This window comes from Rhineura floridana, chromosome 13 (assembly GCF_030035675.1).
Source record: "Rhineura floridana isolate rRhiFlo1 chromosome 13, rRhiFlo1.hap2, whole genome shotgun sequence".
In the NCBI taxonomy this organism is placed as follows: domain Eukaryota; kingdom Metazoa; phylum Chordata; class Lepidosauria; order Squamata; family Rhineuridae; genus Rhineura; species Rhineura floridana.
Window position 1 is genome coordinate 6,003,328 of NC_084492.1, and position 144,179 is coordinate 6,147,506.

General features: G+C 44.0%; 3 protein-coding genes across 5 annotated transcripts in view; all 3 read right to left on the bottom strand.

Annotated features, from left to right (window-relative positions):
* Positions 1-6,580: 6,580 nt before the first annotated feature.
* On the bottom strand, positions 6,581-91,338 carry GLG1 (golgi glycoprotein 1). The gene is made up of 27 exons (XM_061593706.1): positions 90,840-91,338; positions 62,234-62,266; positions 58,871-58,957; positions 49,664-49,879; positions 48,994-49,197; positions 48,366-48,437; positions 47,377-47,560; positions 43,944-44,158; positions 38,848-38,969; positions 38,352-38,453; positions 37,226-37,379; positions 34,322-34,459; positions 32,357-32,443; positions 31,605-31,667; positions 28,542-28,655; positions 27,650-27,738; positions 27,409-27,526; positions 26,406-26,498; positions 25,533-25,670; positions 24,515-24,638; positions 22,716-22,858; positions 19,469-19,570; positions 18,450-18,557; positions 17,430-17,550; positions 13,547-13,653; positions 10,780-10,943; positions 6,581-6,938 (listed from the first exon to the last, which is right to left on the bottom strand). Exons 1-27 carry the CDS (start codon positions 91,236-91,238, stop codon positions 6,917-6,919), a joined length of 3,519 nt encoding a protein of 1,172 aa, XP_061449690.1. The 5' UTR covers positions 91,239-91,338; the 3' UTR covers positions 6,581-6,916.
* A 4,067-nt stretch (positions 91,339-95,405) lies between these two features.
* RFWD3 (ring finger and WD repeat domain 3) lies at positions 95,406-122,435 on the bottom strand. 3 transcript variants are annotated; one of them, XR_009758828.1, is made up of 14 exons: positions 122,370-122,435; positions 121,391-122,027; positions 118,684-118,886; positions 111,422-111,513; positions 111,128-111,331; positions 109,790-109,881; positions 109,115-109,229; positions 107,351-107,579; positions 107,053-107,203; positions 106,665-106,841; positions 105,760-105,974; positions 103,712-103,929; positions 101,559-101,662; positions 95,406-95,566 (listed from the first exon to the last, which is right to left on the bottom strand). XR_009758828.1 is itself a non-coding variant. In XM_061594041.1 (13 exons), exons 1-13 carry the CDS (start codon positions 122,377-122,379, stop codon positions 101,633-101,635), a joined length of 2,373 nt encoding a protein of 790 aa, XP_061450025.1. In that variant the 5' UTR covers positions 122,380-122,435; the 3' UTR covers positions 99,147-101,632. The 3 variants fall into 3 exon arrangements, 2 of the variants coding, with proteins under 2 accessions (XP_061450025.1, XP_061450024.1); XM_061594041.1 differs by lacking the exon at positions 95,406-95,566 and having other exon boundaries at positions 99,147-101,662; XM_061594040.1 differs by lacking the exons at positions 95,406-95,566; positions 101,559-101,662 and adding an exon at positions 101,686-102,979 and having other exon boundaries at positions 122,370-122,433.
* Positions 122,436-124,601: 2,166 nt separating this feature from the next.
* Positions 124,602-144,179, bottom strand: part of MLKL (mixed lineage kinase domain like pseudokinase) — a 33,147-nt gene continuing 13,569 nt past the window's right edge. Inside the window, exons 5-10 of the mRNA XM_061594158.1 lie at positions 143,916-144,045; positions 138,401-138,485; positions 135,438-135,589; positions 132,091-132,140; positions 127,723-127,860; positions 124,602-127,492 (exon numbers count right to left, since the gene is read on the bottom strand). Coding sequence (XP_061450142.1) covers positions 127,449-127,492; positions 127,723-127,860; positions 132,091-132,140; positions 135,438-135,589; positions 138,401-138,485; positions 143,916-144,045 — 599 coding nt within the window. The 3' untranslated portion in view covers positions 124,602-127,448. The remainder of the gene's footprint in view (positions 127,493-127,722; positions 127,861-132,090; positions 132,141-135,437; positions 135,590-138,400; positions 138,486-143,915; positions 144,046-144,179) is intronic.

Sequence of the window (144,179 nt, forward strand, 5' to 3'; positions counted from 1 at the left end):
GTTGCAATTTATTGTTTTTAAAAGTGTCTTTTCTTGAAAATTGCATTTGTTTTTGCATCCCTGCAAGGGCGGGGCGGGGCTCTTTAGAGATGATGCAGCCGGAGTGGAGGAATATTTAAGCTCGCGGAGCCCGTCTCTCTCCTCCCCCCCCCCAGCTTCCTGGGAGACCTTGGTTGGGCCTGCCACTTTTTCTTTCTTGCCCTAATCTACCTCACAGGGTTGTTGTGAAGTTAAAATGGGGGGGAGGAGTATGTGCTTGAGTTCCTGGGAGGGAAGGCGGGATAGAAATGCAATAAAAGAACGAAAACTCGGCTTTAGCAGTAACGTTTTTTTCACAACAAAAAATGTCATTAAGCGGTTTGACTTGATGCTCGTTCTCCGCTTTAATGCTCCTTGCTGCCTAACGGTGGAAGAAGTCCATAAAGCACCGCAGAGGAGCGCCTCGGGCAGGGAAGCCGCTGCTGGTTTCTCCCGGGCGAAAAAGAGGAACCCCCTGCCTCAGCCCCAGGACCTCCTTGCGCTTGGTGCAGCCCTTTTAGCCGGGTCCCAAATAGGTCTAGGGGTGCCTCCCACTTAAGTCCCACCGAGGGCAGTTGGATTTAAACAGAAGAGCCTGGCTGCTGGATCAGGCCAATGGCCCATCGACTCCAGCAGCCTGTGGCCAACACACAGTGGCCAACTCTCCCCCCGCCTGCGGGTTTCCGGCAACTGGTATTCAGAGGACGATGAAGGCAGAGCATAGCCATCGCGGCCGGTAGCCTCACGCTCCATGAATTTGTCCGCTCCTCATCTAAAGCTGCCCAAGATGCTGGCCATCACTGCATCATGTGGGAGCAAATTCCATCGTTTATGCGCTATGTGAAGAAGCGCTTTCTTTTTTGTCTGTCCTGAATCTCCTAAATCGTTAGAGATGAGAACTCTCTATCGGCTTTCCCCACACCATGCATAATTTCATACTCCTCTGTCATGTCATATGTGTAGAGATTGTGCAACTCTGGTCCAGTCTCCTAGCCAGATGATTGTAGGAGGCTGCCCCTCAAAGGGGCCTAGCAGTTATGCAAGCTACACCGTCTCTACTAATAGAAGCTCCACTGACCTATTTTGGGTATTTATTTATTTATTTATTGTGTATCCCAACAACAACCCTGTGAGGTAGGTTAGGCTGAGAGGCAGTGACTGGCCCAAGGTCACCAGGGAGCTTCGTGGCCAAGTGGGGATTTAAACTCTGGTCTCCCAGGTCATAGTCCAGCACTCTAACCACTACACCACACTGGCTTTCTAGTAGCCACTGATAGACTTGTCCTCCATGAATCCGGCAGAAGCCCTTTAGAGGCAAAAGACAATATAAATTCCGGAACTTATATGGAATTGTGATCAACCAAGTCCTACACATAGTAAACCCACTGAAATTAATGAACTTAAGTTAGTTGCATCCAGTAAGTTCAATTAGTCTACTCTGAATAGGTCTAGCATTGCATGTTGTATGAAGTATTTTGTGTACGCCAGATCTACTGCCAATATTCTGAGTGATAAATTCTCATCTTCCTCCATGCCATCATTATATAATCCTCTCATGCCCACTGCACCTTAAACACTGTTTTTTCCAAGGCAGAAAGCCCCAAATCTTTCCTACACTAAGATGCTCCATCCCTCCTTATCAATTTTTCTGCACTCTTCCCAACCCTAACCCTATTTATTTTTGTTTAGTATTCCAGATGGAATTGAAAGTTTTGCCTACTCACCCGTATTAAAAAAAAATTCAAAATCCACATTAGGGTAACACCTTTATTTGACCAGCCAACCTGTAACAAAGCAACATGCAAGGTTTCAAGTTTTCCAGTACTCTTCATTAGGATGGTAAAACAAAGTGAGGGCCGCAGGGTGAGAGGAAAGAAGCTGGTTTATGTTGATGCCATGGGATGTCACAATTTTAAGGTGAAATGTGAGGAAAAGTGGCAGACATTCACATGAGGCTCTAAACTACTGACTGCTTCACAGGTTTGAGGGGCTGCACCTAATACCACTAGGATGAAGAAGCATACAGCGGTTGACCCCCTCCTTTCTTGAAAACTTAAAATCCAGCTGTTACCCAATTTGTATCCATCTTTAGATGCACACAGGTTCCTTGGCAGATGGAAAACAAATAAACTAAGCAGTTTTTACACTAGACCTTAGAATCCGAGTCCTCTATATTTCTATTGTCCAACTCAGACTCCTTCATAAATGGCAAATGTATATTAACTAGTAATAACAAATTTACTGTAGTAAAATGGTAGCACAAGGCATTTCATCACATGAATCCAGAGCTTAGAAAAGTTACTTTTTTGAACTACAACTCCCATGAGCCCAATCTCTGGGGCTGATGGGAGTTGTAGTTTAAAAAAGTAACTTTTCCAAGCTCTGGATTCACGTGGTGGCGATGAAATGTCTTGTGCTACCATTTTACTACAGTAAATTTGTTATTACTAGTTAATATACATTTGCCATTTATGAAGCAGTCGGAATCTGAGTCGGTACATTTCTACCGACACCGACTCCACCCAAAATTGCTCACGACTCCGACTCCACAGCCCTGCGCAGAACACCTGAATAAAACTCGTGGACACTGGTGGCCCACAGACCACAATTTGGGAACCCCTGCCGTAGAATTAAGTCCTGTCTTTAGATGGTACAAGATCCTCTTCCTCCAGTAAAGGAACTACTGAACAGCTAAACTCTGCATTCTCCAAGTCACACAAAAAGCAAAGGAAGCCCATATTGGCTCAGAAAAAAACCTCCCTATCCAGCACTGTAGATATTGACCCCCCTCAGTGGCCTTTTCTATAGCTCTGAAAGGCAGGAGTTGTGAGTGGCCTTTAGAAGCCACCAACACAAACTCTATTCTTAGGGTATTCTTTCCATATTGACTCGTCTGCTGAGGAACACCTCTCTGCCTATTCCAGTGGAGTGTGGGGAGCATTCTAAGTGCACTGGGTTCATGGGGGGCCTTAGTCATGCCTCTTGGACCGCAACATCACCCTGTATTCATGGAGGAAAGGTCTAATGGCCATGCTGGCTAGGGTTTATGGTAACTGTTGTCAAAAATCATCTGGAGGGCTCAAAGTTGAGGAAGGCTGGTAGATGGATCTTTGGTCTGAACCAGCAACGTTCTTACAAACACTGTCCTACTCATCTCTACTGCAGGTGTGGGGAACCTCTGGCCCACCAGATGTTACTCAAATACAACTCCCATCATCCCTGACAATTGGCCAGGCTTGCTAGGACCGACGGGGGGGTTGTAGTTAAGCAACATCTGGAGGACCAAAGGTTCTCTACACCTTCTATACTGTCAAAAAAGGAAAACCTAGATATTGGGGTTAGGCAGGCTTCCCAGTTTTCAAGCACTCTGTTGGGTTACTATTTTCCCCAATATCATGCCCTCAAATTTTGGGCCAGCTGCTGATCCAGGTCATCTAAAAGTTGATTGCTGGTCAGTCCAAATGCCTCCCCGCATTTCCATCGTAGTGGAGAATCAGAAGTTAAAAGCCCTTGTTGACACCGGAGCTACCTATTCCATGCTACCAGGGGCGGCACCCCACCACATGAGCCCCGATTATAGAACAATTCTGGGAGTGACAGGGAACAAGCAAAAACTGCTCTTGACAAAGCCAATAGGAATACAAGCGGGGAGGCAAGTCTTTTAAGCATCGGTTCCTTGTTTCGGAACAATGTCCCCTGCCCATCTTAGGAAGAGATGTTTTGACAAAGCTCCAGGCCACCATTTGTTTTAAGAAACATTGCCTTGTCATCACTATTCCTAAGGCAATGGAGGCCGCATATCAGATGGCAACCCTGCAAAAGGAAAATGATTTGCCCATCCATATTGATGTGAGAGATAATAAGAATATCAACCCCATGATATGGGCCGCAGAGGGAAACCCAGCCCGAGCCAAATTCGCCGAGCCCGTGAGGGTTAGGTTAAAACCAGGAGCAACACCTACCCCGTCAAACAGTTCCAACTAAGAAAGGATGGCTGGGAAGGCCTTACAGTGCTTCTAGAACAGTTCATCCGAGACGAATGGATACGCCCAGCCACGTCTCCCCACAACACCCCGATATTTGGAATTAAGAAACCAGGCCAGCCAGGCAAATATAGGTTCCTTCAAGACTTGCGAGTTGTCAACAAGCAAGTACAAGAGGACGTTCCTGTAGTTCCTAATCCACACACACTCCTCTCTGGAGTCCCAGCCAATGCGACAGTGTTCACTGTGATAGATTTAAAAGATGCCTTTTTCAGTATCCCCCTTCACCCTGAGAGCCAAGATCTGTTTGCCTTCACATGGGAGAACCCCCAAACTGGCCAAGCCTCTCAAATGACCTGGCAGGTGCTACCCCAAGGGTATGTAGGAAGCCCCTCCGAGATCACCAAGGCCCTGCTTCCGCAGGACTTAGAAGAGTGGCATCAACAACCAAAGGAGACTGTTCTTTTGGTTTATGTGGATGACCTTTTGCTCTGTAGTCCAGACCGGCCCTCCTGTGAACAAGACTCTGTCTTCTTGCTGAATCATTTAGCTGAAAATTGGTCCTCCAGATAGTTCAAAAGAGTGGCCACCACACACACTAATACTGCATCAGTCAGAATCAGTGGCTTGTTGCATCACTATTAGAGAAGCCATCTCCTTGGTCTGTGACGAATTCCCAGCAGGGTCAGGAATAGCTTACAGAAACAGATAATAGTCAAGCAGAGCAAGAGAGTATGGCAGCTGACAGGCATCTGCAAGGTTCAGAAGGACCACTATGAAAAGGTAGGATCATTCAGAGTGGAAAGGGACCATGGGCACACTGTAGTCCAATCCCCTGGCTTAATGTTGGTTGCATCTACAGCAGGGGTGGGGAACCTCCTGCACAACCCTGCTAGGGCCACATGTGAGTGATCGGTGGGGCCAGGGCAACTCACATGACTTTTACCTTTGTACAGCAGGCTAGTTTCACACACCGTTCTCTGGCCTCCATCCAAACACGCTAAAGGCATTAAGTTTGAATATACACCTATTCTACATCCTGACAGATATCCATCCAGCAAAAGGAAACCTGTCATCTTGTGGGGCAATCTGTGCCACTGTCAAACTTCCATTAGAAAGTTTCTCCCTGATGTTTAGCCAAAATCTGCTCCCCTGCCATTTCCACCCACTAGTTCTACTCCTGCCCTCTTGAGCAAGAGAGAGCACATCTCCTGCATCTTCTGTGTGACATCCTTTCAGATATTGGAAGAGAGTTATTATCTCCCCCCTTCATCTTCTTTTCCAAGCTAATCCTTGCCCAGGACTAGTTCTAGACAAAGACCCGAGAGCCCAGGATCCAGATACTCACTGGGCAACCTTGCGTCAGTTACTACAGCTTAAGCTTCCTCACAGGGCTATTGTGAGATACAAATAGAGGGAGGGACCACCATGCATGCTGCCTTGAGATCCCTGATGGAAAGGGAGGGGATAAAAAAAGGTAAAGGTGTCCCCGCACTTGTATTGCGAATCGTTTCCGACTCTTAGGGTGACGTCTTGCGACGTTTACTAGGCAGACCGTATATATGGGGTGGGATTGCCAGTTCCGTCCCCGGCCTTTCTTTACCCCCCAGCATATGCCGGGTACTCATTTTACCGACCACGGATGGATGGAAGGCTGAGTGGACCTCGACCCCTTTTACCGGAGATTCGACTTCGTCCTTCCGTTGGAATCGAACTCCGGCCATGAGCAGAGCTTCGGCTGCATTACCGCCGCTTACCACTCTGCACCACGGAGTAAAAAAATATATTAAAATACTTGGTTTCAGGGTGGTGAAGGGCGTCTGGTCATGCTGTGGACCCACTCTTTCTCAATGTTGTTATTTAACTATGGTGCCAGGACTGACAGTACTCCAGATGCAGCCTGACGAGCAGGGAACTATTACTTCCCACAATTCGGACGCTGCTTGTGTTAATACAGCTCAACATCACACTTGCTTATTTATCAGCCACAATGCACTGCTGGCTCATCTTCGCTTGTGATCAACTAAGATACCTAGACCCCTCTCACATGGTACAGCTGCCAAGCTAGGTCTTCCAAGGCTATCTGTGCCTTTTTTGTACACAAATACAAGACTGATTTCAGTTGAATTTCACTGTTGCTGGGGGTCCAGCATTCCAGGGTCTCAAGATCGTTTTGAAACTTGATTGTCTTCTATGATGTTATTTGTCAGTCTCAGTTTTGTGGCATCTGCAAATCTGATTAGCATCCCCTGAACACCCTTCATCCAAGTAATTTGTAAACGTGATGAGCAGCCCAGGGCCTTGGGACAGAGTCCTGGCACTCAAGACCAGGAGGCCTCTCTCTAGGTAGACAGAGCTATCAACCAGCATTCGTTGGGTATAGATCCTCAACTAAGTGTGGATCCATATAACAGTATTGTCTAGCCACATTTTACCATCGTGTCAGCAAGGATATCTTGGGAATCCATGTCAAATGCTTTGCTGAATCAGAAACAGGAGATATGGTTTGTCCAGCATGACTCTTGGAAAGGAGATTCTCTTTTTATTCACAGCTGATGGAGACAAGCAAAACAAGTAAAAACCTGCAGACTCTTTTTTATTAAATTCTCCCATTTCATCTGTACAGAAAAAATGCACATTATGTTCAGAATCTCAGTTAACAATTCAAAATTACACAGCATGAACATGTAAAAACAAAGAATGGCCAAGATTTTGTACATAGAAAGGAAAAACAATATACAAAAAACCATTGTTAATGTTACATTTTTAAAGGACTAAGGTCATCCAATATTAGGTGCATCATCTACTGTTTACTTCTCACCACTGGGCTGGTTTTGCAAGCTGCAGGAGGGGCCTCGAATACAAACGCTTATATGCCATCCGGAGTCACTCTTTGTACATGCATGTTGCTTCTCTCAGAACCAAAACATGTCTACTCTGCAATCAAAGATCATACTTATGTGAGTTCCAAAGCATACCTGAAGGGAAACTGCAGCCTGCTTCTGTTCACTTCCAAGAAACTTGAAATAAATCATTTGATTCTCTTTGCACTGTATAGGGGAGTCTGCGAGTGTTGAATGGAGAAGCAGCACACCCGACACACACACCTGACACGTTACAATCTACACCGAAACTGTACCAATTCTTATGCTGGTCACAGCCGTCCAAAGGACAAGCACTATGAGCACAAGTGGCATAGCACACCTTGGGCCAGGACAGTGCTGGTACCAGATGCCAGACGGTACCTCTTCCTGAAGATAGTTCTCTCTACCCCGCACACTTCCAGTTTGTTGGTACTGATTAACTAGAAGCACCCTTGGTGTGTATGCAGGCAGGGTGTGTAACCTGTCAAATCTGTCAAACAAAGGTTAAAGGGAAACAGGATGGGTGATACCTTCCGTTTTCCGCTTCAGTGTTCTAGTCAGCTTATTTGGGGACAAGAGTCAAACAGTCAAGGCTATGTCAGAGCCACAGCTAAGAGCTGGGAAGCACTGCTCCTCAGGCTCCATCAGAGCCTTTCTGCAAGAACTCTTAATTCCTCCACAGTGCACAAGGGTCACCTCACCAGGGCTGCATGTCTCCTACCTATACAAGAGCAGTGCCCAATTCACCTGCTACCGTCTACAAACCATCAACCCCAGAGGATCATCCTTGAGATGAAAGACAAGGGAGAAGCAGCAGCAGCAGCAGCAGCAGCAGCAGGTCCAGAAGCTAGAGGTGCTTGTGCTATAAGACAATCAAGGCCAAAGTGGTGCAGACAGCAAGTGCTACAAGATCAAACAGGGGATTTTACAGGGAAGATGCAGACACACTCCTCTTTTCTCATTCTTTTCATATATTCAGAATGTGGCTAGACAAACTGGAGTGCAGCCCTTAGCATCCTCCTCAAGCAGCAGCCCAGGTTCTGTCTTGCACACCCCTGAGTGGGAAGTGGAGAGAAAGCACAACACCTGCAATATAATGCCATTTTAAATGAAAAATCGTTTTCATAAATAACAGCCCCTAAAATAATATTCCAAAGGGACATTTAGCTCTCAAGCAGACTGACACAGTCCATGCCTGAGGAGATGGCATGGAGGCCTAGCTGCTGGGATGGACAGCACAAGACCCATAGCACTTGAACTCAAAAGGCTGCTTATCTCTTTTAAAACAGTGGCTCACTCAAGGAACAGGGGAAATGGTATGACTGACTTGCTGGAATATCTTCAGGATTCTGCCTCCTCCCAGGCAACTGGTGACTTCACGTACATTTCCCACCATCTCCTCCTGTCCTCCCTCTTCAGTAGCATCATTGGATGCCTACAGTAACCACCACTGCTGATGATGGGCATGTGCTCAGGAAGGCTTTCTTCCTTAACGGGGCACTCTCATCAGGATCACGAGAAGGCAACTGCAGTTAGCTGAAGGGAAGCCATGTAAGAATAGTCCCAGGTGTATCGAATTTAAATGCACATGCTAGCCAGGATGATGATGGGGACTTCCTCCGCTTTAGCAGCATTTCTTGCAGGGTCACCAACTCAATGGCCAATGCAAATACCAGTTTCTTTCCAGTATTGTGCAGGATTCTGTACACAACCTGACTAAGGCTATTTTCCTTGTCTCCTGCCACGGGAATGATAGCTCCAAGCATCCTGCAATTCATTTTCTGAAGCCAGCCTCTCCAACGAGTGCCTCAAGTTACTTTGGAAGCAGCTCCCCACCCCTGAAATTTCAGAGTTAAGGATGGTTCCTTAGGGTAAAAAATCCTATTTTTTTGCTTCAGTTAACTCACAGGATAACACAATACTGAAGGGCCTTTGTTCGTGTGGCAGAAGGGGGGGAGACAGACTACAAACTTTGGAATGGACTGGCCATGCACTAATTGTGGAATCATGGTACACATCCTTTTCCAATCCCACCATTCATAGATCCAATAACATCAGAAGGAGGGATGACAATTCGTACTACACTTTATTCCAATCCAGTGGCCATGGCCCAAGGAACCCTTCAGTACACACAGTCAACAGCTAGACCACTGACCTCCTGCTTCCCTAACATCTCTCCTTAACTCTGGAGGCTTCAGATAGTCAGTGGTTCTGGGGGGCTTGCACAAGCTTTTCCAGTTTGCCATCCCCAGGGATTCAAAACTAGACCTCACACTATTCACTTTCCAGTAGGATGGAAAACAGAAGTTTCGTAAAGCTAAAAACCTTGTGCCTTTTTACGAAGACTTCAAGAACAGCAGAAAATATTCACAGTAGTGGTATGGATGAGTCTGTCCCCAACATCATTTAGATCAGCTGGTCCTTTTGCCAAAATCCCCTCACTTTTGTGACATTAATGCAGAACACTGAGAAAGTAACATCTGCTAAGCAGTTGCAACAACAAAGCAGGAAATGGAGGAGAGAGGGGAAGGGATGTTGCGCTCAAGCTCTGCATTGCGCAAGCGCATGGTTTAACACACAAGCACATACAGGCAACCATGTATAACAGGTTAACAGATACCTTACTGCACATACTAAGGAATCTGCACAATCACCTCGGTGTTTCCTCTTTTTCAAGTGCCTCCCTGTGCTCTCCAATCCACAGACTGGCAGTGCCACCCATATTCATTGCAAAGGGGTTAGCAGAAGCACTGTTACCTCCCTCCATCCAAATGGTACAGTCCATTCCCGGAGCTCTCTCCCCTCTCTCCTGCTCGGCTGTTACTTCAGTGCCAGAGTCCTGCCTGCCTTCCTACTTCCCAAGCAGCCAATGATCCCTTTAGATCGATTCTGGACAGCAGGGAAGTCTTACTCCAGCTGTTAACACTGCCCCTGGCAGATCAGGGAGAAACTTCAGTAACTTGCAAATAATGACCCTAGGGGTGCCAGCTGTTCCCAGCTAGGCCTAACCTCTTTGGGAGTGCCATCCTCCTCCTGTTTACTTCCAATGCCACCTGCTTGATACTCAATACCTCACTTCCACCATGGCTTATCCAATGACCTCCCTTGAGATGCAATTATGGTTTTGCAAGGGATGCCTATAAAACCACTGGCTTCTTTATTCTGGTCAATATTTTATTAACTGCAAAGATTTTTTTATGTGGGGCGAGATGGAGACATATGAAAAGCACTGCCTTTCAGCAAAAAAACAGAGGAACAAGTCACAAAAAGAAAAGACCAACAGAACAGAGTAACAAAAAACACATATTCAGTAGAGATGATGGACCTCTGGAGGCAACTCTTGCTGACTGATCATGTGCTGGAGATGCTTTTTCCAGGGTGAACCAGATGTCCAAAGCAAGGCCAGCTGTGAGTGGTGGGCGACGTCCCTTCCCCTTAGCGCTCCTGCCTAGCCACAGAGCACAAATACTTCTGCACCCAGACCCACTGCCCAACACTACGCCTGGAGCAGATCATTAAAAATTTGCTTTAAAAACCTCGAGCTGCAGGTTGCCAGTCTGTTACGGGGAGTGAAGGCAGTCCCGACTGTGTGTGTGTGTAAGAGAGAGAAAGAGAAAAAGAAAAACTTGTCTACAGGCAGGCAAACAACAGTCGCTAACGACGGGGTAACGAAGCTGCTGGCTGGGCTGCCAAAGCTGCACGTACCAACTCGTTCCAAGGGTGCAGAAGCCATGGACGAGGAGATGGGAAACTCAGCTGACGTGTGCTGCTGTTCTAATTTGTTTGCACTCTCCAGAGAGGAACGAGGTGGGCAGGGAGACTATACAGAGGAGGGCTGTACAAACTGGGCAATGGGCAGGCCGGCCTTCCTTCCTTCCTTCTTTTTTCCCTTGGATTAACAAGGCAAGCTCTACCTGTCCTTCAGCTCTCGTGTCACTCGCTTAGTGATGCGCCCACACACCAGGCCGATCAGGAACAGGATACAGATGCCCACACTGATCACCGAAAGGATGTAGTTCTTAGATGGAGAGATCATCACTTGCATGGCAAGATCAGAAAAACCTTCCGCTGGGGCAACCTGGCAAGCATGGAGGAAGAGGAGTCAGTTCCCAAACCAACCAAAAGGGAAATAATCCATAACAGATACCTATAATGTACACATGGAATTTAAGGGACAATGTTTCAAACCAATCTTCTCTAAATTTCGATTCCATTAAGATCCTATGAAAAATCTACACATGCAAATGACCTGTATTAACAAGGGAGTGTACCTCTGCTTCTGCTTTTCAATCTCCTTTGATAGCACTCACCATAGCATCTTCTTGGACTGGCTGTGTGGAAAGGGTATTGGGGGTACTGTTTTACAGGGGTTCTATTCCTATCTACAGGGCGTGTCCCAAGGACAGTATTGGAAGACTTGTGTTTCAGCTCCATAAACCTTGCACTGTGGTATACCACAGGGTACAATCTTATCCCCAATGCTGTTTAACGTCTATATGAAACCACTGGGTGCAGTCATTAGGTATTTGGGCTCAAAGTGTCACCCAAGTCATGACAGGCACTGCATGATTTGGACCACTGTCTTGGTGCAGTGGTGGACTGGATGAGGGCCAATAAACTGAAGTTGAATCCTGGGAAGATGGAGGTATTGCAGGTTGGTGGTTCCCATATCCAGGAGTTTGGCCAGTTGCCTGTTCTGGTGGGGGTTGCAATCCCTTTGAAAGAACAGGTTGGGAGTTTGGGGGTGCTCCTAGATCCATCTTTGTCACAGATGTGGCTAGGGGTGACTTTTACCAGCTATAGCTGGTACACCAACTATAGCTGTTCTTGAACAGGGATAACCTGGCCAAAGTGATTCATGCATTGGTAACCTCAAGACTCAAGAATTATTGCAATGCACTCTATGTGGGACTACCTTTGGGCCTGGTGAGAGGCTCCAGCTGGTGCAAAATGCTGCAGCGAGACTGCTGATGGGGACAAATTATCATCTGCATACAATCCCAATGCTCAAAAGCTTGCACTGGCTGCCCACAGATTACCAGGCCAGGCTGAAGGTTCTTGTACAAGACACTTAATAACTGTGGCCCAGAATACCTCAGAGACCACATGATCCTTTGTATCTCTGCCCAATCACTGAGGTCTTCAGGGAAGTCACTGATAGCGGTACCCCATGGTTCAAATCCACCAAGAGCCTCCATTTTGTTTGGTGGGCCCAATCTATGGAACTCCCTTCCAGTTGAGATGCAACTGGCCCCCCCTACCTGTTGAACTTCCAGCACTTACCGAAGACTTCTTTATTCCAGCAGGCACTTTAAATGAATTCTGATGTTACCATTTTAATTTATTTTTATTGTACTGAGTTTCTGTGCACTCCTTAGAGACGACAGTAATTAAGCAATATATAAAATTTCAAAATAAATTTAATTTTTTTTAAAAAATAAAGAATGTATGATTGCTTTGATTCTACATACTTTGCCTTAGTTATAATAAGGGTTAGGGACTAGAGCAGCCTTTCCCAACCAGTGTGCCTCCAGATGTTGTTGGACCACAACTCCCATCAGCCTCAGCCAGCACTGCCAATGGTCAGGAAAGATGGGAGTTGTGGTCCAACAACATCTGGAGGCACACTGGTTGGGAAAGGCTGGACTAGAGGTTAGGGATTAGTGCAGTGAATTCAAAATACAGCTGCTACTTTGGGGATCTCGTCTCACCAGTGCTCAACAGCTGTGTTAACTTCCATTCAATTTCTGGGGAAAATTCAAGATGCTTATGATTACCTTCAAAGCCCTATGCAACCTGAGACTGGGATACCTGAAGAGTCACCTGCTTTCGTAACAGCCTGCCTGCAGAGGCCTTCCTCTGGATACCCCCACCAGTTGAAATGAGATGGGTGGCAATTCAAGAGGGGGCTTTTTCAGTGGTGGTGCCCATCTGTAGAATGCTATCCCTCACTCACATGGCACTGAACACATAAGGATCAAAGGCTTAGCAGCTATAGAGTAGCAGGAGGTACACCCTTCATAGCCTTTTAACGGCTTGCTTTCCTCTTGAGATTCAAGGTGCTCTCTCCATCACTGAGCAGTACGAGCCAACATAAGCCAGGGTATGCGCAGCAGAACCCCTGGAAAGGGGAAGTGAGGCTCCTTCACACGGCAGCTGCAAGAGTGCCCAACAGCAGGAACCTCCCTACACCCATCCCAGAGCTTCAGTCTGTCCTGTGTCAAGCCCTCTCTCTGTTTTCCAAAACCAGGCTCATTCCAGAAAAGGCAGGAGCTCAGAGATGAAGCGAAGAGGGGCCTGCTCTTTAACAGCAACTGCATTTGGTGCAGCACATGCCTTGGCAAGGATAGCCTTCTACATATATAATTTAAAATTCTACAGAAATGCTGAAGAGCCATCCTTGCCATGCATATTAAGGATGCCCATTCCAGAAAACTCAGACTTACTTCCAATACTAATCCAGCATTTCTGTCACGAAGACTGCCTTAAAGCAGAACGACCAGTCCATTAACAGAATCGCATTGTGTCCAAGGCCTTCAGCACCAAGACATGTGCCATGCCGGCACTTCTCACCTATCACTACAGACTTCAAACATTCTGCCCCAATTCCCACATCTCCCATAATCTCTATGCATCCAAAATAGATATTTCTTGAAGAAGAAAGCAGGTAGCCTCTCTCACCTTGGCAGCATAGCTCCACATTTCAATCCGGTCGTTAAGGCGCTTCTTACACTCAGGCTGTAACCGTACACGCTTGTCCTCCAGGGCCTCCATCAGACAGGACATCTCTGTAGGAAAGAGGAGACAGCATCCCATTATGATGGCATGGAAAAGCCCTCTAGATCTACAGAGAACAGCTTTGACAAAACACCCAGCAAGGGAGCTCTGTTTAGATCCTGAGACTTGTGTCTTTCAACTGTCCCATCGTTAAATGTACACCTGAAACCAGAAGACAATCCTCAAAAAGTCAAACATTCAGCTCTAATATAGCAATGGTCACCTTATGGAGGTCAGGATATCACCTCTCAGTGGATACTACTGGGTTCTTCACCAATCAACAGACATCTCTGATTCCTACAGAAATTCCTATCTAAGCTCATGCCACCAAACACTACAGTTAAAAGATCTCTCCCGAGTTGCAGTTTTCCATGGAAGTGAGGAACTAATATTGCCTTCTAAGTGACTACCAGAGCGCACATGCACTGAGGAGTGTTCAGGTCCAGACATTTAAGTTTGAACTTTATAAAGGTCTAAAATGCTTTGGGTCTTCTCCACAGCTGCAATTTCACCAATTAGGACTGATCAAAGCCTATGACTAAGAAAGCTTTTATTTTTAAGACAAGAACAACTTTTAAACTTGCATGCCCACAGATAAAAGCCTATGAGCACATGAGCCACTTTTATAAAGAACAGCTGGGCCAGGGGAGGGCTGAGCAAAGACCTCTTTTGTCACAAGAGTTTCTGTTCCACATTTCTTATATTCTTGTTCCTACCCTTCCTCAGCCACATTTTCCATTATTCTTTTTATTTAAAATATAAATAAGCCATTTTATGAGTAAAAACTTACTCAAGGTAGTTTACACAATAACCTCTTGAACCTTTCCTCAAACTCTTGTTTTTTAAAAAATGAGCAAATCTTTCCACATCTTGAGAGCAAGGACTGCCCTATTTCTGACTGATAACTGCTCCACAGAAGTTGTAGCAGGAAACAGGTGACAATAAACCCTGTATTGGAAATTCAGGCAGCAAGTAGAGACTATCACCACATGTGGCAATCGTGTCCAGTAGCAATAAAGCTTTGGATCCTTAAATTACAAATGGATAATTACTTATCTGGGTGTACACCCACTGAATGAAACAGGACTTAACTGAGCAGACATGCATAGGATTGTGCTTTTATCCTGTCAAATGATTAATTATATTCCTGCAAAAAACTGCATCTTTTTGCTTTTTTTAAAAAAAAATAAGCTTACCCAAAAGCTGCACAAAGGATTGCTTGATACAACAACTATAAAAAATGTAAGGATATGCTACATTCACATATAACAACTTTTTGGATTTTGTTGTGTTCTAAATCCACCCTTGAAGATTATTTGAAGGGTAGGACAAAAACATTTTAAAAAATAAAACCCAAACTATGGCTTATTGTTATGACAATGTGTTATAGCACACAATGGGAAGAAATCTGAAACTGATGTTCATAGTTCGTAAGACACTAGTTTTCTGTTTCACTGAAATATGTGAAACTATGGTTTATGCCAACTGCAGTTCACTATAGTCTGTTCGAACACTGTTTGCATGTTCAAGCCAAACAAGAGCTGTGGGTTGTTACAAACTGAACAGAAGCTTCATATTTCCTCCCATCACAAGTGGAGGTGGCAGCACTAGAAAATGAGTGGCAAGCACTGAGGTATCATTTGTTATGTCCAAATGCGGCCAATAGTTATACTGATTAAATTGTGTGCATGTAAAAGAAGATGACAAAACAAAATGTCTGTGCCAATAATGGATCCTATTCATTGCATTTGGGAATAGCAAAGATAGATGTACAATAGATGTACTCAACATACGCAAAATGTTACAGCATTTCACGTTTAAGATAGAGGGTGCTAAACTTTCCAGGCCCATGAGCAGATTTGGAATTTTGAGAGAGTGCCATCAGGAATTCCCCTTCTGGTCGCTTCTCTCCTGCCTCCTCTGTGTGATACTCTACGCGAACACCAGGACAAAAAGCACACATGCACACAGAGAGATTTTTTGCTTTTCCATGGAATCTGAGCAAAAAAATCACAATTTGGCAGAATGAAAATGGACCTTCTTGAATTTGCATGATTTTGCACGGAGTCCTCCCAAGACCACCATCAAATTAAAGCTTACACTGATAGACTGCACAGTGAAAAACATCATAGATCCAGCACTTGCCACTAACACGAAAACAGTGATCCAAGGCATAGTTCCTCATGGACCATCATAACCTTTAGATAGGACAACAAAACCACCAACAAATCACAGAACATGTCTGTGCACAAAGATGTGACCTATGATTTGATGTTGGGTTTAAGGTGAACTTCTCAATTTCAAGAGGATCTGCTTTACTGGATGCATATAATAATAAATAATAATAAACTTTATTTCTACCCCGCCCTTTTTCCAATAGGACTCAGAGAGGCTTACAACTAAAAACAACGCCATTAAAACATACAAAGTATACAATTAAAATAGAATTAAACTATGAGAAAAATTAAAACCATAAAACATACGTTAAAAACAGCAGACAATTTAAAATAATAAAACCATATAATATAGTCACCAATCCTAGGACACTTAATCCTGGTCACTCTCTATCCCAAATGCCTGTTGAAATAAAACAGTCTTTAGTTGTCGCCGGAAAGATGGCAAGGAGGGAGCTAATCGCACCTCACTCGGGAGGGAGTTCCATAGCCTAGGGGCGGCCACCGAAAAGGCCCTATCACGTGTCCCCATCATATGTACTTGTGAAGGTGTGGGGAGCACAAGAAGGGCCTCACCTGAAGATCTCAAATCCCAGGCAGGTTCATGTAGTGAGATACGATCTGCCAAATAGCCTGGACCTGAGTCGTATAGGGCTTTGTAGGTCGATACCAGCGCTTTGAATTGTGACCGGAAACAAATTGGCAGCCAGTGGAGCTGTTGTAACAGGGGGGTTGTATGATCCCTGTAACCAGCCCCGGTTAGCACTCTGGCTGCAGCTCTTTGTATCAATTTAAGTTTCCGAACAGTCTTCAAAGGCAGCCCCACGTAGAGTGTGTTACAGTAGTCTAAGCGGGATGTAACCAAGGCATGCATCACCCTAGTCAGATCAGGCAGATCCAGGAATGGGCGCAGCTCGTGCATCAGTTTTAATTGGGCAAATGCGCTCCTGGACATGTGCACTCTCTCCCTCCCAACTCCTGTCCCAACCCCACTTTCTTCCTGGTTACTCATTTTTCTTCTTCCAGGATCACTCCCCTTTCACTGCTACCCAGAGTCTAGGTCACTCAGGTGACGGTCTGGTTCTTAAAAAGCACAGAGGGATCATAGCATTTCCCATCCTTTCATCTTTATGCACTTTTCAAGGTGACAAAAAAGGAACTACTCTTGCCATCTTATGACAAAGAGGGCAGTGAGTGCCGGAGACGTGCTCAGAGGCTTCATAGGCACTAGACAAAGTCCTCAGGGGCACCACATTGGTGACTCCAGGGTTTAAAGTATTGCATATTTTTTTAGAAAATACATCTTGCTTGAAAAGGATTGTACTCATCAATCTAAAAATAGTCATACAAGTTTCTCTATTTTTTTTCACTGGAAAAACTGAAAGGTAACCTTGGGAAAACAGAAAAAAATGTTTTCTCCACCCATTTTTCTAGGCCTTCATATCTCTTGGAAATGTACAAATCTGTCCTAAAGCAAGATGCTTAGAATGCAATTGTGCCTAGACTTGTAAAAAGCCAAAATCGGGAGCAAAAGACTACAAATCACTGAGTCAGGAGACACAGCAACTCTGCCACCAATGTTTCCTGGTCTCCTTAGCCACATTAAGACTTACGTCTCCCTCTTCCTGGTGGGATGGCAGCACAGTGGTGCTTGATGTCAAGGGCACAGGCAGTATGGAGGACAGGATCCACAAAGATGTCAGCTTTACTCTCCTTCAGCATGTTGAGCACCTCCTGGGAGGGCAGAAGATCACAATGCACTCTGAATATAACGATCTGCTTATCCCGACTTAACTTGTGCCATCAAGTGGCCCAGGGGCAATACTGTATTCAGAATGGAACTTACGGTCTATATAGCAAAATGAAGAAACACTGTCATCTTAACCCAATTAAAACTGGTGCTGCAGTCACTTAGGAAAAGGATGGGGAACCTGTGGCCCTTATTATGTTGCTGGACTACAATCCCGTAACTCATTACTATTGGCCAGGGTGGCTGGGGCTGATGGGAGTTAGAGGGCCACAGGTTCCTAATTCCTGATTCAAGGATTCAGACGTCACAAGCAGCATCTTGAAGACAGTAGGAAGGTCAGTGCAGCAGACCTTGGGAGCACCGGTGTAATGCAGTAAGCTTATCTATCCTCTTTAATTATATTTAGACAACTCATAACCTGCTTTATAGCCCTGAGAGGCTCAAAGCACAGCATATAAAAGATTCTAAAAATAAGAGAAGACTTTGCAGTGCTAAAGGCTCCAGCCACTAATGTTTCTTCCAAATGGAGCACATCAGTAGTAGTCTACTCAAAGTTATGAAATCATTATGATTGTCTGAATCTGAAAGTGATGCGCTGAAGTGTTTCTCTTCAACCACATGACAACAGGTAAGTGCAAAAGGGGGAGGCATTAAACCCTTTCTTGGGAGTACTGCAGTGAGCTGAGGGGCAGTGACAGGGTGGAAACAGAATACCATCACTGCAAAGAATCTCTGGAAGATCCAATGTAGGACCTGCAACTTTAATGCCAGATACAACAAACGCCTGTTTACGATTGAACTGTACACAATCTAAAAACCCCAGCTTGTGTTTACAAGATTCTCCCTCTTGGCATTAAGCACTAAGATAAGCCGCCTACTTTACCTTCTTGCACATGTCTGTCTTAATTTTAAGCAGATTCACTTTCAGACACTCTTCCACTTGTCCTGTCTGCTCCTGGGCTGCTGCTTCCTCTGCACACAAGCTAGAAATCTTTCAAAACATAAAGTACATTAGGATGTCGGCCTTGGCTAGTAGCACAGGCCAGCAAGTTAACCTCCAATAATTTATGGGAGAAAATAGACAAGATTTAATGTAGGTGACAAAGGGGTCCCAAAATATGGTATCTAGCAAGGGAAACAAATACTACTACTCCCACTTTCCAGCTCAATATATTTTAACCTTATGTTACTGAGGTAAGGCTTAGGTTGTCCTATAACGGAGAGGACTAGTAACATTACCCATAGGTCCTCTATTGTGGATGCTGCCTAAGACCAAAGCTGGAAGCTATTCACCTAAGCCAAATTCCAGCTGACACAGCTTGGAAGTATCTCTGGAAAGAGGCAGAGGTGACGTGATCACCAAGCAACAACTATTCCTCCATCCTGCCCCCCACCCCCAAGAGCAAGCTTCCATGCTGGATGCAGTTTTGCTGTGCAGTACAATGCTAATGAGGCCAGCTGCTCCTGCTTTTAAGTCTCTTGTTCCTTCCCAAATTCAAGGGGGACCTCAAAGAGGTCCTTAAATATCGGGGGGAGGGGGAGGGAAGAAAGAAGGAACCTGCTATGCTCTACCCCCTCCTCACAAGAAAAGGACCCCAAGAAGGAACTTAACATATCAGCTTAACTATGGACAAGAAGATACCAAATGAAAGACAAGCCAGTTCTGTATAAGATGCAAAGCTGGATTTCCACAATGCTTTGCTCCACTCACAAACAACCTTCAGAGCAAATCTACTTTCTGCAAATTACAATAGCCAAAAAAGGTGGCAACCACAAGTGGTACTTGACACTACTAGGGGATTCAGCTCAAGATTGCCATAGCTCAAGGTGTGCTAACCAGGAGCTTACAAGAATTTATCAACATAAAAAGGATGAAGGAGGATTGAATTTGGATGCTCTCACCTCTTCTGAGCAATGCATCTGCAACTGAGGATCTAACCGATAGTCAAGAGCCGATTCCTCGATAATCACTCGAATCTGATCTTCACAGTCCGGAGATAGACGCTGTTTAGGGGGCAAGAACAAGAACAGTCACTCCAAGTTTGTCCACCGAAGAACTAAAGTTCATACGATCCTCAGAGAAGAATGGAGTATAGTAACTGGTTCCCAAACCTTCACCTGTGCTATTTTATTCTTCATGCAATCAGCAGCAAGTGCAGCTCTCACCCAAGAAATACGTTGGTGTGGAATAAAATTCCTACTCCATGGTCCCAAACCAGCAACTGCCTTGGGACAGTATGCTCTTGCATAGCTTCTGCATGTATTAAAAGAGCAACTCTCACTGAATCCAGACTTTGCCACTGTTAAGAGACAGGCCGCTCTTAGCATTAGGTAAATGCCTCAGGCAGCTCATTTTTGGTAAGGGCTGCATATAACTTCTTATTGAATATTTCCTGCCAGGGAAAGGGGTAGAGATGCTTGTAGGATTTTCTGCCAGGTGCCAAAACAACTCTGCTGGCCCTAGGTACTATGACTGGGGGGGAAGGGGGGGGGAGATGGAGTTTGGTGTTCTGCTCAGCCTCCTAGCCAAAGTTGTCCTGCCTGCTTCCCAGATATAAACTGTACCACCCAGGGCCGCAGCCTGGATACCTTTCCACAGCGTGATCTGTCACAGTAAGTCAATAAAACAAGAGACATCTGTTTCCAAGCATATATCTACACAAGCCAGAAACTACAACCAATTATGGCTCCCTGATGCACATCTATATACACACACACCCTTTATGTATTTCCAGGGTTGATAAAAATCAACATTTTTAAAAAATGGATTTTTAAAATTAAAATCTGATTTTAAAATTTTCCTAAAACAAATAGTAAAAGAGCAGCCTAGGTCAAAGATATCATTGAAGGCAGTCCATTTCCATTTTTCAATTATCTATGAATGTGTAGACAGCAGTTTATGGAAATAGGAGATAATCTGATCAGTCCTATTCTGCAGGTGGTGTACATGAAGTGCTCTCTCTCTCTCTCTGCCTTGCCTCTCTCTAAGTGCAAAGATAGAGAAGGTCTGAATAGAGCATTTGGGGAAATGGAGTAATCTGAACAAGGAGGAGACCACTGAAGTGGTAATTCAGCTCTTAACAGCAGTAGCCTCTTCTGCAGGTGTAGAGTGATTTTTTTTCTTTCTTTCGAATAATTCATTCTAAATTGAGAAATAAGTTGGGAACTGAAAAACAGGGAAGCTTGTATTTCTTTTCCAGACAATGAACAAGGAAGACTAAGGTGAAGAAGAAGCCTGAGTTTACCGTACCACTCAATATTTTAAGTTTCTCATGTTGACTTGGTTGAAATGGCCTAAATTTTTAAAGAAATGTACATTTATCTGAAATAGTTAATCATTCAAAAATCTATGTGCATGTTTTCTTAATGTTGCTGTTTGTTGAAGAAGAAAACTAACCAGAAGAATAAGCAATCTTACTGGTACAATTTAAAAGCCTGCTTGGTGGTGCTGATTCTGGCACGTCATGCCAAAAATATCATGATTCATTGAACAGCTGGAGCAGGCTCATCTCCTCAATGACTTCGCAAGTTCATTCTGCTTTAATACTAAAATCATGAAATTATCAATTTGGTTTAAACCAAATCAACCCTGTGTATTTCTGAAGCAGTATGGGCCCATTAATGTTGAACCTGTGTCTAATGGAGTTAAAATATGAAGTGGTTCTTCACAGAGATGGGCTGAGACATAACTCCACTAGCACTGTTCAAACAAGTCAGCACAACAATGCTTCAGACACTGTTTAAACATCAATACACGATCAGTACAAATGTTAACTCTCCAGATGCCTGTGCACTCACGTGATCATGTATTTTCTTGGTGCGCTTTCTGAGCATTAAAAGGTTTCTTAAAGTCAACCTTTAAAGTTGCCTGTTTTGCTTATAGGGAGAATCCTCCATGTATGGAAGACATCAAGTGAGGCAGGACCTAGACAAAACCTGCAACTCAATTCAGGATGCAAGAATATTGCAGGCCAAAGCAACCTGATCTCCCACAAAGAGGCTAATTATGTGTTACATTCATCACATCAGAAGTAGCCACATGCAGTCAGCCTCTGACAACTGGGAATTCTGAAGGCTTCTACAGAGATAAAGCAGAAAAAGCTAGAGTCTGCCTCCCTCCCTCCCATTGTTTGCTTACGCTCATTGTATCTTTCCTAATATCTCTTGATATATTCAGAAGGGAAAGGGATGGGCAGTTAGCCAATAAGGAAAGACAAGCACAGAATAAAAACAGAGAAAGGCTACCAGCAGCTCAATGATCACCTCTACTTTCCATTTGTAGGTTTAAGGCTGCAATCCAATACATGTCTACTCAGAAGTAAATTCAATGGGCTCAAGGGACTTACTCTCAGGTAAGTGTGTACTGATAGCAGCCTAAGGGAACTCTCAGTGCTTGGTTTAGACATGACTACTTTTCATATGATGAGTGAACTGATTAGTCAGGCTAATCAGTGATACCAGATGGGGAAAAAATCCATTGTTTCATAAAAATTAATCAGTAACATAGTAAATAGATACAATACCAGTCAAATTGTGCAGCTTCAGTGTAGTTACAACTTTCTTAGGTGACCCTCCTTAAGAAAAATGCATGCATATATAATAAAGTTTAAAAACACTTAGCTTTTAGGGCTTGCTAAAACTAAAGTTAACCATTCCATTACTTCCCAAAATTAAACTATATATGGAAGTGTTTTTTTCCAGTTGTCTAATCTTCAAATGTTTCTAAATTATTCCTATAAAAATAATTTCCAACAAAAGCTTGAATTTATTGGAATATAGTGTTTAAACTACATTAATTGTGGTTTATCCATTTTTCTCTCCTAATCAACTAAGATTTCAAATACTTGGGTTACTGGAAAATCTTTTCAGATACTGTTCAGCATGGAAAATTTACATGGCACACTTCAGTTTTGTTAAGTAACTTTTAAGTTGAAGTTCCCTAAACACAAGTCAAACATGCTATATAAAAGACTCTAGTCAATTTAGAGCACTGAAAAATTTCCCAGAGAACTCTTATAATTGGGTCTAAGCTTCTAACACCTGCCTGTATTTTTAAACATGCTTGCTTACTGTCAAGACAGCAAATGCACACTGTACACAGCAGAACAAGTCCGCTTGTGGACCTTCTTGCCCCAGGTCCCTTAGTCACCTGGTCTGCATATTTCAGCTTCAAGCAGGATATGACCTGCCCTTCCAGCTCGGAGTCATCCTTGGCCTTGGTCAGAATGCTCTGACAAAATTTTGGGATGTCTGCTTTGCAGGCTTTCCTGAGCACTGGATTCAGGCGGTAATCTATCAAAGAGGAAAAGAGCAAAATCAGCACTGAAGAGTAGCCACTGGAAGGAGGTACCATCTGCAGAACTGAGCTACTTTCAGCAAGCAGCCTGCAGCTGTAGTTCTTCTGGCTGAGCTGCCTTTAATGTAGCAAATGTGTAAGAACTCTTGACTCTCTGGAAACCAGCTACACACAAGGTTGGAGGTATGCCACAATCCTGAGGGAGTACAGAAAAAGTGAACAAGCCATGGAATTCAGCTTTCCAAGTCCCAGCTCTCACAGCAATCATTTACCAGGAACACGGAGACTGCTCCTGCTTCTTTCTTCCCCAGTGCAAGCAATAAGCCCTGGTTTATGTCCAAACCAGGGACATGGTTTGTTCCGCTCAAAACAATAAAAATAAATCTGTAAGCCAAGAACAAACTTTGGCTTCACATCATGGTTTGTTTGGATCACAACAAACTACACTCTCTGGTTTGAACATAACACTACGGTAGGAACTGTGGTTTGTTCTCCCACTCATGCCAGGGAAAGAACAAATTATAAACCATAGACAATATCAAAAATTAAACATAAATATTCATATCATGCCAAGTTTCCTGCAGTTTTTCATGCATACAAGCGGAGTCCTGAAGCAATACAGGAGCTGCTTCCAGGGGTCTGGATTCCAGGCTGTTTTTGTAATGTCTGCAGAAGCTATCATGGGGTCAGTGACTGATATGGTCATTTCCCATGCCATGGCAAAATAACCAAAGGTATAAAATGGGTGATCTTAAACGTTTCCCTGTAATCAACAAAAACTGAGGAACATACAATTGCATCTGAAAACATGCACAGAAGTGTATTAACATAGCTAAATCTTTGAATTAGGTAAAATCTGACAAATCCAGTGCTATGCCAAGCTCTTTCTGAGCCCTGTTAACTAGGATCCTTTTAATAGCAGATGCCAGGAACTGAAACTGGGACTTTCTGTGTGCAAAGTATGAACTTTACCTAGGGAACCTCCTCCGTATTTCAAATATAGTTAATAATTCGCAATCAGGTGTTTCTATAAGCCAAATTTAATATTTCCCACTGACTTTCAAACAGGAAAATGCTGAATAGTGGAAGGTATGGTTTTGCAAGAAGAGGTCAGATGATTTTAACACTTAAAAGACATTTATCCTGGAGGGGATTATACTTGCAGCAGACTTGAGTAGACACAGAAATTGAACAACACAGACAAAACAAACCAGATGGTCCAGTCTGACAGGCTGAGTTTGTGACCCTAGTCGTTTGCCACCCAAATACAGGCAGCATGACATGACAAGTAACTAGAATCCCAAAGCACTGAGTCTGGGCCACTGACCAACACGCACGGAGAACATAACAATGAATACATGGGACTGAATCTATCATAGCTTTGGCACAAGGGGGTGCTTGGGCTATTTAAGCATGGATGTTGAGAGAACATGGAGAAGACTATTTCTTGTTCTGGGTTCTACATATGATGATGATGATGATGATGAAGATGGTGATGATTAGTTTATTTATACCCCGCCTTTCGGCCAAAGGCCCTCAAGGTGGCTTACATATATAAAAACTCCAATACAACTCTTGTTGTATAGGTAATAAAGATCAAAGCTCTTAAGTGCAGGCCCCAGTCCCAATTCCAAGAAGCATTCCTCCATTACCTGTGTTCTGTGTAATCTGGCGCTTGGTAATCATTTGCTTGCATTTGGGATCCATCACCTCACTATTCTTGTTCTGTTTCAAACACTGCAACATGTTCTTTGCATCTGCTTCAGGGCAGAACCTCTGACAAAGGACAGAAAGCAGCAATACGTTAGCAAGGGGAGGGCAAAAGCCTTTCCTTAACCAGATTTCCCAATAACACTGGGCTTTACTACAGCTGCATCACATATGGAAGAAATCGCCCTTCAGCTCTTCACATATCCAGCACTTTCCTTCTCTTGATTTACTTATTTTATTTTTCCATGGAGTCCAGTGCCACTGAACCACCATCTTTATACAGTTTTCTTTATATGATGCTGCAAATGAAAAATTGGAATCCTTACAAAACAAGAACTGCCATACCTCACTGGGAATCTCTCTATTCCTATCTTTATTCCATTTTATCATGTAACTATACATATTTGTTCTATATTTTTTCATGATTTGATACATCTTCAAGCAACACCCAGGCTTGTGAATATCTAATAACACTTCAAATTCAAATTTATTTCTCCAGATCTCTTGATTTCTCATTAATTTACTCAGAGAAGACCGAATTTGCAAATACTGAGATCTGGGAGGCTCTGACATGAAAAGCCTCCAACTTCTTCTCCTTCCATATCTGGAAGTTTCCTAATTGAACTTTTAAACTAAATCTTTCATCATCTATTAGGAAAACTAAAAGAGAAGTCCTAGGTGCATGTAGAAGATGGGCCAATTCCAAAGGTTTTCCACTGCAGAAAAATAAATAGGGAAATCAACACAACGGAGAAGTCTCTGTGGCAACAGCAGGTGGGAATCCAGTCTACACGCCCACAGATCTTTCTGCCAAAATTCATGTGGATTCCTAATTCAAGGTAATGTCAGCTACGTGTATTCTTGCATGGAGGGGAAATGTCCCACCGAAAGCAGCATGTTACAGCCTGATTCTAAAGGGAACCCGGTCTAAGCCTCCCCTTATCAATCAGCCATTCTTACCTTGATCATCTGCTTGCAGACACGCATGAGAGTGTAATCCAGTTCTGGATCCATCATCTCCGTCTCCTGGAGTTTGAAGACCTTCTGGTGGCAACGGGTGCTCAGTTGCTTCTTGTTTTCTTTCAGACACTCAATAATCTGCAGTTAAATAGCATGGCTAAGGAAATGCCTCAATGATAACTGGCCATTAGGTGGCAGCATTGCTGATTTGGGAGTTAGCAAATGACTCAGTGGTTAAAAAAAGAAGAAGCAATGTTGTGGAACAAAAATAGCAAAAAAAACTTTCCTGTGTTATTTTAAGTAGCAGCTCACCTAAAACAGGAGCAATAATGGCACTGATGAGGTCTTATCCACAGGACATTTGGAAAGACATTATTTCAAGGAAGATGTTAGATTCAGGAAGATTTTAGATCTATCAGGGGAAATTATCTTAAAAGCCAACTGGTAAGACTGAAGGGATTGTGTTCACTTAACCTAAAGAAAAGATTTAGTGGCAAAAAATTCAATTTAATAAGTAAAAGCATCAAGAAAATTTAAAATGCAAGAAGGAATTTAAGTTCTTCCTTCAACAATCTGCATGTGAATTCTGCTCCGAGGAAGGGTGGGATAGAAATTTGGTAAGAATTGTAATAAATCTGAGCTTTCTTTAGCAACAGGTTGAGGAAGAGCAAGTGCAAAACCAAACCCATCAGGAAGTGCACAGCTGCGCTAGAGAAACACTTGTTAGAGCTATTAAGGCTACTGATCAGCCCATCAAGTGGACCCTGCTATGAGTCAAAGTATAAGCAAATGTGCTCTGATGCAAAGAGTACTCCAGTCAAAGCCTCTCTGGCCAACCAGAAATCCCAGAAGAGAGCTGAAAAGGCAGATCACCTGAGCATTGCCATAGGGAATGTTCTGGCAGTAGTCCTTGATGTCAGCTTTGCATGCCTCATGAAGGTCTGGTTCCAGCCGGATATCCTCAGTCTGAAAGACAAATCATCACATTAGAACAAGATTCAGACTCAAAAGGAAGGTATAAAGCTGGAACACGAAAGCAAACAATTCAATTTTAAAAAATTCAATGCATGAGATAAAGCATTTATCTTCAAGCCAGGTAACTGTAGAAACAGGCAATAATCAATGCTCTGGAATTTATTTATTTATTATGACTTCTTGCCCGTCCTTCTCCCTAAGGCCCCAGAGCGGAGCGAGTTACGACAATAAAATATAAAACAGATAAAACCATTACAATTATAAAACAGGCCATTCCAAATGTAACACAACAGTGTAAATTCAACCGAAGAGGAGAATCCCACAAAAGAAAATTCTTTAATTGTCAGAGGCCAGGACAAAAGAGGTAAGTCTTCATTATATGGTGAAAGCTGTAAAGTAACAGTGCTAGACACATCTCTGCAGAGAGGGAATTCCACAATCTAGAGGCTGCCACAGAGACATCCCTCTCTGAGGCTGCCATTCTCTGCACTTCTGCGGGTGACAGAACTACCAGGAGAGACCCCACCCGAGAAGGTCAGTCAGGATGGAGACAATCTTTCAGGTATTTGGGGACTAAATTGCTTAACACAGCAAACGCCAGCTGTGGGTCAAAATGCAAGACACTTGTGCATGCGCTCCTCATCCTGTATATATATGTAGTTCTACTAGTCTGAGAGAACTGGCTGAGCAAGATCTTCACATTCCGATATCTGGGGATAGCCTTGGTTGCTTTACATTTGTAAACAAGTCTGCTATAAGCCCAATTTAGAACATAAGAAAGGGTAACTGGAAAGAGGCAAACTAGCACTGAGGGGCAGCCAAATATTTTCATGAGAGGGCAAGCTGGATTCCCCCTGAGAAACCTCTGCAAAGCCTCAGAGCAACAAGTGAACACTTTTACCATTTCCAGCTCTTCAACACGCAGCTGTTTGCGGCACTTCATAGAGACCTGGTGCTCCTTTGCATCCCGCAGTGTGTCATTGCGCACAATGGTGCTCAGGCAAATCACCACATCCACCCTGTAGAGGGAAAAAGTGTCACAACTCCAGGCCATCTTGGTGTCAAACCCTTGGCTATAACTCATTCACTGATTAAGAGTTTCTCTAGTAGTTAAAAGCCACGAGGCAGAGTTTTCTACATACTTTTTCTTGATGTTGGGACACAGCTTCAGGACATCCTCCTTGCAGGCCATTTTAAATTTATAAGAGAATCTGAAATCTTTCATCTGAACCTAAAGAAAGAAGAGCAAGCAGGCTCCTTTCAAGGTCAGACCCAGAAAACACTTCACAGAGTATCCACTGCAGCACCCATTTAATAGCATCTCCCTGCTCTGCTTTTTGCCCTCCAAGCTTTGGTCATAGAATAGTAAAGATTTGGAAGGGGCCTATAAGGCCATCGAGTCCAACTCCCTGCTCAATGCAGGAATCCAACTTAAAGTATCCCTAACAGGTGGCTCTCCCCTTCCCCCTTGAACGCCTCCAGGGTTGGACAACCCACCACCTCCCTAGGTCATTGGTTCCATTATCATACTACTCTAACAATTAGGAAGTTTTTCCTGATGTTCAGTCAAAATCTGGCTTCCTGTAACTTGAGCCCATTATTCTGTGTCCTGCACTCTGGGACGATTAAGAGATGAGATCCTGGCCCTCCTCTGTGTGACAACCTTTCAAGTACTTGAAGAGAGCTATCATATCCAAGTCCAAGTCTTCCTTCTAGGTAGGCTAAATGTGAATGCAATAGCCACCCAGAGTGACAATGGGGTTAATCACATGCACCATCTGCCTCCAGTTACCCAGCCACGTACATTGAGAATGACAAATTTGGAAGGAACATTGTTGAAGGCACAAAGAAGTCAAAATTAGAAAGTTCATTGTTGGCAAATAAGCCTAGGTAGTGCTGAAGAGGGAATTACGCCTTAACAGCTCAAATGCCAGCAGATAGGGAGACCTTGGCTTTCAGGGCGAAGGGGGTAATGGTTGTCTGGCTCCTGCTCTAGGCTGATCTATGGAATGTTGGAGAACCAGCCACACTCACCAGCTGGAAGTGTGTGACTCCAATTGCACATTTCTCATTCATCTCTTTCTGGTGTTTGTTCTGAATGAGGCACTCCATGAGGTCTCCTGAGTCGATCTGGTTGTCTGCCACTTCCTGAATGGGAGATGGAGGGGTAACAGATAATGACCAGCTGCCAGAATCTAACTCCCATTCTGGAAGCCTCTGTGCCCCAGCTAAGGAAACAGTAGCACCCATAATTTAAAGTTGAAGACAACTGCACCACTCTTTCTTGTGATTATAACCCAACTGTTAAAATGACCAACTAGGACCTAGTTAGTTCCAGAGTGTTCAAGTTGGTTTAAGGCTGCACATGCCGCTATGCAGCATGGGCAGTGCTATGCTTTGTATGCTCCCACGGAGCCAAAATGCAACATGGCTTATTCAATATTATAAATGCATTTTGTTAACACTTCTAGGGTTCATTTACCACTGGGAGAGGGGTACAAAGGCTACGCCAACAATAGCTGAATTTTGCAACTTTTTTTGCACATTTTCCCTTATTCTACACAATGTATTCCGGTTTTATCCATCATGAGGAGCAAGAAGTAACCATGCAGGGCTCTAAAGCAGGGCTGTGGAGTCTGAGTCTGAGTCGTGGAGTCGGAAGCAATTTTGGGTGGCGTCGGAGTCAGTAGAAATGTTCTGACTCCGACTTCAAAATAAAATTAGTATTTTAATATTAATATTAATTTATTAATATTAATACAATATACATTTCCCATTTATGAAGGAGTCAGAGCCGGAGTCAGACGGTAGAAAAATTAATGTACATTTGCCATTTATGAAGGAGTTGGATAGTAGAAAAATAGAGGAGTCGGAGTCGAAGGTTTGACATACCAACTCCACCTATGAGAAATCTTATTCAGCTACCCTTTAGCTTCAGATATTTCAGCAGGTGTCGCCTAAACAATTTCAAGTACATCTTCACAACCAGGCACTTGCTTTTTAAAAAATGGAAGCAAAAATAGTCAGAAAACTGAATTGCCACTGCCCTGTTCCAGAGCTTGGAAAAGTTACTTTTTTTGAACTACAACTCCCATCAGCCCCAGCCAGCATGGCCACTGGATTGGGCTGATGGGAGTTGTAGTTCAAAAAAAGTAACTTTTCCAAGCTCTGCCCTTTTCTGTTCTCCTAGAGAATTATAGCACACAATTCCACCTGCCTGTTCCTTCAGCTGCAACTACTGGAGTCCAAACTAGCACTGTAATACAAGACTGTAAGCCTTGTTATGTTTCTTCATTGCAGTATGAATAAGATAGGCAAGCATATTGAAGTTTATGAAGCAGCAGCGAGGCCATATTATGCCACATGCTAGTCTGACTGCAAATTTATTATGTATGTATGTATGTACTTACTTACTTATTTATTACATTTGTATACTGCCCCATAGCCCAAGCTCTCTGGGTAGTTTACAACAATTAAAAACAAATATACAAATTTTAAAACACTTTTTAAAAAAAAATCAATTTAAAAACACATGCTAAAATGCCTGGGAGAAGAGGGAAGTCTTGACCTGACACCGAAAAGATAACAGTGTGGGCGCCAGGCACACCACGTCAGAAAGATCATTCCATAATTTGGGGGCCACCACTGAGAAAGCCTTCTCCCTTGTTGCCAGACTCCCAGGTTCCCTTGGAGTAGGCACCAAGAGGAGGGCCTTTGATGTTGAGCGTAGTGTAAGGGTGGGTTCATGTCAGGAGAGGCATTCCATCAGGTGTTGTGGTCCCAAGCCGTATAAGGCTTTATAGGTTAAAACCCGCACCTTGAATCAAGCTTAGAAGCATACAGACAGCCAATGCAAGCGGGCCAGAATTGGTTTTATATGTTTGGATCATCTGGTCCCTGTTACCAATCTGGCTGCTGCATTTTGCACAAGCTGCAGTTTCCGAACCGTCTTCAAAAGCAGCCCCACGTAGAGAGCATTGCAGTAATCTAGCTTGGAGGTTACCAGAGCATGGGCAACTGAAACCAGGTTATCCCTGTCCAGATAGGGATGTAGCTGGGCCACCAACCAATGCTGGTAGAAGGCATTCTGTGCCACCGAGGCTACCTGAGCCTCAAGTGACAGAGATGGTTCTAGGAGAACCCCCAAGCTACGAACCTGATCCTTCAGGGGGAGTGCAACCCCATCCAGGACAGGTTGAACATCCATCATCTGGTCAGAGGAACCACCCACTAGCAGCATCTCAGTCTTGTCTGGATTGAGCCTCAGTTTATTAGCCCTCATCCAGTCCATTGTCGCAGCCAGGCACCAGTTCAGCACATTGACAGCCTCACCTGAAGAAGATGAAAAGGAGAAATAGAGCTGCGTGTCATCAGCATACTGATGGCAGCGCACTCCAAAGCTCCGGATGACCACACCCAACCGTTTCATGTAGATGTTGAACAGCATGGGGGACAGAACTGACCCCTGCGGAACCCTATACTGGAGAGTCCAGGGTGCTGAGCAATGCTCCCCAAGCAGCACCTTCTGGAGCCAACCTACCAAGTAGGAGCGGAACCACTGCTATGCAGTACCTCCCACTCCCAACTTAGCCAGTCGTCCCAGAAGGATACCATGGTTGATGCTATCGAAAGCCGCTGAGAGATCAAGGAGAATCAACACCCCGTCTCTCTCCTGACAGAGGTCATCATACAGAGCGACCAACGCTGTTTCCGTGCCAAAACCAGGCCTGACACCCGACTGAAATGGATCCAGATAATCGGTCTTATCCAAGAGTGTCTGGATACAGACACAAACACAGAAGAATCTCATCAATGACTTATTCACGAAAAAAGGGGAGTAGCCAGCCAGCCAAATGGAGCTTGTAGATTAACATCATCGCCCAGAATTAAGACTACCTTCAGACAAGGGAACTGAACATGCAGAAAGGGTGGTTGTGCACTTGAAAGTCATGGGCATTCCAGCAAAATATGTTTAACAGTGCAGGGGGGGCACTACAAGGCATGCCGATGAATAGAGCCTTCATCCCCTGAACTGATACAATAGGTATGGACTCCATGCCCAACCCATCAGAAAAAGCATGAACGAGAGTTACTTACATGGCAGAAGGTCTGGATAATTGGCTCACATGCTCTCATCAGCAAGGCTTCTATCTGGATATCCTACCAGAGGGAAAGAAAGCACGTTCCACCCAGAGTCACATCCAGTTTTTCTGACAATTCATGCTGCTTTGCACAGGTTGCTTGTATATCAGTATAATCAATGTGGGAGAGCCTCCCTGGGATGTTAGCTTCCTTAACTTTTATTAAATTCTTATTTATGAAATTTATATCCTGCCTTTCATCCCAGAAGGTGCCCAGAGCAGCAAACAAAAACAAGCCAAGATACAAGCCGCGAAGCTTTCTGTAAAAACAGTAGTGAGCACATTCGAATGAAAGTCCTCGGGAGCAGGAACTGGTTGCCAGATGTATCACTTAAAGCAGCCTTCCCAGCTGTGATGGCTGGGGCTGATGGGAGTCGTTGCCCAAAGCATCTGGCAGGGTCCAGGATCCGGAAGGCTGCCTTAAAGTCTGGTGCCACAAATGAAGGCCAACCAGATCTAACCAAAACCCAGCAGTATTAAGGAAAGGATAGTTGTCATAAAAACAGCTTCTACAGTTACAGTCTTAAAAAAAACTCTCAGGTACATGACTGTACTTTATTTCTAATGACAGCAGGCTTGGGTTATTTTATCTGGACAACCAATTAACTTTCCATTCTTCCTTACACATTAAAATGCCAACCAACCGCCATTCACACAGAGAAAGTGTCACAATGACAATGCTTTGCCTTTGGTACAAAATGTGCTTACCTCTGACTCCAGCTCTGTAAGGTTTCCAACTATGTCTCTGCATTCAGCCGCTAAGTCATCCAGGTGGTCCTGGAGACATTCAAGTTCCTAAACAGGATACAAAGAAACTTATCACAGGTCAAGCAGATTAATGTCATTAGTCTCTTAAGAATCCCCCAAATGCACAGCTATGCCTTCAGGATGCTTTGTTTTCCCAAACAGAAGGCAATGCTACCAAAGCCAACCAACACCCCACTTCTGCTGTGGTTTCTAAAAGTGAGGTTTAGAGACACTTTCAAATCAACACAATCCCTGCTCCAGCAGGTCACTACTCTTGCTCTAGGTTGGGATAAATTAAAAGAGCATTAGGAAAAACAGACTTTGCTTCCTTCTGAAGGCCATCCTTGGCTAAATAAGCTAAATTTAAGCACACAAGGCAATGCAGACAGTTTTGAGCACAAACATTTCTGAATTTTTCAAAATAAGAAACTTTGAAGGAAAAGCAGAACCAGGACATTTAAAGTGAATGTGTTTTGCTTTCTAACACACAAACACATACACACACACCCCAATATAAGATTGCTGTTGCTTTAAAATTCTCTGCATCCAGCTTGTTGCAAGCAACTATTGTGTCTGGGAAGAATGTCACTGAAACACTTGGACAGAACGGCCAAATCTTCAGTAAAGTATGGAAGATAACTGCCAATTGTCTACCTACCAGAACTAGATTGCCCAAACTGATCTCTAATCAACACACCATGAACCCCTTTTGAGGAAAGTGATGATATGAATGTAATACATTTCAGCAGATATGTAATAAAGATTGTGAAGGGGGGGACAGATCTGTAGCACAATGGAGGGGGAGAGTGATGTGTCACTTTAGGGACATCCTTACTACTAAAAGCCAGCAGCCAAAAAATTGACTGCTTAATTCCAACTACTGTGAAATTCAGTACCGCATCCCTGCACAGCTTTTTGGCCCTCATTACCCCTTGCGGGTTGCTCGGTCAAAGTGCTGAAGTAGAATGCTTAGCTGGCAGACTTGCATAGCCTCAGAGCTACCCTCCAGTTTTTTATATTTATTTATTTGCAAGATTTATTACCTGCCCTTCACCATGAGGTCCCAGGGCAGATTACAACAAATAGAAAATACAATTTTAAAACAGATTAAAATCACTGCAACGTTTAAAACAGATAAAATCATTCCAAAATGGAACAGAGCAATATAAAATCAGCAAAAGGTGTGGGCCAAGCACACACAAAAACCACACCTTAACTATCAGAGGCCAAGGTAAACAGGTGCGTCTTGAGCATACGGTTCCTCCTCTCTGGAACTCCGTGTTCCCAGCATCCTTCGCTTCCTCCAGCCCGTTTTCTGACCACTGCCAAACTTTGCTCTGCTTCCTTTAGCCACCCAGCCTTTCGACTAGTCTGCCCAGCACTCCTTACTCTCTCCAGGACTGGCAAACACTCCCTCCTGACTATTAAGTGCTGTGATGTTTCTTGTTTCTTTAGAAGACACTTTCTGCTTTAGCTCCAGTTCAGCCACGCAGAGTCAAGTACAATATAACACCGATAAAGAGAAAATCACTGTCTAGAATATTAAAAGGAGCAAAGTACTTTTGTAAGATATTCTCTATGTTGTAGCTGCTCTCCTACTCAAAGTACTCCATTTATTTGCCATTTTCCCAATATTATAAGAGGCCCTATTATGAGGGGGGACAATTATGTCTAGTAAGAACTTGCAAATTCTCTTCTGCCCCTTTTGCATCAATTTCTGACCACACAGTCCCCTAAGGCAAGTAGTCAGTTAAACATATATGAGTTTCACAAAAAGTAAGCCACAAGCATTGGAACATTCTCTCATATTCCAGCCCTATACACATCAGAATTCAGCTCTGGGCAAAATTATTTTCAGGCAACCAGGGGCCTCCCCTGCCCCATTTTGTCCCACCAATGAGGGTTGATAATGAACACCGGAGATACCTGTCCTGTCTCTGTTTTCTCACTGCACCACTTCCCCAGATCGATCATGCACTTGTCCTGGAGAGCTGGATCCAGTTTTACATCCAAGGCACGCTGGTGCAGAATTCGCTGTACTTCCGCTCTGCATTCTCGGGATAGCTGCCAAGCACAAGTGCACAAATTTGTTCCAGATGAATAATCGCAACTGCTCAGATCTGGGAAGGAAGATGGTCTTTCCAGCATTAGTAAAATAAACTTCTCTAATGCTATTCTTGGTCTCCTCCCATGCAGGTCGAGAGCTGTATCCCTTCACATTTTTACCTTCCTTGAAATTTAAGTGGACAATTACCCACACCCAGTTAGAAGGTGTTTCATTAAAGGATATGTTTAAAGCAGTGGCCAAAACATAAGTGAAAAAACACAGTTACATCATACGTGTGGAGGGCCTTGCTGTTTAATTAAAACAGACGTTAATAAATAAATATACACGCAGTGCTAGATTGGTAGGGAGAAGCTCAACTGTTCAGGCTAGTAGAAATCAAAAATCTGCTAGAACATGGCAAGGACTCTTAGGGGATTTAAAGCTCTTGGTACTTTGAAAGCCCTGCCAGGGCTGTGCAGCTGTGCATGCCATCCTGCAACATCTTTACTACTGTAGCATTAAAACTAATTAGACACAGCAAGTGGAGACTCTCAACAATTCATACAGGCAGAAAGAAGGAGCAAGGAGATGCTCCATTCTTCCCCTTCGCCTCTCCGCAGGAAGAACAACAACTTGCAGAAGAACTGAGCAGTCAGCTGTCAAGTCTATTCATCGGCTCTCTCCTGAGCAGCCACAGAGCAGAGAATGATCCCCTTCTTCCTTTAAAAGGTGAGCAGAGGGGAAGGTGTGTGGGTGTCACTTAGGCTGCAGCTAACAGGTGGCAGGCAGGCTGCCCTCTCCTTCCCAACTTAGACTATGAGCTGGAACCCAAGTCCCAGGAAGTCACACAGTGCATCTTTTGCTAGGCTTCACTATTTCAGATGGGATCCTATGCTTGAGAACTCCCTCCCCCTTCTCCTCAACATGCTAGTTCTGTATGTGCAGGATATTTATTTGGGGAAGCATTCAGACACGAGCTCTCTAGCTTTCTCTCACAAACACAGGGTCTGAAATGATTTAAGTCCAGCAAAAATGGCACTCATGTGACTTCCTGATTATGCTTGGCTTATCAGCAGCATTCTGTAAACACCACCTACACAATGCTGATGATCTGTTTTATGGTTTCAGCCATGGTCAGCTACACCAATTGCAGTCTCAAGCAAGTCATGCAACAAGCCATCTCTTCCTTTTCCCTGCCCCATCACATAAGATATTTCCCACTATTTAGCACTGACCTGAACTACCAATGGCAGAGACTAGGCCCCTTGCCCTAGCTACAGATTTTTTTGTGGGGTCATTTTGCACGACGTTTACTTTTGGGCAGGTCTGCAGGATCTCTACCAATGGAAGAGACCTTGCCACAGCCAGCCACATAAACTGAATCCTTGGTTGTCAGCATATAGACTGACTACATCACATGAGAACCTTTCCATGCTGCTTCTAACAGACATATTTAGAACCCAAGATTGCAGCTTCAAACACTGCTAGTGTTGATTACTCAACCAACGCTTTCCTGATTATAGTGTCTTCTAATGAAAGCAAGGCAGTACAAGATATTCCAGAAGTATCACAGGCTGCCCCATCTCAAGGGTTCATAGTAGAAGGCCAAGTGAATCAAGGCCCTTCATTAAGCAAGCAAAAGTAAAGTGTCTTGTGGAACCTTAAATGCTGGCATAGAAGAGCCCTCCCTCTTCATGGCTTGTACCAAAATAAATCTTCATAAGCAAGGATTATGCACCTTTCCCATTTTCTACAAGGCTGTCCTGGGGACAATGCCAGTTGTCAGAAAGCAGTTTTCAGGAAGATTACAGAGCCAAAGCACGTGAACAGCAGGGTGGGGGCAGCAAAGACAGATGTAAAGGTCTGGGGGGAAAGTGGAAAAATTTGGGGGTGGATATTTTTACATTCCCCCCTCCCCCCCATTTTTGGGGGAAATACAAAACCAAAAAAGGTTTTGGGGGAAAAACAGTCCATTTCCCCCCATACTCAATTTTTCCCCAGGCCTTCACATTTCTAATCAGAGACCATAACCAAACAATGGTATAAAAAGCCTTCTAATACAAGCTCACAGTTTGCAGCAAACTTGCAGCAGGATCTTCCAGTGGAGAATCTACTGGCGGAATGGTCAGTCTCTTTGCTCCCTCTCTCCTGCCTCCTCCACCCAACATGAATCACTAGGGAGTCTCCATTTGTTATATTCTAGCTAGTTTCCACATTTTAATAGTAAACGTCATGCAGGATGCCATGCACAGGTGGGCTTCCCCTGGCAAGACAAAGGAAGCTGTTTTGTATCATCAGCCTATCTGTCCATCTGACTGAAAGCTTCCTCTCCAGGGTCTCAGGCAGAAGTTCTTTACCTGCTTCTTGATTCCAGGGATTAAACCTGGAACTTTTGCACATGGGCTTATGCTCTGCCATTGAGCTGTGGTCTCTCCCCTTCAGAAGACTGCAAAGTGCCAAGAGTTTTTCCATCCACCCACTGACTATCCTTACTCTTGTCGCAGAAGTAAGCAAAACAACTGTCCTGGGCCAGTCTTCAAATAAGAACAGTCTCTACACATGTATATCAGTGTGTATATAAACATCACAGTTAGGTAAGCTGGATCATTAGAGTGAACTATATAATTAGTTTGCTTCCATAATTTTTCCTAGTGTCACCTGCTCAGCTTCTCTGCTCCCTTAGGAATATTCAAAGTTTACATTGGGAAACACAGATAAACCACCACATGCCCCCATCATTCTTCAATAAAGGAGGACTGCTAAGGCAACGGACTGGTGCCTACCCTCCTTCCCTGTTCCTCTGTCCGGTAGGCGTGTCTGTACAGGCAGGAGAAGACAGCCCCAGGAGGAATCATCTCGCTTGTCTCATTCCAGCCGCGTGTGTGGCAAAGTCGGGATGCATCTCCCTGGCACTTACGGTAGAGGACAGGATCCAGTCTGCCAAAGGAGAAGAATCACTCAAGTCACCATTAGGTTCGAGGTTGCCCTTTATTCACCAATCAAAGATAACAGCATTTCACATCAATTCGTATAGCAATATTATTCAAACACATTTCAAGCTCCATCAATTAAATCTGTGGGGTTTTTTAATCACGTTCAATTCAAACAGCATTAACAGTTTTATAATTAAGATATCTTAATTTGCTATCTCGGGGAGGGGGAAGTTTCAACCCTAGACTAGAAAGAATTATGTCCTCATAGGCAATAGGCCTTCTACCTTATACACTGGCCAGATCACTGCAATCACTTCTTTGTTCAGTTTTCGCATGAACGGAAGCTTTTAGTGTAGTTGCACCAGTACTTTGGAACACTCTTCCTAACATGCACCTACAATTGACATTTTGCTGCCTGCTGAGAACATTTCCATTTCACCAAGCATTTTTAGAAAATTAATTTGATTCAATGATGGTAATTTGTTCTATATTTAATGATTTTATCATTTTTAATTTTCATTTTATATGTTGTTGTACATGACATTTTTTGTAAGAAAATGAGTTGGCGGTTTATAAAATACTGGCATAATAAAATAAACAATGACTACTGATGCCATGCTTATGCTGAGATGCCCTTCAGAGTTAGGTAGAGGTTTAGATTTGGGGTGGGAGGGCAACACCCTAAGCACACATATAACAAACAGCTCTTCAAGCCAGAACCTTTACTTGAATTTCTCTTCCCTACTATCCTACAGGCAGTGATTGAAATATGGGAAATAACAGTGCTTTGTAAGTATCAAGTTCCCCAGGTTCGGGGGGGGGGGGGCTACTTTCAAACCAGCAGCTGGTGACTCCCTAGAGAATTAAAGTCACCAATAGCCCTACAATGCAAGACCCCTTAGACCCAACTATCTCCAAGGGGAAGTCCGGCAGCAAGACTGCAAGGTGTGTGATGGTCCCCATGCCCAGCACTCACTTCCAATCCCGTGAGATGAAGTACTGGAGCTCCAGAAGCCTGTGCTCACAATCCTCCACCATCTTCTCTGTATACAAATGCTCCATAAGGCAAGAGAGAATCCTGTGGGAAAGGCAGTAAAGTGAGATCAAGATCTGCCACGTTTGGGAGCCTTCATACCAGACATTGGGCCTCTCACTGGCTACTCACCAGGGGAGGAACAAGCATTTGTAGGCAAGGGAGAACAGACTGATTGCATGTCTTAAAGCACATATGCTTCTCTGTAGTGCTTTAATTTTGGTCCCTGATTTCCCACACCCCACATTTGTAAGTTGCATAATAAAAGGCCCACCTGTATACCACAACAAACCCTTTCGCCCAAAGTCAAAGTTTCTCCTCACACCAGAGACAAGCTGAATCCATCCTCCACCACCCCTCAAGTTTAGTAGGCTTCTTTCAGCCCAAGCCGAACTGTAGCAAAAGGAGGGGAAGTCAATAGCTGACTGCTATCACCTACATGGGATCTCCAGCACGGATGTGTTTGCAGGCTGTTTGTATCACTGATTCACAGGCTTCATTCAAAGCTCTGTCAATGCGGTAATCAGCACCAGGGTCTGCCTCCTGGATTAGTGTTTGAAGCTGGAGAAGGAAGAGAGGGAGAGTTTAACCATGGCAGAGTAGTTCAAGGAGTGAGCTTCCTGGCTTCTGTCCTTGGTAGAACTGCAAAGCTGACTGCACTGGATTCTGTCCCCCAGTTCATTTCAGGGACTGTTTCTGAAGTGGACAACATTTCTCAAAGATTCTCAGGGATGTTAACTGCTCCCACACAAAAAGGGCGAACAGTCTGCCAAGGAGAACCAGTCTTTGAGCAAATGATTTATCTTTCAAGCCCAAGCCCAGTCAACAGCAGACAGCAGAGACATGCCAAATAAAAGGAGCATTCTCCCTTGCACGTGACTCAAACAGAACCAGAGTTTTTTATATTGCTGCCACTTCATTTGCATCCAGAACCTGCAAGCTTGATACAGGAAGGCAAAGTAATGAGTCGCCCCTACAGCATTACGCAATCCAGACATTTTGCAACCCTGGGGTTTCCCCATTATACAGTGCCTTGCAAAAGTAATCAGACCCCTGACCAATGCTCTCCTATTACTGAATTACAAATGGTACATGGTAATTTCGTTCTGTAGGGTGTTTGATTTTGAAACACTGACACTCAAAATCAATTACTGTAAGGTGACATTGGTTTTATGTTGGGAGATGTTTGTAAGAAAGATAAAAACCTGAAGCATGTTGCTTACATAAGTATTCAACCCGTGCTGTGGAAGCTCCAAGTTTACACAAAGGAAAGAAATTGCCCTGTCGAGGACACAGTTACCTTACCACTGGCCTCCACCTGTGAACCATTAAAGTTGCTGTCACACTGTCAGGATAAAACCCCACTGTTGAAGGATCATTGGTCAGGCTATGGATCGGAAGGAAAATGAAGACCAAAAAGCATTCTACAGACGTGAGAAATATATTTTAATACAAATCCATAGATTAGGAAAAGGGTACAAAATAATATCCAACTGTTTGGATATCCCAATGAGCACAGTTGGGTCAGTAATCAGAAAGTGGAAGCTGCATCATACCACTCAGGCACTGCCAAGAAAAGGCCGTCCCTCAAAACTCAGCTCTCAAACAAGAAGGAGACTTGTGAGAGAAGCCACAGAGAGGCCAACAATCACTTTGAAGGAGCTGGGAGTGGAGTAATGGTGCACCAGACAACCATATCAAGAGCTCTGCATAACACTGGCCTGTATGGGAGGGTGGCAAGAAAGAAGCCGTTACTCAAAAAGTAGTATCTGAAAGCACATATGGAGTTTGCCAGAAAGCAGGAGAGTGCCCCAGCTGTGATATGGGAAAAGGTTTTGTGGTCAGATGAGACCAAGAGAGAGCTTTTTGGCCAAAGCTCAAAGTGCGATGTGTGGCACAAACCTAACACTGTCCATGCCTCAAGACACACCATCTCTACAGTGAAGTATGGTGGTGGCAGCATCATGCTGTGGGGATGCTTCTCATCAGCAGGGACTGGGCATCTTGCTAAAATCAAAGGAAGAATGGATGGAGCAAAATACAGGGAAATACTGCAAGAGAACCTGCTTCAGTCCACTCAAAAACTGAAGCTTGGGAGGAAATTCCCTTTTCAGCAGGACAATGATCCCAAGCACAAGGCCAGAGCAACACTGGAGTGCTTCAAGAAAAAAAAAGGTGAATGTCCTACAGTGGCCCAAAGTCCTGATCTTAATCCCATTGAGAATCTGTGGCGCTCATTGAAAATTGTGGTCCACAAGTGACATACAACCAATCTGAACAACCTGGAGCAAATCTGCCAAGAATAGGCCAAAAGCCCTGACACTGTGCGCCAGGCTGGTACATACCTACCCCAAAAGACTTAAAGCTGTTATTGCGGCAAAAGTGGCTCTACCAAATATTAATGTGTGGGGGTTGAATACTTATGCAAGCAACATGTTTCAGCTTTTTATGTTTCTTACAAACATTTCCCAGCATAAAACCAATGACACTTACAATAATTGATTTTGAGTTTCACTGTTTCAAAATAAAATACCATACAGAACAAAAGTACAATGTATCGTTTGTAATTCAGTAATACGAGAGCATTGGTCAGGGGTATGATTACTTTTGCAAGGCACTGTATAATGGGGAAACCCTGATATTTCCAGTATCCAAAGGACACACACTAGGCCAAATTCTGCAGTTAGGGCATGGACAGAGATATGAAGACCCGAAAAAAAAAAACCAGAAAAATTCAGAAAAAAACCGTTTTCCCCCATTTTTTTCAAAGTCGTTTTTTCTTTTTTTCTGAAAAATTGGAAAAATTGGAAAAAATGATGAAAAAACAAATTATGGAATCTTTTATTTTAGCATGATGAATAAAATGTTTTATTGAATCTTGTCCCCCCTTTTTTCTCAGATCTTTTTATTGGAATGGATGCTTTATGTCTGCTTGACACTGTGGAGGACTAGCAGAGACATAATTTTCTTTGTTATTAATGCTGATTTCTGTTTTTTTTAAAAAAATGTTTTTTGCCTGCTCCTCATAAACTGGCAAAATGAAAGAGGTTCCTTACAGTTCAGGTGTTTCTTACAGTTCAGGATCTTGTAGATCCATTTGTTACCAAAAAAAGTAAAAATTTAGAAAAGTAAATTCAATTTGTAATAATTGTTTGAATAAAATGTACTTTTAATGTGATAATTTTATGCCAAACCAATTTGTACACAATTACATTTTATGTTCCTGAAGTAACAAAGTGACTTTCAATCTGTAAAAAGTGCTAATATTGCATATTTTCTGAAAATTTCCTTTTCTGGGAAAAAAACAAAATTTCCAGAAATTTTACATCTGTAGGCATGGGTATGTTTTTGGCTTGAGAGGCACATTTGGAAATCTATGAAGTGCCATGAGCAACACAAAATACCCATTTAACTGAAGAAAAACTGGCAATGCTCAGAACCTCCTCCCCAAAAAGCAGGCAAAACATATACACGCACCCCAAAACAGACAAAAAAGCAGGCCTTTCCTCCCAAAGCAGGCTTCCCCCCACCATACTACAAACTTCATTAAAAAATAAATTACAAATAGGGAAGGGTTGGAGGACTGAGTGAGCACCAAGGGGATGTCTGAGGGCACCATGGTGCCCACAGGTGCAACACTGGGGATCCCAGGCTAAACTACTAGAATCTGCCATCCCATCCAACCAGTCTCCTCCTGGTTTCTCAGTTTTAAGCACACAATGGCTATGCGTCTTCATTTTTTCACCTACAGCAATGAGGGCTAGAATCTTGACATTCAACACACAATTTTAAACACATGCCCATGTCAGGAAAGGCATGCATTTATGAAAGACAGTACAGTTGTTTTCATGCAGTGGGGTAGGGCCCTGGTATAGCCGCTGTATGTCCTGGCTGCCTCAGCAGTGTACTTTCAGCAGACTGCAAACTTGTGCTGACCATCACACATTACCGGATACATGCTTTTTCCTACACAGATTTGTTTAGGGAAAGTAATTACTACGAAGATGCCCCAAATTCCTCCCAAATCCACATATCACACACACACACAAAATGACTTGTTTATTATGAAATGCCTAAGAGCTGAAGAGGAATAGTTATTCGTCTCCCAATTCAACCATCTGCCAAGCATGCTGATTTTCTTCTACCATCTGCTTACCCAACACCTCACACTTCCAGTCGACAATACCCACTAAAGAACTTGAGAAATCACACGGGACTAGGTCAAAGCTTTGCTTGAATTAAGATGTTATGCCCATTACATTCCTCTTGGTCACTTTACAAAGGAGCTAGATTAAGACCCAGAAGCTACCCAAAAAGTCTTTTTACTAGTCGCTGATACAGCTTTTTAATCAGCTCTAGCCAACTGTTTTATTGGCATTCCTTGAAATGGATGTTAGGATTCTGAGGGCAAAGCCACCATGCAGAAACCAGGTCCCTGGAAAATTCAGGTCTTTCTTCAACATCAGCCCACAGAGGCTACATGAGTGGACAATGCACACAAATGAATCCTTCTGTTCCCAGCCATGTCAAGTCCAATGTCATCCACTCTGTTTTACCAGAAAAAATGACTCAGGTATTCAATATGTAAGAATTGCCTTGCTGGGTCAGACCAAGGACCATCTAATACAGCCCTTCCCAGCCTGATGCATTCCTAATATTTTGGGCCACAACTGCCATCAGCATAGCCATGCTGGCTGGGACTGATGTGAGTTGCTGCCTAAAACATCTAGGATAAGGGCTCCCAAACTGTGGTTCGTGGACCACAAGTGGTCTACAAGTTTCTTTCAGGTGGTCTGCAGCATGTCTGCAGATTTGTGGTTGGGAGATAGCACAACCACTGGATTAAATATTTATGATTTTAATTTGTTTTCATTGTTTCTCTTATGTCTTATATTGTATTTTATTATATTACAATTTGAATTCTATGGACTACAATAAAATACAATTTATAACAAAAACAAAAAATACAATTAAAAATTATATAGTACCAGTATCACGGCACATCACAACAGGAAGAAAAAAATATTAAGTGGTACACTTAGACCCTCAGCACTTTTCAAGTGGTCTGTGGGGGAAAAAAGTTTGGGAAGCATCTAGAAGCCATCAGGTTGAAGGCTTGACGTAGTCAAGCACCGTTTCCAACAGTGGCCAGCCAGACACTTCTGAAAGCTGTCGGCTACAGCCTTCCTCTCTTTATTCCTAGCATCCAGTACTCAAAGATAGACTGCTTGTATCACAAGTTCCACTTAGCTGTTATGCTGAATGGTCACTGGAAGATTCCTCCTCCTCTGTGAAATTTTGAGAGGTATTGCTTTGGATGGGGAAACAAGTGCTCTGAGAGGTTTGAGGGCAGATTCCCATATATTCATTTAGGAGGCACTTGCTCAAACTTTGGATTCCCTAGCTGATGCCTGAGAATCTTCATTCTGGCTAAGGTGTTCCTACGTTGGGCTCTGACTCAAGACACTAGAAGTAGGCCAAAATGAGTAAGATTGCAGATGTGGGGGTTGAGAAGGCTCCCCATGACAACCTTACCGACTGCTGGCAGCCAACTCCCAGGTTCCCCTTCTCTCCTCGCACAACTTTCATCAGGCAGTGGAGAGTGCGGCCCTTCCGATGCAGTCCAGAGCAGTGGTGCTCAATCTCACTGCGGCAACCAAGGATGATCTCTGGACTCAGTGAAAAATCTTCCATCAACATGCGCCGGTAATCCAACATTTCTCCCTGGCATTCACTGCTCACCTGCCGACCTAAAGCAAGTTGTGGGAGATACGGGTTATATGACATCAGCCTGAGGAATAGTGCACATAACCAAGGTACATGTTACGTGCACAATACAGCCCCATCAGTATGGCTAGCACCATTCTGCACCGCAAGACTGCTCAAGTTACACACCAAGGAAACAAATTCTGTGTACAAAGGAAGGCAGGGCCAAGGCAGAGAGAATCTCTAAAGAGCTACCAACACCACTGCCATTAGTGATACGGTTTCAGACATATTTTGAAGCCTCTCCTTACCAAGGGCTGCATTCTATCACTTGGCCGGGAATCAGAGAAAGTCACTTGTATGGAAAACTCCAAATTCAGGTTGCACTGGAATTTGGATTGTAATCAGCACTGTGCCTCTCCTGTACATGTGCAGAATTTGCTTTACAAGAACACCACTTTTATTTTTATTTTACTTTTTGCATTGTGCCTGAAAAATGAAAGCATTGTGCCAAATCAGTGGAGGGGAAGGGCAGCAGGAGGAGAGGAGATGAACAAGACATCCAGGGATCAACGATGGGTCTTCCGTTATGTTTAAACTTGTCACCCCTCCTTTAGTCACTAGTAACATACATAAGGTAAACAAGCCCTATGATGAGAGACTGAAAGAACTGGGCATGTTTAGCCTGGAGAAGAGAAGACTGAGGGGAGATATGATAGCACTCTTCAAGTACATGAAAGGTTGTCACATAGAGGAGGGCCGGGATCTCTTCTCGATTGTCCCAGAGTGCAGGACACGGAATAATGGGCTCAAGTTGCAAGAAGCCAGATTTCAACTGGACATCAGGAAAAACTTCCTAACTGTTAGAACCATACGACAATGGAATCAATTATCTAAAGAGGTAATGAGCTCTCCGACACTGGAGGCCTTCAAGAGGCAGCTGGACAGCCATGCCTCTGACTCTTCCCATCATCAGCTCTGGCTAGCATCATCCCTATCAGGAATGTCATCCATCACTCATAGGCAAAGAATAAAGACCACAAACACTAACCTTAACACCTTTAGTGAATTACTCCCTGGTGTAAAGACTTGAGAACATCCACAGGATAGACGGACACATTTCTGTGTGCAGAGAACTTTTTATATGGAACAGCATTCATTATGTGAGCCCCACCTGGAGTCTGGAATAGCACAGCCAGACACAGGTCTTCCACAGTACTGCACAGCTGAGGCAACATTCTGAGTATAGCCTTGGCTAAGTAGTATTCAGCACAGAAAAGCCTGTGGGCATGGCCTTATGCTTTGGAGAAGGAGCCAGTTCTGCAATTCTCACACTCATATTTGGCAATCTGACTAGCACACTAGGGGACTACAATGGGATGCACAAAGTTTAGCTCAACATTGAATACAGAAGCAGTTAGCTCTCAAACACATGCGGGCAACCTGTGGTGTTCCATACAGACCACATGGATACCCAAAGGTGAGCAATGTCAAACCCCCCTCTGTTTTGCTGCCTCCCCAAGTCCATGCTCTCCCAAGCCCATGCAATGTCTTCCTCACATAAATCACACTCCCTTGAGACTGCCAAACAATTGTTTGTTAAGCTGGGAACAGCGTAATTCTGATGAAGACAATGGCACATGGGGGGCAAGTAAACCCTTCCCCTGCGAGCCCTTCCCATGAGTGTGGGCATGTCTGTGTGAATAGCCCCACTCCCCTTTGGCTCCAGCCACACCCACTGGTATATAGCCCCACCCACCCCATCTTCCCATGTAATCCTCCCTCTGCAACAAAAAATTTACAGCCCGGATAATGTACATGTTGACTCAGGAGTAATCAAGTTGTTTAAAATTCAACGATAAAGTTTGTTTAAAATCTATTATAGTTTAAAGTTCAATCCTTCTGAAAATGCTGACTAGTGCTATTTGGTAGACAAATGTCACAAAAGACCATGGAGAGTCTACCATGTTATTGCTGTTCAGGCATTTTGCACAACAAAAACAAGGAAGAAAAACCAGAACATTTGAGGTATAAAAAGTTAGTTTGACCGCTCCAAAACTTTTGCAGACGTGAACAGTATTGAAAGCAGGGTTGCGTATGACTGCCCTGATAGCATCCAGAGCATATATCATCATGAATGTGCAATAAAAAGGAAGGGGGAGCTAGGAGGCAACTTCCCAACAGGCATCACCCACTCTAGGCATCCTCACCGGGCTCCTTGACAAAGGAGAGAAGTAGGGAGACTTGACAGGGCACATCCCCTTAGTGGCTACTTTTGCTTTCTTCTGATCTAGAATAAATGCATGTCTGGAATACGTCACAGAAAACTGGCTTGCTCTGGTTGCTCTCCAAAGAGATGGCATTAAATCACACAAGTGCAGCATTTTGATTAGGCACTGGGTAAAACCTAGTTCTGATGGCTGTGGTAAATCTGTGTCTGGGCTATGCCCCTTCAGAGTCACAGAAAAAGTTCTCTGCACACAGAAAACGAATGTGTCCAAAAGAATGACGCTAATGATGGCATGCTAATTTTCTAGGTATAGCAATTTATTTTCATTGGGGAGTATTCCATCAAGTGAGTCCCACCCGCAATCACAGCTATTACCACTCTCCATTAGAACTAAGCCAATGTCACATCATGGAATTGCAAGACAGAATATGAAGCTGAACAGCTAGAACAACTCTTGGGCCACTGTGCCTGATTTGCTGACACAAGGCAGGCTGCCCCCATAACAGACAGCACTTAAACTGTCTGCCCCTGCACCAGCCTCCCCCAAAGAAGCAAAGGTGGCAAATGGAAACATCCAGTGTCAAAGGCTCAGTGGGAGGAGAGTTGCAGTCTGGAGCGGGAAACAAGACAGACAAAGAAGTCAGGGCCACAGCACTGTGAAAGTTGGGCATAATGAGCGGATTCCTGATGCCTGAAAGACATCTTCATTTACAGCATGAGGATCCTCCTTTCTTGGAAGTGTCTTGGAAGAAATGCACATCTTATTTTCAGTGCAGAGGACTTGGCAGTATTTGTGTTAACACACACACTGTCTTGAATAAATCCATTTGCCATGACAAAGTAGTCTCTAGCAATGGTACCACCACCACTTAGGACACGTGGGCTGGAGTAACAACTTTCTCCAAACATCCTGTCCCCTATCTATTCTCTCTCAATAAAGCCCTGAAAACTTTCTGTTACCCAAAGTTATGTTTCACAAATTCTTTAACAGATGTACACAGGCTGGAGGAGTAAGAGAAAAATATGCCTTACCTCTGTGCACAGCAGATTCTAAACACATCAGCAGATAGGATAGCCGGGCCTCTCGGGAACGGGGAAGATTCTCTACGTTACAATGGTACTTCTTTAAGTCACTTTTGCAAGACTTTGCCAATGAGTAACTGACTTTGTAATCTTGCGCAATCAATTTTTGCCGGGTTGTCAATGCATCACGACACTAAGGAGAACGAGAAGATACCTTGTGCTACTGACGTGCTATTGGGGCACATGCACGCACCACTCCTTTGTCACCCAGAGACTAATTTGGCCCATACTGGACAAAGGAACAGAGAATCCACTGGGCTTGAATTTTTGGAACAAGCCACTACTAGAAATAGAATATATTGCTGGTGGAGTTTAGCATGCTAAAGTTCAAATTCACATGAACAAATGTGTAGTTATTATCTAGAAAAGACAACCTTGAAGAGGAGGGGAAAGAATTGCAAAGAGTAGAAGCGCACAGTTCTTGAAGCATTCCAACTGCTAACATAGCTTGCCATTTCAATGTGCTCTTATTTGCTAAAAGCCAGGAAGCAATGGAGCATTACATCTGGAATAATAAATAGGATGTGTTGTCCGTACTTTACTCGAAAACACTGCCTTCTAGAAATATCACATACCTCAAAGGACAAATACAGCCCTCTCCCTCCCTCCTCGGAGATCCTAATTCTTATTGCTAGTATCTGACTGCTACCACACAAACCAATTCTATAGTTGAGAGATAAGAAGCTTGTCAACAGGTCCCAGACACAGACATTGTTGCCTTGAAAAAATAATTCTGAGTCTATACTCAGATTTCCACACACTCTCCTGTCTGCCACACCCTGATGGGACAGGAACAGACCAACTCTCAGATAACATTATTAACTGGTTTCTAATCCCTTGCCTGCTGGAAATGAAGCAGACAACCAAGAAGCAGACACTTTGGGCTCAGGCAAGTTAGTGGGGTGGATTCAACATTTGGCCAGGTGAGAGAAACCTACCTTTTCACTCATAGAGTCTTCAAATTTGTGGTTAAAGAGACACTTGTACACCCTGCCTTCCCCAGCCTGAGTCTGTGAAACAGAGGAACAATATAGGTCATGAACTTCATGAATTCTGTTAGTATCTGTAACTTTTGAAATGTATTTAACACCTTCATATCCTCCTCCTACTTCAAAGAACTTAGGGCAGAGCATGTGCGATTATCACATATTATCCTAATAAACCCATGAAGTAGGTTAGGCAAAATGGTTTATTCAAGGCCACCCAATGAGAGTCACAGTTAACTGGGGATTTGAACCCAGATCTCCTTAGTCCAACTGCAACATTTTATCCTCTACATCTCACTGGCTGCTTTTTATCATAGGCCAACATTTTGTGATTGGCATGCCTTCTGTCATTCATCTATGCTGTCATTCATCTAGCTCACAACTAAGCACTGCATGTATATTGCTGAAATGAGTTCAAAAGATTGCCTATACAGTACTTAAGACTAAATTATTTGCACTGGACCTTTGAAAAATCTGTTCTTGTATCTCTTAATTAGTTATATGCAGGGGCATTTACTGAATGACTGGGGGGGGGGGCAGTGGACCTCTAGTCCAAGAGGGAGGAGGAGAAACAATTTACATTTTCACAGAAACGCTCTCGATCATCCCGGCAAGCGAAATATAAGTGTCGGTCCAAGTGGAAGTCATCTGAGGAGAGCTCAGCTACACGGAGAATAGCCTTCTTGCACAAGTCTGAGACTTTCATTCGGGGCTCATTCTCTTCTGCCTCCCTCACCAGACCTTTCTCCAGGCATGCCACCACCTCACCTTGAGAATGGGCATCCTGAAAGCAGAGAAAGAAGCTAACCAGTAGCCGGAAACTCTTCTATCTGTTACTCCAGGGGTCTACAGAAGCATGTAGCTGAAACATGGTTCAGTTAAATATATATGTAACATTAAGTCTCCATCCCCTACATTCTGCAGGTGAACACACCAATGTATCCCAGTGGAATACCAAAACCTGAAAGAGCCTGTAGTAAGCCTAATTCTGAAGACACCCTATGTCCACTAAAGGCTAACAGAGCCTTCCCAGGGTGCTCTTCCAGAGAACAGAGACTCACTCCAGAAACTTTCTTCTGCCAAGCAGTGGTACAAAGTCAGAGGGAGATAGAATAGCAATTTTAAATAGTGGCCACAGATCATCATCAACTGGCTTCTTTAGAGCACCACCGATTCTAGTGAGATGAAACCCTCTTCCCTCTACCCACATTTAATGGACCTGGAACCAGACACATTTTGTAACTGATTACCTTTTCTCCAAGTCGAATGCTGCCACACTTCAGGATGTTAATATCATTTCTGCAGTCATCCATGAAACCACAGATCAGGCGGTAATCACTGAAAATTATGGCTGTCATTTTGGTGATGTACTGGTGACACTGGTATTCGGTGATGTTTCCTCTATGATCTACTAAGCAGGACAGTAAGTACCCTTTTCCAACAGGTTCATCAGCACATTCTTTGATCTGTCCAGAAAGACCCACGATAAAAAGAAGTCTGAATATCACCTGGCATTTGTCAGTAATTTAATGTACTGTCTTCCCTATCTATATGGACATTTGGGGTGTCTCTCAATACCGAGGGACTATATAAAAACCTTGATACTAATTTTAAGAAATAGGAATAGAAAAGGTGAGAACCAACTGTGTGTCCCCTAAAAGTTTCAAGAGAATAAAAAGTGTGGTTGTCAACCTCCACTGATCTCACCCTGAGGAGCAAATATGAACATCTAGCGAGCAAGTTCCACACTAAGAGCAAGGCATAATCACTCAGTAACTAAAGATATTATTCGCAGAAAATATAGGCAAAATATGTTCCTCAAGGGCAGCAAGGTACCAGGGTAAGACTCCAGGTGAGATTCTCAAATATAGCCAGGACAGGTAACCATTCAGTTTCTTGAAAGCCATTTTAAATTTAATCCATCACACTTCAGGTAGCCATTGTAAGCACCACATGACCGCAGCAACAATCCAACAATAAAAGTCCATATTCTACATTCTAAACGAGATGCAAGTGACAGAACAGCATTGCTACAATCTCATATGTATGAGGGAATTGCATAAGAGAATTTTTAACCAGAGCATGAAGTGTAGTCTATAATTTTCTCCTTTGAAAACCCACAACGCAAAGCTGATAATGTTTTGGGAACCAATATTCTGAGCCTGGTCTAAAACAGAATGGGGACAGAGGCACTGCTGACTTTTACAGAGGTTTGGCTTTTAAGTCATTTTCTACGAAAGGGAAACATCACACAGCTCGTGAAATGCACTACATTTTTGCCATGTCTTTTCCTCCAGGGAGCTGAAGATGGTGCACCCTTTTGATCCTCACAACTCTGTGAGGAAGGTCAGTATGAGACAGTGTGATTGGCCAAGGTCATTCAATAAGGTTCAAGCTGAGTAAGAATTTGGAAGAAGGAAAATCTTCCTGGCCCTAGGATGACACTCACTACATCACACAATGGCATTCAATATACTGACACTTCAGCTGGTAGCATGGAAGAGGTTCCCAACCATCCCAGTTGGGAGGGAACATTAAAAAATACAGGGTTCCTTTAGTGCACGTGAGGAGACACCAGAACCAACTACATACTGTACAAAGCAGTGCTACAAGAGAAAAACAAGTATGCATTTGGCTTTATAATGGCAGGGTTAGAGGAACAGCTTAGAGCACTGCAGTTGTTCATACTTGGCTGCCTTCATCTTAAGATGGGCGTGTGAATTACGAACCCCTCAAACACTCACAGAGACAAAGCTACAAATATTGGTGAGTTTCCAGTGTGCTTCAAGTACTGTATGTCATTGTCAAGGGAAAGCTCTCACATTTGCTCTTTCTTGAAAGCTGCTCAAAAAAGCTACCCGCATTAAACTTGCAAAAGGAACCCCAACATGGCTTTTTTGAACAGTTTACATGAAGAAGCAAAATGGAACTCATCTCTCTTTGCAGCTGTTTGCGTTCTCTCGTCTCTAGATTTTGTATCTGGTTTTGAGCCCCCTCATACTAGTTTGTTTTTACCTCCATACAGTAGGGGCCCGCTTTACAGTGCTTCGCTTTACAGTGTTCCGCTAATGCAGCGGTTGTCAATTGCAGAAAGGCCCTGCTCTTATAGCGCTTGTTCCGCTTTTACAGCGTTTTTTTGCAGTCGGGCGCCATTTTGGTCAATGGGTTCCGCTTTACAGCGGTTTTCGCTTTACAGCGGGGTTCCGGAACATAACCTGCTGTATGAGTGGGGCCCTACTGTACTATAAACAAGTTACGTAAAATAGTTCCTGCAGTTACCAAAAAAGTCCCTTTACTACTGATTTACACAGGACTACTGGAAGACAGAAAGGTCTGGAGATAAATATCCAAATGCCCTCCTGGCATTTTGACTGCAAAGCATGAAATGGTTCAAAGTTTTCCTCTTCTACATGTAAACTGTTAAAGCTGCAGCAGCCCTGTCCTCTTCTTTATGTGGCCACCCTAAACCCAACCCCATTCTATTTAGGCAGAGGCCTTTTCAGCTGTCACCTTGTCACAGGAGAGTGGTAAAAATATGTCTGGAACTTGTCCTGTTTTAACAAATAAAGCCAATAAAAAGATCAGAGATGCAGGCATGGATTAATCAGACACCACCCCCACCCCTAGGAACTATTGTGATTCTCCCCAATACAAATCCTAGATTTGGAATGTCTAGAAGATACGTAGCAGGAGCATATCAGACCTCGGGCATGACCTTTAACCGAACCAGACTGTCATCTCCTCCCCCCGCCCGAAGGGTTGATGTGTTAAGAAATAAAAAACCGCTTCAGAAACTCTAGATCTAACAGGAAATAATGTGGTCTGGCCTGAGGTAGCAACTTTTTAGAAAAGCAGGAAACAGCTGGTTTTTAGTATTATGCTAGCTTTATGCAGGAACCGCAAGATGAACTTTGAATGACAGCAACCGCTTGACCGCACTCTAAGGAACAGAACCTTTTTAATCTTAGCGGTTTGATGGCTTACTAGGTAAAGAAACCAATGTCTTATTAACCACATTTTATAAGAATATCATTAGCACTATGTAGTGACAAGTTATCATGTTGAGGTGGCTTTTAGACAGGGTAGAAGAGCATATAAGGAGCTTTTTAGACGGTAAGAGTGCTCGCTCTCTAACTTGGTTGTGAGATTGAGACCCAGGCTTAGTAAAGTATACTTTTATATTGTAAGACCTGATCAATGCTCTTCTAATCATTCTTAGGGAAAGTATTTTCTGTATTAGGGATAGATAAATAAAATAAGAGTTGTATTACTCATGGTTGTTCTTGCTGGCTCTTCTTTATAATAATTGTATCTCCCATAACACATCTAGAGGGTTTTGTTACTTACAAGAGGAACCTTGGTTCTTAGGAATCATAACACATATTGGGGTTCAAAATCTAAAGAAGACGTTACCAAGACAACTTGTCAGCAGCAAACAGGACATGACAAGTATATGTGGATGAATGCATCCTTCACTCTCATTATTTTAAGTGGCCAAACAAAGCAAGGCCTTTGGTTTAACTTACATTATTAACCTACAAATAATGAGAATTATGAATATGTATTTGAAAAGTCCACTGAACTTTCAGTCATAAAGAGAACCCAAAATCTACAGTTGCAGAGTATTATTTGTTATTTCTCATAACTGCAAGATAATTTCAATAACATATTACACATCCTGAAAACCTAACCTTTATGTTCTCACTGATACCACCACCAGTTTCTAATTCAAAAGCAAGTCGGGGTGCTGTATTTCTGTATTTGGATAAACAACCATAATGCATAATTTAACATTAAATCTGTTCTCAACTCAGAAATTCATCTTCTACATAATTTTTCAGACAAAATAACTACAAATTCTGGGGTCTTAATTTGTCTCAGTAATAGTTATCTCTACATTAACCACATTTTAAAAATCTAAACTTAATCATATACAACAAATTAATCAATCAATCCCTTAACAAAGATTTCATACTTCACAATGGAACATTCTATGCTTGTATCTGGACTTTCTATAGTTAAAGAGAGTCCCATCAAATAAAACTGTCAGCTCCTCTCCCTTCATATAACCTACTAATTTTTATGTTAATAAATTCCAAACTCATCCCAACTGACTACCACGTTGCAGTGTCCCCATCTTTTCATTTGGCTTCAATTTCAGTTCCCAGTGTAGCTAAATTAATAATCAATTTCATGCTTCTTGTTATCTCCACCATCTTTTATTATATCCTAAAAGTGGTAATGATCACCCAATCTAAGATAGTTCTGTGTGTGCTTTTTTAAAAATGAGGGATGCACAATGGAAACAAATAGGTGTACCTAGAATTTACTTTAAAATATTCTTAGATGCCAGGATAATTGTTCTGAAACCACCTCAGGCACAAGACTTCATGGTCCCGTACAGTTCATTTAAGCTAGAGTGGGGCTTCTTTCTTTGGTTTCTGAATGCCCAGGCATCCACCAAGTCACAACCAGTGCAAGATTTCCACAGCGCGTATAACAAAGCACCCAAGGAAAAGGATTCTAACCCAAAGAAAGTTGTCGCTTGCCAGGGGTGAATCAAAACAAAGGGTGATTAAGGAACCTAAGCCAATCCCAAATGTATTACAGGGAAAAAATCTGACCATTAACTGCAGAACTATCAAATATTGACTGGAATGGTGAGGAAAAAGAGGTGCCCTAAATAACACAACTCAATTCAGCATGTCCAGGGGAAGAACAAGCCCAGGAAAGCAAAGTAAAATTCTTCCCTGAAGCCCTGTACCTGTCAACCAATAAAGGCCATATGTATAGTACATGATGGATGGCTCTTACATTTCTGGCCATGAACTGTGAAGTACCATAGATGAGTCACAGTGCTATCATTTTGGCCAAGGTCTTCAAGTAGGTGGTGGTGATCCAGCTTCTGGCATGCTTGGAGAAAACTGATTCCACTCCATTCCAGTCTGGCTTCACTGAAACTGCCTTGGTCACCCTGGGCTGATTAAATTTGTCAGGAGACAGTGAGCCTGCTCATTCTCCTTGCTCTCTCAGTAGCTTCCTATACTGTTGACCACAGTATCCTTCAGGAATATGGGGGCCAGGGGCACTGTGCTTCAGTGGTTCTGCTCCTGCCTCCAGAGGTGCTTCCAAAAAGTACTTATGGAAGGCTACTGCTTGCCACCATGGGAGCTTTCCTGTGGTGTTCCACAGGGTTCCATCTTGTCCTCCATGCTATTTAACACCTATTTAACAGTGGGGAGCTATCGTCAAGAGATTTGGAGTGAAGGGTCATCAATACGCAGATGACGCCCAGCTCTATCTCTCTGTTCCATCGGAACCAGGAGAATGGTTGAAGTGCTAGACTAGCTGGGCCAAGGAAGTGATAAATGCCTCTTTACGAGAGGGAGTGGTCCCGGGCTGTCTGAAAGAGGCAGTGGTGAGACCACTCCTGAAAAAGCCTTCCTTGGACCCAGACAATTTTAACAGCTACAGGCCAGTGGCGAATGTTCCATTCCTGGGCAAGGTCTTGGAACGGGTGGTTGCTGGCCAGCTCCAGGTGCTATTGGATGAAACTGATTATCTAGATCCATTTCAATCGGGTTTTAGGCCCGGTTTTGGCACTGAGACAGCCTTGGTCGCCCTGTACGATGACCTATGTCGGGAAAGAGACAGAGGGAGTGTAACTCTGTTGATTCTCCTTGATCTCTCAGCGGCTTTTGATACCATCGACCATGGTATCCTTCTGGAGAGGCTCGCGGAGTTGGGAGTTGGAGGTACTGCTTGGCAGTGGTTCCGCTCCTACTTGGCGGGTCGTCTCCAGAAGATAGTGCTTGGGGAACGTTGCTCGACACCGTGGGTTCTCCAATGTGGGGTCCCGCAGGGTTCCGTTTTGTCTCCCATGCTTTTTAATATCTACATGAAGCCGTTGGGAGAGGTCATCAGGAGTTTTGGAGTGCGTTGTCATCAGTATGCTGATGACACGCAGCTCTACTTCTCCTTTTCATCTTCTTCAGGTGAGGCTGTCAATTTTCTGAACCGTTGCCTGGCCTCGACAATGGACTGGATGAGAGTTAACAAACTGAAGCTCAATCCAGACAAGACTGAGATGCTGTTGGTGGACGGGTTCTCTGATCGGATGGTGGATATATACCCTGTCCTGGACGGGGTTACACTCCCCCTAAAGGACCGGGTTCGTAGTCTGGGAGTCTTTTTAGACTCTTCCCTCTCACTTGAGGCTCAAGTAGCCTCGGTGGTTAGGAATGCGTTTTACCAACTTCGGTTGGTAGCCCAGCTACGTCCCTATTTGAGTAAAGAGGACCTTACATCAGTGGTACATGCTCTGGTAACCTCACGTTTGGATTACTGTAATGCGCTTTACGTAGGGCTACCTTTGAAGACAGTTCGGAAGCTACAACTAGTGCAAAATGCGGCGGCCAGATTGCTGACAAGGACCAAGCGGTCCGAGCATATAACACCTGTTCTGGCCAGCTTGCACTGGTTGCCAATATGTTTCCGGGCTAGATTCAAAGTGTTGGTATTAACCTATAAAGCCTTATACGGTGCGGGACCACGATACCTTGCGGAACGCCTCTTCCGATATGAACCGGCCCGTGCACTACATTCTGCTACGAAGGCCCTCCTCCGGGTTCCAACTCACAGGGAGGCCCGGAGGGTGATGACAAGATCTAGGGCCTTCTCAGTGGTGGCCCCCGAACTATGGAACAGTCTCCCTGAGGAAGTACGCCTGGCGCCGACTCTGCTCTCCTTCCGGCGCCAGGTCAAAACCTTCCTATTCTCGGAAGCATTTTAAGTTACACTGATTTACTTTTTAAAATGTTTATTGTATTGGATTGTTGATTGTATTTTAGTATTATTTTGTTATTCATTGTATTTTTATGCTATTTTATGTTCACCGCCCAGAGAGCTATTGCTAGTCGGGCGGTATATAAATTTAATAAATAATAATAATAATAATAATAATAGTGCTTGGAGGCAGTGATGGGCTGGATTTGGGCCAGTAAATTGAAATGGAATCCTGAAAAGGCAAAGGTGTTAGGTGTTCTAGGCTCTCACATCTGGGAGGTGGAGAGACTACTTATCCTGGACAGTTCTCCTGGAAGGAGCAGGTCCTCAGCTTGGGGCACTGTCACTGTTTTTCCAGCTACAGTTGGTTCACCAGCTACAGACCCTTATGGACACAAATGACTTGGCCACTGTACTCCATGCTCTAGTAATCCTCCAGACTGGATTATTGCAAAGCGCTTTATGTGGAGCTGCCCTTGAAGGTGAGTTGGAAACTTTAATTGGTCCAAACTACAGTGGCCAGATTAGTGGCTGGGGTTCCATTTAGATCTCATCCGTTTTAAAACAGCTGCTCTGGTTGCCAGTATGTTTCTGGGCCCAAATGAAGGTGCTCATGTTAGTATTTAAGCCCTAAATGACTAAGGCCCCAAATGTCTAAAAGACCACCTTCTTTATTACAGAACCTCTTGGATGATAAGATCAGCAGAGGGGGCCCTCTTGGTAGTTCTGCCACCCTCAGAAGCTCAGGGGGTGGGGTGGCTCAGGAGAGGGCATTTGCTTTGGCAGACCCTAAGTTGTGGAATTCCCTCCCCACAGACATGCATCTGGGAACTTCACTGTACAATTTCAGCAAATGCTGAAGATGAACCTCTTTACCCTAGCCTTTGACAAGCGACATATACATATATTCACTAATAGGCAAAAAACCTTGCGGTTTAAGAACGTACCTAAATCCCACAGATATTTCTATCAAACTTTTAAAAGTAAGGAAATTGGTCAGCTATAGTGAATGCACCAGGGGAGCAGGAGGAGACCTGACCTCCTCTCTCGAGATATTGGACTGCCCTACAAATTTGTCAAAATGCAAACACAATTTGGGTTGATCTTTCACAGTCCAATCCACTTCCTGTGTAGCTTGTAAAAATTTGGTAACATGTGCCTCTGAGCATATGGTGAGTGGTGGCATGGGGGTATTTTCAATTTAACACTGCAGAATGTGAAAAATCCACACTGGCTATAGTGTATGTGGCTGCATAATATACTGTGTATATTAAGGTGTTGGATGACAACCTGGAAGACCATGGTTTGAATTCACACGCAACCATGAAGCTCACTGGGTGACCTTGGGCCAGTCAGTGCCTCAGAGGAAGGCAATGGTAAGCCCCCTCTGAATACAGCTTACCATTGCCAGAGAGAGAGGGGGGAGAGGGAGGGGGAGAGGGAGGGGGGAGGAAAGGAGGGGGAGAGAGGGAGGGGGAGGCAGATTAGTTAATTAGCCCTCACCCAGCCCATTATTGAGTCAAAGCAATGACTCAAGACATCCACTACCACATCATGACTAAATGAACAGAAGAAATAAGACTTATTGATGACACTTCACACTGTTGACCTCTTCCAGCAGTTTCTTGTAGGTTTTAACACAGTATGAGAGGAGAGTCAGAACCCTGCAGCACTCCCTATCTTAAGTACAAAAGGGTTACACAGTAGTATCACTTTCTGGAATCAACTAATCAGCCCTCCAGGCAGAAGGGAAGCCATTAGACTCCAGTGAGTAGTGGCGGTGTCACCATGTCCCATCCCTGGTAGCGGTTGCAGTATGCCATGGTATCAAATCCCTCTGCAAGATCCAGGAGAATTAGAAGCTTTGCACTCCCCTTGTTCTTCTTGTAGGTGAAGTTGTCAATCAGAACCACCAAAGTAACTGCAGTTCCCAAAACTGAAACCAGACTGAAATGAGTTTTGAATATCTGAGTCAACAAGAGACATCTGATGGTGTGCCATCACCACCTACTTAAGCACTCTGATCAACAAGTAGGTAGGTGGTTTGCAACCAGTAAACTGTAATTGGAAAACTTAGTATTGTCTAAAAGGAGGGTATTGTCTCAGTGATCTCGTCACTGTCTCCTTCAAAAGGCAACAAGGACTTTCTCTTAGTTAAGCATTCGCTGTGCCCCAGCATCCCTTGATTAGGAGTTATCAAGAAACACAGAAAAGGACAAGCCTGGAAGGATGCTGCTGTCTACATCGTCAACATTCTCAGGCTGCAACTGCAACTCTTGCAAGCAAAAACAATTAGAAAGGCATAAAGTAACCATTACTCTTTTTCAATATCTGTTTGTTTGCTTGTTATTTGATTTACATCCCGCCCTTCCTCCCAGCAGGAGCCCAATATACAACTCTAGTGTACCCGTCCTTGGTAGCAAGAACAAGATGGTCTAAATCTAGAATAGGTTAGTGGCCTATTAACATGTTCCACTTGTGCCATCAATTAAAATAGTGTCCTGGAAAGTACAAAAAGAATAATCCCATAGCTTTCAGCTGTTATATTTAAAACACATTAATAAGGCTCTTTAAAATCTCATTCAATTCATCTCAACAAGAGTTCAATGTTTTCTTAGGTAGAAATAAAGCTAAACATGCACTGCCCACCACCGAATCTCCCTCAGTCTTACCTCTGAAATAGTGGACTTGCAAACCTCTCTAGCCACTGATTCAAATTTTGGATCTGTGGTCAGGTTCAACTTGTAGTTCCACAACAGCTGGAAAGAAAGTAAGAAACACAAGGTAAATCACATGTTATTTTTCTACTGCAGACTTTTTCATGATCAACGATACCAAACAGGAAGATGATTCAGACTTAATAAAGCAACTTAGCCTCATCTAACTATATTTTTCATTGTGGTATTTAGGCTGCTTTGTACAAGTTAAGATTTAAATCTATGCAAACACAAGCTAATCAATACATTTTCTGCACAGCAGTTTTCAAAATATTCTCAGAAACACATTAATACACCGATGCTGCATCAGTAGAAGAATGCAGACTTCAGGTGGAAATGTGGTATATAAATCTCAACTTTTTCTGAAATTCAATGACAGCTTGTATTCATGAAGAATCAGAAAGCAAACAGGGCAATGATTAGTGCGGCTTGGGCTCCTGTGCTCATGATGGGATCCATAGCTATTCAGTCTTATCCACCTGACCCAACAACCCTTTAAACAGCTACATACCATGAGAGCATTCCACTGCTAAGCCAATTATATACCTATTTTTCAGCTATTTTTAGTGTATTTTTAAAAAAATGTATTTTAGCATTCTAAGTCGCTGAAACCATTTCAAGTGGATGAGCGGTATATAAGAAATACACATCATAAGACTATGACCAGTTCCAAAAATGCATTATGTACATAAGCCAACACCAGCCTTGAAGACTTAGTAGATGCTTCTTAAAGACAAAAGTGGGGAAAACAACTGAAACTATGAAGAGGGTCTTACAGCAACCTAGCAAATAAGTGCTATGGGGTTACCCATAAAAATGCTCATACATTCTTTGCTCTCTTTCTCCTCCCCCTACAACAAAAAGCATAATGCTAAGTAAAGGCAGCTGACAGTCTCCTCCCACAACCCCCATTATTCCTGACTTTTTTAAATACTGAATTATCTATGGCAGAGACAGAGGAAGAGGTTACAGTTGCCTTAGTTTCCTCAGCCCTGCAAAGCACCAATCTATAGCCATGGTAGGAGTGAGTACAGGTAAGTGACATTTGCTGCAGCAACTGCTGCACGCGGTAAATTACACAGCTCACTAACTATTTAGCTTTGCATTTTTATTTCTTATTATTTATTTTAAAAATTTCTGTACCATCCTCCATTTAAATGGATCCCAGAATGACATATAACAATAAAAAAATTACAGCAGCAAAATATGATCCATTATAAAATAAAAGCTAAAAAGACAACAGCTAAAAAGCAAAAAACAGATGGAAGGCAGAGGCAGTCACTTTAAAAGGCCTGTGCAAACAAAGCAGTCTTAACCTGGTGCCAAAAAGACTGTAACATCAACACCAGTTGAATAAGTTGGAGCGCCACCACAGAGGACCATTTTAATTAAGGTATTCTTCAGTGCCTACATAAACACAAATATAATGTTGTACTGCTTGCCTGGAATTAGTACAGATGTTCATATCAAAATGATCACAAAGGAAAATTTGTATCAGCCAGGCATTCTATTGGAAATCAAAATTCTGTCCATATGGGTCAGGTGTAGGGAGCCTTTGGCCCTCCAGATGTTGCTGGGCTACAACTCCCACTGGCCATACCTGCTGGGGCAGATGGAAGTTGGGATCCAACAACTTCTGGGGGGCCACAGGTTCCCCACCTGTGATGTAGATGGTCATAGAGAAATAAAGAAATGTGACCTTTTACTACTTTAAGGAGCCGGCCTAGGATCCCAGAAAGATGCCAATTTGCTAGCAACAAATATTGCAAAGTGATACGCATCATTTAAGGTAGTGGTTCCCAAACAATGCACTGCGAGTGTCATTCAGGCAGTCCACAGAGTGTCTGTGAAGAACAGTGGGTGCAACAGATGCTCCGTTGTTCTTAGAACCTGGCGATGTCCTGGCTAGAGAAGCAGACTCAGGATCAATGACTGGGTTGTGCATGAAGCTTGTATTCTAGCAGTCAGTTCAGGAATGCAGCATCAAAACATACAAGGCATATCAGGATACAGAACAGCTACAATCTAGGCATGGAAGCAGCAATGGAGAGTTGTTGCAACAATCTTATCACACCCAAACATTCTAAATAAAAGAAGTGGGTGGGCACTCTATTTGCCTGAGCTAATTTTAGCACTTTCTAGCCTTTTCAGCAAGGCGGGGACTCCATCTAGAAGGAGAGGAGAATTTCTGAAGCCTCCTTTTCCTCAGTCTGCATGACCTTGGAGAAATGGTTGTCTCTGGCTATGACAAACTACTCTCATTCTTATCCCTTTGGAAGAGTCCAGTCTGTTTATTGGAGTCTATCTGTTCAATGGCTAAGTCTGGGCTAGGTGCCAGTAACAATTCCTCTCTCTCCGGCATAGGCGAAGCGGGATTACTGACATCAATAGATTCACTAGACATGGAGCTGCCTGAGGTTTCTGGAAGCATTTACCTGTGTTTTCCTGAGAGCCCTCCATAACATCTGTAACCTACTCTCCATTCTTCCAATCCTGCCAAAGGTTGAACATGGGGTCCAACCTCTTGAATGCTCCCAGTGTTGGAAAACCCACCACCTCCCTAGGTAGTTGGTTCCATTGACATACTGCTCTAACAGACAGGAAGTTTTCCTGATGTTCAACCAAAACCTGGCTTCTTGTAAATTAAGCCCATTATTCCGTGTCCTGCACTCTGGGATGATTGAGACGTTGCATTCCTGCACGGAGCAGGGAGACTCGATGGCCTCATAGGCCGCTTCCAACTCTACTATTCTATGACAAGCAATCCACCCAGAAGCTGAGCGGGATGAACTGGAAGTGACAGCAGAGGAGGCATTTAAGAGGAGTGGAGAGAATTAGCAGAAAACTTAATGGGAGGCTAGAATTAAGTTGTTTAATGCTGATTCAATTGCAACGTAGCACAGCACAAGTGCTATCACAGGCATGAACACTTAATGATTTTTATGGTCTGTGGGGAGGAAAGTTTGGGAGCCACTGATGCAAGGCTACTTCCCTGTTAGCTTTTAGGTGGCCTTTAAATATCTTTTTATTTTAATCTGGTTTTATTAAAATTATGACATGTTTATTAAACTGCATTTTCTCTGTCATATGAGATTTTTACTGGTCTGATTGGAAATTGTCATATACTGCTTTCCCCAGCCCATTCCATAACATCTGTAATCTACTCTCCATTCTTCCAATCTTTAATCTTTTTTAAAGATATTTTGGCTTTCCATATTAATTGTAAGCTGTCTTGAGAACACTCCATTTTGAAAGGAAATATATGAATTCCTAAATAAAGGAGCAAGTGCCGCCCCAGTAGAAAAATGGCACACTTACATGGTTGCAGTCTGATGAGATTTCATTTTCCGGCTGGAAAAAAAGAAAAAGAAAGTGACATTAATTCAGAGTAGGTCAGGTTACACTGTCTTCCAAAAAGCCACATACAATTGTTTCAGAATAATGTACATTATTAAATAAACTTTGAAATTAGACTACAAAAGATCATCAGCCCACAGATTAAACAGTAATTTATCTAATCTAATCAATTTGTCACCAAGAGACTGAGCTCGACTGAAAGGCAACAGCCATAGGGGTTTTTTTCATATTGATCTTACACTGCTTTTCCAAAAGTATTATTTCATAAAGAAACAATTTAGACAGTCTTGAGGATTACAATGCATGCTAGAGTTCCATCAAACAAAAGCAAGCATTTCATTCATGAAATGTCTTTGATGACCTCTTCAGATTATAAAACATTCTGCATTTTTTCCTGCCTGTGTGTAACAGTTCACAATTATGAATTACACTTTCGTAACATACAGAAGTGCTAACAAAACCCACACAAATTTTACGCTGCCTCCTTTGGACCTGTACTACTATGTACAATCAGGAACAGAAGAGCAGAAGTTATGAAGTCTCCTCACCAACAGAGGAATGAGCTCTATGGGAAGAGGAGGTTGCATTATTTCCCCGCACCCCCTGTCTACAAACTGCCACCAACAGGTCAAAAAACCCTTTAGCTGTAGGCCTCTGCTCAGCCAGGACTTCAATCAGGACTTCCCAGGCTATTTCCCATGCACTGTACTCCCTCCTTGCACATTATTATTTTATTTATTTATGTACATATTTACTAAACTTACATCCCACCCTTCCTCCTAGTAGGATCCCAGGGCAGCAAACAAAAGGGCTAAAAACACTTTAACACATCATAAAAACAGATTTTAAAATATATTAAAATGAAAACATCCTTAAAAACATATTAAAACAAAACACCTTTAAAAACATTTTTTTAAAAAAGGTTTAAAAACATATTGAAAAGCAATTCCAACACAGATGCAGACTGGGATAAGGTCTCTACTTAAAAGGCTTGTTGAAAGAGGAAGGTCTTCAGTAGGTGCCAAAAGGTAACAGAGATGGCGCCTGTCTACTATCTAACGGGAGGGAATTCCAAAGTGTAGGTGCCACTACACTAAAGGTCGTTTCCTATGTTGTGCAGAACAAATCTCCTGATAAGATGGTATCTGCAGGAGGCCCTCACCTGCAGAGCGTAGTGATCTGCTGGGTATATAAGGCGTTAGAGCAGCCTTTCCCAACCAGTGTGCTTCCAGATGTTGTTGGACCACAACTCCCATCAGCCTCAGCCAGCATTGCCAATGGTCAGGAAAGATGGGAGTTCTGGTCCAACAACATCTGGAGGCACACTGATTGGGAAAGGCTGGGTTAGAGGGTCTTTCAGGTATCCTGGTCCCAAGCTGTATAGGGCTTTGTACAACGAAACTAGAACCTTGAACTTAGCCTGATAGCTAACAGGTAGCCAGTGCAATTCTTTCAGCAGTGGGGTGACATGCTGACAATACCCTGCCCCAGGGAGCAATCTTGCCACCGCATTTTGCACCAGCTGCAGCTTCCGGACCAACCTCAAGGGCAGCCCCACATAGAGCACATTACAGTAATCCACCCTGGAGGTTACCAGTGCATGGACAACAGTGGTCAGGCTATCCTGGTCCAGAAATGGCTGCAGCTATCTTACCAGCCAAAGCTGGTAAAAGGCACTTCTAGCCACAAGGTCCCCAGGGCCTCTAGCAACAAAGATGGATCCAGGAGCACCCCCAGACTACGGACCTGCTCTTTCAGAGGGAGTATGATCCCATCCAATACAGGCAACTGACCAATTATCTGAACTCGGGAACCATCAACCCACAGTGTCTCCGTCTTGCTAGGATTCAGAGTCAGTTTACTGGCCCTCATTCAGCCCACCACTGAGTCCAGGCATTAGTTCAGGGCTTGCACGGCCTCTCCCAATTCAGATGTTACAGAGAAAAAGAGCTGGGTATCATCAGCATACTGCTGACACCTCACCCCAAATCTCCCGATGACCACTCCCAAGTGCTTCATATAGATGTTAAACAGCATGGGGGACAAGATGGTACCCTGCATCACCCCACAACACAACTGCCAGGGGGGCGAAAGACCTATTGTGAATGCTATTCTCTGAAAATGACCTTGGAGATAGGATTGGAACCATTGTAAACCAGTGCCTCCGATACCCATTTCAGCAAGTCGGCCCAGGAGGATACCATGGTCAATGGTATCAAAAGCCACCAAGAGATCAAGTAAGAATAACAGGGTCGCACTCCCCCTGTCCTTCTCACGATAAAGGTCATCCATTAGGGTGACCAAGGCCAATTTAGTCCCATAACCAGGCCTAAACCCAGAATGGAATGGGTCAAGGTAATCTGTGTCATCCAAGAATACTTGCAACTGCTGCACCACAACCTTCTCAATCACCTTCCCTAAGAAGGGGGTATTTGCAACCAGTCGGTAGATGTCACAAACCAATGGGTCCAGGGTGGGCTTTTCAGGAGCAGTTGGATCACTGCCTCTTTCAGAGTGGCTGGAGCCACTCCCTCCTGCAACGACGCATTGACCACACCCTGAATCCACTCAGTCAAACTCCCTCAGCAAGCTTTAATAAGCTAAGAAGGGCGAAGGTCAAGAGGACACATTGCTGGCCGCATCGTTGAAATCACCTTGTCCACATCATCAGGCCACATAGGTTGAAACCGATCTCAAAAAGTTGCAGCAGGCGTTGCACTGGACACCTCACTGGGGACTACAGTAAATGTGGATGGGGCATCAAGATTGTTACAGAGGCGAGCAACTGTACCCTCAAAGTGCCTTGCAAACAATTCACAGTGGGCCTCCGAAGGGTCTAAAACTCCATTCTCTGGAATTGATGTCAACAGACCCCTGACAATACGGAAAAGCTCCACTGGACGGCTATTTGAGGATGCAACGGTGACAGAGAAGTGGGCCTTCTTTGCCGCCCTCACCACCACACAGTAGGCACGGTTATGATGTTTTACTCATGCCCGATCAGCCTCACAGCACATCTTTTGCCACTTGCACTCTAGCCATCGTCCAGCCTGTTTCATTGTCCTTAGCTCACTAGCAAACCAGACTCCACAATGCTGGAGAGGGCACTCGGGGACATCCTTGTCAAGAGCCCAACGCGTCTTGCTGTTCCACAGCATGACAAGGGCTTCAACAGGGTCACCTGCTCTATCTACTGGTCCGCCCCCAGAGACTAATGGAGCCGGATGGTTTCCAAAGGGCTCTGGGGAGTTTTCCGGCTGATAGGGCTGGCACTCCTGTAGAAACCCTGGTTGAACTGTGGAATACAAAAATGACCTGGGCAGTTGACATGATTGCTCCTGAGCGCCCTCTCCTCTGTAGAGCTCGTACGGCTCCATGGTATACCCCAGAGCTGAGAGTGATGAAACAATATAGGAGACGGCTTGAGTGCAGATGGAGACGAACTCCTGGTGGATGCAATTATACACTGGTAAGTGCAGATGGTAAGCTGTATTTAGAGGCAGTAAGGTCAGCAAAAAAACCAATATTTTGCTGCCACTATCAAATCATCAATCTGCCGCCCAGCGGAGCTCTTCAGAATTGTCCGGGGGCTATTGCACTCTGGCCCTAGGGACATGATAGAACCATCTGAGGCCCGCTGTAATGAATTTGCTAGGCACTTCCAGGATAAAATCTTTAGCATCAGCCAGGACTTAGACTCCAGTGTTCTAGCAAGTGAATCAAGCGAGGTATCCAGAGCACAGCCTTGTCCCGATTTCTTGGATGAGTTTCAGTTGGTGCAGCCTGAGGACGTTGACGAGGTACTTGGACAGGTTCGTGCAACCACTTCTGTGCTGGATCCTTGCCCTTCTTGGCTAATAAAAGCTAGCAGGGATGGAACAGCCGGCTGGGACAGGGAAGTGATTAATGCCTCTCTGCGAGAGGGGGTGGTTCCTGGCTGCCTTAAAGAGGCAGTAGTGAGACCACTCCTGAAGAGGCCCTCCCTGGACCCAGAAAATCTTAATAACTATAGGCCGGTAGCAAATGTTCCATTCCTGGGTAAGGTCCTGGAACGAGTGGTTGCAGGCCAGCTCCAGACACTCTTGGATGAGACCGATTATCTGGATCCATTTCAGTTGGGTTTCAGGCCTGGTTTTGGCACAGAAACAGCCTTGGTCGCCCTGTATGATGACCTTTGTCAGGAGAGAGATGGGGAGTGTGACTCTGTTGATTCTCCTTGATGTCTCAGCGGCTTTCGATACCATCGACCATGGTATCCTTCTGGGAAGACTGGCTGAGTTGGCAGTGGAAGGGACTGCATTGCAGTGGTTCCACTCCTACTTGGCGGGTTGCCTCCAGAAGGTGGTGCTTGGGGAACATTGGTCAGCACCAGGACTCTCCAGTATGGGGTTCCGCAGGGGTCAGCTCTGTCCCCCATGCTGTTCAACATCTACATGAAACGGTTGGGTGCGGTCATCCGGAGCTTTGGAGTGTGTTGCCATCAGTATGCTGATGACACGCAGCTCTATTTCTCCTTTTCATCTTCTTCAGGTGAGGCTGTCAATGTGCTGAACCGGTGCCTGGCTGCGACAATGGACTGGATGAGGGCTAATAAACTGAGGCTCAATCCAGACAAGACTGAGATGCTGCTAGTGGGTCGTTCTTCTGACCAGATGGTGGATGTCCAACCTGTCCTGGATGGGGCCGCACTCCCCCTGAAGGAGCAGGTTCGTAGCTTGGGGGTTCTCCTCCAAATTAATTACTGCAATGCACTCTACATGGGGCTGCCTTTGAAGACGGTTTGGAAACTGCAGCTTGTGCAAAACACAGCGGCCAGATTGGTAACAGGGACCAGACGGTCCAAACATATAAAACCAATTCTGGCCCGCTTTTGCATTGGCTGCCTGTATGTTTCCGAACTCGATTCAAGGTGCTGGTTTTGACCTATAAAGCTTTACACGGCTTGGGACCACAATACCTGATGGAACGTCTCTCCCGATACTAACCCACCCGTACACTACGTTCAAGATCAAAGGCCCTCCTCCGGGTGCCTACTCCAAGGGAAGCTCGGAGAATGGCAACAAGGGAGAGGGCCTTCTCAGTGGTGGCCTCCAAATTATGGAACGATCTTCGTGACGAGGTGTGCCTGGCGCCAACATTGTTATCTTTTCGGCGCCAGGTCAAGACTTTCCTCTTCTCCCAGGCATTTTAGCATGTGTTTTAAATTGTTTTAAATTTTTAAATTGTGTTTTAAATTGTTTTTAAAATATGTATTTTAAATTGTATATTTGTTTTAATGTTTTTGGTTGCTGTAAACCGCCCAGAGAGCTTCGGCTATGGGGCGGTATACAAGTGCAATAAATAAATAAATAAACAAACTTCCCCAGGGCATTCAGAAATCCTGTGGATTCCATTAGTCTCCAGGGGCAGGAGAGGATTGGAGCCATAAGTCTAAACTTCACCAGGAAGTGGTCTGACCATGACAATGGGGTGACATCCACCCCCTTTATCTCCAGACCACCCCTTCCTCCATCTGCAGCAAAAACCAGGTCAAGAGTGTGCCCTCTCCCATGCATCGGGCCAGTGACAACTTGAGACAGCCCCATGGACAGCCCCATTACAAGCCCCCCCTTTCAAATCCCTCCTCAAAGCCACTCTTTTTTGTAAGGCATTGAGATCAATCATGCTTAAGTCCATGTTAAGTGTATTTGCTCACATTCACCCTCTTACTACCCCCTTCTTTTCCTCCCCTTCCTCTATTGTCTTCTTTGATGTCAATTAAAGACTTTGGGAGGCACGAACCTCTCTTTTTTTGTACTTATGACACTCTTATTTGTGCACCATGTGCACAAATGGCACCAAATATTTTTTAAAAAATAGCAATAGTTCTACCCACCTTCAATCAAGAACAAAAAAACCTTACACAACCTCCCCTGGCTCTTAGTTCCCCTCCTTCTCCAAATCTGTGCTAGCTCCAGCAGAACTTACTCTGGCTCCTAATTGGAAACCTGATCGCTGGCTGGTACTCCACAGCGCTCTTCATACTATAAAAGTGCAGATGCACAGGCACAATGGGAGCAGTGCAGGCTTCAGGGAACCTCTCCCTCCCCCCACTCCAACCTGAGCTGGTGTGCTTGGTCTTAGCACTTCCCTGGTAAAAGTCCTTAAGGCTGAGTTCAACTACCCTGCCTTCCCAACTGCTTGTTTCCTTTTGCAAAGCAGCCACGTGATATCAGTATTTGCCTAAGTGGGCGAGAGCCAGCAGCAATATCTTGGAACGAACTGACGCTTGTATCATTTTTAGCAAGAGACTGAGGCCACACCTTGTACTGTGCAGATTCTTATGTAGCTTGCCTCGATATTTGCTCTGGGACTGCAGAGGTGAAGGAAAGCATGCGCAGGCCTCTGTCAGGAGCCAGAAGACCAAGGCCCACTGAGAGAGTGAACCCCTGCCTCCTCAGGAAGAATAGAGTGGCATAGGGAAGATCAACTTGGCCCCAGCCATTGGCCAGAGATGCAGCAGGTGACCTTTGCCCTTCCTGAAAGAACACTCCACTCCAACAGCCTGTGGCCCTAGGCAGGAGAAGCAGGCAAAGGCAAAGGGAATGCTGGCCCCAGCCAAAGGAACAGAAGCCACCAGCTGCTTTTCAAGCAAGGGAAGATCAGCCCAGCGCAAAGTAGATAAAAATGCCTGCTTATAGTTCACCACTTTGTTCTGGCCTTGATGAACTGATCTCCCTCCTCTACCTTTTCTCTCCACCACCCTTCCCTTCTTGTGTGTCTTTGTCTTTTTAGTTTTTAAGCCAGATAGCAGGGCTTTACCTTTTTAAAATAATGATGAGAGCTGTTTTGGCAGATAACAATTATGGGACTGAGAAGTGAGATAATATACAGAAAGTAATTAAAATTATCTGAAATAAAGTAAGCAAACGTGCACAGGATGATGTTCCAGGTTTGGTACCTCAGTGAATAATGTTTATCTCTTAGTACCCTGACCAGGAAACACACTCCATTCCCATTCTGCATCAACGAAGAGCAGCTACCTTAAAAAAATTAAAAGATACTTATATGCCACTTTTCCAGACAAAGCCCTTCATTATTAGCACCCTAGAAACAAAAACTACAAGCATAAAAATCATTACTCAATATCAATATTGAGTAGTATCAATGTAGCTAAAAGCTATACACTATTTTATTACACCAGCTAAGGCTCTAGGCGAAAAAGAAAAAAGGACAAAACTATTTCATTTTCTAAAGTCAACACTGGGGGAGGGAAGAGACAAGCTTTATGTAGCCTTTCAATGACATCCATATTCCAGCAAACAGGATGTGGTATTTTTAAGGGACAAAGGAGTCCACTTCTCTGAAAACAATTTGCCAAAAGTTTCTTTAGCACAGTTAGTGGGCAAAAAAAAATAAAAAATGATGGCCTAATTCATGGCAGTTCTAATGAACTGCTTCTCTTCTCCAAAGCAAGGCAGCAACATAACATTTCAGCCAGACTCTTCTCATCAATTGGAATATACTGTAATGCTAAAGGTTTCCCCCCTAATGCCAGCATAATTTTCTTCATAGAACTTTAGTACTCATATACCCCAAATTGGCAATAAATTCTAACAACGGAAAAGATGCCTATATTTAGCACTAAGTTATTGTTCAGCAGTCTAGGTGCATACTTAAAATTTATAGCCATTCACATCAGCAATATAAGGGTGTGCTTGCTGCAAGGGCCACGTGAATGGGGCTGCTAAGATGCTCACTAAATTTCTGTTTCATGTTGAACATGACAACATTTCAGGCATTCAAATCTGGCTTGTGCAAGAGACAAGATTATCTTCTTGGACAAATAAAAGTTCCCTCTGCCACTGTGTTAAATATTAGTGTATATTTCAGTTATGAACTGCCTTTATCTTATCTGCCTTAGTTATTGCACCTTCTTGGACAGCAAAGTTGCTTCCATTTTTAATCATTAACATAATAATAATTGCACCCCAGGTATCAACAGTTTGAAAAACATTGATCTAGGCATTGGGACCTGCTCCAATGGTCTAGAACTGCAATAAAGGTTGCCCTATATTCATAAAGAGAGCAAGCCACAACGGGTTACCCTTGGATCCCAGTAAAGATGCAGTCAAATTTGATTCCTGAAATGCCTATCATCTTAATGATATGCAAGGCTGGGGATTTAGGTCATTTGAGCTATAACACTCAAGGAAAAAAGGACAGCAAGACAAAGTTTGGAGGCCATAAGCACATTTTAATATCCGCCCCCACGCCCCCAAATTAGTTGAAGATGATGGAATTTCCCTCCAGATGCTCAGAAAAGCAAGGGCAAAGAACAATAAAGCCAAATGTCTCCTACAGATTTTATATTAAATGAGATGCAATTTAGATGATTCTTCAAATCCTTAGCAATGCAGGCTTACTGATCCAAGTAGCTTAACTGAGGTCATATAGCAATGGTCTTAAAAAGAAATCATGAACTCACAACTGTTCCTCTATAGCATTATGGCTCCCCAAAGTGTTTTTCATATTCGTGCACAAACTAAAGATCACAACACAATGCAAGAAGAAAAGCTTGGCTAACCAGTTGATGACAAGGAAGTGAAGTCGCCCTACGGAAAAGTTCTGCAAGGCTCATACCCTACTGTGCAAAGTGAAACTCTTTCTAACACACAACCAGCAGACTCCTATCCCAACACAAACAGTTATTGGATGGGCATGAGCAAGCTGCAATTGTTCCATTGTCATTTGGAAAACAAAAAAGGCCTTAAAGCAGCTACACAAGTACTCTGAAAAACTCTTCCTGCCCGCACAATTAAAGTAAAAGGAGGATAAATTCAAAATTAAGGCAATTTTGAAAGCATTACTTAAATCAAGACAGACAAATAGCCAGTGTAAATCAAAATTCCCATTTCGTAGTTCATATTTTCCAATTAAATAATCATATTTAGAACACAGGGCTACGCAACATCTTATACCACCTAGAAACAAAATGTAAACGACTTTGTCACATCCCTTTTGCATTACAAATTTTTACTTCCTTGGTCACAAGAAGGGCAATGGTAAAATGAATGGATTTTTCTTTAAATTGCTCTCTCTATACACAAACAACAGTGCTAGGCATGATTGTGAGTCGTCAATTCTGCTATAATTTTCAAGAAGAGGAGACTTGGTAGTTTTCTTTATGAAATAAAATGTCAGTTTGCTTGCGACTAATTGGGAGACTAACTAACTAATGGAGGGGTGGGGAACCTGAAGCCTGGATGCCAAAGGGAGCCCTCAAGGCCTCGCTATCTGCCCTTGGAACTCTCACTAGGCCAAATCCCCTCTCCAGGCAACACCCCTTATTAGCCCTATCCCGCCCTTCTTCCAAAGGCAGACAAAATAATTCAACAATAAAAATAATTCTATAAACACTTACAATTAAAACATTCTTTTAAAGCTGCAGATAAAAACTTCCTAAAAACAACTGCAAATAAAAACATTATTGTGTTCAGTTCAAGACCAGCTGGATTGGCTCCCTTTTAGCCATCAAAGGCTTGGTAAATAGAAATGTTTTCAAATTCCTCCTAAAGGTCAATAGTGTTGGAGACAGACACACCTCACCAGCAAATGCATTCCACATACAGACAGCCACCACTGAAAAGGCCTTGTCATGGGTCGATGCCGGTGGCAGCACTACCAACAAGGCCTCCTCACCTGCTGATTGAAGGAGCCGAGATGGTGTGCTGCATGGCTGGAATATGCCTGCGAACTGTGAAAATGCCTCTTGCTTGCCTGATTTTATTTGTTTGTTTCATTAAATATAAGAAAAAATAAAAAAGTACAGACTCAGTAAGCTAAAAGCAGTAAGACCATTTCTACAACTGTTCAATTAATATTCCACAAAATGACTAAGTTACAGTTCAGGGAAAACCTTCTTAAACAAGAATGTCTTCAACAGCCATCTGATTGGATGGAAGATGGGAGAGATGTGGGAGTGGGTGTAGAAACCTCTGGCTTTTGCATAACTAGAATGTTCAAAAACCCATTGCTCTGCCCACTTTTGCCTCTAGTCACACTCACCACTGGCCTACGTTCCCTACAAAGCTGCACTAGGAAATGTGGCTCTTGGGCTGAAAAAGATTCCTCACCACTGAACTAAAGCTTAAATCTTCTTAACATTCCCCTGAATCAATTTTTCTAGCATCGGGCCATTCAGATTGTAAGCCTGAGGGTAAGGACTGTCTTTTTTATTGATCTGTAAGCTGCTCTAGCTGCCTTTTCAGCTGATGAGCGGGATCAAAATGCTTCAATTAATTAAATAATTAGAAACTGTCTTCATTCCTTCTGAAAAACATAAAAACCTGAAGTTGGCAATGCTCAATTGAAATCATAGCTCACCTTCCTTAATAGAGGTTGTGAAAAATTCTCTTTGAAATTAAGTTCTCTTCATCATACAGTTCCTCCGTGAATGAATCTGTCATCCTGGCATCTCTTTTATAGAGTTCTTCAGTGTATTGCTTCCATCTTCCTTTTATTTTATCTGTCAGTCAGTGTGCTCCCCTGTTGATTATTCAACATCCCTACTCTAGGTTTAAATTTCCCCTTAATTTCTTTAATCTTTTGGAATAGGGCTCTTGCTTTACCCTTTTTGTTGTCCTCTTCTATTTCTATACAATAACTACTGTAATAGTTCTCTTTCTCCCTATGTACTAGTCACTGTATAGTTGCATTTAGGATTCTAACCGTATTTCTATCTCCTTTTGCTTTTGCTTTCCTTCTCTCTTTAACCATTTTAAGAGTTTCTTCAGTCATCCATTGAGGTCTTTCTCTCCTTTTAACTAGAGTGATTGTCTTTTTGCATTCTTCCCTGATAATGTCTCTGACTTCACTCCACAGTTCTTCTGGTTCTCTGCCAACTAAGTTTAAAGCCTCAAATCTGTTCTTTATTTGATCTTTATATTCTTCTGGGATGTTATTTAAATTATATTTTGGCATTAAGATTGTTTTGTTGTTCTTTTTTAGCTTTACTCTGATTTTCCATACGGCCAGTTCATGATCATTCCAAAGAAAGGGAATCCCAGAGAATGCAGTAATTATTAAACTATTGCCTTAATATCCCATGCAAGTAAAGTAATACTAGTAATTCTACAACAAAGGCTCTTACCATATATGGAGCAAGAAATGCCAGATGTCCAAGCTGCATTTAGAAAGGGAAGAGGCACCAGAGATCATATTGCAAATATATGTTGCATAGTGGAATGGACCAAGCAATTTCAGAAAAAAATCACCCTGTGCTTTATAGATTACAGCAAAGCCTTTGACTTTGTAGATCATGAAAAACTATGGAATGCTTTAAAAGAAATGGGGGTGCCACAGCATTCAATTGTCCTGATGCGCAACCTATACTCTGGACAAGAGGCTACTGTAAGGACAGAATATGGAGAAACCAATTGGTTCCCAGTCGAAAGGGTGTGAGACAGGGGTGTATTTTATCGCCCTATTAGTTGAATCTATACACCAGCCTTTCCCAACCAGTGTGCCTCCAACATCTGGAGGCACACTGGTTGGGAAAGGCTGCTATACACAGAACATATCATATGGAAAGTGGGATTGGACCAAGATGAAGGAGGTGTGAAAATTGGAGGGAGAAATAGCAATAATTTAAGATATGCAGACGATACCATACTATTAGCAGAAACCAGTAATGATCTGAAACAAATGCTGATGAAAGTTAAAGAGGAAAGCACAAAGGCAGGACTACAGCTAAACACCAAGAAGACAAAAATAATGACAACAGAAGATTTATGTAACTTAAAGCAGACAATGAGGACACTGAACTTGTCAAGGATTATCAATACCTTGGCACAGTCATTAACCAAAATGAAGACAATAGTCAAGAAATCAGAAGAAGGCTAGGACTGGGGAGGGCAGCTATGAGAGAATTAGGAAGGTCCTCAAATGCCAAGATGTATCACTGAACACTAAAGTCAGGATCATACAAACCATGGTATTCCTTATCTCTATGTATGGATGCAAAAGTTGGACAGTGAAAAAAGCGGGTAAGAGAAAAATCAACTCATTTCAAACGTGGTGTTGGAGGAGAGCTTTGTGCATATTATGGACTGCAAAAAAGACAAATAATTGGGTGTTAGAACAAATTAAACCAGAACTATCATTAGAAGCTAAAATGATGAAACTGAGGTTATCATACTTTGGACACATAATGAGAAGACATGATTCACTAGAAAAGACAATAATGCTGGGGAAAACAGAAGGGAGTAGAAAAAGAGGAAGACCAAACAAGAGATGGATTGATTCCATAAAGGAAGCCACAGACCTGAACTTACAAGATCTGAACAGGGTGGTTTATAACAGATGCTATTGGAGGTCGCTGATTCATAGGGTCGCCATAAGTCGTAATCGACTTGAAGGCACATAACAACAACATGTAGATAAGTTGTCCCCTTCCTTCAGGATCATCCAAAAGATGCACTCATTAAGCTTTTGCAATGTGTTAATCCTACTTTAAATTAATCATAGTGCCAAATTCTCAAAGGCAGGCATGTTAGTCTATTGAAGCAAAAGCAAAAAGTTCTGTGACAACAGATTTAATGTGGAAGAAGCTGTTCAGAGTCCATATCAGCAGATGTGTGAAATGTTATCTTCAGTTGGCAGATCGTTCACAAAAGCTTTTAACTTTCCATTAGCCTTTAAGATGCCACCATACTTTATTTTTAAAATTAATTTGTTATGCCAGCCTGAATCGAAGATTTTAAAAAACTTTAATTGGTAAAAAGCACTAGAAAAGAGACCCACATACAAGTGACTGACAATGTGCTTCCAAGAAAAAGTCACTGACCAAATTGCCCAGAAAATGCAGCTGAGGGAACCTGGGAAACAGAGCACAAAGTAATGCCAAATACCAGCATGGCAACCTTCTCATGGAAGTCCCAGAGGGACCCTCAGCTGAGACCTTGCAGGGCTAGAAGCCACAGAAGTCAAGCAAATCTCACACTGATGAATCTCTCAATGAAGCCAGCACTTGCCCTTCGCATGGCCAGGCACTTAAAGGGTTCATGTTTCATTTTAAAAAGTGCTAACAACAGTCCAACTCATTTGTCTATGTGTCCCTTATACTACCTAAGTTGTCGGTAAAGGCTTGATAGTCCTTTAAACGACAAAGCAATAAGAGCCTCATTGTAAGGCAGGATGTGGGAGGCGGTAAGGAATTTTAAAAGAAAAGAATACACATGCCTTGGGAAGATTCCTTCCCAAAACTGTTGGGGAAATATTTACGCACTCTTTTGGACTTCCATACCTACTCCCATCTCTGTACGTCCACAACACCCAAACTACTATTAAAACTCATTTCAGACTTCCATGAGCTATTTTAATAAAATTAGAATCCAATGTTTTAAACTTACAAAATTACTTCCAGGATCTCTTTAACAGTTACAGGTAAACTCGAAATAGATTCAATTATGATTTAAATTTCTTGATAGAGCAGGCCATCTCATCCAATTTATGGCTTCTATAGCAGAGACTTTCAGAGGAAGGCAATGGTAAACCACCTCTGAATACCGCTTACCATGAAAATCCTATTCATAGGGTAGCCATAAGTTGGAATCGACTTGAAGGCACTCCATTTCCATAGTAGAGGCTTAGATGCCTCTGGAAATTTACAAGGAGGCCCTAGAGCAGGAACAGCCAACATGGCATCTTCAGGTGTTGCTGGACTAAAACTCCCATCATCCCTGACCACTGTCCATACTGCCTGGGAATGATGGGAGTCCGAGCCCAACAACATCTGGATGGCAAAACATTAGCTACCCCTGCAACAGAGGATCTACTAGAAATTGGCTATTGGTCCACATTCTGCCCACTCCTGGTGATATATATTCTAGCAAAATTCTAGGTGTGCTCTATGTTTTTAACTGACCATGCCCACCTTTCCTTAAATGAGGTGGTTTAAACATAGCAGGCTGAAAACATGCATCTAGGGCAGGCCAAGTTTGTTTTTTCCAACAGCTAGAGTCATTGCTTAAGAAGCAACATACTTAATCAGTCTGACTTTACATCAAACTGAAGTTTCAGATTCAACTGTTAATGCACTCAAAATAGAAATAGAACATAACCTCCAATTTGAAACACAAAAGACTGTCTTCACCATCATATGATACTGACCAATAAAAAGGCTTTGAGATTAATAAAAATAAATTTGACACATGTTTCTAGGATGAATAATGAGGGAAATAAAATTTTCTAGATTAGTTTCTCGATTGGGCTGATGGGAGCTGTAGTTAAAAAAGTAACTTTTCCAAGCTCTGCATTCACCATATGCTCAGAGGCATACGTTACCAAATTCTTCCAAGCTACATAGGAAGTGGATTCAGTAGTACAAAACTAATTCCGGGCTGCTGTACTCTTCTGCTCCAACAAATGCACAGTTCAAACTTGGAGGAACCCAAGTTTCAAATTGCATCTTTCCTGCTCACGGCCGGAGTTCGATTCCAACGGAAGGAGGAAGTCAAATCTCCGGTAAAAGGGGTCGAGGTCCACTCAGCCTTCCATCTATCCGTGGTCGGTAAAATGAGTACCCGGCATATGCTGGGGGGTAAAGAAAGAAAGAAAGAAAGGCCGGGGACGGAACTGGCAATCCCACCCCATATATACAGTCTGCCTAGTAAACGTCGCAAGACGTCACCCTAAGAGTCGGAAACGACTCGCACTACAAGTGCGGGGACACCTTTACCTTTTTAAAAAACCCAGGATGCATGGGCTTAAAGGAGCATCTTCACCAACTCTGAAGGCCTCTTCTTTAAGATCACTCGGAAAGATCCTGCCTACAGACATGGCCTGCGCTGTGGTGACTTGAGACAGGACATTCTCTCTGGCAGCACCCTGACTAGGGAATCCCTTTCGTGGGGGGGCTGAGTGTCCCCTGTGTGATCCAGTTTAGGAGCCAATTAAAAACTTTTTTTTTCACCCAAGCTTTTGAGACATGGTTTTTGCCTGGGGTTGCAGCGGTGTTATTACTGTGTTCCTGTACACTTTTGATTTGTGAATTTATAAACTGTCAACTTGTAAAAAAAATAATAATGGTGACATACAATAAAGTCATTAAAATTTCATAAAATTATCAAACCATAAAATCCAGAATAAATGACCAACACTGAATCAAATTAATTCTCTAAAAATGTCTAGCAAAACAAGAACATTTTCAGCAGGCGACAAAAAAACTGTAGTTGTCTATCTAATTTCAATAGGAACAATGGCCCACATTACTGGTGCCACTGTGCTAGAAGTCTTAGTTCATGTAAAAACTAAACAAATACAGGACAGTCAGAAGGGTTTTTCCAGATGATCGCAGAGATCTGGCTGGTATATAAAGGACAAGGTGATCCTTCAGGTAATCCAGTCCTAGGCCATTTAGGAATTTATACACTAACAGTAATACCTTGAACTTAGCTCAGTAAATATACTGGTAGTATAATGCTTTTAATTGTATACAATTGCTGCACCTGTTATTATCTTATTTGCCACCCTGGGTTCTGCTGGGCAATAGGGTGGGGGGGTGTATCAATAAACACACACTCAACTGTGATTAACAAAACAGAGGTTTTATTTTACTAGCAAAACATTTCGGCTTCCACCTTCGTCAGCTGCTAACATACAAATGCTGTTACCAAGGTGGCACTTATAGAGCTTTGAGGATGAAATACTCAGAGGGGCTTCTTTTGCAGAAGCTAATAAATGTTTGTATTATCCTCCAGGTTAAGGTCATGTGGTGCTAATGTGTCCAGAGAGTATATCCAAAAGTTTTCCCTCTTAGTCAATGCTGTTGGATCTGTTGGCATCTCTATAGCATTGACTAAGAGGAAGACTATGAGGGAACTTCTGGATAGACTCCCTGGATACATTAGCACCATATGGCCTTAACCTGGAGGACAGTAAAAACTTTGCATCAACTGCAATGTTTTTTTAACATCAAGAAAATGTATCACCATGCATGGAGAACTGCACAAGGGAAAGGAATAAATCTATCATTTGAGAATATCTTTATATTCTTCACATCAATGTGTCTCAATTTTATAGCTAGCTTCATAATTATATCAGCTTCCTCATTTGAAGTTCACATGTTACCATGGCACATGGGAGCAAACAATTGTCTTTTGCTGAATGGGAGTTCTGCTGAGCCCAGAAACCACAAACTTGTCAAGTAGCTAGTGGCTCTGGCTTCACAAGTTCTTGCATGTCATGCCTGTCAGCTGCATCTTATTGGAGAAACTGTCAACACGTCTAACTAACTTGGAATCGATCCATCTTGTCCCCTTCAACACCTCAGTGTAGCACTCTTTATACAGAAATTGATGTATCTATCTATCACTAAAAAGTGCTGAAACAATCAAGACAATCCACACCACATTCTCAACAAAAGACCTGTGCAGGTGCATTCTTTGGCCAAAAAATATGCCACAGGAGAAGATACTGATAAATCAGTACTTCTAACAGTTTACATTTTAGTAATATTTTGGTAACACTTGGATTCTCAATTTGTTCATTAGAAGGGATTTTGAGGAAATATGATCATGTCACTATATTCACCAAACAAGGATGAAGAAAAGCTCTCACAACCAAACAGTCACATTTATCATAATTATTTGATGTAAAATGCCTGTGCACAGACCAACTCAGTGTTGCACTTTTGTGCTTGCTCAACCTTTACACAGAATCATGTTTCCTAATTGAGTGCATTCCTTCTTCAAGGGCATGTGAAATTGTGGCCAGGATATCAATGTCATTAGTAGGCCGAAGACAATGGTAACAATCGACATTTTATAAGTTTGGGGTTCTAACCACTGCACAACATACCATACAAGCATGCAGCAATGTAGAAAGCATTTATACATTTGTTCAGTTTGCAACATGCGCTATTTCTGCCTCAGTTTGCAGTAATCCATGATGCACTTTCCTCCCACTGTTATCATTTATACCATCAAAGTGTTGGGGTCATCTTTCATGTCTCACATTTTAGGCATCAAGCAACAGTGCTCCCCTCTTTACTGCTGATGGCTGCATGCTTATACCAAACAGCAAGATGATTACAGACAAGTATGCTCTCCTTTGTGCATCAATGATTCAAGCATTTCTTCCATGACAATTATACAGAATGTTCCAACATTGTGAAGAAATGTCACCATTGCACAGATAAGGCCATAGGACAGCCGTAGAGCATCTGCTCTGCATGCAAACGTCCAGGTTCCATCTGTAGAATCTCCAGGTAGGGCTGGGAAAGACCTTGTCACCGATTTGACAAAAGATATGAGCACCTGCATATTTTCCAAATGCACTGGTGTTTGGAAATTTATCTGGATGGGCCCCCAAGCGCTTCCACAAATGTGATAAAGTTGCTGGCCTTTAGTACACACTGTCCATTCAGGAAGTTTTTTGAAAGTCCTTCACAACATAATGATGATGATAAAGGGCACAATGTCCATCTTGCATCTGAAGGCAATTCTAGTCAAACAACAAATATACAACATATCGGCTCTGACATATTAACAGATCACATTGTTCAAGGGCTGCAAGCCAGCACTCAATAGTTTTGGATAATGCAGACATTTGGTTATCATTTTCCAGGTGAAGCATCTCACACCCTAATTCTAGCTGCCCTTTGACCCTACTCCTGTCTGAATTTATACTCCTTGTATATGGATGAACAAAAAGTACAATATTATTCTATGCATCATTCTACCAAGATCTTGTAAAATAGTACTGATGCTTTCCTATCACCAATGGAACATTCAAGAATCCCTAATACAGCATTCAAGAAGTGCATCTGCAGCTCAGTGTCATCTTCTTATCGGCCAATATTGTATTTATTTATTATTTGATTTATATCCCACCCTTCCTCCCAGCAGGAGCCCAGGGCAGCATTTTGAGATTTTTCCTCCTACCAATGTCTCCATCTGATGAGCTCCCATAAAACACATTTGTCTCCAAATACATAGGCTTACCCTTGAACTATTAACAACCTGCCATTTGACTCAGCAGCACACTGTGGTTCAGATCATTGGTTTGGTTGCACAGTTGAAAAAACAAGAGCCAGTGCAGGCCTACAGATATGGAGATAATCTGAACTGGCCCATCAGCCTCCATGCTCAAGCTTCCTATTGAATATTCATTACTGAATGGAAGGTTCAGCTGTGTCAATATTGGAAAATTGAAGACACAGATCAGTGAACAATAAATTACAGTATAGCTCTGATGAAGAGGAGCTAATGCAAAAGGGTGGTGCAGTCTACAGACTAGTTCCATTTATTCTCACTACAGCCACTACTGTGGGCACCCATCTGTAATTCCTCCCACCCTGCAGAGTAGCACACATTAATTACCCAAAGAAATTTATGCTGTCTCAAGAGAGCCTATCTTACTCTCTTTGATGGAGCTTAACATGCATACACAGGCTCAAGCTGATATTGCAAAATCTACTCCATATGGTTTATGCCATATTTGCCCTGCAAAGCAGTAGACTCCTTCCACCCCTCACCCTATCTTCTAGAAATAGTTGATACAGGTTTAAGCCTCCTGCCTCAGAAGACTATGACCTGACTCCCAGAACAAAACCAGCCAGTACTGAAACTCTCATACATATGAGGATTTCTTCTCAAAGAACAGAGCCAAAGACAGCATCTGAAAACCCAGATCTGAACACCCACCAGTTTTCCTGCATGAACTAGGGAAGAACCCCCTCCCCATTCATATCAGACAGCTCCTTTTGCATTGAATAGGTTGATGAGGAAGAAAAAGGCCGTCTCCCCATCATCTGGGCACTTTTCAGCATCTGTGCTTGTTTCCATTAAAAGGTTTGCTGTTAAACAATATATATTTAGTTCTAACAAGATCAGAATCTTTGGGTTTCACCTATGCAAGTTAATCCACTGACTTTAGAGACGTCAAATAATGGGGAAGGTTTTCTTCAAGACTAACAAAGAAAATTGCAAAGTGTGTTCAACACAGAGATCTGATCAGACTAAGGTATTTGCCACAAGACACACACACATTGCACATCTGCCAGCAAATGCCTACCCACCAAAGGTTATCATGTGCCCAAAATTAGTTGCCTCACTTTTGGTTCAAATAATGTATTTTATTACTGGATCTAACATGAGAGAGAGGATAAGCCCTGGGTCAAAGAGAGAACTGAAATCCACTAGACCAACAAGAAAGCCCTCAGAGAACATCTAGGCCTCTCTCTGCTCCTGCTGCTTCACACAACAAGACTAACAAAAACTCCGGTCGTGAGCAGAGCTTCAGCTGCGTTACCGCCGCTCCAAAAAGAAGTCGGGTAAAAGCAGTAATTAGCTTTCCAAACTGTTTAAAAAAATCAAAGTATGGAGAAAGAAGAACATAGACAAATATTTAATATTGCATTATGGAAACACTGAAAATCCATATACAAAATTGTGGTGGAAATATTTGGCAGATACAGAGCAGAAAGACTTGTTAGACACCCTTTGCACTGATTGCTCATTTTTCCCTATATGAAAGGATACTGCATAGCTGAACCCTGACCTGCAGCAAAGTAGACACATTCTTTAAGGTTCTGTGCCTTTTGCTATAGCCATAGTTATTTGGGGACAGGATGGGGCAGAAAAAGAAAACTAAGCCAGACACCCAGCAGAAGCTCTTTCCTAGGGTAGACCATCACATCACACCTTCAGCACACTCCTTCTAGGTCTCCTGTGTTTTGTTAAAACCAGAAATAACCTAGCCACCACTCCCAGGCCACCATCCCAGGCAGATGATGGCTACCATTTTTCAAACAGACATGCACATACAAGACCAGTGGCAACATTCACAACTTATAGTTTTCTGATTAAGTTGTCAATAAATCTTTCTCTAAGTAAATAGAGACATGGTAGGGATCATTCCAGAGTGCAGGACATGGAATAATGGGCTCAAGTTACAGGAAGCCAGATTTCAACTGAACATCAGGAAAAACTTCCTAACTGTTAGAGCCATATGACAATTGAACCAATTACCTAAGGAAGTGGTAGGCTCTCCAACATTGGAGGCATTCAAGAGGCAGCTGGGTATGCTTTAAGCTGGATTCCTGATTTGAGCAAGCGGTTGGATTCAATGGTCTTATAGGCTCCTTCCAACTCTACTATTCTATGATTCTATGACCATTTCATAGCAAGCCTCATTTAACCAGAGTTAAGATGAGAAGAACATAAATGAGGGGAGACCATCTCCAAACAGTCACCTATCCCAAGCATGTGAATCAGTTTTGCTCAGCTTTACCACCAACACACTGAAGGCCATGAAGACCAAGAGCATCAAGTTCGAATGATAAGAAACAATCTCAAGGTTGAGAACAAGTGGAATATGTGTACCTTCAAACAGATGCAATTGTTCCATGGACTCATATGCACCTAGTAACAGTTTGGTTAAGGAAAAAAACCTATGAGGTTCTTTGTATAGCTGCTGCTGTAAACACTTGCACAGTAACAACTGTTATGCACTACCTATAGAGAGTTAGGACGAAGATGGGATCCAAATCCTTTACTTTCACTTTTTTATCCAGAAGTATATCTGTTCAGAATCCTGTTCTTCCCTGCCATGCCAGAGGAATAAAAGCATATTCTGTGGAACCTGCAATACAATGAGGGGGGGAAAGGTAGTGCAGCCCAAGCAATGGGTTTCCAGGAGATGCAGTCAGAGCTTGAATGAGAACACAGTTTTAACTATTCAAACTGGTGAAAAGGAACAGAACTGCTAGAGCATTCAAGCAACAGCAGTTAAAACACAAGCATGACTCATCACCACAGCAATCTATTACACTGTGGTTACAGAAATGCAGAGGTGGGGATTATCTACCTTAACTAATCGAACTGCAGTGATGGGAAGAAGACCACTCTACCAGCTTGCCTTCCTCCAGAGGCTTCAGCCAATGCAAGACGCATGCCTCCTTCGGACATCAATTCCTACTGGCTCCCGTTCATGCTTCTTACTCCAGTTACAAAAGTGTCGACGTGAGCATCTCGTTCAGGCTCCGCTGGAAATAGGTAGACTACCTGTTTACTACATTCTTATTGGAGACTACCAATTAATGAGCCTTAACTAATGAGTTAAACAGCTGTACTAACTGCTTAATGACCAAAACTCTTCTAGTGACATTGCCGAAAATCTCCAGGCACCATCTGCTCACTTGAATTTTCACACATTTTGCAATTGTCTTACTGCAAAAGGCACCAAGCAGGAAGAGTATCAGCACTCAACAACAGGCAAATAAGAGATCTATTCGAAAACATTAGGCATACGCACAAAGACTTTCTGAATTCCCCCTGTTAAACTTATACATAAGTACACATTTCCATAAAGAGAGGTCATCCATGGAGCTTTTTTGGACATTTCATCTGGGCACACTTGCCTAGTTGGGATCAACAGCTATTTGGCTCTACCCTCCCCAGAACTGTCTCCTGCAGTAACCATTCCACCATACTCCAGTCCAAAAGCTCTGGGCACCTGGATTTTCTTATTTTCTTCTTCCCTCTCCATTGTTTTTTCTTCTGTATCATATCTTAGTTTGTAAGCCATTATTTTAAACCATAAACTACTTTGAATGTTTCTGCAGAACAGCAGTAGGTAAATGTAGTAAATAAATTCAACAATGAAATTTCAAAGAGCATCAGATTCTACCCAATGGATCATACCTGCAAGAGCTATCTAAATATTCCATTTTTCCATTCATTTACACTACTAGGGTAACTTCACATGAGCATCAAGTATTACCATCAGAACTGCCCCCAAATTTTAAAAAACGCATGTATAACACATTGAAGACAAATGTTTTAATCTGCACATTTGACAATATGCATGGCATTCATAGAGTTGATTGACTGTAAATGTAGCTTCAAGAACACTAATTTGCTTTGACTGATGACACTCTTGCAACTAAGTGCACTAAAGTAGCATTACCAAATGCAGAAGGTAGATGTTGCTATTTTTCTTGAAAGGTCGTCACTAGGGGCCATGGGGTCTCATTCACTGAGGTCTGCGTGTGTGTATCAAGTACAGGAGTACAAAACAAACACAAGCCAACCTATACAGCAGTACCTTATTCCTTATCACAGCCCTCCATGAAACAGATACCAAGTGGGCATTCCACCAAGCAATTAGATGAACCACCTTTACTATAGTCAAAGAGTTCAAACCAAACGACTTCTTACATATCAGCACAAACCACACTTTTCATTGAGGAAAGAGGCAAGTGGGAGCAAGGGAAGAATAAATGGAAGGACAAATAACAGAAGTACACAGGAAGAAGGAGTGACAGTACCGGAATGGAAGCAAGAGACAGAAATGAGGGATTATATACAGAGAAGAGCCAAATTTTGTTGCAGTTCTTACTTGTACTGTCAGCTGACCATACGCCAACCAATTAAACATTTTTAACTAGTCCAAGAATGCTGCTCCCATGTGCTATGGTGACAATGCCATTACTATAAGCCATACCTAACTGCGAACAACTGGAAAAAAATCATTTTTCTTGAAGTCATGCAAATGTTACAAAATTTGATGTTCACATTTACCTTTCATCAGTTTAGAGTCCATCAGGCAACAAACACAATCCTAAATATGTCTACTCAGAAGTAAGTTTCACTGAGTTCATTAGGACTTATTCCCAGGTTGCAATCCTATCCACATATGCCTGGAAGAAGTCCCACCAAACACAAGGGGACTTGCTTTGGGGTAGAAATGTATAAGCCTGTACTGTTTTAGCTGTCCTGCATTTGATTCTTACTTGCTATTATCTGTTTATTTCCCTTTATAAACCTACCCTTCATCACAGTGGCCTGTGCCACCAGCCACAAGACCAAGGGCCACTGAGAGGCTGCACCCCTGCTTCCCAGAAAGAATATTGTGACAAGCAGAATATCAGCCTGGCCCCATCCAACAGCCAAAGGAACAAGCAAAGGAATATGGTCATGCCCCCAACTGGCCTTGATGAACAGATCTCCCTACTCCATGTTTTCTCCTCCCCTTGTGTGTCTTTGGCCTTTTTTGTTCTTAAGCCAAATGGCAGGGTCTGACTTTTTTTTTTTTAAGTGCTGCTTTGGGAGACAATTATGATAAATAAATATATAAATACGCACAACTTCTTCAGGATAAAGCATGCTAGACTCACTGCTCAAGATGCTTTGCAATCCAGATGTACTGTATATAGTAATAGCATGGTAATGTCTTTTGTGGGCTGGTAATGTTTTTCTGTCCTTTCTGAAAGATTATATTCTGTATTCACTGAAGTGGACATACAAGCACTCTTTTGATTATGTACATGGAATAATGTTTTTACCCGCTCCTGACTATAATTTATAGTTTGCAAATTAATTAAGCTTAGTTCTGTTTGTATTTTTTCTTTTTCTTATCCTTTTTCCTTTACCTTTTAAAAAATTTAATATTTTCTAGTAGAATCTTAATGGTGATGTTAAAATAAATATACAGATATCATTATATAAAAGCACTCTGTTCTATCATAAGGTACAAGGCAGCATCCAGGCAAGTGACACACTGGCTCGGCTCAGCTGTAGTCCATATTGTTGAGCCTGGCTGCAAAACAATCACAGAATTTCTGCTTGGCTAAAACCACAGCACCCCAGTTCCAATGTCATGGGGAACTGTGATTTAAGAAGACAGCCAATCTCCTCTGTGGATTGTGGCAAAGGAGCACTTATTTAAGCTCACTTGCTTGTTTCCACTCACACAGGCTATATTTTATTGGACCAGGAACATTACACCTGAATCTGGACAGTTCTTTGATCAAGCAATGTGTAAGTTTTCTAAATAAATAAAGCAAGCCTGCATGTAGCAATCCAAATACTTCAAATTCCAGACAAAGCAGGATTCTGGTCTATAGCTCTATGGAGGTAACAGATGTTGTCAAGACCAGACCATGCCCATCATAAATATTACAGCTACCTGACATAACACAGAGAAGTCAGATGCATGAGACATCAGAGGCTACAAAACTGAACTCTGGATGACGTTAGAATCCAACAACATTTGATTATGCCAATGCACATGCATCTCCAGGCTCTGAAAGGAACAAGCAAGAGGGAAGAACAGTCCACGCAGGAGAGCCGGCGGTAGTGTTTCTTGTCAAACAAGCAGTAATCTTATTTGCTCTAAAAACTCTTGTAAGTCACACAAGTGCCAGCGTCACCCAACAGAAATCCCAACTACAGTATATCTCAATGTCCTGAGTGATCTGATAGGCTTCTGCCATACCACCACATCACAACCTCAAGCCCACCTGCATTCATTACTCACTGCTACCTAACGGATTTTCAAGGCAAGAAACCAACAAAGGAATGCAATGTTCTGATCATTTTGAAACCATGGAAAAAGTTTTACTAGCTTTTTTTTTCTTTTTAACAACTAGAAATTTAGCGGTATGGAACTGAAATATTTACAGTGCATTCGGAAGTCCCACTTAGGTTAAAGGGACTTACAGTTAAGTGTATACAGGATTGCAGTCCAAATGATAAAAGAACTGTGCACAATGTAGGACATAGCAGGATCAGTATACTTACCAAATAAGTTGCAAAAAATGTATTACTAAAAATGAAGCTACAAGTTTTACAATTTAAGATATTCAAGGATACAACCTTATGTACCCCTACTTGAAATAAGCATCTTTACATCACAGAATCTACTGATTTTCAAATCAGAACATTTAAAATTTTAAAGGAAGGCAATTACTTGGGTTTAAGAATCTATAAACCCCCAACATGATCACACAGAAGTTACTCCATGTGTCTAATCTCAAAAAATAAATCCACACCATGCAGACACTAGCAATGTTCAAAACCTTTCACATACACTAACCCCTAGAACCACCCTTTAAATGAGTTATCAACTCCATATGGTGAAGGTGCTGATAAGAGTGTGTAAACATCCCTATAACATATTCAACAGTATTGCTTTAGCAGTCTATCGTGGCTATTTAGCTACACCATATAGGACACTCATTATGAGCATACAATATATTGTGTCAGACACAAGCAAGCACTTTTTGGCCTTGCATGCTCCTCCAATGAAGACCACAGCACCTTCTGAGGGTTTTAACTGTGGAGAACTAGGGTTATGTCTATGGCTTATTAAACTATAGTTGCCAAATACTGTTATTTCTTATATAAAGCACATTCATACACAGGACTAAAAGGCACACATGCACAATACCTGTACAATACTCGACAAGTGCCAGCTACAATTAGTTAGGTATAATGACTAAGAGACTGGACTACAACTAATCAAAAAACCCCAGTTCAAATCTCACCTCTCTCTCATCCTCAGTCCCCCCCACACATAGACATGCACACTCCATCTGCAATACAGGAAACAATAATACTGACTTACCTTACAGGATTGTTGTAAGGATATTGACTTGGTAGTGTATGTGAAGCGCTTTCAACACTTGAAAGTTCTGAAAATGCTAAGAATTAGGCCATAATCCAGAGAGGCACACACACCACATTCTGCATGATCTTTGTTCATGCCAAAAATAGAGAAATTATCAGTTCATAACTGCACTCCAAACAACAGCATCAAGGGACAAGACCACAGGACAGAATTCATCCTAGTGCAGGGCAAGCATAGCACCTGCACACAGAGAGATTACTATAGGAATCTGTTTACATTCCTCAGCATCAGCACACAGTATGCTGGGCCATTAGGTCTACAACTGTGCATACTTTCTGTATCCAAACCATCCAACCCTGCAAATTCAAGCCAGAAGGAAAGTCTGGCTGGGGACACAGATATGAGCATAGAACCCTCGATTCCTGTAACAGTGCAGCTCAAATACCAAGGAATGTGGGGATGAGCGGGAACCTATTGAGTCCTATGCTGATCCCTCCACATGACAAGGCCTTCATTTAGTTGAGCTCAACCAGAAAGTGAAACACTTCCTGAATCTGGGGATCTGATTGCACTGCTAAACAAAGAATTCAAAAATGCAATAGTTAATGTTTAGCTTGTTAAAGGCAGTGCCAAAGCAACAGCAATAGTTAATGTTAAGGCTTTTAGCTTAAATGAGCATTATATTATTTAACTCAAACAAGCCTTGGGTGCCTTGGCAAAAAGGCGGTATATAAATCCAATATAAATATCAGTAAAGTTCACTGTAAAGTTACTACCAAAGTGCAAAATGTGTTTCAGTTATTTTTAAAAAGTATTTATTCAGAAAGATTTATAAATCACTTAATCACAAAACTAAGTATTGTATGTAATTTTCATTAAAATATTGTTCTTTCAACTTTTCCAATATATATATACTAGAAAAAAATCTCACAACAGCTAACCAGCACCCTTTTCTCAGAGTAAACAGGACAAAAGATTCCCAAAATGAAGTTGAGGGAAGAGAAGAAAATGGAATAGAAGCCTAATTAATTTATTAGCACAGCTCAGAGGCCACTGTAAGATATGTCAAGCTGCAGAATAATCCCTACAAATCAGAAATAATTTTTGATTATTTGTAGCCCAGTCTCTTAGTCATTATACCTAACTAATTATAGCTGGCACTTGTCAAGTACTGTACAGGCATTAAATGACTAGGCTACAACGATACACACACTTACTAAGAAGCATATCCCACTGAAGACAGAGGATCTTACTTCTGAGTATCCATGCACAGGATTCTAAGTAATTTCACAAGCCATGCCAGACACATCTACACACATCTTCCATGTTCTCACCAGGGCTGGAAGGTCCAACTGGTACTCTCATGCTGAGATTTCTCTCAGCATCAGTCACACTGCCAGAAGTATTGCCCTGGTGATTGTCCCCTGCCCCCTAAATGTGATGGACAACAAGGGTATCTGAGCAAAAAAATTTGGAGCTAACACCACACACAAAATCCTGTACTGTCCTAGGTTACATTGGAAAGCGCTTGCTTGTTCTGTATGATCCAGATTTCTTAGGCTACCTAGTTACAGCTTCCCAGAATTCCCCCCATCACTTATGAAAAGTCACTTATACAAATAGGCAGACACAGACCTCAAATAAACTTGGCTAATTTCTATGCATAGGAGGGTTCCCAAAGAATGGCAATGAGTGGGTGTTAGTTTTGTGCATCCTATATCACATCAGATAACCACGCAGATAAGCTTTTCAAGTTAAACAGCCTACAGGAAGGGCCATAGCTCAGTGGTAGACATTTGCTCTGCATGCAAAAGGTCGAGGTTAAGTCCCCACCATCTCCAGGCAGTGCTGGAAATGTCCCCTCTGAAACCCTGGAGAGCCACTGCCAGTCAATATAGACACTACTGAACTAAAGGACCAATGGTCTGGCTCAGTGTAAGCCCTACGTTCCTATATTTTAGTTAACAAGGAATGACATGTAAAAAAAATTATTAACTCCTGTTAAACTTACAAGTTCTAGTAGAAGCAACAACTGAATTCATGAATTCTTATAAAGCTAACTACCCTGAAGTTGGATGCAAGTTATCAACCTAAAGTTGTGTCAGCAATAAATAATGGTATGTTAATGTATGTCATGCTGACATTAAAAATAGACCCTTAAACGACCCAACCCACCGCATCATCTTCACCATGGCAAGACTTCAATGACTCTTCCGATACGCGTCTCAAATTGCAAACTATTATTTGCTCTACAGCTGCTAAAGTGAGCCTACAGCTGCCCTGTGATTAAAATCAGCTAGTCTAAGTGTTATGAGCCTGTCATTTGGGGCACAGGGTGTGAAAGAAATAAACAATTCTTAAATTTACAAAAGCCTTCCTTTGTACACATATAGAGATTCTTACGTGTTACAAGCAGCCAAGAAAGGAGTCATGCCAATCCTGGATTACAGGATCAAGCCTTCCGCCTCTGCTGAACTGGAACAGGGATGGTTCCCTTTACTCAACCTGCTATGATCGGGCTACCTAAAGGCAATCACTATGTGCTTCACGATTTACGCAACATAATCCCAGCATCACAATGGGGAAAAGTAGCATGATATGTTCATTACGGTCAATTCCCTCTAACAGGAACATCTTTCTCTCTTGCTACTACTCCCCATTTTCTTTTCAAAGAAGAACGCCAAGCCACCCCTACAAGAATTGGCAACATTGCTGCTGCTGCTGCTGCTGCTGCTGCCGCCGCCGCCGGCAAAATCCAGGCCAGCCTGAGCCAGAAAACAGGCTTCGCCTTGAGCACACAAAGCAGTGAAGTGCCGCGCCGCACCTTTGCCCGTGCCACCGAGGATTTGCTCGTCTGGTGGAAAAGGAAGGAGCCCCTCTGCACCGCTGCCGAGGAGGCTTCCCAGGAAGGGCCAGGCAGGCAGGCTTCCACAGCCGCAGGGCTCCATCCTGGGCTCTACTTCTTGGTCACGCCAGAGTGTGACAGCAAACCGAGGCAACCCTGGGGCAGACAGGCTTCCCAGAACTGCCACGAGGCAGCCGACGCGCCACTCTGGACTGCCCTCTCCCCACAGCGCCTTGAACTAAGTTGCTCCGCGGAACCCGCCGCACCGCCTGCCTGCCTGCCTCCGTTCGCCCACCCAAGCCAGCCCGGCCCGCTCGCCTCGCTCACCTCCCGCACGTCCTGCAGGCACTCGAGAACGGCCAGGTTGTTGGCCCAGCTGTGTTTGGGGCAGACGCGGGCCACGTCTTCGCGGCACACCGGCTCCTCCGCCAGCTTCCAGCCGCCGCCGCTGCCGCGAAGCAGCCGCCCACCTCCCGCCGCCCCTGGTCCTCCGCCGGCGCCCTGCGGTGCTCCCACTCCCAGCCCCAGTTGAGGCGGCTGTTGGGCCCCCAGCCCCGCCTGCTGCTGTCCCTGACCCGGGAACCCTCCGGCGGCGATGACCGCCGCAGCCCCGCCTTGCTGCGCCCGGGCCGGCTCGAGAGCCACCAGCAGCAGCAGCAGCAGGAGGAGGAAGAGAAAAGGGCCCGGTCTACGGCTCCGGGCCGGGACACGTCCGCACAGCGCCATCTTTGATGCGAGTCCTCAGCCCGGCCCGGCCCGGCCTCGCAGCCTTAGGCCCCGCCCGCTGCAACCTGCGCGCGCACCGCCAACGGCGCCGGTGGCCACGCCCACTCCTCTGCACGCGGGCGGGCGGCGACAACGACACGGCGCTCAAAACAGGCGGCTAACGTCACCACCTAGCGTGCAGAAAGAGCCTACGGGAGAGCGGCGCGCCACGTAGCGGCCGGAACCTTTCGCAGCTGGGAGGGGGCCCGAACGGCGCTTCCCTCCGTCGCCTAGCAACCGCTGCTGCATCCGGATAGGAACGGGGCCGTCGGACTGCCTCTCTACGGCGCGATCCCCTCCGATGGGAGGTGCGGTCCAAAACGCCTGCTTCCCAACTGTCCCTAACTTTCCCCTCAAGTTTTCCTAACTTGTCTTGCTCGTAACAACAGGAAGGGTCATCTTTACGAATAAAGTTGTTATTGCTGTCATTTTCTGTGCAAGCAGATTGTGAGTACAAATGTCAGGCAGGATGGTTTTTAAAAAAAGGTCTGTGGCGTTTCCCCTAATCACTGCCCTGCTTCTTTTCGTCACTGTACTTATACATCTCTAAGAAGCAAGCTTCAATGGGGACTTACTCCCAGATAAGTGTATATAGGATTACACACACCTCCGAGTAGATGTGTACTGGATTGCAGCCTAAGTGTCGAAGAAACAGGTGACCAGCTTTGGTTTTACACTCAGCAAACACCAATATAGAGTTGAATTCCCATATCCTCACCTGAATGGTTTTGAGAATGAATATGTAGACATGGTAATTTAAAAACATTGTTAGGTGTGTCCCAATCTCTGACCGGTGACAGGTTTGAGAAGTCCCAGCACATAGAACCATAGAATTGGAAGGGGCCTATAAGGCCATCAACTCCATCTCCCTGCTCAATGCAGGAATCCAAATTAAAGCATACCCAACAGGGTGCTGGCTGTCCAGATGCCTCTTGAATGCCTCCAGGGTTGGAGAGCCCACCACCTTCCTAGGTCATTGCTTCCATTGTCATACTAGGAAGCTTTTCCTGATATTCAGCTGAAATCTGACTTCCTGCAACTTGAGCCCATTATTCTGTGTCCTGCACTCTGGGATGATCAAGATGAGATCCTGGCCTTCGTCTGTGTGACAGCCTTTCAAGGACTTGAAGATAACCTGGGCTTAGTTTCCTTAGAATAAAGGTCACTGGAAACTGATGGTGTTTCGGTGGTACTAGGTTTTATTTACAAATACAAATGGGAGGCTCACAGTCTGAACACTACAACAGATACTAGTCTCCCATTAGGTTTCTAGGGCTGTAGTGGCTCCAGCTGATGGGAACTTTAGTCCAAAATATGTGGAGGGCACCAGGTTAGCAAAAGCTGCCATAGACCATGGACCCTTGGGATAGCCATGCTTTCTCTGGGCATGGCCCCATCACTGGCATTAGCATTCTCTCTCCCCTGGAAACCAATTCTATGGCAAAGATCATCTCATCCCTTATATACCCAGTCGATCACTGCACTCTGCAGGTGAGGGCCTCCTGCAGATACCATCTTATCAGGAGGTCCCTTCCACACAACTAAGGAAGTGGACCTTTAGTACTGTGGCACCAACTCTTTGGAATTCCCTCCCCTTAAATATTAGACAGGTACCATCACTGTTATCTCTTTGGCGCCTGCGGAAGACTTTCCTCTTTCAACAAGCCTTTTAAGTAAAGACCTTATCCTAGTCTGTGTCTATGTTTGAATTGCTTTTTAATGTTTTTAAAGCTTTTTTTAAAAAAGATGTTTTTAAAGACGTTTTGATTTAATATATTTTAAAGTCTGTTTTTAATGTTTTAGAGTATTTTTTAGTGTTTTGTTTGCCACCCTGGGTTCCTTCTGGGAGGAAGGGCAGGATACAAATTTAATAAATAAATAAGCAAATTAACAGAATTTCCAGCATACATACGCCAAAATAAAAAGTCTAAGATCCTTTAGAGGAAGGCATGAGAGTTAAGCTGGTTTAAAAACAACGTTCATTACTATTTATTAAAGTATTTCTCAGTCACTTTTAGCCTTAGCTCTCAAGAGTGAGATACAACATTGGCCATAAAATACAATAAATAATAAAAAAATGACAATCACAAATTTGCAGCAGCAGTCCAGTGGTAAGAAATATAGCCAATACACAATTATTGGGTAAATACAAAAGTTTTCAGTGGGCATGGAAAAAAATTAAAGACAGCATTAGGTGGACTTCTCTAGACAAGGACTCCACAAAAAGGGTGCCACAGCTGAGAAGGTCCTGTCTCCCATTCATCACCACCTACTTATCAGATGAATATAGAGCAGGTTCATGCAGGAGCAGGTGGTTTTTTAGGTAATATAAGACTGTTATGCTGTCAGACAGTTAAAACGGAAAATAATAGTGACCCAACTCACAGGGGTATGAGAATGACAACATAATATGTAATTATTTTGTCACTCCTTGCATATTACCCTTCATTATTTTGTTTGAGGACCTCTTTAGACAATCACCCATATGAGCAAAGCCAAATTCTTATACTCTAAATAATATTGATGTTGCCCTAATAAGTGGTCTGTTTCTTTTCATTTTTTCTTATTCAAATCAAACCAAATCAAATTGTATTAGTCAACAGACTGTTGAATCATCAGATAAAAATAGATATTATTACAACCTCATTTTAAAAAAATATAAATGGAATATATATAAATAAGTGAAATAATACTTAAAAAAAATTACAAAGGACCAAATAACACACAGTTGGTTTGGAGACTATCAAACAATCATTAATGGTCTCATACGAATAGCCAAGTTCAAGAATTTGGCCACTTGCTCTGTAACTGACTTGTTAGTACCTTGAAGTAATGTAAGAGATTTGCTAGAACCACCAGAGAAAGACTGGGTAATAGGGTATATTAAGTCCTTCCTGGCCCCTTGATAGGAACTGGGTTTTTTTTTCATTTTTTCTTACTAATAAAACACCTAAAAAAATTGAAGTACATTTCAAAATGTTCAAAACATATGAAAAGCCAGATCCTGTCAAGAGGTAATAACAGTGTAATTCAACCCCCCACCATTTAAAAATAAAGCAACAGTTTAAAAATCAATAATAAAACAATTAAAACAAATTACAATCACAGGAATACAGTGGGTACTAGGAATAGAAATAGAGTAGCTGAAAAGAGTCAGAAGAGGAGGAGAATCAATTAAAATGGATTATCGGGGGTACAAGCAGCAATAAGAGAAAAGACATGAAGACATGAAACAGAGAAAGAAACAAGACTTGCAAGCATTAAAAAAACCCTGAAGTTAACAATCCCTCTGTACAGTGCAGAAAGCAACTGCATGGGCTTGGGAAGGTGGTACAAATCTCAATGACATACGGTATTTACAGTCAGTGATCATTGGAGATTAAAATGCATATCTAAATAGGTACTCTACATTTTTACAGTAGCAGATAGCTGCTGAGATGGGATTTATTGTATTAAAGTAGGGCAGGAAACCATTTGCAAAAAATAGTTCTAGATAGCACTGACACCCTGTCAGTTGGTAAGCTAATTATTACATGTAGAATAATAATTCCTTTATCTTGATTTAATCCACAATTGATGGCACGGAACTTAATGAATTGTATGTAATTCAGCTGTTTCAGATTGTATTCTTCCTTTGAAGTTCCTCTGTTCCAGAATGGCTACCTTAAGATCAGTGTCCTGGTTGAGTCGAAATGTTCTGTCACTGTTTTAGTGTTATTGCCATTTTTGATGTCAGTTCAGAAATTAATTATTATTCATAGTCCATTTATTATTTATTTATTATTTATTTAAAATACTTATACCCCGCCCTTCTTCCAAGGAACTCAGGGCGGCTCACAATTAAAACAATAAACAATCAGAACAACCAATATGCATGTTAAAAACAATTAAAAATAAATTAAATCAAATAGATTAAAACTGTAACATTTTCAGTTAAAAGCCCGCCTAAATAAAACAGTCTTCACCTGGGCGCGAAAGGACGATAGCGAGGAAGCCAACCGAACCTCGCTAGGGAGGGAATTCCACAATCTAGCCATCGAAAAGGCCCTATTCTGTGTCTCGGCGAATGAATGAATGAATGAATGAATGAATGAATGAATTCTTTATTGCATAGTCAACAGACCTCAGCAATCAAAAAATAAAATACAGAGAAATAGATAAATACATACATGACCAAAAAAAAAAACAGAAACATAAAATCAAGGCTGCACGCCAAGCAGATTCTTCCTTATCTGCATGGCCTGATTTATAAATTTGCGTACAGCAAGGGTAATAGATTCATCTGTACCCTGTAAAAGAAGAATTAGCAATGTGTTTTTAGATCGGCCTGGGAAGGTTAAAAAGATAGGGGATAAAAGATCGTTTCTAACATGATCATAAAATTTACAGTGGAATAAAACGTGCGAAACAGTCTCAGTCTCGTAGGCATTGCATGGGCAAAACCTAAGATTTCTTGGGATCTTATTGAACCTTCCTTCAAGAAATTTGGAGGGAAGAGTATCGAAACGGGCCAAAGTAAAGGCCCTTATATATTTGGGAACAGAGAGCCAGTGTAAATAACGCTGGCCGTCAGCACTAGGTAGAACACTCAGGCCCAAAGCCCGGGGAGAGCAAGGGCCTGACTCCTTGGCCAGTAGCTCTTGGTTGTCGATATCGGTTAGCCTACATCTAACCACAGCCCTGGCCGCAGTAAGATCCATATTTAACAATTCTGAAGGAGAGAACCCGACTGATAGAATTTTTTCTATGACAAGTGATGGCCATGAGGCATTAAAAGAGTCGGCCAGTGCTCGCCTGGCGTAAGATTCTGGGGTAAGTGTGTAGAAGCAGCGGAGCCAGAAGTAGATGGTGCATAGCCAAGTTAGACAGTATAAAGAATTTAGTCCTGCTTCAAGTAGAAGCGTAGCCCCAGAAACGCATCTGGGGACACCAAAGATGGATCTTAGGGAAGAATAAAGAATGCCGTCAATGCAGCCTTTGGAATAAGGCAGCCAAATTGGGGTTCCGTATGTCAGCATCGGTATAATTTTGGTGCGAATTATGCGTGTTGCTGCCGGGATACACTTTCCACCATTAGTAAAATAAAAATGAGTGATAGCTCCCAAATTTTTTTGTGTCTCGGCGAGAAAAACTTGCGAGAAAGATGGAATAGTAAGGAGGGCCTCACCGGATGATCTTAAAATCCGGGCAGATAGCCTGGACCTAAGCCGTATAAGGCTTTATAGGTCAAAACCAGCACTTTGAATTGTGCCTGGAAACAGATTGGCAGCCAGTGGAGCTGGTAAAGCAAAGGAGTAGTATGTTCTTTGAACCCAGCTCCAGTTAACATTCTGGCTGCCGCTCTTTGTACCAATTTAAGTTTCCGAGCAGTCTTCAAAGGCAGCCCTACGTAGAGCGCGTTACAGTAGTCTAATCGGGATGTAACTAAGGCATGTGTTACCGTAGTCAAGTCTGACAGGTCAAGGAACGGGCGCAGCTGGCGCACTAATCTTAATTGAGCGAAGGCACTCCCGGCCACAGCAGAGACCTGCGCCTCCAGGCTCAAAGTCGAGTCCAGGAGTACTCCCAAGCTGCGAACTTGAGATTTCAGGGGGAGTGTAACCCCGTCCAGCACAAGTTGAATCCCTATTCCCTGATCCGCCCTCCAACTGACAAGGAGCACCTCTGTCTTGTCAGGATTTAGTTTCAGCTTGTTCGTCCCCATCCAGTCCATCACTGATACCAGGCAGCGGTTTAGGACCTGGACGGCTTCCTTGGTTTCATTAGGTGGAAAGGAGGAATAGAGTTGGGTGTCATCTGCATATTGGTGACACCGAACCCCAAAACTCCGGATAACCTCTCCCAGCGGTTTCATGTAGATATTAAATAGTATGGGGGACAGAATTGAACACTGGGGGACCCCATAGGTCAATGGCCAAGGGGTCGAGCAGGTATCCCCCATAACCACCTTCTGGGTTCGCCCTCTAGGAAGGATCGGAGCCACCGTAGCACCATGCCTCCAAGTCCCATCCCAGCGAGGCGACCCAGGAGGATACCATGGTTGATGGTATCGAAAGCGGCTGAGAGATCCAGTAGAACCAACAGGGACACACTCCCCCTGTCCAGTTCCCTGCGTAGGTCATCCACCAAGGCAACCAAACCCGTCTCAGTCCCATAGCCAGGCCTGAAACCAGATTGAAATGGATCTAGATAATCCGTCTCATCCAAAAATCTCTGGAGCTGGGCGGTTACCACTCGTTCTATTATCTTGCCCAAGAAAGGAATATTGGAGACTGGACGATAATTACCTAATAATGAGGGGTCAAGGGAGGATTTTTTCAGCAAAGGTCTTATTACAGCCTCCTTTAGACAGGGTGATAATCTGCCCTGTTGTAGAGAGGCGTTGATCACTTTCTTGACCCACTCGACCAGTCCCTTTCTGGCATTTTTTATAAGCCAGGATGGGCAAGGATCTAACATACAGGTGGTAGGACGCGCCTCTCCAAGGATTTTGTCCACATATTCGGGTTGAACAAGTTGAAAGGAATCCATTCTAATTATACAAGTAGAGGCCGAAGTTACATCCACAGAGACTGTATTAATTTTGGCGTCAAGTCAGAGCGAATCTGAGCGACTTTATCTGCAAAATATCAAGCAAACTCGTGACAGCGGGCTGTTGAGTGGTCAGCATCATATTCATGTGGGTCAGAACTTAAAAGACTCTTGACCACTCGGAACAGTTCCGCAGGACGAGAGCTAGCAGATGCAATGGTGGCGGAGAAGAAAGATTTCTTCTGAGCCCGCATTGCTGCAGAATAGGTCTTTAAATAGCTTCTAGCCCATTTTCAGTCAGATTTGCTCAGAGTTTTCCGCCAACGACGCTCTACTCTCCTTCTTTCGCGTTTCATCGCCGTCAGCTCTCCAGTAAACCAAGGGGCAGATTTAGCTCCGATCCGTGGAAGGAGACGTTTAGGAGCGATTGTGTCTACCACCCTGGTCATTTCCTCATTCCAGAGGTCGGCCAAGGCTTCGACAGAATCACCTGCCGAGGTGACAGGAAAGTCCCCAAGAGCCGTCAGGAAACCATCTGGATCCATCAGTCTCCTGGGGCGGACCATTTTAATCGGTCCCCCACCCCTGCAGAGGTTCTGAGTCCCAGTAAGTCTGAACCTGACCAGGTAGTGGTCTGTCCATGACAACGGAACTAATGAGAGTTCCTCCACCCCCAGATCACAAATATCCCGTCCAACACAGAAGACAAGGTCCAAGGTATGACCAGCGGCATGAGTGGGGCCTGATATTACTTGGGACAGACCCATGGTTGTCATGGAGGCCATGAAATCCTGAGCCACTCCAGAAAGGGCAACATCGGCATGGATATTGAAGTCGCCCAATACTACAAGCCTAGGGGACTCCAATACCAACTCCGAGATTATCCCGGTTAGCTCAGGAAGGGAGACAGTTGGGCAGCGGGGTGGGCGGTACACCAACAGAATCCCTATTCTGTCCCGGGCACCCAACTTCAAATAAACGCATTCGAATCCTGAGGACTGTGGGAGAGGATACCTGGCCAGGTGAATGGTATCTTGAAAGACCACTGCGACTCCGCCACCCCGACCCCCGGGTCTAGCCTGCTGATATACAGAGAACCCAGGAGGACAGAGCTGGGAGAGATTAACCCCCCCAGCCTCATCCAACCAGGTCTCTGTAATACACGCCAGGTCAGCATGTTCATCCAGAATCAATTCCTGGATGGCACTACATTGTGTAGTGACTGGCCTATCTGTCCTATGTATGTATTTATTAAAATTTATACACTGCTTGTAAAAACGTCTAAGGAGTTTACAAAAGACATTAAAAGTATTGATAAAACAATGAAAAACAAGTAATTAAAAACATTTAACACAAATTAAAAAAGCACAGGCAAAAAAAATTGAAACACATCAGTATCTATGCATCTGGATAGACTTGCCTAAACAGGTGCCAAAAAGAATACAGTGAAGGCACCAGCCTGATGTCAATAGGAAGGGAGCTCCAGCTTGTGTTGCCATGCTAAATGATTTCTTAGAGGAGAATGGATATTATGTGACACTTGTAACAGTGCCCATTCCTCAGATCAAAGTGCTCAAGTGGGCACATATGGGGTGAGGTGATCCCGCAGCTACACTGGTCCCGAGCTGTCAAGAGCTTTACATGCCAATAGTAACACCTTGAACTTGGCCTGGTAGCAAGTCAACAACCAGTGCAGATCCCTGAGCAGAGGTTTATAGGCTGACAGGGTCTCACTGGTCAGTAATTTGGCTGCAGCATTCTGTATTAACTGCAGTTTTTGGATCAAGTGCAAGGGAAGCCCCACATAGAGTGCACTGCAGTAATTCAGTCTTGAAGTCACCAATGCCTGAACTATTACGGTCAGACTCTGCCGGTCCAGGAACGGTCATAGTTGTCTTACTAAGCACAGATGATAAAGGGTACTTCTAGCCACTGGGACTACCCTGGGCCTCCAGTGACAGAGTTGGATCCAGAAACACCCCTAGAATGCATTCAATGTAGAATGCAGAAGGGCATTGTTGGCAGATGAAGGCATAAATCAAATTAGAAGGGGAGCAGATGAATGAAACCCTGATGTTGTTAATGATATTATTAGGTTCTATTATTATTGGGTTGCCAGAATGGACATGGGGCAGAGTGCTCAGTCACAACTACGTTAAAAACAATCCCAATAGGAAGGATCAATCTATCTGCTCTGGCCTCTTAACTTGTACGTGGGACCTGGAATTAAGAGCAACCAGTGAGGTAGGTTAGGCTGAGTCCATCTCTGCCTGCCCTAATAGCTTATTGGCTAAGTGAGAATTTAAACTGGTCTATCTACATTTAACCTTTTCCTCTATACCATCAATATGGATTTAATGAAGTAGACACTAGTTCATGAAATACTCTGCCATAATAAATGTTACTTCTAAAGTGCTACAAGACCTTTTTTGTTTGTGCTGCAAGAGATTAAACATTTATATTATTCTGGAAGTTTGCTCTTGTTTAATACTCTGTTCTGTAAGCCAGGGGTGGCCAACCTTTCTGGGCGAAAGGGGACATTTCAAATTTTGAAAGAGTGCTGGGGACACCAGTCACGAAATGGCTGCCATGGGAGTGGGGCAAAAGCACAAAATTAGAGAGCAGCCAGTGAAGCTTTCCCCATCATTGGATTTCCATGCTAGAAAAGACTTGACCTATTGAATTTCTGCCTGCCATTGCATAAGAACCCTGTTTTCTCCGATGCCAACCCTAAACCAAAGCCTAGGCTGCCACCCTGTACCCACTTACCTGGAGCTGAGCCCCTTAAACACAAAGAGACCTACTTTTGTGTACACATGTAGACCACTGTACTGTAAGATAAACTATACAGAGACGTGCCTAAGCTTCTTTGCTAAGTTGTCACATTTCCCTTTGGGATAAAGGAGGATTCTTTAACATTTACTCACACTTGTAAAAGAATTTAACCTTATATCACTGCTTCGCAAAGTCCACCACGTTTTGAGTACTGCTATTTTAGTGTTGGCTGCAGCATACACCAGAACAATCTATGATGCAGTCAATATAACCTCAAATGGATCCTAGCAAGTGTCTGATACAAAAATGTATTTTATTATACAGATCATTTCAAAGGTCTAATTGTGTTGCCAGAGTGAGAACATGGAACACAATCACAATATGTTATGTTAAAAGTAACTGCTTCTTGATTAAAAGATGTTACTCTATCCTAGAGTTCACAGCAAAAGGATAACAGCTAGCCCAATGTAGACTTCATAAGCAGCTTAAGTATTTTGCTTACTAGGAGCGGCCAGCACAGCAGTGCCACAGAGCTGCCCTCCCACCATCGGCTTGACTGTAGGGGCAGACAGGTCAGCAGAAAGGTTGGGGTTGCACAGGCACACCAGCAGGAGCACCAAGTTGGCTCAACCAGTACACCGGCACGGTCCTAATCTCAGTGCTACCACGCCCTACCACCTAGATATATGGCAGCAACACCTATATTGGGGGATGGCTCTGTAACACTGCCCCGCCATGCAGGCTGCTCCTGCCTTTCAACCTTAGATAATGCATAGGAGTTCACTCTGCCATTTAGATTAGAGACTACACAGTCAGCTTTTAGCAAATAGTTTCACAGTTGTTCCCAACCAGTTGTTCCCAGAGTCCGGTAAATTAGCTTACTATACAAAAGCATCCCAATCTAGTATCAGTTACAAAGGGCTAATTTCCCCAAGATATTGGATCCACTAATCCAAATTCCGGGACGCTCCCTACCTGTTATTTGGCACTTTAGAGGAGCAGACATTTGTATCTCAGACTTTGCAGTTGCTGATCTGGCAGTGCAAGCCTCAATGTAGCACTGCACTGGAAGATTTTGCCTTTTGGAGGAAGCCAGAGGAAGTAGGTTTAACTTTTTTTATTCTTCCAGTTGTGTAAAAAAATATATGAACAAGAGTATTACACAAAAATAAGGACAGTTCAGTGGAAACATACATTTTTAGACAGACAGACGGATGGGTCATACAGTTAAACTTTAGGAAAGTTGCTCTGTGGTTTTGTATAGCGACCCATCAGTTCAGGTAGCACACAAAAGTGCAATTTCCACTGGCTTCAGGCAAAGCCAAAAAAAAATGCAGCTCACATCACTTGTTTGTTAGCCTTGGGCAAGAACACGACATTAAATATATGATCCCATTTCAATTCATAGCAGAAGATGAATCATTAACATCGACTTTTATGTTAAAGTAACTGCTTCTTCATGCTGGCAGGATTCCACCTCCCCCCGCCCCGCAAACAAGAGGTGGTAGAGTTCTGAAATGGCTTGTTTCAACTCCCAGTGACCTGTCAGGCTCAGCATTCTGTCCAGTTCTCACTGGAGGTCTACAGGAAGTCTCACAAGAAAAGATTTACAGCTGAAGTTGTCAATTCTTCACCAAGCCACAATTAGTTTCCCATTCAAAATGTCTTTTAGTAGCCAATCCTCAGGAAACTTCACCACCGCCCTTTACCAGGCCCAGTCATGATCCAGAAATGTATAACTGGAACATCTCATTTCAGATAAGTTCCCATCTTCTCATGATGAGGTGAGCTAAAACAGAAAGGCAAGCTGCCTTCTGCTCGGGGAGTTCTGCCCATGCCACAAGCCTCCAAGGAGCAGAGCGAATGATCTCCATCCGATTCTAGCCAGGGTCAATGAGGAATTTCCAGGAAGGATAACATGGCAGACAAATCTCTTCTCAGATGTAGTTCCCATAATCTGCCCAGGGCAGCAAAGCTAGGAGAACACAGGGTCCGCAATCAGCTACAAGTAGTTTGCATTAGGGGGGGGGGGGGAGAACTGTCTGGAATTTTGTTTGATAAAATTCTGTGAGCAATTTTAAAGGAACAAGGGAGAGAGTTGCCCTGAGGTGCAAGGTTTTGCTTGTACGGCAATGGTGGCAGAGCCCATTCCCATAGTCAAGACAGCTAGAATCCAGTTAATAGCAAATCTAGCTTGTGGAAAATTGGCTCAGTTCAGAGAGCAGCTCATTGGGAGGGGACATAGCAGACTGTCATTGCCATTTGTAGATCTTCACCATCTTTTCTGTCAAGGTAGCCAGGAAGCTGTTGCGATTCACCTCATAAGGGCAGACATCTAACACAGGAAGGTCAGCTGGGAGTTTCTGTAGCAGGGAGCCACTTCCTGCATCCCAGAGCTGCAGGATAAATTAAAAAGAGAGTCACAGCTCATCAGGTGTCTTGTATAAAAATATGGCTCTAGCTGCTGCAGGACAAGATGTAGCCTTCAGCAAGGAGACAAGTCACAGCACTACAGGTACTGAATCTGCCCATTATAGAAAACTCATTTTCTACCTTCTCATACCATAGCAAGCAGCTGTCCCTGGGCTCCTTCTGGGAGGAAGGGCGGAATATAAATTTAATAAATAAAATAATAAACAAATAAACATCACCACACATTTTGGATGGATTCAGAGCAAGCAAGCAACTAGTGGTGTAATGCTGAAGACATGCCTTTTGGGAGCTCTCTGTGTTCAAGGGGGAGTGAGTGGTTGCAGCCCCAGCAATGAAAACATGGATTCCCAGTGTTCTGCCCCAAGGAAAATGAGAAGGGAGGACAAGAGAACTCCATCTCCACATCAGTGTCATGCTATGGAAGTGGCAGTTTGATTGCTCTGAGGAAATGCTCCAGAGAGGCAGATACATGCTATGCCAGCTTCTCCAGACATGGCACTTTCACTAGAATGAGATAGTGTCCTTTCTTGATGACCAACCAAGCACTGAGCTCTTGAAAATTTCACAGCCTTAAAAACATAGGAAAACAATGACTCAAGTACCCCACCACCACCCAAGCTTCCAAGCATTTTAGACTATTAGCACAGAGGCAGCCACAATGTCCTACTCCTATGACTGGGAACAAAAAAAGGTACCATGGCAGAATTTGATGCTTCATCCCCAGCACACACAAGAATGCTGCCGTCATCTTCAGGACTCTGGAAGATGGCATTTTTGGTCAGGAGTTTGCATGTTGGGCCCCCAGTAAGAGTCTGAACTGGACGACATGAGCAGACCACATCATCAACCCCATCGGTCAGCTGAGTAGAGGTCAACTCCATCACCACACACCGTAAACAGTTGTTGTTCCTATCTGTGGGATGAAGGAGAACACGGATGACACACAGCTGCATGCTGTAAGCAAGGTATCAAGACATAACCCGGTACTCTGGCTTAAGCACAGGCCAGAGGCTGTTGCCTGACCCCTCTGCCCACTGCTCACGGCAATGACCCCATTTACTTAGGATATCACTCACACGAACCCCGGGCAGGAGCACTCACACTGTTAGGCAGACCCCTCTCAGGTGACATCAAGTTGTAGGGAGGGGGCACTGAAGCAGGTGCACTTTCCCTTCCCCTGGGTAGACTGAATGCCCCTTGGTAAAGGATCCACTTTAAATTGGCGGGAGTGACTGTACCCTCACTGCTCCTTCATTTTTACAATGTTTGCGGGAAAGGGTACACAGAAGAGCTGTTGCTTTGCTCTATTTTAGAGCAATATTTTAGAAGTAGGTCAGCTGTATCCTCTTCTGCTCTTTGAATGCCAGTGTTGAGGTTGGCACTCAACCTCACAGAAGTTCTCACTCTGCAGCAGTGAGCTGTATGCTGTGAGCGAGGACTCCTGCAAGCTCTACTCCAGGGGTAAAGAACTTCCAGCCCTTGGTCTAATTTAATGTGGGGACAAGGGAAGCCAGGAGGAGAAGACGTCAAAAACACTGAAATGGATGAAGCAATGATGGTAGGAGAGGAGATACCCTACAAGTGATCAGTTCAGACCTCTGCCCAGAGTGTCCTTCTATGCCATCCCACTTGGCAGGGAGAGGAAGGGGGTGGCCCCACCCAGTTTTGGCTCTGCTCTACCCATTACCATCATGTAGCCCCTAACAGATTATCCACAAATGAATGTGGCCTTTGATAGAAAGGAGGAAAAAAGGTTTCCCACTCCTACTGTAATCTAAGAGGAAGAAGAAAAAGAAGACTGTCAGGCTTGAGGGAGTCCTGGGCAAGATGCCCTCTGAGGGCGCCATACACTTCTTCACCACTTCCCGCCCTGCTGGTCAATGCTGCCCTGGTTGTTTGCATCCCCTTCCTTCTTCTTATTATCCAAGCAGCAGGAAGGAAATGAAAGGTCTTTTTTCCCTTCAGAGGAGGGTGGGGAGAAAGAAAGACAGATCTATTCATTCCCTTCTCAGCTGCCTTGATGGTGGGTGGCTGGCTGGGGAAACACACCCAAGAACCTTAGTAAGAACTGCTGAAAAATGACTTGAAAGGAACCTATTTGTCTCCTTCCCCATCGGCACTCCAGTTGCTCCCGCCTGGTTTGTGGCACTAGCCACAGTAGCCCCCACAATTTTTATTTTACTTTTTAAAAACTTTGTATAGATCAGGCATGCTTCTGCTGGAGCAACTCCTCCTCCACCATGTCAAACCCAGAGTCACTCTAGGAAATCAAGGGGGGGCATGACACTCTAGAGCTTTGCTGCAGCCACAGCAGAGTCCCTGCTCAGAAATACATTTACAGAAAAAGAAAGGTTGTGGGGACTATTGCTGGGTGGGGGTAGCATTGGACCCACTTCTGAGCTGCCTCTGAGGCAAAGGACAAACTGCATCTATATCCACTTATATTGAACCAAAATGGTGCCCCAAGTTCACCACCCTATTTGCAGGTGCCATTTTGATAGTTTGCAGAGTGAGGAGCTATTCCAGGCACCCATAGAGTGGGTGGTGGTGGTAGGGAAACATGATGTGCGCTGGTGCTTTCTTGCACATGCAACTTTAAAAAAAACTCCAGGGGGGGTGCCAACCACTCACAATAAGTGCCCTCTGCCCCCAAAGCTGCAACTGTGCCCCTATGTTAGAGAGGGGAGGAATCTCAAAACTGGGTGAACGTAGCCCGCCCTCATTTCCACACATAACAACTTACTGGGCCTGAATGTCGCCAGGCAGTGCCGTGTGCTGGCCTCTGTCTGAAGGTCAATGCAACCTCCAGGCTCTAGGAGGAGGTGATGAGGCCGGTAGGAGTCACTGGCCTTCTGTTCCCAAAAGCAGGCTCCTTCTAGGGTCCCAGACACTAGTCCACCATAGGGCAGCGAGGCAGAGGCCATTCGAGGAAGGTAAGACAAGGACACCACAGGGCACCTGTGAGGGACGAAGGAACACCAAGAACCAGCACTGTCAAGTCATTCCACTTTTCATGATATTGCGATGTTGAAATCCCTCCTTACACGCATTAAAAGAAAATTGGAGAGCCAACCTCACTTCAAGAGACCATCAGCCAAAATAAATCTTGCTGAGACTGAAGCCTATTCAAATTAACCTGTGCATAAGCACCACTGAACACTGTGTAATTGCCTGTTGAGTAAAAAATAGGTTGAGCTGCCCATCACCCATGATTGCTCATAACCCCAGGCAAGAGCAAGGTGGTAGTCAATCACTGCAGGTCTCATTGCAAGTATGAAATTTTCTCCTGGCTTTAGCTTGCCCCATGTTCTTACCGATTTCCCATTTGCAAAACTGACTGAAAAATATAAAAGCTGAGAAGTTGTGGTGCAATGCATTAAGGATTGGAAATGGGCCGCAGACAGGTTTACCCAGGCTAAGAAGGGTATACATCCTGGGTTAAATAGTGGAGAAGTAACCAGAACCAGAGTTAGGCTTCTGCAAATTCTGTGCCAGCAAATGTTATGTTTATAACCCATTGTGTGCAAGATCTACTGCAACGTTTAGAGATGAACTTACATTGAACATCATTTAGCTGTTTTAAAGTCCTCTTTAGACTAAATTCACATGCTCAAAGGACAACCTAATTCTACAAGGAGGGAGCTATACCTGGACTTCTGAGGAGCAAGCTCTTGGACATGAGAACTTGTATCCCGCAGGTCATATACCAAGACGGAGCCATTGACCAATCCAGCATAGACATAATTTGTGTCATCCAGGCACCAGCAGCAGCTCCAGACAGGGCGACCAGTGTTGTATGTCTGCACAACGGTGTTTGTTGCTAAGCTGAGACAAAAGCAACAGAGCTTTACACTTCATTGAGGACCTTGGCACCCTCCCGCTGGCCCATGCTACCCAGCTGTGGGGACAAGAGCACAGTTCATACAAAAGCATTCTGTGGAAGCCAGGTGGCACTTTCAGAACAAGCCCTCACACCAACTCCTGGACCATGGGGAATGGAAAGAGGCAACCCCTTACTCTCATCATCAGCACTCACCTTGTAAGCTTGAGGGTATGGTCTAAAGCAGCAGATAAGAGCAAGCCATCTGCACGGTTGCTGAAAGCGAGGCCCCGGATCTGCTTGCTGTGGATGGGGACATATTGGCTGCTCTTTGAGTTGACAGCACTCATCATCTTAATTCCACAGCCTGAGACACAAAGGAAAACTGCTCAGCAGAAAGCTCATCCTGCTGGAGTGCAGCTGCTGCAACATCTGTCTTAACTGACTCAGGCAGCAAAAAAGCCCATTATTTTCATCTACAGAACTTAGGGACTTGCTTCAGTAGGTGACTCACCAGGAATGAGGGTGCTTTGTGGAGATGGCTGTGACACCACAAGGCAGCTCAGCGGATCGCAGTATGCCATAACCCGACAGTTGCCCACCTGAGACACTAGAGTGGCCCTCTCAAAATGGTACTTGTGCTGGCCATGGCTGGAGGAGAGGCAGCCTGGGAAGCAAGAGCGAGAGTTGCTGAGCTGCTGAGAGGAAGAGGGGTTGTGCCGGGCCATCAGGGCTTTCAGTTCCTATAGAGTGGACAGCAAGGGGAAAGAGGCAGATAAAGCATGTGGGGAAGCCAGAACACTGGCCACATGCAGGACACTTTTAAAAGTCATGATCAACTTGGTTTTTTAAAACAATTTTTTTGTACATCATTTGGGTATGTTTTCAACGTAGAACAGTTTATAAATTCTGAAACAACCAACAACTTTGTCACATAAAATAATTATACCACATGCAAAAGCCCTTCTAATGCTCAACAATCTTATCTCTCAGCTCAAGTAAAGCTGGAGTATCCTATCCTTCAACCTGTGAACCTTCGTTCTGCAGGTGGCTCCTTAGCTGATCTGGCGTTAGTTGCTTCACTTCTGACTCCTGCAAGGTTCATCTGCATACAGACTGACCTCCCTGTACTACATAAAAGCAGAAGAGCATGCTGTAGCTGATGTTATTAGGTATTGTATTAGTGTAGGTCACAAGTGATGATCATTACTTTCTGTTATGTGTTTGTCCTGTAGTAGATTATTCACGGGTACAAGTCTGGCTTTTTCTATCCATTTTCATACTTTCTTATGTGCATATTGTAATCTAAGATATGCCTAGTGTAAATCTTAAAGTTAAGAGTCCCTGTCTGATGAGCTGGAACAAATGCAGCTGTATTGTAAGGCTTGGCTACAGACAGTTAATCTTATGGTATGTTCTAGGTGGAAACATGCAGATATGTAGTAGTCAGTGAGCTTCTAGCAGAAGACAGTTGTCCATCTGACATTGCATAAGGGTGTCCAGAAAGGGAACCTACTACATGATTTGGGCCAGGCTCAGGTTGCAGTGGTATAGAAGGTGTTAAAGTCATGGTCAAATTCCTTAAGGGCCTCCTGCCCATGGGTCCACATCATGAATATGTCACCATTACCAATGTATCACAGGTAGAGGAGAGGCCTTTAGGGACAAGAGCAGAGGAAGCAATATTCTAGATCAGCCATGAACACGATGGCATACTGTGGAGCAAAGTACCATGACACAGCGTTACAGACCTGAAGATACAAGTCCTCCCCAAATCTGAAATTATTGTGGGCAAGGACAAACTGGCAAAGCTTGGTAGTCAGACATGCTGTAGTATCAGAGATAATATTCCCAATCTTTGTGGAGGATGTTGGTATACAGATGCATCTAATGAAGTGGACTCTAGTCCACAACAGTTATGCTACATAAAGCCTGCTAGTCTTTAAGGTGCCACAAGACTCTTGACTTTGTTCTAAGAGACTAACACAATTACCCCTCTGGACATTTTCTGAGTGATACAAATTCACACTGCATATAAAATTCACCAGATGAGAGTTCTGATTTGCAATATTTTTGGGACACCTCCACCCCCACAAACCAGCTCACATTCTTTGACTTACAAATTCAAACTCTGCCAAGATAAAGGAAAGGAACAGGGATTGTCCTTCCATTCTCCTTCGCCATGTTAACAGAGAGTAAGTGATAAGGTCATGAAGACAGCACATGTCATTTCCTTTGACAAATAGCAATTAGAAGATCCTGCATGAATGAAACCTACCTGAACTTGCTGCCGAAGTTTACTACATTCATCTGTCAGGACCTGCACCTGGAGGCGGCTCTGTGCTGATTCCAGCTCTGCCTTCCTTCGCAGCATTTGCTCCTTTTCTAAGGAGCTGCAGAAGGAAAGTACAACAGATGGCTTATTTACCAGTTCAGATTCAAATGATGGAAGCTCATCAGCCATCTTGTCTCACTCCATCTCACTCCCACTGGCATTTAGGTTCATTTTTCTTTTCCACTTTTCTGCCTGCCCAGTAGCTATCAGAGGCAAAATTCAAGTAAAGGTCCTCTTGACTTTGGATAAATGCATCTAAACAGTAACACTTTCATTTCAACATGACTATGAGAGGTCCAAGAGAACAGCCATCTCATTCGATCTTAAGAATATATTAATACCAAAAAAGTGACAGAAGCAGGCATATTTATTTATTCAATATCTCTTCATACAGACAACCAAACACTACAATTGCTTTACTTGCCTGCTACAAGTCTTACAAAACTTGTATTTGAACCAAAACCTGAAATTAGGACACAAGAATCTTCTACAGTCTCCTAGATGCTTTCATTTCTGTATCTAACTGGGCTGAGGTCTCAGTGATACGTTGTCAAGGCAAACGCTCATTGTGGGTACTGTTTTCCAAAAACTAATATGAGAAAGGTTGAGAGTATATACCTTTTCATGTTTTCCTGTTCACTGGTGTCCAGCGCTTTCAAAGTACGGGCATAAAGGACTACTATGTCTGAGCGCTTGGATTTCTTATTACACTAAAAAAGAAAAAAAGGGAATGAGAGCCAGTTTCTCAGCTACCAAGGTCATCCAGAATCTGCTGCTGTTAAACCTTCTATGACTGCCAACAATCTGGGTATGCATTGGCTTGCATACAGATGGCCCCTATATCAAGGAGTTCTCCTGAACTATTTGTGGTTCTCCCCAAACATGCAAGAGTGGTCTGCTCCACATCATGCCCATGTATCTTTCCTGAAAGTTTCCTTCTGCCAACCAGTAGACGTTGACCTCACTGATCCCAGGCAAAATCCCCTAGTTGAGACAGCATAGCGAAGGCAACACTTCAGAATGCCAAAGTAGATGGCATCTGCTGCTCTCTCCTTCCCACCACAACAATCCTGCTACATCAACAGGAAATTCTGCCACTGTTCTGTCACCAAATATGATGTAAACCAGCTGCTGCCAACTTGGTACCCTAAGGAGGGTTTGGACTATAAACCTTCCATCAGCCATAGCCAGCATTTTTGTGGTCCAAAATATCTGGGAGGTACCTGGTTGGCAAAGGCTGATAAAAATGTTCTCCTCACATGAAGAGTTTGACAAAAGGGCAGTATGACTTACTGCAACTCCTAGAGCCTAGACTCGAGGAGTCCTGCTCCATTCAGCACTGGCTAAGACTGTGTTTGCTGTCCTGCAATCAGTTTGGGTGCCAAAACTTGGAAAAAGACATCGACAAAACTGGACAGAGCTCAGCGGAATACAAAGAAAAACAGAACAAGGTCTACAGAAGGCAAGCCAAGAGGAAATGTTATAGGCAGATTGAATAAAAAAATAATGGAGATAGTGAGAGGAGAAGACAGAAAAAAGAAAAATAATATGAGAGAGAGAGAGAACAATTGCCCATGAATTCTGCTGCCTACAGGAAATGAAAAAATGGATTTCAGAGAGAAAGATTTAGATTAGGCTTCAGAGAGGAAAAACAGAACACCCTTCCAAACATTATGGAGGAGGCTTCGACAAATGGAATAAGTTGAAGTGTTTCCTTCCTTGGAGGCCTGGCATCTTTCACGGAATATTTATTTCCTTTCAGGCAGCAGCAGCTAAGATCACAAGTTCTCTTCCTCTCATGTTGTGAAATATACTCTAATACATCTCAGATCTGATAGCAGAGACATGTCCGGAGTTGTCAGGTAAGAGGCTTTTAAAATCTCCCCAGACCCCCACCCGCTTAAATTTAACCCCTTTTCATTGCAAGGCCAATTTCTTAGGGAATCATGCTCTTACCTGTGGGCATTTGCCTGCCTGCCCCTTCAGCCACCTTTCAATGCAGCTGTAGCCAAAGAGATGCCCACACCGCAGAGCAGAAAGACGGTGTTCCCCAGCATTTGTCCACTCTTCAAAGCAGATGGCACAGGTATCGCCACTCTCCTCCTCCTCTCCCAGGGGAACCAGAGGTGCTGCAAGGTTGGTTCTTTTTAACGGAGTTGTCTAAAACAAGGGGACATGGAAGAGGTTAGGTAAATGTGGTCTTTGTTATCTTAATTTATCCCCACCCCATAGCCCCCCAATCATTTGCACCTTCCTCTCCTGAGCAGTGGTGCCTCTAGGGACAGCGTGCTCTGGCTCACCAGAATCCTCTCCAGGAGGCTCCATTTGGGTTGGGTCAGAGACTGCAAAGGAGAAACAAAGGAATAATAAATATGGAGTGAGAGAGGGGGCAGACTGCAGGGATACAACCCTCTACGGAGCACTAAAAACTAATCAACCAGACAAGCTTGCAGAATTAAACAAGCTTGTTTGTTTTCTCCGATTCCAAAATATCCAGAAATGTATTATGTAACAGCTGCAAAAAAAGAAATATATGCCACAAGCAATCAATGTTTCCTTAACCATCAGAGATTCAAGAGCCTACAGAAAACAGAGGTCACGAAGAATCATCTAGTGAGAAACGAGGAATCAGCTAGATGGTTCCATGCAATAGAGTGGTATACATGGGCAGAATATTTTGGGAAACAAGATTTTTTTAAAAAACAATATCCCACCCCCTTCAAACAAGCTGCCTGTGTGCTCCAACAAGATCGCTATTTGCCTTACAGGCAAATTCGCTGATATCTAGGGGGACCATTTGTGCGCAGAGCATGAACTCTGGTTAACGGAAGCTCACCTTGCAGACTTGTCCACTTAAGCCAGAGCAAATATTCTGCCCTCTTCTTAACCTGCTCAGCTAGGTTCTACTAGATCCAAATTATCAGATTGTTCTCATTGAAGTCTCATGAATGCCTCATCCAGTGTGCTCTGATGAGATCTACATATCATATCATGTTCAAATACTAATACATTTCCCAAGTGTAGATCCTTATGTAATCAAAATGGCACTATCCATGCACAAGAGGGAGGTATCTGCAGGTTTGGGGGAACCCTAAGATTTACAGAGGTATAAAAAAGCTTTAGGGGACTTCCCAGGGAAATAAGCACAACAGCCCAGCAAGAACAGAGTATGTTCAGTGAACGCAGAGCGCTGACTGACTGTTGGGGAAAGGAGTGGAAACCTAGGTGTGAAATGGAATGGACCATCCTGGTGGTGAGTGTGGCTGGCTGGCACCCTGAAAAGGAGCACACCTCACTACAAAATTTTGTTGCAGGTCCCACATATACATTTCAAATACAGATCCTAAACTTTCCCCTCATCTCCTGACCCTGTTTATTTTATTTTATTTTTATTCCATCCTTCCTAACAAAGGAACCCAGGGCACCTTATTCTAGCTCCCACACTGGCAGCACCACTGCCTCTCATGGTCATATTTGACTTTTGTATGAAGTTGGGGAGATTGACTTTTAGTTATTCAAAGATGGCAAGGTACACTGGAGAGGTCTGGACTTGGAGGACCTGGGTTCAAGTCTCTGCTATGTCGTGAAGTAAACTGTCTGGCTTTGCCCAAGTCATTCCCTCTCCACCTTGCCTATTTCTCAGGATTGTTATGAAAATACAAGTATTTTACACTTTGGAGGCCAGCTACTCTAAACAGATTGGAAAGGGTCATGAATAACAGATAGGAGCTTCCGGTTTACCTCTCTTCCGGTAAGACACGCTTTTTATGCACTCTCATTCTTTTGTTCTAAAATAGCCTGCAATTAACTGCTCCTTTGGAAATTTAACACTCTCAAGTAACTGATTGCAAGCTAAAGCTTTTTCAGGACTCTGGTTACTAAAGACGGTCGTAAATCAAGGAGCCGTAGATTACTAGTATCCAGCTGCAGACCCACTCATAAAACACGCCAGTCAACAAACATAAATCTAAGACGTGAATGGTTGGGCTAACATTTAAATATTAAAACAAACCCTCTACTAGTAAGCTTCGGAGGTCCCCTGAAAATTGAGATGGAATTTATTTTTAACAGTCTATTTCAAGCTGTATGTGCAAATGATTTTAACCAAGAGACCCCAACAGGAGCCAGGAATAGTTATGGGGGAGGACAATCCGACGAGCAAACTCCAAACCAAAATCACGAGCTTCTTTCCACCCATCCATGACTCACTATACTTATCATCACAACCTCAAAGTCCACAGGAACCAAATCCTCTCCCCTTAATGCTACACGAATGGACCTTAGAACAACCTTTTTCAGTAAAAGCATATGCTGCCAATATGGCTGCCAAGAATTTGGCTGAGGAGCTGCTTGACGCTGACTTCAACTGTACGAACAATACAATGAATGATGGACCTCCCTCTGAGGTAATTACAGTTGACTTATACGACGATCCCCAGAGCCATTTACTGTCTTCACAAGAGACGAGCAGTGAGCCTCACCATTTACCCTCTGCATCCATTTCTGCTACCAGATCTTCAGGCCCTAGCTGGCAAGCCCTCTTGTTTGAAGAAGTGAGTTTAGTTAAAGCGTACATCGCTGAAACCAACAAGTTACTTACCACTTTGGTCAAAACACTTGGACCTCAACTTTTACAGTACACCCCAGGACCTAAATCTTCGACAAACCCCCCATGTACAAATGCCCCACAAAAGCCGAATCCAGGAGGTGTCGACAAAATAAAAAATAAACCCTCGAAAGAAAATCCTTTAGCTTATGGGAGGCAGAAGCAAACTCGAAAATCGAAGAAATCAAAGAATATCAAAAACAATAAATCTTCCATGGACAGGAAAATGAAATTTAAACCACTCTTTCAGCTCCTGGATGACATCCCAAAGGAACAATGCCCAAACAAAACTAATTGCACCCGCCCAAAAATGAATGACATGACCTCAAATCAAGGAGGCAAATCCCACAGACATGACTCTGTAAACAGGGTCTGGGAAGCAAACCTTTCGCCTCTGACCCCTCAACTGGTTACAAGGGCAGCACTTCCTAAAGCACAACAGTACCCCTGGAACCTTGTATTACAACCGGAAAAACTGGTGGTGTCTTACAATAAATGGGCCCCTGGACATTGGCCCTCATTTCCAAGTATTCCATTCTTGGACAAATTTTTCGCCTAATCTCTCTTTCCACCACATCGGACGAATTATATCAAGTCCTTGGCTAATGCATCCAACAAATCGGATTACAGTCGCCTGATTGTCATTCTGCACTCTCCAGCTATTGCCAGTCAGATTTACCACATAAGGAGAAGCCTCAAGGAGAGGGGCTTAATAATACAACGCTATTATATTAACTCTGCCCCTCCTTCTCCGCTATGAACTTATACATCACAACTCACCAGACCGACACTCTCGGAGACAGAATCGACGCCAACGTGTGACCCTCAATGGACTCCTTCACAGTCTAGTCCTTTACCGTCAACCCAATCCTCGGCTCCTCCTAGTCGTACTCAAGCTCTATCCACTTTAATACATGAACTGGAGCAGGAGGAGCTCCAACTCACGGAGTTATACTCCCAACTACCAGAGACTGAGTGAGCGATGATTATTAACAAGCTGCAACATCTGATACAGTGCCTAGCGAATATGAAATCTGATACGAGTCCTTTGGGAAAACATTCCTGCTCTTCCTTTCCATCGGACCCTGGCTTTGCCTCAGCTAACCCAATCCTCTCGATCAACAGTAATGCAGCACGCACTAAGACATCTGGTGCAATTTTTGTGGATGTCACAGGATCCCTAAATCAAATTAACGAGCTACATTGATATTCTCCTTCTAATACAACTCCCATACATGGATTTACTACAGTTTTCTCTCCAACATTTTCTCCCATTCGCCGTAAAGCAATACACCCAAATACTCCATTACATATATTATCATGGAATATAGCAGGATGGAACGCCAAACAAAACAACATAGAACTGTGCGCATACCTGAATCAATATGATATAATTTTTCTTCAGGAGACATGGACTACCCAAGATGTGCTCCTGGATGGTTTCGCCGCCCTCATACAACCAGCAGTTCCATCTCAGGATAAACGGAAAGGTAGAGCCAAAGGAGGTATGGCGATACTAATTTCCACCATACTGACAGCCCATTTTACAAACCTCCACCCAAGTAATAATGTTGCAATGGCTGTCCTGCTGACGTTTCACACATCTTCCTTCCTCCTGATTAATGTTTATTTGCCGCCTTGTCCTGCAAGGGATCATACTGACCAATTATGGGACGATTTGGAGAGTTACATAACTGAACTGGAATCGTGGTTTCCCAAAGCCCTATTAATCATTATGGGAGACTTTAATGCCAGGATTGGCCCCAATAATGATAATCTCCTGGCATCGAATCTATGGGAGGGCGAGGATAATGAACATTATGTCTCTGTCTATGACAGGGCCTCTAAGGACCTAAGGATTAACTATTCGGGAATCTGCCTAACCCGCCTAGTTGGAAGCCACGACCTTACCATCCTCAATGGCCTTAACCCCCTGGATACATGCGCCGAATACACTTACATCTCTGGCAGAGGAAGTAGTGTAATCAACTATGCGATAATCTCCCACCAGTTACTAAATTCAATAGTTAAATTTTATGTAGGTAAGAGACAGGACAGTGACCATCTCCCCCTTACCCTTCTAGTGCAACCAAATGAGAAGTGTCACGTGGATACGGAGTATAATCCGGTAGCCAATGCAGTGTACTTTACATACAAGAGATCAATTTGGTCTCCCCATGTGGCCTCTATGGTAGCTACCTTTATTTCCTCCGTTTCTGCCTTGGCCATCCAAGAACAACTAGGGAAGACTACCAACCTTCAAACGGCCCTCGACGCATATGACACCCTGAGTGAGTCTTTAAATTCCATTTTGGTTCCTAACCCTGCTGCCCCTAGATCAAACTTAAGAGTAGGCATCCCTAGATGGTTTGACAAAGAATGTCTACATGTTAAGAGACAACTGAGGCAGATTTACCGACAATACCGACACCAAAATGCTAACACTCTTCCCCCTGTGTACTATTCCATCAAACAAAAATATAAATCTCTAATAGCCTCCAAAAAGCGGCAAGCAGTGCATGAGGGATGGAAGTCCCTAATCCATGCATCTAAGACCCAAAACTCAAAAAGATGCTGGTCCCTTGTCTCAGGAGCTATCAGGCCTACAATTTTTGCTCCATGTAATATCCCCGCTCATACTTGGGAAAAATATTTCATAGACATTCACGAATGTTCTCGATACACCCCACCGAACCATCCCTTTGCTTTTGACCTTGAAAATCTTCCTATTTGGCCATCTGTTTCCCAGAGCAAAATAATAGACTTAATTGGTGGTTTAAAATCTGCTAAAGCCTCGGGTTGTGACAATTTACCCCCAGAACTCTTGAAATGCCACCAAGATTGGTGGGCTCCCATACTTGCTAATCTATTTACTCTGGTAAACAATACAGGCCGTTCCCGAGGCATGGCATGAAGCTATTGTCATTCCTATCTATAAAAAAGGCCCAAGAGATGACCCTACAAGTTATAGGCCAATTAGTCTTCTCTCCGTAGTAGGGAAACTCTATGCCAGTTACCTGAAGGGAAAACTGTCCGCCTGGACAGAGAAAGACAACATCTTGGGTTGGGAGCAGGCAGGATTTAGAAGAGGTAGATCTGTCCTGGATCACTGCCTACTGCTAAACCATCTGGCAGAAAAATATAGGAACCAAACGGGAAAGCTCTACATGTCGCTTTTGTGGACCTAAAATCCGCTTTCGACTCCATTCCAAGGGACATACTTTGGGCCAAACTGGCAAAAACATCCATCGATAAAAGATTGCTTCTCCTAATTTATAATCTCCATCAGAATACATCTCTACGAGTACGATGTGGTCGTAATGGGGGTTTGACTAATTTGATCCTCACAACAAAAGGGGTCAGGCAGGGCTGTGTCTTGGCTCCCTTACTTTTTAACCTTTTCCTGAATGACTTGGGAACAAGGTGTCTTTCCCCAAACTTCCACTCACCCAAAGTAAGTGATCACAGATGTCCAATTTTGCTTTATGCAGACGATGCCGCCCTCTTATCATTCTCTAAAGTCGGCCTCAAACGACTATTATGAGTCTTTATGATATACTGCACTGAGAATCATTTAACCATTAATTTCTCTAAAACAAAAATTTTAGCTTTCACAAAGCGTCCCACAGTTGCTGAGTGGACAATCAATGGCCAGCAAATTGCTCAAGTCACGTGCTATAAATACCTGGGCATTATTTTTCATTCTTCCCTCTCTTGGGCTCCACATATCCGTGCGGCTGTTTCAACCGCCCGGACAACAGTGAAGAGTATCCTACGTTACTACCACACTAAAGGGGGGGCAGTTTATTCCCGCTGCTATCCAGGTTTTTAGAACAAAGGTCATTCCCCAGCTATTTGGTGCTCCACTCTGGATCTGTGCCTATAACTCCTCTGTTGAGTTGGTACTCTCCTTTTTTTTACGCCAGCTGGGTACCAACGTGCGTTCCGAACGCTGCTCTTAGACTAGAAGCGGGTCTTAATTCGATAGAATGCCAAGCATGGTCCCTTGCGTTCAATCACTGGATTAAACTATCTTATGGCCCTCCAACTGGATACTTAGCATGCCTCTGGAAAGATACATATCTTTCCTTATGGATGAAAACTTTTCACGCCAAACTCCCCAAGCTAGGCCTTTCATTAGAACATCTATCTATGCTAGAGCCAACAATGGTTAAACACACAATTCAAACTAGACTTAGAGATATAGAGCGTCAAAGTTCAATAGCAGCAGCATCCAAAGTATGCTCCCCTCTCCATCACAATCTGAACTTCGACATTAGAACTTATGCACCATACCTGGACTTTTTAATCGTACCCAAATACCGATATGCATTCTCTAAGGCAAGATTCAACTGCCTAATCTCAGCAATATTGGAAGGGAGATACCGGGGTACTCCTTATGACCAACGTATCTGCCCCTGTAGGATGGGAGATACAGAAACGCTTCTTCACGGTTTTTTTGTATGCCCACTATACTCCCTCGAACGCTCAAGGTACCTAATCCCATATATAAAAATGTTTCCTAACAAGACCTCTGAGTGCTTGCTGACATGTTTCTTGGATGGCTCAAATAGGACCCTTACGATCTCTGTTGCCAAATTTATTCACGCAGCTCAAATCAAACACTCCAAATCCTTTCCCTGAAGGTCTTTTTATAGTTTTTAGTTCGTTGTTTTAATCCCTCTAAGATTCTAGTAACAATTTATATCGTAATCTATTTTCATTCACTCTTGTATTTTCTATTCATTATTTCTTGTATTTTATATTTCCTGTATGGGTCTCTGACTGTAATAATAAATATTTGAATTTGAATAACAGATAGATTGCAGTGGTCTAAGTTGAGCAGTGCAGCATGAGCCATTTCTGCAGTTTTACACCCTCTTAAAGTTGTGGCACCAATACAAACCTCCCAAGTTGGCTGGTCCAGGTGCCTCAAGGGCTCCTGCTGTCTCTTCTTCCTCCTCAGCAGAGCTGCTGCTGTTGCTCTCAGAGTCACTTACAACCACAGTCTCATCTGAACTGTTTCCACTGTGGCCTGCTAGGAGGTGTGATGCTGATGCTGCTTGGGTCCTGTTGATCTGGAAATAACTGTCTAATGGCGCTGTTGACCTGAACACCAAAGTATAGATTTTCATCAGGGTAATGTAAGATGGACATAAAAACACAAGCCACACACTCCAGTAGTTTACAGAGCCTCCCCACTCCCCAAAAGCTACAAATTTCCATTGCACTCTAAATTGGTATCTCATCATGCGCTATCATCCACCAACATGTACATTGTTCTGGAAGTTGAGCCAGAAACTCTGTAGCTAAGTGAGACTCAATAGATTCCTAAACATTCTCCATCCTACCCCCCCAAGCCTGTGAACTACACCTTCTCTCCCACAGCTATTTCCCATCCCAGCTGGTTCTTATAAGAATTCTCCAACTTTAAGAACGGGTACCTGGATTTGCTTCTCCGCCTCCCTTCCCCATCCCTTTTTCTGTGCCAGGTTTTTTTAGATTGTTAAGTCTGAGGGAAGGGACTTTTAAAAAAATAATCTGTAAACTACTCTGGGAGCTTTTTTCAGTTGGGTAAAGAACTCATGAAATAAACCACTCTTCGTGCAAAACACAAGATCCACTACCAAGCTACGGCCCTTCACTCTTCAAGGGAGAAAACTAGAGGCCGTTTCTCAAACACCAGCTACCTCCAAGATCTGCCCCCATGACAGGCACCCAGGATTTGCCCCCCACATGATCCATTCTCTCCCCAAGAGGCACCCCCCTACAACATCCAGTCCCCACTTACAGGTGCCCCCTCATATACACTCTGGTTCTACCCCCTTGCTCTGAGAGGCCTTCCTTCCACACAGAGGATGAACCCCTCACTGAAGACCTGGGCTCAAGGTGCTCCCACTGAAACAGGCTCCCCTCAAAGGATCCATATACCCGACAGGAGCCACCTTAACACATAGCCAGGATGCATCCCTACCCACAACAGGTGGCTCTTTTCTCCTTTCAGAAGTCTAAGGCGCCAAGCTTCATAGGGATTGGAGATTTAGATTTTAGGAGCTTAGGAAGCCACCTCATACCAAGTCAGATGATTGCTCCATGCACCTGGGTATTATCTCTACAATGACAGGCAGCAGCTCTCTAGGGTTTCACACAGGGGTCTTTCCCAGCCCTACTCTGGAGATGCTGCCTGCGATCAAACCAGCATACAAAGGAGATGCTCCACCACTGAGCGATGCTCTTTCCCCCTAAAATAAAGAAGCTCCAAATAATCTTACAAACTAATAAATAAAATACTCCGCACACACAACACATCCCAGCCACTGCGCTATGGCCTGTTCCCCTCAAAGGGAGGCAGGAAGGGGAAAGCGAGAGACCTCTTGCTTACAAACCCCAGCTGATTCCAGGATCCTCCCCACCCCACCCTCTTCACACACATACACAGGATTACTCTGCTGGGTCTGAGAAGCAACCCCTCCCCATCATCCACCCCCCCATCATCCACCCCCCCTATTCTGACAGGTACCTCCCTGAAGGACCTGCCCCTCCCCGCATCAGCCACTCTTTCACACACACACACACGGATCCACTCCCTGGCTCTGAGAAGCACCCCACATGACCCACACACATCCCGTCCTAAATTGATTTCTTCTTTGTAACAAATGTTTTATTGAAGGGCTTGGGGGGGGTTGCACAGAAAGGAACAGACATATAACTCATAGGGTTACATTCTTGTATCTTCTCATACAATATATATCTTGAAGTTCATAGCTGTAATCTGGGTCAGGGCATGTTGGAGGGGAAGGATGAGGACGGGGGAGAGTTCCTAGCAAGGAGCATGGCTTGAGGTAGAATTGTGGCTGCACGGCTTCTTCTGAGCATTTCTAAGTTTGCCCACTAAGGTCGCCATGTATGCTGTGGTGGGTGTTATGGATTGGTGTACGTTTCTGGCCAAGTTCTGACCGGTCTCTGGTTAGATAATGGAGTAGTGTGAGTTCTGACAGGTGCCTCCTGCTGACCCTCCCCAGGATCCACCCAGGCACCCTCCTCACACACACACACGTGACCCACCCCCTCCTGCTTCGATCGGTCCCTCCCCCCCCCAAGGATCCCGATACACATCTGCTGTGAAAGGGACCTCCTCTTTCACACACAGGAACCCCAGAATTCACTCCCTGGCTCTGGAAAGCAGCCCTCCCCACCCCCCCCCCCCACAGCTCTGACAGGCAACCCTTATACACACACGCAGAGGGTCCCACTGCTATCTCGGAGGAAAAGCCCCCACCCCCCTTTCTGACCAGTGCTTCCCCACCACCACCCCCGATAGGCAATCTTGCGAGCACAACCGACACGGATGATTCTCTTCCCGGCTCTGAGAAGCAGCCGCCCCACATACAGGGCCGATGCCTCCCCGCCCCCTCACGCGCACCCCCCCCCATCATCCACCCCCTCCTGCTCTGCTCTGACAACGGCCTCCCCATAGATCCGAGGGTGCTAGAACTCCCTCCCCCGCGCATCCGCCCCTCCGATGCCTCCCCCTGGAACTGGAGACGAGGGCGGCGGGCGGGCTGCGTGAGGGGCTTCATAGCGGCGGGGCGAGATGTCCGTCCCTCCCTCACCTGGCTCCGCCTGCCCGTTGGGAGGAGGCGGAGGAGGAAGAGGCGGCGCGCGGCCCCTGCTGGTGCCGAGGCGGGTTCCTCCTGGCTCGAGGCGGCCTCCGCGGTTCCCGCTCCCCGACGAAGGCGCCCCACGACGGGCGAGCAATCCCCGACGTCGAGGCTTGCTGGGCCGGCTCTTGTGAGCGGGCGGCGGCGGGCTGCTGCGGCTCTTCGGCCGCCGGCGCGAGGTCCACGTCCATCGCCTCTTGGGCCATTTCGCCCCGGCTCTTCTCGGCCTCCCCGCAAGCGTCCGCGCCTCCCGCTCCCTCGCGACAGCCCCGCAATCTCGCCGCCGCCGCCACTTCGCCTCCCGCCCCCGGTGCCCCCATTGGCCGCTCGCTCAGCCGCAAACGGCGCGCGCGAAAGCAAGCTTCGGCTCCCATTGGACAGAGCGGCACACATTTCGCATTCTGATTGGACGATCCGTCTGCCAGCGGGATATGTTTCGTTGCTGACGGTGCGGAAAAGAAAGATGAAGGTCGCGATTGAAGAAGCGCATGCGCACCAAACATTCGTGGGAAAAGACTAATTATAGTACTGACAACCGCAACTGCCACAGGCAGGTCTTCCTTGCTTGCCTTCGACCTTTCTTTCTCTCCTGAGGGGTCAAGAGTGACAGTTGTTCATAGGATACAATGAAAAACTGCAGGACTTTAGCGTAGCCCGCTGCAATACATCGTACGAGCAAAGAGGCGTTAATGGACTTCTAACTCGGGTCTTGTGAAAAATACGTTTATAATTACGTATTATTGCAAAGCACTGTGATCAAAGGAAATCCCCTTAACCCTGCCTACTTTGTTCCATATGTGTATATATGGACAGGCAGAACATATTACATCAAACAGAACATCACTTGAAGGTCCTGCAATATAATTTATGTCATCAAATGCAAAAAAAATCAGGATGCCATATCCAATACGTAGGAAAAACTACAACTGACCTATACACATGCTTCAGAAGAAACCAGAAGTCAGCAATCTTGACCAAAAAAATGGAGCAACCAGCTGCAAAACATTTCAACAATGAGGGCCACAGCCTGTTGGACTTTTCTGTTAAACAGCTATAGAGATACCAACAGATAACCGCAGCATTGACTAAGAGAGAGAACTTTTGGATGTACTCTCTGGATACATTAGCACCACATGACCTTAACCTGGAGGCCAATACAAACATTTCTTAGCCCCTCTGAGTACTGTATTTCATCCTCAAAGCTCTATAACGGCCACCTTGGTAACAGCATTTGTATGTTAGCAACTAATGAAGGTGGAAGCCAAAACGTTTTACTACTAAAATAAAAACCTCTGTTTTGTTCATTACAATTATGTGGGGAGAGAGCTTGGGCAGGAGGGAAATTAAGTAGCTTGATATGATAAAAGTGTCATTGTGGGTGCAAGCACAAAATGTCTGCCACGGGCAACACAAAAAAGAGGTGATGGTATTTGATAGCAGTCAATACCGTCACAGGAAAGGCACTCTATACTTGAGTATCTCTCCGCACTGGCCTGCCACACACATGGAAGATTCTAACCCAACCTGGTTAGAGGTTGGGTGGAAATCCTTTTTGAAATATCCATTAGAAATGGGCAAGAGCAGCAGGAAATTTCAAAAGGGGGAGGCGGCTGGGGCAATGAAAGGGTAGGAGTTTGCCCAAGGTTTAGGGACTGGCTTCTTGCATTATTACTTACCTTCCTTAATTCCAAAACACATGACACATTGTTACGGAATTGCTTAGCAAGATCCGGCTAAATGTCCAGCCAGGAAACCCACAGACAGGATGACAGCTTCCACTGCTGTCTGTCCCCAGCTTCTGGTATCCTAAGGTATACTGCTTCTGAATACGGAGGCTCCATCTTGCTGTATTTGAGTGACAAGTTTGCAAGTGGGATAAACCTGCAACATAATGTTGCCATGCCTCCTCACCTCCAGTAGAAATGCTCCAGCCAGCCACACCATGCCCATTTCTTGCAGGCAATTCACGCCCACCTTCAGACAAACACACACACGGAGTTTTCTGTTTTTCTTTTCCAATAGACACAGAAAACATTCTGTGGCTACTAAGCATGATCAGTCTCATTGAAATTGTTTTTCTGGGAGGAAGGAGTGCCCCCTTCAGATATGCTTTTCTTTAGATTTTGTTTCTACCACAACACTCACAATTCCACTGAGTAGGCCGATACCTTGCTCTTGTTGCTCAATCATCCTGTGTTGGCTCCATGTCTGTTGACACTTGACAATCAACTGAGTTTGCTATTTGAGGGTATGCTAGACATTCCTCTAAATTTGCCACATTCCCTCTTTAAAGTAATTAAGTTGACGGCCAATGACCAGAGCCAGGGCTGGATCCACCATTAGGGCCTAATGATTAGACCACATGAGGCTGCCGCTTCTGAGCGGTGGACTGAGCTGCATGTACCCTGAAGCCTGCCCTGCACTCCTCAAGGCCGTCTGCTGCCCTCAAGTGCAATGGAGGCTGCCGCCCCATTGCCAGTGTTGAAGTTAAAATTCAACTGCCATTCTGCTCAGTTTGTTTGTACATGGAATGGGGGGCACCCCTCTTGTCCATTGCCTCAGGCAGCAAAATGGCTTGGGCCAGCCCTGGCCACCTTCTGTGGTCAAGAATTCTGCTTTAATTCTGCTTCCTCTGTATGCTGCTAATCAAGTTGCAGAGCGAAGGGAGAGAGGAAAACAGATGTATTCTATCACCTTTGCTGACAAACCAGTTGCCTTTAGCCCTCAGCCAGCTTAGTACCGCGCGGCAGCTCTTCCCTCAGGTTTCCAGAACTGTTTCCATCCAGCAGGTCATTGTAAGAATTGCAGCTTCAAAATCTGGCACTTGAGCTTGCTTCCCCCCGCCCCCGCCTCATTCCTTTTTCTTTGCGTGTCATGTCTTTTAGATTGTAACCTTGAGGGCAGGGATTGTCTTATGCTAATCTTTTTAAGATGCTCTGGGAGATTTATTTTCCTAAAGAGCAGGTAAAAATGCTTTTAATAAAAAAAGTAGGGTGTCCCGTGTTAATTGGGGGATCCAATCAATGCTAGTGCATACCATGCCAAGTCCTGCCCAATGCACCAACTCTAATTATGGGAATCTTCAATCAGGGTTTGATATGACAAAGCATAACCACCAATAACCGCAGACAAGGTTGTAACTGAAACTAATCAATTTACTGGTGTACAAAGTGTAATATGAAATTTGAAAATAAAGCAACGTGATATAAATTGCATAAACATGGTTTAACAATGACATAAACTAATAATTGCATTGGCAAAGCAATCAATGAGAAAAAGTAACCTTGTTAAAATAGATCCCTCCTAACTTCCTCCAGCTCAGCTCATCTAGTTGTAAAACAGATCTAAGTTCCCTTGCATATTAGGCTAGGCCTTTGGGCACTCAGCTGGCCAAAAGCACTTGAAGCAGAGAAGATTGTAGGACACAGAGAAAAAAAAAACTCCACCCCAAAAGAACTAACCAACCAAAAATAATGATGGTTCAACTTTTATATTGATCAGGAACTGGACCGGGGGATAGACTATTCTATCTTTTGAAAGAATTTCATTGCTTACATATACAGTCCCACATCAAATGGAGACTATCAATTACCATAATCCATCTGGAAGGGGGAAGAGCCTTGCTTCATCAGCAGGTCTTTCCACGAGACATTTTTACACCCTCCAGCACCGGCTTCCCAAAACGTGTTATGGTTTCACCTTTTGGAGTCTCTTGTTCTGCCGTGACTCTTATCTTTCAGGATGCCAAGGTCTCACATAGCAGACACAATCTAGCACAAGGGTGGCCAACATGTGCCCTCTAGATGTTGTGGACTACAACTCTCATCATCCCTGACCATTGGCCATGCTGGCTGTGGCTGCTGGGAGCTGTAGTTCACAGCATCTGGAAGGCACCATGTTGGCTATCCCTGATCCAGCACAAAGTTCCAAGCAGTTTGCAAAGAAATGATGCAAAGTTATACATTTCATCAATTCTGAGCTGTCATGGCTGCTCTACTGTGGGCTTTAAACTCACTGTAGTTGCTGGTTCTGCAGGCCTATCAAGGTCCAGATTAACACCTTGCAGTTCTAATATTATGAGGGAGAAAAATATACACATCTACTATATATTTTGCAAAGTCGTTTGTCTGTTTGCTATACATTTGGATGCCTCTTAAGATGTCATAACGACATTTTGTATGATGGTTCCCAAGATGAAGTAGCAGGTTTTCATCTATATTTGGATAGTTGGACACCATTTTGAATCAAGACTGCAGACTGAACTTTTCAAAACTGCACTGATTTTAATCACATCTTTCATGATGGTTCCTGAGATTAAGGAGCAGGTTTTCATTTGTTTGGATATAATTGGACAGTATTTTGAATCAAGATGGTGGATTGAACCTTTCAAAATTGCACTGATTTCTGGTTTTCTTAGAATTCCCAAACCACACCAGGTACAAGGCCACTAGTCATTCATAATTTTCTAAGCCCCTATCATGTCTAGCACCAATGCAGAAGCAGGCCTTTTCTGTAGTGGCACGGATCTCAGAGGCATCAACTGTGACATGTTTCAGACACTTATTAAAAACGTACTTGTTGCATTCAGGCATTTCCTGACTGGAAAATTTCAGACTGCCCTGCTCAGTATTTTGACTGGATTTTAATTTTGATATTGATAGTATTATTTTATTTTATTTGTATTTTATCTTTGTGATTTATAGTTTTTAACTTGCAAACCACTTAGAGGTTAATTTTTATTACTTTTTTTGGCACTGCTGCCAAAATGGGAGGAGAGAAAAAATTGCTGGGAGATCAGATCAAGCCATGGAACTGGGGGTTAGTTACCCCCGTTTTGGTCTTGTCTCATTGGACATCATTTTGATTGCTCTCTTACATACTCTTTCTGGCTCTATAATCCTATGGCCACAATATTATTATTAGTGAAAGGCAGCATACTTCACACTTAATAGTTCTAGGCTGTGTACACATCATACATTCCAGACCCACGGTTTCATCCTTCAAATTTAACCAGGGTTGCATACACATGCCATACATTTAAAGCACATAGCTTCTCCCAAAGAATCCTGAGAACTGTAGCTTACTCCTCACAGAGCTACAATTCCCAACATCACAAACTACAGTTCCCAGGAATCTTTAGGGGAAGTCATGTGCTTTAAATGTATGGCATGTGTATGCAACCCTGGTTAAATTTGAAGGATAAAACAGTGGGTTTGGAATTCATATTATATTGATTAATAGGACTACAAACAAGGACTGCTTTCTGTCGGAATTAACTGTTTCTGTTTTTTTTAACTGGCTTGTAAGAAGCAGCAGTAGTGTGGAAGCCCATTAAGGCTCCATTCAGATATAATGCTAAGCCATGGTTTGTATACTGTTTTTAGTTTTTTATGTAATTGTATGTGCCAGAAGAAACCAGAAGTCAACCACCAGTTGTCCTGCTGACGATCAAGCAAACCATGGGTTGTTTCCCCAAAGTTTGGCTTGTTTTCCATCTGCTCTTTCCTCATGCCTTTGAATGATGAGCTTTCCAGATCTGGAACCATTTAATAAAATTGGTTGCTGTTGTTGGATTTGATAAGCATCTGGCATGGGGTGGTCAAACAAACCACATTTAAGGAAGTGTGCTGGGTTCACACCTAACACAAGGCCATAGGTAAGACAAACCAAGGTTTGTAGGCTAATAGCAGGCCATGACTTCAGACTGTAGTTTGTTGACAGTCAACAAACCATAGTTTTAAAAAACCATGGCTCAGCATTATGTCTGAACCAGTCCCAATGGAAAATGTATGAGAGTCTGTCAAGTTGGCAAATGGCCATAGGATAGCACCTTTGTCCTGTGCCCAGGCATTCCAGGCTGAAAAAGAAAACGGCCTGGCTTTGTGCTGGTGTTCAGGAAGACAGGCTGGCAAAGCAGGCAAGAGAAACACACTCTCTTGTGGCTTTTGCTGAGAACAAGTTCTTGTTTTCCACAAAGACATCCCAAGTTCCCTCTCGTGTGGTCAAGCTGTCACTGCTCCGAAAGACTGGGAAGAAGGAGCTGGTTCACAATTGCTGCAAAAGCAAAGGCAAGTTGGTTTTCAGAATGGAAGATTCCAAAGAATGAGGCTAGCACTGCGCATGATCTCTGTTTCACAGCTTGGACTTTCAAGCAAACAGGTGTGGGGCTACCTACGCCTGCTTTGCTTGTGGAGGAAATAGAGGATCTAATGGCTTGGATCCCTTTAGCCTCCCTTCCCATGGCTGTAGTCCCAAGAGCCTAATGCAGGCCAGGCCACAAGTACCTTCAGCAGTTGGGCGACGGGAAGGGTTGAAGTCCCGGCACTGGTTGATGACATCCCGCAGGTAGGAAGGGCAGTCGTCTCCTAGAGGTTCCTGCTCCTTATTGCAAACCCTGTCACGGATCTCCTTTGAAGTGCAGCCTGGGTTAATAAGCACAGGGACAGGGATCTGGGCTTGGGTGGTTTCACGTGTACATAGACAGAGACACACAATCCTGCTCCCTATTCTTAGGCCTAAATAAGCACTGATTGCAAATGCAAGTAACATCATTTTCAAAGGAGAAGCAACGGGGTGAGGACTTAAATGCTTCCCCTCCAGCCACTTTTCTGCTGCAATGCTTTCCACATACAGAGTGAGATCTAGATGTGGATTTACCCTTGCAAACACATGTCAGGAATGTCACGGGAAGAAAAGCAGACGGGGTAGAGAGTTGCAGTTCAAAGGCAGACTGGGAAATGATGAAGCATAACGCGCGCACACACGCCAGGGGTCACTTGGGGGGAGGGGGAAGAAGTGGCGTCTTTTCAGCGGTGGCTGCACTGCACTCATCAGGATGTGGCTGGTCAAGGGAGCTCTGGGTTGGCAGCGGTGACTTCACAGGTCTCTTGCTACCACCTCACCCCACCCATCCCAACAAGCGCAGCATTGCTGCCTGGGGGACACCACTGCCACCACCTCCACCCCCACCTCTCACAAACCCCCACCGACACCTGCAACGTCAACACTTCCAACATAAAAGGGAAATTCTGACCACATTTATGTGCAAAGGCTTGGGGTCCAACTTCCTCAAGGTAATAAGTAGAAAAGATCCATGGCTCAGTTAGTGATGGGGAAGAAATTCAGTTTGGTTAGGATTTTAGGGTTGTGTCTACTTAGAGAAGACCGACTGAAATTAATAGACCGCTTATTTCAATGGGTCTTCGCTGAATAGAACTAACATTGGATATAACCCTTTATGCAAACCTATCTCATTTGCACTTTCTGAAAAATATGCAAACTGAAATACAGCTATCCTCTGAATTTTGACCTTCTCCAAATTTTGTGATGCAGCCCTCCAATTCCAAATAAGGAGGTGTACAAAAATGTGAATATTAGAAGAAAGTGTGAATATTAGAAGTGTGCAAAACTAGGTATACTAGGGGAAACAGCATACAAAAACACATAGGGCAAATTGCTTGCAAAAAGGTGCACATTGACAAAAAGGTGTATATTAGGAGAAATGTGTATATTAGGAGAAATTTGAACTAAAATGCTGATGAATTTTCATGAGGACTGTTTAAAAAAAGAAATCCACAAACTGATGCAGAAATGTGGAGAACTGAACTTCTGGAAAAATGAGAAACTGAGAGAAGCTGAAATAGACAAATCCCATCATTCCCTGAGCTCAGCTCACAATAGAGGGTTTGACTTAATTTGGACTGTAACAATCCATTTCAATCGGGCTTCCGGCCTGGACATGGGACTGAAACAGCCTTGGTCACCTTGGTAGATGATATGAGGAGGGCGTGGGATAGGGGCGAATGCACCTTCCTTGTCCTCCTGGATCTCTCAGCGGCTTTTGATACCGTTGACCACGCTATCCTCCTGGACCGCGTGGAGAGGTTAGGCATGGGGGCACTGTATTGCAGTGGTTCCGTTCCTTCCTCTCTGGTAGGTACCAAAGAGTGGCATTGGAGGATGAGGTCTCGGATCCTTGGCCTCTCACTTGTGGGGTGCCACAGGGTTCCATCCTCTCCCCAATGTTGTTTAACATCTATATAAAGCCGCTGGGGGCAATGTCATCAGTATGCGGATGACACGCAGCTCTATCTCTCATTTAAATCTTCACCGAGGTTGGCTGTAGAAACCCTGTCCAAGTGCCTGGAGTCGGTGAGTGGCTGGATGGGAAGGAATAAGCTGAAGCTGAACCCTGACAAAACCGAGGTACTGTTTGTGGGAGACAAGGAAAGGCTGGGGGATGTGGACCTGGTGCTCAATGGGGTACGATTGCCCCTGAAAGACCAGGTCCGCAGCCTGGGGGTCATTCTTGACTCCCAGCTGTCCATGGAGGCTCAAGTCTCGGCTGTGAGCCGGGCGGCGCTGTATCAACTCCATCTGATATGGAGGCTGCGCCCCTACCTTCCCAACCATCTGCTCCCACCGGTAGTACATGCCCTGGTCACCTCTCGCCTAGACTACTGTAATGCGCTCTACGTGGGGTTACCCTTGAAAACGGTCCGGAAGCTGCAACTGGTACAGAATGCGGCGGCTCGTCTGATTAAAGGCAGCCACCGGCAAGATCACATCACTCCAGTGCTGAAGGAGTTGCACTGGCTACCGGTTGTTTACCGGGCCCAATTCAAGGTGTTGGTTTTGACCTTTAAAACCCTATATGGTTTTAGCCCAGTCTATCTGAAGGAGCACCTCCAGCATCATCAGGGATGCCGCTCAACAAGATCAGCCTCAGAAGACCTTCTCTCGATCCCACCGGTTAAAACAGCTAGACTGGTGAGGACTAGAGAGAGGGCTTTTTCAATAGTGGCCCCCACCCTGTGGAACTCTCTCCCAAATGATCTCCGCCATGCCCCTTCTATGATGAGCTTCCGCCGGGCCTTGAAGACCTGGCTCTTCAGGCAGGCTTTTGGGGTGGGTTAGGTTTTTACTGTTATGGTTTTAAATTTTAACGTTTTAATGTATTGTTTTTTATCTTGTACGTCGCCCAGAGTGGCTGGACAACCAGCCAGATGGGCGACTAATAAATTTAATAAATAAATAAATAAATAACAAGTGAATATGAGCCAACAGTGTGATGTGGCTGCAAAAAAGGTAAATGCTATATTAGGCTGCATTAACAGAAGTATAGTTTCCAAATCGTGTGAAGTATTAGTTCCCCTCTATTCAGCACTGGTTAGGCCTTATCTTGAATACTGCGTCCAGTTCCGGTCTCCGCACTTCAAGAAGGATGCAGACAAACTGAAACAGGTTCAGAGGAGGGCAACAAGGATGATCAAGGGACTAGAAACCAAGCCCTATGAGGAGAGACTGAAAGAACTGGAGAAGAGAAGACTGAGGGGAGATATGATAGCACTCTTCAAATACATGAAAGGTTGTCACATAGAGGAGGGCCGGGATCTCTTCTCGATCATCCCAGAGTGCAGGACACGGAATAATGGGCTCAAGTTGCAAGAAACCAGATTTCGACTGGACATCAAGAAAAACTTCCTAACTGTTAGAGCCATACGACACTGGAACCAATGACCTAGAGAGGTAGTGGGCTCTCCGACACTGGAGGCCTTCAAGAGGCAGCTGGACAGCCATCTGTCGGGAATGCTTTGATTTGGATTCCTGCATTGCGCAGGGGGTTGGACTTGATGGCCTTATAGGCCCCTTCCAACTCTACTATTCTATGATTCTATAAGTCTTTTGGAACCATGTCCAAAGCTGACTGAAGATCAATGAAAGTGGAGAAAAGCTTACAGCCGGGAACTGAGGTATATTTCTCTGCCACACGGGCTAATACCACTGGAGACTCCTCCATTTGGGCAAACAGGGTGCTGCCCCACCAACCTCAGTCTGCCTCTGCCAGCCCCCAGCCTCCTGCCTTCTTACATACAGCCAGCCCAGGGGATTGCACTGGCTGGGTGAGCTTTCCCCTCCTTAGTCCCTGTAGAACTCAGCAGGGAGGAGGATGGGACAAAACCACAATTGGTTGGCTCTGCCTGTCATTCGCTCTGGTGCTACCAACTGTTGGTCTCCCTGCCTTCCGCCCCACCACTCCCAATGGACGGCAGCCACCACTAGCTAATACTCAGCAACAGTCGTCAAGAATCAGTCATCTGCTCCAAGCCCAGTCCGTTCCCTCCCACCCAGTGACATTGTTGTCCTCAATCCAAGTCAGAAGTCTGGATTTAAAAACCTGACACATCACTTCTCTGTAACTGAAAGGAGGCTGGTAAGATGAATCCAGCCAACTATCACCCTGTCTCCTGTTTGTTGCTTTCTTCTTCTTTTTTTAAACAGGGACTTTTATCGCATTGCTCCAACTGTCCATCCAGTTCTATTAATAAAGGTAAAAAGAGCAGGTGCCCACCATTCTGAGTTAGACTTTAACAAGTTAGGAGGTATGGAGCTTGGCCTTTTCCCAGATTTAAGCTGGGCAATTCAATCTATCATTTCATCAGTCGTTACACTCTGGGGCACTAATAGATGGTTGAATGTTTGTCTAAGATTCCTCTCGCTTCTCTTTACAATCAATTTCTGAAAAATAACCACCCTCCCCAAACAGCAGAGGATGGTAGTCGCAGTTGCTCTCCCAAATCTGCAAAGCCTCTTGGCTCTGCTGATCCTTCCCCGGCCGAATGAGCCAGACCCTGCCCCCATCCGTGCCTCACCTGCAAATGGGATCTTGCCAGTTGCGATCTCCCACAGTACAATCCCAAAGCTGAAACAAAGGAAACAGGCCTGTGGTGGGAATGGGGATTATATGCTTGCCCTGTACCAATGCCTATCAATGGGTGCTGATGATAGATGGCTACCTCCCTTCCTCTCTGCCTGCAGCCATGCCTGCGGGCTCAGATGTCACAGAATCTGCAGAGTTGCTGGAAGGCACTGAAGGCCAACAGGTCAGCAGCTCTTCAGCTGTTACCTGTGGAGGTCTGCTGAAGGAAAACAGCCAAGGAACTTGGGGAAGGCCTTTCCCAGGGGAAACGGTGATCAAAGGCCAGCCTCACTGGCTGTTCTAGAATTTGCTGGATATCAGCGCCAGTCTGACTGGTCTGAAGTTCGTCAGCTCTGCCTTCCTCACCTCTCTGGTGACATTGAGTGAAACAACACACACTGCATGGCATCATTGTGGATAGCACATTCCCTCCCACTGCCAGGGCAGGCAGCAAAGCAGAGCAGGAGGCATGCCAGCTGCAGGTCTTTGGGGGGGCCTGGGCAAAATATCATCATCATCATCATCATCATCAATATTAATATTAATATTAATATCATCTTTATTTACACCCCGCCCTTTTTCCAAACTGGAACTCAAGGCGGCTTCCAGATAAAAACAAGTACACATCATTAAGAACCTATAAAAATATAAAACATATAAACATATAAAATCAGCATTAAAACAGGATTAAACTATTAAGATGTTAAAACCAATTACTCTTAAAATATTGCAACCCAGTTTAGGAGCATACAGGCAAAACAATAACAAACAGCATCCTCTTCAGTCACTACCCTTAAAACCTTCAGTTCCAAAGGCCTGCCGGAAGAAAAAAGTCTTTAGCTGTCGGCGGAAAGACTGCACAGAGGAGGCCATTCTTGCCTCGCTAGGGAGGGAGTTCCAGAGCCTAGGGGCAGCCACCGAAAAGGCCCTATCTCGTGTCCCCACCAGTCACACTTGTGAAGCTGTTGGGATCATGAGAAGGGTCTCTCCTGAAGATCTCAGGGCCCGGGCAGGTTCATATAGGGAGATACGGTCTGACAGATAGCCTGGACCTAAGCCGTATAGGGCTTTATAGGTCATAACCAGCACTTTGAATTGTGTCCGGAAACAGACTGGCAGCCAGTGGAGCTGTTGCAGCAGGGGAGTTGTATGGTCCCTGTAACCAGCCCCAGTTAACATTCTGGCTGCAGCTCATTGCACCAGCTGAAGTTTCTGAACAGTCTTCAAAGGCAGCCCCACGTAGAGCGTGTTACAGTAGTCTAAGCGGGATGTAACTAAGGCATGTGTCACCATAGCCAGATCAGACGACTCCAGGAACGGGTGCAGTTGGCGCACTAATCTTAACTGTGCAAAAGCATTCCTGGCCACCGCAGAAACCTGGGCCTCCAGGTTTAAGGCTGAGTCCAGGAGCACACCCAAACTGCGAACCTGCGTCTTCAGGGGGAGTGTAACCCCATCCAGCACAGGCTGAATCCCTATTCCCTGATCCGCTTTTCGACTGACTAGGAGCACCTCTGTCTTGTCTGGATTAAGCTTCAGCTTGTTCACCCTCATCCAGTCCACCACTGCTGTCAGACACTGGTTTAGAACCAATACAGTTTCCTTGGAATTAGGTGGAAAGGAGAAGTAGAGTTGGGTGTCATCTGCATACTGGTGGCACCGAACCCCAAATCTCCAGACAACCTCTCCCAGCAGTTTCATGTATTTATTTATTTATTTATTTATTTATTTTATTTCATTTTTAAACCGCCCATAGCGAATAGCTCTCTGGGCGGTGAACAAAACAAGATTAAAATACAATATTACAATAAAATTACAATAAAATCAGCAACAAGTTAAACGAAAAAAAAAAATTAAATGAAACACATTGAACATTAAAATGTAGATATTAAATAACATGGGGGACAGAACTGAACCCTGAGGGACCCCACAGGCCCACGGCCAAGGAGTCGAACAGGAATCCCCCAGCACCACCTTCTGGGTTCGACCCTCCAGGAAAGAATGGAGCCATCGTAAAATGGTGCCCCCAAGTCCCATCCCGGTAAGGCGACCCAGAAGGATACCACGGTCGATGGTATCGAAAGCCGCTGAGGTCCAACAGAACCAACAGGGACACACTCCCCCTGTCCAGTTCTCTGCGTAGGTCATCTACCAAGACGACCAAAGCCGTCTCCGTCCCATAACCAGGTCTGAAACCAGACTGAAATGGATCTAGATAATCCGTTTCATCCAGGAATCCCTGTAGTTGGGAGGCCACCACACGCTCTATTACCTTGCCCAGGAATGGGATATTAGACACTGGTCGATAATTATCCAGAATAGAGGGATCCAGGGAGGGCTTTTTCAACAAACGCCTTACAACTGCCTCCTTTAGGCACATTGGAACTCTGCCTTGTTGTAGGGAGGCATTGGCCACTTCCTTCACCCACTCGGCTAGGCCCCCTCTGGCACTTTTAATAAGCCAGGAAGGACAAGGGTCTAACAGACATGTGGTGGGCCTCACCTCTCCAAGGATCCTGTCCACATCCTCGGGTTGTACAATACCCTTAGAGGGACTCCCGTCCCTCAGCGGACCCACCTCCTCACCATCTCCGTCACTGCAGTTGCTTTGATTGGCCTCTGCTCCTTCTGGGCCCTCTGGAATTATGCTCCATCTGTTTACATGCTCAGAGAAGGCCGATGAACTGGCAGTGACAGCAAAGAGAAGAGCAAAGGCCAGGCAGCTCTCGGGGTTGGCAGTGGTACCCTTGCAGGAACATGGATCTCAGCAGGTCCCCAACAATGACCTGCCCCTGAGTAGGAGTGAAGCAGTTATGAACATTCTGATGCCCTGCCAAGCATTTTGCAGGATGAGGCACTGAGTGATTTTGGGCCCCCGATGAGTTGCCCATAAGTTGTGGTTAAGAAAGGATGTAGCTATTGCTACATACCGTAGCCGAGATCAGCTGCCTTTGGCCTTCCCTCACCTGCCACCTAACAGCAGCCAGTCCATCCATCAGACTGTTTCCATCCCAGCTGCTCCTTAAAAGAACTGTAAACTTTAAGAACTGGTGCCCGAGCTTGCTTTTTTCCTCCTGACTGCCTATCCCTTTTTCCTTTTGTGCCATGTCTTTCAGATTGGAAGCCTGCGAGCAGGGATTGCCTTACCACCGATTTTCTTAAGCGACTTCTTTGGCTGAAGAATGGAACTAAAATGCTCCAAATAAACAAATGAAGATGGGGCATAGAATAATAGAATAGTCGAGTTGGAAGGGGCCTATAAGGCCATCCCCCTGTGTGGCAGCCCAGTGGGACAGGTACCTGTATATTTCGCTGGCCAGGTTGTACTGATGGTCCACTGATAGTAGGCCCTCAGGGCAGATGTAGGCTGAAGCAAAGACCTCTTTGTGGGGCTTTTCCTTTGGCTTCCGTTGGATGGACGATACCGTTTGACTCAGTTCAAATCCTGACAGCTGATAAGAGCAGTGGGAATGCCATATGATCAAGAAAAAAAAATTAAACATTAGGAAGAACATCCTGACGGTGGAACAGGAAGACTTCCTTCCTCCATTAGAGGTTTTTAAGCAGAGGCTGGATGGCTGATTTTCCACGTCGGCAGCAGGCTTTTGTGGTCCATCCTAATTCTATAGTTCTTTTTTTTCCAATCATCAAAGTATTTTACTTACATCCATACACAGAAAAAATACATATTATTATTATTTATTTAATTTATTAGTCGCCCATCTGGCTGGTTGTCCAGCCGCTCTGGGCGACGTACAACATAAAACAATACATTAAAACGTTAAAATTTAAAACCATAACAGTAAAAACCTAACCCACCCCAAAAGCCTGCCTGAAGAGCCAGGTCTTCAAGGCCCGGCGGAAGCTCATCATAGAAGGGGCATGGCGGAGATCATTTGGGAGAGAGTTCCACAGGTGGGGGCCACTATTGAAAAAGCCCTCTCTCTAGTCCTCACCAGTCTAGCTGTTTTAACCGGTGGGATCGAGAGAAGGTCTTCTATACAATTTAAAATAATGAAGTCCAAACATCCAGAAGTAATTATACATCCGTATGAGCGAATCTCACATTACAAAACCGCCCAGAGAGCTTTGGCTATGGGGCAGGAATATAAATGTAATAAATAAATAATTTTTTTTTATCATGCTTCAGCTCTGTGGCATTCATAACGCATTATGAAATTACAGTGTCTAATATGCCGTTATTTCTCAGATTTATATCAAGACTCTAGCAAGGCATGTGCCTGAGCTTTGCCTTTATCATCACTCCAATATATATTATTTATAAAGACCACTTTTCTACAGCAAGCTGTCCAATTCTCTTCCTTCTCTGACTCTGATTAGGTTTGTCAGCTTCATCATGTAAGCTATGTCCCATATTTTAAGAAGCCATTTGTTGATTTTAGGGGATCTTTTTTCCCCCAGTTGGAATTATCATTCTGGCAGCTGTAAAAAATGGAATTGCCACTTCCCAATCTTCAGGAAGAAACAAAGTCTTTCATAAAAGGAAAGAGTATGTTAACTGGGTCTATGATTCTAACTCAGTAGCCAAGGATCAAGAACACAACGCTGCCCATTGGGAAGTAACCACAGGCAGGCCCTGGGGAATGGCCTGCTGTGTCTGACCAGGCACCGTTTGGTAACCAGTGAAGTGTCTCAAAAGACCTGCTTTTCCCCGTGCCCTATATTATCACTGCGTTTTGCCCAAAGCAGAAGCCCCGTTGCAAGGCTTAACATGGATATTGCTCCATTTTAGGGAAGGGAAAGCTGTGGCCTTCCAGATGTTGCTGAATTCCCAATAGCCCCCCAGTCAGCATGGCCAACAACCAGGGATGGTGGGAGATGCAGTCCAACAACATCAGGAGGGCCATAATTTCCCCATCCCTGCTCTACTTTACAGCACAGGAAACTCCTGCTGTGACAGGTCTCCCAATAAGGCAAGCCCAGCAAATGTAGTGAGATGAGGGAGTGGAATGGATTCGTTTCCAATGAAGCCAGGATACAATTGCATCCATGGAAAAGGTGGAATTTTTACAATTTATTAGATTTGTTGCATAATACAAAACGGCTCTAGGCAGGATATAAATGTAAACAAACAAATCAATAAAAACTTCACGTTTAGCTATAAAACAATGCCTACCCAAGATAACACAGAAATAGCAATAGGCATGATAACCATATTCCTTCAAATGCCTGGGAGAAGAGGTACATCTTAACGTCGCACTACAAGGAAGTTAATGCTGGTACCAGGTGGGCCTTGCTGGGGAGAGCGTTCCATAGAAGGGAGAACAGAGCCAAAAAGGGCTCTCTCCCTTGTCACCAACCCACAAATCTCTCCCAAAGGGGGCACCAGGAAAGGGGCCTCAGAGGATGAGCACAGGGTCTGGGTATGTTGAATTCAGGAGAGGCATTCTATTACATCTTGGGATCCTGAGCTGTACAAGGGCTTTGCAGGTTAAAACCAGTATCTTGAATTGGACTCAAAGACTCATAGGCAGCCAGTGCAACTATGTCAGAACTGTTGTTATATGCTTTTAGATCTGTCTGAAAGCATCCCATCCCATTTCAAGTACTAACTAGGCAACTATAAGCACACAGAGAAATGCCCATTAAGCCTTGGAAATAGACCTGGGTGCCTGCAGCTGTGGCTGTGACTGCCACACATAAGGGAGCAGACAGGCCAGGCAAAGTAATATTTTGTTCACTGAACCAGCCAGCGGTTCAAAGGGTTGACTTGCTTTCTAAACTCTTGCAATGTTCCAAATATGAACAGTCAGGGCCATTATGAAACAAAAGATGGAGGTAAGTGCTGGCATGCTCATATTTGGTTATCACTTCTCAGGGTAGCCCAAGTGACAGAGGTAAATTACAGCCAATTCCATCAGAATTTCTGCATAATGCAAGATTCTGTACATAGCAGAAGCTTGCAAGAGCCTCTAGTCTCCCATTCTTCTCTTAGGTCCACTCTAAGTAAATGCCCCACTAGACTGACTACATCATGCTTTTAAGGGAATCATACCAGAAGAATTGGCACTAGGTCTGCCTTAGAGAGAGCCCATTTCTAAGAAACTGTCACTCCAGACATAGATACACTACACATAGCAGTTTTATACTTGCTATCCTGGGGTGTGCTCTGTTAGACACACACACACACACCGCCCATCCTTGCAGGTCTCCAATGTTCAGGCCCTTAAGCCACTGTTAGTGTGCAATGTAGATCTGCCTTTCTAGGCCTTCTTTGAAGCCAGGACACACACAGTTCTCACCTTTACACAGTAGCCTTTGGCAACCAGGAACTTGGTGCTGTTGATGCAGTAATGCACCTGAGGCTTGTCTCCCGTCTGATGCAACCTGCAGCCAAAAAGAGCCAAAAATAGGGACGGGCGAAGAAATTTGATTCAGTTCTCATTTAAAGCCAGATCTATCTTATTTGCACTTTCTGAATTAATAGAAGAACTGAAACGGAGCCATCCTTCAAAATTTGCCCTTAGCTGACTGTTGCAATGCAGTTCTCCAACCAAGCAATGTTTATAAAAACATATTTGTTATGGGAAAGTGTGCATAAAAACGAAAATAACATACAAAAATGCATTACATTAGGGTGGGAGAAATTGCTTGCAAAATGTATACATTAGTCAAAATAGCTCACAAAAATGCGTCTATTAGGAGAAATTCAGACTAAAATGCTGAAGTATTTTCATGAGGATTTTTAAAAAATCACAAATTGGTGCAGGAATGTGGAGAACTGAATTTAAGACTGGAAAAGTGAGGAACGGAGAGAACCAAACATGACAGATCCTTCCATCCCTAGCCAAAAGAGTAATACCATTCCCTGTGCAGTAGCCAACAGGTGGGGCAGCAGAGTTGCTGACGCTTACTGGGAGGCAGAGTGGGCCGGGGCCATGCAAACACACCAGTAGAGCCAATATGGTACACTTGGCATCGGTGCATCTGCACAGCATCAATCTCCCTGCCACCTCACCCCTCCTACTTTCCCTCCTGGAAAGCAGCAGCAACTCTGCTGCCAGGAGGTCAGGTAAATGCCACCACTCCACTGCATTGCCTGTTACAACTTGAATGCAAGGCCACATCTCAAAAGCCAGCCCGCTGTAGAAACACACTCGCTGCTGTTCAGGCACATGGACAGCAGAGGGACTGCTCACTGCTTAAAAGGTTCAGGGCATGGACCCACACAGGCACACGTTTGCATATATGAATTTACAGGTATGGGCATTCATTTAAAAAAATGTACACCAGGGGATGCTATCATGCCGCCTGTGGGTGCAATGACACCCTCGAGTTCTTCCCCTGGTGTCTGCAAAGTTTCTAAGCCCCCCCAGCCCCTTGCTAATGAAATGGCAAGGGTGGTTACTTTTTTTCCTTTGAATAACACATACAGCCAAAGGAGGAAGTTGGAAGACTAGCGCTCTTTCCCACTTCCTGTTTCAGATCTATGCATTTTTCAAGAAAGTAATTCTACTGAATCAGATCCCTTGGAAAAGCAAAGATTCTGGGTGAACTCCCTCTGTGTCTCTCAGACAGAAGGGCTGATCAGAGGGAGGGAAAGAAAAATAAATAGATGGAGTGGCCCCCACCATGACACTTGATCAAAAATCCAGATGTGGCCACAGGCCTAAAAGCCACCACTGCCATATATGGTCTTTGAGGTTTATAGACCAAGTTAACGGAACTTGACTGAAAATGTAAATGTCACAGAAGTCAAGCCAACTAATTTCCCATCCAAATCATCTCAGATAAGTTCTTCAATTAATTTTCATCCTACCCCGGATCACCCCCAAACAGTTCCTTTTCAATTCATTTATTCCTAATTAATTTCCTAGCAGAACTTGCTCAAAATCAATAGACAGAGCAATCCCAATGAGGGAAAGCTGGCGGGGGGGTGTCGGTGGAGGAGGAGTCAGCGGGAAGCTCCGCAGCATCCATTTGCCGCTCAGGAGCTGCCAGACTGGCTGAGCGCAGGCTTCATCGGGAGCTGCACATGGGGGACAGAAGCCAAGAGACGGCTTCCACAAAAAGCCCTACCAGGGAGTAAACACTCCCCATAGACCAACATTGCAATTATTGTCCTCCACTGACCCTTTTGCCGGTGGAATTTTCCTGTGGATTGAGCTCCGTGGGAGCACTCCAAGGGGGACTTGGATGCAAAGTCCCCCCCGCAGCTCCTCCACTACTATGCCCCCAGAACGCCACATTTTCGGGGCTACCAAGGGCTTCCGCCAGCTCTCCATCTGCCAGCTGAGCCGACAGCGTCCCAGCAGCACCACAGCTGAGCCGAGACAAGGGGCTTCTGCCAGCAGAGCGTGGCAGTGCCAGGAGCCTACCAGTTCAGCCAGGGGTCCACCACATCCAACTCCCCCCGGCCTGGTGCAAATACTAATCGGATTGCACCCTAAGTTCCCATTCATTAACCCCCAAATGTTCTCTAGTTAAAGTCATCTTAAATTAATTTATATCTCCCAAATTAATATCCTACCCAGTAACCCAGCTCACCCCTCAATTCAATTTTCCACAAATTTATAGCCCACCCAGAAAGACCTGGGGCACTTAGAAAAACATTCAGGTTCCATGCCACTTGTGCCCACCACCCCTAACAACGCTCCTGATTGGCAGCCTTCTGACTCAAATGAATCTCAGATCGGGTTGCCAGGTTCAATCCCTGAGACTGATCCTATATCTTTAGAAGAAAGTCAGCCAAGTGCAGGTGTTCTTGCAACCCTGTAATGGGAAAAACCACAAGGTGGAATTCTCCCTTCCCCCTGCACAACTTTTAAAGATACAGAAGACCTCTTGGAGGCTGGGCCTGGCAACCAAGAGGTCTTCCATATCTTAAAGTTGTGGAGGGGGGAGGGAGAATTCCACCTTGTGGTTTTTCCCGTTACAGAGTTGCAAGAACACCTGCACTTGGTTGACTTTCTCTTCTCCTAAAGATACAGGATCAATCTCAGGGATTGAACCTGGAACCCTAATCTCAGAAGGAACCTGTTATTCTGCAGTTTTGTCAAAATCTGGATTTATACAATGCTGACTGGCAGGCTCTTGTTTCAACCACAAAGGTACTTTCTTGTTTACAGAGCAAGGCTGTGCACATCGCTGATTGGCTTAGACTTGTGTCAGCTGTACAGCCACATCCCTCCCCCCTACCTTTTAATCGTATTTAAAAACAGTGTAAATGAGCCTTCACCAACCTGATGACCTCCAGATGATTTGGACCGCAACACCCATCAGCCTGTAGTCGAAATCATCTGGAGGGCACCAGGATGGAAAAGGCTGGTGTAAATGAACACTTTTTTTTTACAGCACTAACTAAACAAATATTTGATTGGATAAACATGCCAGGCACTGAGGGCAGGGGGAATGTGGGCGGCCCACCTCAAACATGGGAGGAATGGGTTCTGTCCTGGGGCCGATACTCTTCAACATTTTTATCAATGACTTAGATGATGGGGTGGAGGGAAGCCTTATGAAGTTTGCGGATGATACGAAACTGGGAGGGATAGCTAACACAATGGAAGACAGGAATAAAATCCAAAGGGACCTGGATAGACTAGAAAATTGGGCTGAAATTAATAAAATGAAATTCAATAAAGACAAATGCAGGATTCTGCATTTAGGCCACAAAAACAAAATACAAAATACAGGATGGGAAATACCCGGCTTAGCAGTAGTGCGTGTGAGAAGGACCTTGGAATTGTAGTGGATCGCAAGTTGAACATGACCCAGCAGTGTGATGCTGCGGCAAAAAAGGCAAATGCGGGTTTGGGCTGCATAAACAGAGCTATAGTTTCCAGGTCAAGGGAAGTAATAGTCCCACTATATTCTGCATTAGTCAGGCCTCATCTGGAATACTGCGTTCAGTTCTGGGCGCCTCATTTTAAGAAAGATATAGACAAGTTGGAGCGGGTTCAGAAGAGGGCGACGAGGATGATAGCCGGTATGGAGAACAAGTCTTATGACGAAAGGTTGAAGGAACTTGGCATGTTCAGTCTGGTGAAGAGAAGGCTGAGGGGTGACATGATTGCACTCTTTAAGTACCTGAAGGGCTGTCACATAGAGGAGGGTACAGATTTGTTCTCTGCTGCCCTAGAGGGTAGGACTAGGTCTAATGGTTTTAAGTTGAAGGAGCGTAGATTCAGATTGGACATTAGAAGGAACTTCTTGACAGTAAGGGCAGTTCGGCAATGGAACCGACTGCCTAGGGAGGTGGTGGGATCCCCTTCGCTGGATGTCTTCAAGCAGAGGCTGGACAGCTATCTGCAGGAGATGCTCTAGCTGTGGATTTCCTGCTGTGAGCAGGGGGTTGGACTCGATGGCCTACAAGGCCCCTTCCAACTCTATGATTCTAAGAGGAAGAAGCCATCAGGATTCGCTCCATAGGCTGTATTTGTCTTTGTGGGAATAAAACTGAGGCTGTGAGCTAGGGATGAAAAAAATCTGTCAATTTTAGTTCTCTCCATTTCTCATTTTTCCAGTCTTAAATTCAGTTCTCCACATTTCTGCAGCAATTTGCAATTTTTTAAAAAAAATCCTCACAAAAATTCTCCAGCGCTTTAATGTAAATTTCTCCTAATAAACACAATTTTGTAGGCAGTTTTGACTAATGCACACATTTTTGCAAGTAATTTCTCATCATATAAGGGCTCCTGCTGGGAGGAAGGGCAGGATATAAATTGAATACTAAAACTAATAAATAAATAAAATATAATGCATTTTTGTATGTTATTTTCACTCATGTATTCATTTTTATGAACTCTTTCCCCTAACATATGCGTTTTTGCAAACCTTCTTTGGTTGGCAAATTGCATTGTGAAATGTTAATGTGCAATTTTCAAAGGACGGCTGTGTTTCAGTTCTCATATTGTTTCAGAAAGTGCGAATTTGATCGATTCAGCTTGAAATGCAAACTGAGTTGAATTTCTTGCCCAATCCTACAGTGAACACACTAGTCACCAACAGCAAAGCATTTTCATTGGCCACACTTGGAGAGGGAATGGATTGATCTGCTGATCAGTTGCAAAATCTCTTTGAAGCTGATTTTTTTTTTAAAAAAAAATGCACTCAGGCTGCTCCCACCAGGTTTGACAATAAAAAATGGCTGGGTTTAACTAGCATTGTGTGCTCCTATTTTCAGAAGAGAGAGGTGGAGACAGAATGGGACCGGCAGAACAGTGAATGTGTCTCTACCGTGAGACCTGTAAGCAGCCAAAAGGATCCACCCTGACTCCTGTTCACAGTCATGTCTGTTCCCCTCAAGCCTCCCAGATTCAAATTTAAGCCCCTCTCCAGAAGCATTTCATTAGAGAGAAATGAAAGCATTTTCCCGAAAACGTGATCTTCTCCCAAGCATCATGGCTCCTGCTGTTTTGGCAAGAGCTCTGAGCAATCCAAGGGCAAAGCCGACAGCAGCAGTCAGAGCTAGTTCTGCTGAGCAACTACCCACCAGCCACCCCAATGAGGGTAATTCTGGACACGTTCATTCAAGCATTTCTTGAGATAAGTTAGCTTACATTCTTACATGGGCTCCTAGTGGGAGGAAGAGTGGGATATACATTTAATAAACAATATAATAATAATAATAATAATAATAATAATAATACATTCTTACTCCACAGAAGCCCATTCACAAGACCATTTTGCCACTTGAGTACAAAGGGGGGTTCAGTTATGCAGTGGCTCTCCCACCTCAGAAACGGCTGTCAGAATCGGCTCTCAGGAGCACCACGGCCAGACTCCCCTTTCCCCCTCTAGCCAGGCTGAGTGTACCTGTACAGGCCGGCAGCAGCATCCGATGCCATGTCCAGGCGAATCTCCCAGGGTAAGTGAGGTTCACTTTTCAGCACTTCCTTCAGGGTGCCTTTTTCACAATATTCCGTGACAATGGAGTATTCAGGGACTAAGCCAAGGACAAAGGCGACTCAGTGAATGATTCTGTTTCAGTGAACCATTCTCGCCTTTTATGCTATGCTGCTAAACCTAGGTTCCAACAGTTTTCAGCTTCTTGACACATCCATGAAATGGGTAGGAGAA

What these genes read in the sequence shown, in the direction of transcription:
- GLG1 (XM_061593706.1), bottom strand. Translation starts at nt 91,238, where the DNA reads ATGGCGCTGTGCGGACGTGTCCCGGCCCGGAGCCGTAGACCGGGCCCT. An exon ending in GAGAGCGTTTCTGTGAAAAT is followed by an intron (nt 48,438 to 48,993) that starts GTAAATTGTTTC and finishes TCTGTTTCACAG; the next exon opens with ACTCAGGCTGGGGAAGGCAG. An exon ending in AGATGCATTGCTCAGAAGAG is followed by an intron (nt 18,558 to 19,468) that starts GTGAGAGCATCC and finishes ATGTTTTGAAAG; the next exon opens with ATTTCTAGCTTGTGTGCAGA.
- RFWD3 (XM_061594040.1), bottom strand. An exon ending in GAACAGGAAAACATGAAAAG is followed by an intron (nt 109,230 to 109,789) that starts GTATATACTCTC and finishes TTCCTTCTGCAG; the next exon opens with CTCCTTAGAAAAGGAGCAAA. An exon ending in CTTGCTCCTCAGAAGTCCAG is followed by an intron (nt 105,975 to 106,664) that starts GTATAGCTCCCT and finishes CGTCCCTCACAG; the next exon opens with GTGCCCTGTGGTGTCCTTGT.